The sequence below is a fragment of the Beta vulgaris genome, chromosome 4 (genome assembly GCF_026745355.1).
Source record: "Beta vulgaris subsp. vulgaris cultivar EL10 chromosome 4, EL10.2, whole genome shotgun sequence".
NCBI classification, from domain to species: domain Eukaryota; kingdom Viridiplantae; phylum Streptophyta; class Magnoliopsida; order Caryophyllales; family Amaranthaceae; genus Beta; species Beta vulgaris.
This window is the reverse complement of record NC_079205.1, coordinates 17,647,988-17,792,166: the sequence shown is the minus strand read 5'-3', so window position 1 is coordinate 17,792,166 and position 144,179 is coordinate 17,647,988. Positions and strand designations below refer to the sequence as shown.

The following is a 144,179-nucleotide window of genomic DNA, read 5'->3' as shown; positions in this document are numbered from 1 at the left end:
ACACTACAGCGGTGAAAAACTTGATGAAGGATATTCTACTCAGCGTCCTCCCATGTTCGATGGGAAGCACTATCCATACTGGAAAAATCATATGGAGATTTTTATAAAAGCAGAAAATTATCAAGTATGGAGAGTAATTGAGATTGGTGATTTCGAAGTTACTAAGAAGAATGATAAAGGGGAGCTGATCGATCTCAAAACCCCTAGAAGAATTTGATAGAGAAGATTTCGACAAAATGGAGATGAACAACTTAGCTAAAAAGCTACTCCACTATGGCCTTGGTCCTCATGAACACAACAGAATCATGGGGTGCAAGACGACAAAGCAGATGTGGGAACTCCTTCAAGTTACGCATGAAGAAACAAGCGAGGTGAAAAGATCAAAGATTGATATGCTCATGCATAAGTATGAACTATTTCAAATGAAACAAAAAAAGATTGTTCAAGAAATGTTAACTCGCTTCTCGAACATCATAAATGAACTTGAGTCTCTTGGAAAAATCATTATCCTAGAGGAACAAGTTTGAAAGGTTCTAAGGAGTCTTTCCCAAGATGAGAAGTGGATGGTTAAAGTAACTGCTTTATTAGAAACCAAAGATTTCACTACATTCAATGTAGAGCAGTTGGCAGGTTCCTTAATTACCCATGAATAACATCTAGGAACTCATGAACCAGATGTTGTGAGACCAAAGGCTCTGGCTCTTAAAATATATGATCAAGAAGAGTCAGAGACAGATAAAGAAGAAGCTGTTATGATAGTACGAAGATTCAAGAAGTTCTTGAATAAGAATATAAAGGGAAGGTCACAAGGAAGCCCACCAAATTAAGTTGTCACAAGTGTGAAAGTCCAGACCACTATATGAAGAGTGTCCTCAAAGGGATAACGAGAAGGGTAAAGGCAAATTCAAATCAAGGAACAAGGATCAACCAAAACCTTTTTCAAAAACAGAAATGAAGAGAACCATGGTTGAGGGGAGAATTTGATTCTGAGGAGGAACACGAACAAGCAGAAGAAGAAACTGCTCACCTATGTCTCATGGCCAAAACTGAAGATGAAGGAGAGTCATCTAATACCAAGGTCTGCCCTAACACTATAGAATAAGAGCTTACATAACTTTACAAAAGCCAACTTGTGAAATTACTTCTCGAAAGCTTATTAGTTGATTTTAAGGCTATGTGTGTTAAAAAGGATCAACTAGAGAATGCCTTAAAAGTCACTAAAAAACATTCAAATTGGCTTTATTCTTTAAAAACCGATACTGAAAACCGGTTTTTGACCTTTTTTTATCACTAGTAGAAAAAGGACGATTTGCGTCACCCCATTTACGTCGCATGAAAGGCAAAACGACGCAAAAACATAATTTGCATCGCATGCTATGAAGAGTGCGACGCAAAACACGAGCCATATGCGTCGTACCAAATTGATGTGCGACGCATATAACTCATGTGCGTCAGACACCGAGGTTTATCCGACGCACATCGCTGCGTGCAGGTGACAAAATTGAAGCCCTATCTGCTTCGCACTTAACTAATGTGCATTGCAAAAGGCTAATTTGTGTCGGGCCCCTTAGCCCATTCGATGCAGATCAGCCCAAAAGCCCAACTCACTTTTTTAAACCCTAGCGCCTTTTAAATTTTCTCTCATCCTCAAACCTAAAAGCCTCGCGCCGCTCCCTATCTCTCACTGCGTTTCTCTCTCTCACCCTCAAACACTCTCTCACCCTCAAACCCTCAAACCCCCTGTCACCCTCAAACCCTCTCTTATTGCGTATCTCTCTCTCACCCTCAAACCCTCTCTCACTACGTCTCTCTCTCTCACCCTCAAACCCTCTCTCACCCTCTCACCCTTAAACCCTCTCTTACTGGGTCTCTCTCTCTTACCCTCAAACCCTCTCTCACTGCGTCTCCTTCTCTCACCGCATCGCTCCCTATCTCCATTCGCCTCAGGCGAACATCGAACAACGAACAACGTTCTAGAACAACGAAATTATCGGCTTCTTCGTGCGTCTCCGGCGACTTCTTCTCAAAACACATATATTCCACCGCCATGGATGAATTCTTCGAGTTTCGGACAAAGCGACGAGAGGTTAGGGGTTAAATTATTCCTTATGTACGCCATTTTCTCTCTCCTTCACTTTTAATGTTTTTCATTATTGCGATCTCTCAATCCGGACTGTTGTCGATGGATTACCAGCAAGAGAGAGAAAAAATCTGCCGGATCTAGGAGTATTTCTCGCCGGCAGAATTTATTTTTGTTCCAAGTTTTCTTGTCGGCGTCCTCGAAGACGGTAGCCAATTGAAAATTAAGATGAAGCATTTTGTTTTTAATAATTTCTGTAACTGTGTAATTGAATTTTTTTTATTTCCTTTTTGCTGATTTGCTTACTTTTATTTACTGTAATTTTTGTATTACTCTATAATTAGGTTTGGTAAAAATACAATTTATAATTAATGTAAAAATTCAACTTTTTTCCAGTTTAGTTTATGGATTGCAGTCATTATTTCATTGTGGATGAATTATTCGTGAATTATATGCTGGTGGTGACTCTAGATTATGCTTGAATAATGGGTGAATTATGCGTTGATAAGCCTCAAGTGCGTCGCACATAGCACTACATGCGACACACATGAGTGAGCTGGGTTGCTAGCGTGAATTATGCGTGGCTTATGCGTTGATAAGCCTCGTGCGTCGCACATAGCACTACATGCGACGCACATGAGTGAGCGGGGTGTTGGCTTTGCCATCTGTGTCGCATGGTAGGCAGGATCCGACGCAGATAGCTAACTAACTGCGTCACGTCGTTGTCCGACACAGATCCTTTATTTTGATCTGCGTCGAGGCCTGTGGCGTCGGACACGAAGTGCCTCGCATCCGATGCAGATCGTCTCTTCAGTACTAGTGGATAAAAGTCGAAGTATACAAGAAGCTTTCGAAAAGGTTAAAAATGAGAATTACTTTTTAAACCTGGAACTAGCAGAATTGAAACTCTTTGGTCCTGACAGATCATTTCCTTCAACTAGTACCAGGACAGATTGTGAAAAACTAAAGTCTGATATGGAAATGCTTTAAGTGAAAATCCGTACTAAAGAAGGAATTGGGTTGCTCTAGGAACAAACTGCATGACCTTGTAAGTTGGATACAAAAGTATCAAAACAAAGGAAGAGATAGACTAGGATTTAATCACAAGAAGAAAAATAAAAATAAAAAATATGTTGATTTGCCTAGTAGCAAGATATGTTCCTACTATGAGAATAGTGAACACATAGTTTCTGACTGTTCCACCAAGGAAGAACATATAGAGAAAAATACATACCTAGTGAAACAGGTATGGAAAGCAAAGGATGATTTGAGTCCATAAAAGAAAACCAAGCAAGATTGAGTTTCTAGCATTGACTAGTTTCTTTGGGTACAGGCTGAAGTGAGGGGGAACAACATGTGGTTCCTCAATAGCGAGTGTTCTAATCATATTACTAGTGATCAATCCAAGTTTGTCTCACTTTCAGCATACCATGGAGGAACAGTGACCTTCAGAGACAACCTAACTGGTAATATTGTAGCTGTTGGTAAGATTGGTAAGTCTCTGTCACACTCCATAGATAACGTGTTTTTGGTCAAGGGCGTAAAGCATAGTCTACTCAGCATTTCTCAGTTTTGTGAGAAAGGACAATTTAGGAAAGTTTGATGCTAGAAGTGATGAGGCTATATTTCTAGGATATGCCTCAAATAGTAAAGCTTATCGTGTTTACAATAAGCATGCAATGTGTGTTAAGTAAAGTATTCATATTATATTTGATGAAACTAACTCCTCGCAGGAACAGTCATGACGATGATTTTAAAATTGGATTAACTCGTCCAGAAGAGTCTAATCATTATGACAAGGAACTAACCCCTGCACGAAAAGAGAAGAAGTTAGTTCCTGATCTAGTGAACTCAGTGCCTGATCCTCCCAAGGAACAACCAACAAGAGGAGATCAAGAAAATTTAGTAATTAATGAACCTGAAGAAGCTCATATAAATCAACCACCTCAAGACACTCAAGAAGCAATAAGGACATTTGATCCAAAACCTTAGAAACACCTAAATTCTCATCCCTTCAGAGTGATGTTTTTGATCTTGTAAGTTATTCGGATGCGGATTATATTGGAGACCTAGTTAACCGCAAAAGCACATCCGACATTATTCAGTATCTAGGAACAAGCTTGGTCTCATGGAGCTCAAAGAAACTAGAACACAATTGCCCTATCCACTGCAGAAGCAAAGTATGTGGCAGCTGCTACATGCTATTCCCAATACCTATGGATCAAGCAACATGTAAGAGACTTTAGCATTAAGTTTAAATGTGCTCCTATCTACTATGACAATACAAGTCATTTCCAAGGATCCAGTTCATCATTCAAGATTCAAACACATACATATTAGGCACCATTTTCTTAAAGACAACGTTGAAAAAGGGCTTGTCAAAGTTGAAATTTGTCCAACTGAAAATCAAATAGCTGACATCTTGACCAAACCACTTCTAGAGACAAATTTGAGAAAATTCACCTAGAACTAGGAATGATTAGAATTCATTGACTGTGCTACACAAAATAAAACCCTTAGTCTAATAAAAATTCAATAAGTGACTAGCAACATGTTGTGAAGATATTCATATATTACACTTCATGATGAAGGACTCACATCTTGTCTTTATAATACTCCCCTTATTGTCCATGCATATACTTGGCATAAAGTAGTTAGGACAACATACATATAGCTTATAAATGTAACATGCATGAGTTCACACCTTCTTCATTTATCTTTCTTATTATTCCTCTCAATTTTCTTTTTAGTTTTTATTTTCTTTTTCTTTTTTTATCCACACTCTCAAATTAATTATCTTTCTTCATTAATCCCCACAAAAATTTACAAAAATTAAATTAAGCAGCGCTTCACCAGTGTGCATGTACAAACCCAAAAAATGATAAATTCAAAGGATTATGAGAAGGGGACAAGAAAAGCCGCATTAAATTTCCCTCAAATTAACCCACATAAAAACCCATCAAATCAATCTATTCTCACATGCTAAATTTCACAGCTATTAACCCCAAAACTACTACCTCTGCAAAAGCACCCTATTCTCTCTCCTAAAATATCTCAACCTCAAACTCACCTTCTTCACCTCACTCAAAATTGGCTTCCCAAAAAACTACATCTGAATATTCCTAAAATTTACCCACCGAAAAATCTCCTCCATTGATCGACTACAATGCAAGTGAAACTAATTCTTTAACTAAAAGGCCAATTTTATGGGATCGCAGGAAATTTCAGAGAACTAGAAACAATTTCTCCGTAAAAAGAAGAATTTGTAGAGGAGGTTGAAACAGAGCAAGACAAAGAAGTGTTGGTTCCCATTAAGAGGGGTAAGAAATCGAAGTCCTCTAAATATATAATTGGATTTTGTGTCAATTTTTCTTGGTGCAAGAAAGTAAAATAGAGTCAATTTCTTGACTTAGTTAAGTTTCAACAATGGGGTAAAGTTCTTAGTTTTGATGAGGGTTCATATGAAGATGAAATGGGTGAGTTCATGTCTAGTTTCGAGAATAATGATGGTCTGTGCATTGGGGTAGTAAATGGGAAAATTGTGAAAATTTCGAAAAAAATTTGAGCGAATGGTTTGAAGTACCTCTTAAAGGGTACAAGGAGTATGTAAAGGGTAGGGTCAAGATAAATGTCAATGGTGCACCAAATGCAACCATTTTAAAATACTTTGGGGTAAAAAACCTAACTTGTTCCTTGATCAAAAGGATATCTCTCCTCACCACAAATTTCTTTTTCAATTGGTATGGCGGTTCATCTTACCAAAAACATCCAAAAGGACTCAAGCAAGTCTTATGGATCTCTCCCTCATGTTCTGCCTTGCTAAAATCATTAAGATCAATTTTCCTGCATTAATGATCTCCCATCTCTCTTACTGTATTTCTCATAATACTAAGGTTGGATATGCCAACCTTATTTCTATCATCCTCAAGAAAAATCAAATAAAACTCCCCTCGAGTAGATCATTTTACCTTGAACCTCATAACTACTTGACCAAGGATACCGTTTCTAGGTTATCCTTGAAGGTACTAGGTGGAAAATTAGTCTTTGAGGGAGCAGAAACAAAGGGGAAGGGAGAAGTTGGGCCTAAGAGGAAATTGGAGAAGGAGGTCAGTACAGAGGGTCCTAAGTCTGTCCGCAAGAGTGAAAGAATTGATGAGACCAAGGCTCCTCGAGATCAGGGATAGGGTGCAGTTCACATCAATTTGGAGGAGGATCAAGCTCCTTCAGGATTTGAGGCAGTTGACCATTCCCTACTCTCCACCACTGGTCTCGTTGGGATTATCCGCTCTCTACAGGAGTCTCTAACTCTCTTGCATGCTAGAGTCATGGGTGTGGAAGCTCGAGTTGCATGCCTTGACATCCAACAGGAGATGGTCCTTGCTGCTGTGAAGCATGGTGAAGCTGCAGTGAGAGAGAAGATTGATCATGTTGTCTCTTCTTTCTCTGTTTGTACTAAACCCTAATCCCCATTTCCATTTTCTATCTCTTAATCTGATCAAACAATTTTTTTCGGGTTGTATTAAACGTTGGTGACTTGTTTTTAATTTTTCTTTATCATATGGTTGTGTGGAGCACACCCTCTTTTGCTGCTTATTTTTCATTTGCCTCATTTTTTTTCTCTTTTCATATTTCCTTTTCTTCCTAAACTCATCTTGTGCAGTTTTTTTTGTTATTTTGCATTGCTCCTATCCTGCTATTCTCATTACACTGCTTGGATGGCTACTATTATTAGATAACATGTTTGAGCTACTATGTTGTGATATCGTATATATCATGGCCCATATGCATCTTGCTGATTTCTTTATTGTTTTTTGATGATGATAAAAGGGGAAAAAAAAGTTTGTGGCACATAAAATAACATTCTAATGATTTCTGATTTTTTGGTGAATCTTTCTTTGATAGTCTCTTGTACAAAATATTTTTGTTTAGAGACTCGTTTGCTTTAAGTTGTTAGCATAGCTTTATTTAGTATAGTTTTTACTTACAATATGTTCGTTGTTGTTTTTCATTTTATTAAACCTCATAGCTCTTACTTCTTTTGCTTTTTGCTATTGGTATATTTTTCATTTTATGTCTTATATTTTTCATCATCAGAAAGGGGGAATACTGTTGTATTTCATGTTTTGATGATGCCAAATACTTAGGTAAAAAAATTATGTTATTTTAGAAAATAATAAAACACCAAAAATATTGTCATGTTTATTTTATATATCTTGAAGAGAAAGATTTTATAATCTAAGTCAAGATATTACTTTTATTCACTTGGAATTATAAGGTATATTTAATAATCTATTAACTTAGAATCATTTTATTAAAGATTCTTAGTTAGAAGATATAGTTGTTGTTATTGTTGAAATACAGTTGAAATTTGCATTGGAGTATAATGGTACTCGATAAGTTAGTTGGATAAAGTGGCGCGCAAAAGGAGGAACCACTTCTTTGAAGATCTCTAACCGAGTAACAACCGGCTAAATACAAGCAACTAGCTGAGAGAATTTCTCTCCACTAATGGATAGTGGGAGCTGCAATTTTACCGTTATTATACTCGTCGGACATGTGCAGCAAATTTAGGCCATGACTCACACGATCTTACAAGAATGAATTTAGGAGTTCATGGAGTAATAAAATTCCGGAAGAAAACAGTCGACTTCAACAGTTATAAAATAAGAAGATTTGTCGAAGAAATAAATATAACTTTCTAGCTCTAAAAGACGTCTAACGTCTATCATTTAGAAAGTTTTTCTGTATTTTTCTTCTTCCACTATTATTCCTTGTAATATTCTAAGTGTTTGGGTGAGATAAAAATTCAGAGAATATCCTTGAGATAAAAAGAGAAAAAGAACGAGAGAAAATAGAAGACTTCTAGTGAAGTTAAAATGAGTGTCATCAGTTTAGGGGGAATTGAGTGACTGGGAACAAGTTCCTAGAGGAACAGAAGTTCCTAGAGGAACAGAGGAGGTCTTTGTTAGGCTCTAAAGAGAGATTCTTTTGGCCTATTTCATTAAAGAAAGTTGAGAATAAAATCCCTTGGGGTTAAGGTTTTTCTACCTATTGGGCGTAGAAAGTTTTCCTTGTAAAATTTTGTGCGTCTTTTCTCTTAAGTGTTAAAGTCATTTCTATTCCGCTTTATAAATTCAAAAATTTCCCCTCAACTACAATTCACCCCTCCCCCTCTTGTAGTTGGCTTAGTGTTCATACTAGAACAACAAAGACTATAATTCATGTATATGTTTTAGGGAGTTGGGGTTTACAAATCAACATTTATTTTTTGAAAATATAACTTTTTTTTCCTAAATAATTCATTTAAAGGAATTAAAAACTTATAAGGATCTATCATATGTTGATGCGTGATCACAGGCCATTTTGCCATATATATGCCATGTCAGTTAAATAATATTATTAGAGAACTCCTTGAATCTCAACAAGAGAAAAGATAGGCAACTATTAAGTTAAATAAAGTTAGGAGTTAATTAGGTGATCAGTTAAATAAGTATATATTAAGAAAGTAATATGAGAGAGTATTATACTTATTATTCGAAATAAGTCATAAGTCAAAAATCATATAACACATTCAGTGGTGGATCCAGGATTTTAAAGCTAGTTAGTCACCACCGTCTACAACAAAATGTCAATCAATAATCAATGCATGAATTTAAAACTTCATAAAAAGTTTCACTCTAGAAGTAATACTCCGATCTAATTTTTCGAGATTTAAATCGTATTCATAAAAAATGTATTTTCATTAAAATACCATAATAAAAACGAAAGAAGAATACTAGTGAAAAAAAGTGCATCTGTCACAAGGTAACTGATGCGGTTTGGCCCAAACCGTATCAATTAAAAATATCTGATGCGGTTGTGGCCCAAAATCGCATCTGATTTTCATTCCACATTTTTGAACGCGGCCTCATTTCCTCATTTGGCCTAAAAAAATGGAAAACCCTAAATTTTCCCCAAACCCTCATTTCCTCTCACTCCCAACCCCTTTCCTCACACCCCCAACTCCCATTTCTTCTCACCCCTAACCCGCCGTTTCTCTCTCTTCTCTAACTTCCTCAATCCTCTCTTCTATCTCCTGTCACACCCTCAGATCCTCAACCCTAATTTGCCTCTAACCTACCGTTTCTCTCTTCTTTAACTCCTCAATCCTCTCTTCTCCCACCCCCTCAGATCCCCAACCCCAAATTCGTCACCTTCATCCTTTATCAGTCGTTCGTCTTCATCAGTCCCAAATTCGCCATAAATATCATGATTGCGAAGAAGCGAAGCGAAAATGAAGATGCGAAGAGGAAACCGTCGCCATCTTCTAGGGTTTTTGAAATTTTAGGGTTTGAAATTTTGTTTTTTTATAATTAGTTTCTAATCTAAGGTACGTTTGTAGTTTCCTTTTTGCAAATCTACGTTTCGTCTTTTTCAATCAATTTTTGTAATTCTTTTTTGAAAGTTTAGGGTTCTTATTTGTGTTTTTTTTTATAATTAGTTTCCTATTTATTTTCGATTGTAGTTTCCTTTTTGTAAATCTAGGTTTCCTCTTAGTTTTTTGTAATTTTTTTTTGCCGCAATTTCTTTTATTTCTTCCTTTTTATTTTGTCATCTGTAATAGATTTGTTGTAATATATTATATCTTAATTTCTGTTTGTTCAATTGTTCTTTCCATTGTTGATTTCGTTCTAAATTCGTGCAATATAATGTTATTTCGATTTTGTTGTCGCTGTTTTTGTTCATATGTTGTTCTAAAAGCCCATCGTTGTCGTTATTGCTATTTTTTTAAAAAAAACTTTTCGCACACTTTCTGGTGCGGCCCTATTCAAAACCGCATCAGTATCTAACGAATCTGATGCGGTTTCGGACCAGATCAATATATTCCTCGTAGCTGCTGCGAGCCCACGTGATGCGGACCAAAATCGCATCAGTAAGCCCGATTTGGACCGCATCAGATGAAATTTTTTTCACTAGTGGAACTAATACAAGTAGGGGTGTGCACCCGTCTAGGACCGAAACCGGCTGGACTGGAATTTGAAGTTTTCTTGGACCGGGATCGGGCCAGAATTTTTCCGATCTGGTCCGCTCCTGAACCTCTTGGACCGAAAAAATATTTTTTTTATTTGATTGAACTATATTCATAAATTATATACATTAAAAATTTATAACTTAACACTAATTCTTTTTCTTTTTTGGCAATTCAAAGTTCTTATTAAAAACCAAAAAACGTATTGGTGTTGAGTTACAACCTAGTCTCATACAATTAAACTAGAGCAAATCTCCCAACAATAAGCAAGAGAGATAAAAACAAGAAGGAAGCAAAATTACTGCACTAAAATCTTCCTCTCAGCCTCATTACAGTTACAAGCAACTTGGAATAACACTTGTTTAATCTAAACAGAGGGAGACAGTAGGAATTAGCAAAAATTACATTATTTCTCTGACAGCAGATTGTATGTATGGCTTCAGAAAACATCATCACATAGATCTTTGCCCTCACACTATTACTGTGAGCTATGGAACACACCAATCTGCATTCCATATCAAAAGGACCTGCAGTCCTGTAAATTCCAATATACTGTAAAAGGCCCATCCACACTTCCGCATAGTAACTGTATTCAAAAAATAGATGTTGGGTGGACTCATTGCAATTAGTGCATAAACTACATTGCAATTGACAAGCAACATTCCATTTACTAATTCTGTCAGTAGTATATAATCTATTTTGAACAGCTAATCGAACAATGAACTTGCTTTTTGGGCTTGCTCTATTGTTACATATGAGCCTTCTCCAGTTCACTTTCTGCATTTCTCCTTGAAGGAGCTTGTAAGATTTTTTAATGCTGAACTTGCCCTGATACATCACATTCTCCCAGTTTCCCACCTGTCCAAGAATCTCTCTGGACTTTAGGATTTTTCTCATATGCCAAGACATGTTGTTGTTAATTACAACACTATAAATATCATTCTTTCTCAAATAATAAGCAGTTATCCACTTAACCCATAAATTATCAGTTTTGAAAGTAATAGCCCATAAGAGCTTTAGCATATCAGCTTTGTTCCAGTTTTCCATGTTAATCAAACTCCACCCCCCCTGAAACCTTAGGATTACAAAGATTCTGTCAAGCAACATGAGCCTTTTTGGAGTCCATAACCTGTCCAGTCTAGAGAAACTTCCTACACACCCCTTCAACAACTTTAATAATCTTCTTTGAAAGAGGGAAGATGTGAGCCCAAAAGTTCTGCATACTACTCAAAATACTTCTGGTCAGTTGTAATCTTCCAGCATAGCTGAGGTTCTTTGTCATCCAGCTCTGAGCTCTAGCATTGATTTTCTCAACTAATACTTTACATTGAGAGACGATGTTTAGTTTCTTGGAAGCAAGAGGTACTCCAAGATACTTAAAGGGAAGGTTTTCAATAGGTAAATTAACTGCCTCTGCAATCAGCTGGGACTCATCATCTGTCACTCCAGCAAGGTATATGTTGCTCTTCTGCACACTAGCAATTAACCCTGAGGCCTCAGAAAATTTTCTAAAAGCATCCATTATCTTGACAACTGAGCTAACATCAGCCCTTGCAAACATTAACAAATCATCAGCAAACATGAGATGATTAAGTTAAATCCTCTCACATTTAGGATGATAGTTGAAGTCAGGATCCTCTTTGAGCTCCTTCTGACATCTGCTAAGGTACTCCATACTAAGAGCAAATAAGAAAGGAGACGGAGGGTCTCCTTGTCTTAGGCCCTTCTTAGCATTAAAAGGCATAGAGGGAATACCATTTATGACTACAGAGTATGATACACTTCTAACACAGCCCATTATCCAACCCACAAAGGTTGTAGGAAAGCCAATCTCAAGCATCATCTTTTCAAGAAAAGGCCACTCCACTGAATCATATGCCTTCTTTATATCCACTTTAATGACACATCTTGGTCAAACATGTTTTCTGAAGTATCCCTTTATCAACTCAGTAGCTAATAGTATGTTATCGGCTTATATCTATCAGGAATAAATCCAGATTGAGCTTCATTGACCACCTCATGCATAACACTTTGCATCCTATGGATCAGAATCTTAGAAATAATCTTAGAAAGGAGAGTACAACAAGCAATTGGCCTGAAGTCTTTTGCACAAACAGCTGGAGTCACTTTGGGCACCAGGGTGATGACAGTGTTATTGACTAGTTTGTGAAAGGATTTATCAAAAAATTCTATCACACCTCTATACACATCATGTTTAATAATGTGCCAGCTTCGTTCTTTTAAAGAAAAGAGAATTAAACCCATCAATGCCAGGGGCTTTATTATCATCTATCTCATGCAGGGATCTATCAAATTTCATCAGTAGTCACTGGCTGAATAAGAGTAGCTCTAGTATCTAATCTTAAGGCTGGCCCAACTTTTATTATGGTTAAGTCAATAACAGACAATGAAGGAGCACAAGAGCCAAGCAAGGCCTTATAAAAGCTTACAATCTCTTCCTTAATTGTCTTTGAGGAAGTAAGGATCTCACCTTGTGCATTCTGAAGCATCCCAATTTTGTTCCTTGCTTATCCTACTTTGACTGCAGTAAAGAAGAATTTAGTGTTTGTATCACCTTTAGAGAGCCAGTTAATCCTGGCTTTTTGTCTAACAATACTGTCTGCAACTTTTAACCAGTGCCTAAGAGTACTAACTAATATTGTCTTCAACTTTTGACCAGTGCCTAAGAGTATCAACTAACTCTTTCTCCTCTTGTTGCAATTAATAGTCAGTATTGGGAGCAATGTTATTTTGCAAAATTTGGAGCATCACTCTGATATTCTCAACCTTGATATGAGCATTGGAGTAATAATTAGTTTGTAAATTTTTCAAAGCTCTTTTAACAGCTTGTAAACCCTTCCAAACTCTCTTCATATGGTGCCTATCATATACAGACCTCCAAGCCTCTGATACAATATCAAGGAATCTTAGCTTGCATCTTCAGCCAGGGCCGGCCCAATACCGGTACAACCGGTTCTGTGGAACAGGGCCTCACAAATTTGGGGCCCAATTTCGGCTGACAAATGGAAGGAAAGAAAAAAAAAAAAGCAGAACTGCATCACATTATTACCCGCAAGATTCAAGAGCCTCTCCATCTTCTTCTCCACTATTCTCTTTCCTCTTCAATCTTCATAATCAAAATCCCCAAAATCTCGTGAAATCATTCAACTTCCCTAAAAAAATCATCTCATTTCCATAATATTAACCAAAAAAATCCCGAATTTCATTACTCTTTCCCTCAAGAACACCACCAAAAATGGAATATCCACTAGGGGAAAAAAAAGGAAGGGCTGCGGACGAAGGGCTGCGCTTTTTCTAAAAGCGCAGCCCTACTAGTGAAGAGCTGCGCTTTTGTATAAAAGCGTACAAAAAAGCGTACAAAAGCGCAGCCCTACACAATAGAAGGGTTGTGCTTTTTTATAAAAGCGCAGCCCTTCAGTTAGTAGGGCTGCGCTTTTAGAAAAAGCGCATCCCTTCTTACTTCAGAAGGGCTGCGCCTTTTCTAAAAGCGCAGCCCTACTAAGTGAAGGGATGCGCTTTTATAAAAGGCGCAACCCTTCTGACTAAGTAGGGCTACGCTTTTGAAGAAAAGCGCAGCCCTTCTTAAAAAATTTGAAATTTCGAAATCGCGGGCTTTCAAATATTGAGCGGGGATTCAGATATATTATCCCTCATTCTCTCTCCTCTCTCACGTCCCTCATTATCCTTTCCTCCTTCTCTCTCATCTCTCTTCTCTCTCAAAAACTCCCATAAACATTTGCGACAAAAACCCTGAAATGATTTGCACTAAACATGCCGACGGAGTCCGATTGCCTATTGTGATACCTTTTCGGAAGCGGAACGGGCCAATGAGTCAAACTCACTGCTATGCTGTGATGTTTAGGCTTTTTAAGCCATTCGAGTTCGTTTAAGCCTCCAAATAGGCATTTTAAGTTTTTCCGAATTTTTTTTCCCTTAAATTATGTATTAGGGTTCTGTTTTATGTATTTAAACATAATTAGGTTAATGTTTGGAGGTAGTTCTTGTATTTTCAGATCTATAATGTTCTTGTATACTTCTCTTTGTTTATTTTGATTAATGTTCTTGTATACTTCTCTTTGTTTTGGTTAATGTTCTTGTATACTTCTCTTTGTTTTGATTAATGTTCTTGTATTTTCATCTTTGTTTTGATTAATGTTCTTGTATTTTCAGATCTATAATTTCTTCTCTTTGTTTATTTTGATTAATGTTTTTGTTTCTTTTTTTCATTTTCGTTTCATTCTTTTTTTTTTGTTTTGGGTTTAGTATTTTCGTTTTCGTTTCGCTTCTCTTCTCTTCTGTTTAATTTCAGAAAATGTGAGATTATGAGTAAAAAAATGTTAAAAAATTTTTTTTTAAATTTTTTTTTTGGTAGGAAGGGCTGCGCTTTTCTAGCGGAGCCCTACTTAAAAAGTGAAGGGCTGTTGTCAAAAAGCGCAGCCCTACAGGCCTTTTTCAGTGCAACTCTTCTTCATTTTTCCACTAGTGATCTAACGTGAAGAATTCTTTTTTGCTATTTATATGCGAATTGCGATTCATATTCAAATCTACTCAACTCATATCCAAGAATTCAATTTTTTTTGTCCTCCAATTATCCAAAAAAAAAAATTAGAACTTTGGTTTACAATACGGGAAGTCGAAGATCAAAGTTGGGAACTTGATTGTGGGAGTTCGAAGGTGAAAAATCAAGAATTTGTGGGCTAATTTATTAACAAAGTCTTCACTTTTAAGGTAAATTCACTTTTTTATGCCATTTTTTGTTTTTTTTAGTAGAGATTTAATTTATAGTAATTTCGAAACTATATAATTTATTATAATTTAAATTTTTTGCAGTTCTGCCTATTTCATGCAATTATAGTACCTATTTGCCTATTTGGTGCTATGGATGAATCAAAGTTGCTACTTGAATCGCCAAAACTGGAGTTATCATCATCTTCAGTATTACTAGGGGCAAAGTCTCCTTCAACTCCATTCAAAACTGTCCTTGGAGACTTCTCTTGTGAATTGTGATGATGATCTTCCCTTAAAGATTGATGAATCTAATGCTGCTTTTTTTTTAGTTGCCCAATTGAGATAACTGAGCACCTCTTTGGTGCATATTTCTTGCAATACTTTCTAGTGTTTCCTGTTGTTCTGTTTATTGATTAATTAGGCAAGACCAAAAACCAAATTAGTAATATTCACATCATATATTGTATGGCTTTGTTCAAATAAAAGATCCTACTAGGTTTTTTTATAATTTTGGTTTATTTATCAAACTGCAAGGAACGATTTATGATAAATAATAATAAAAAAATATAATTTCTTCTTTATAATTTTTTTGAAAGGCCCCATTTTGATGAATAACACAAGGCCTCCATATTCCATGAGACGGCCCTGTCTTCAGCCAGAATGTTGAGAAACTTAAAAGGTCTACCCCTCACCTGAATTTCAGTTTGGAAAGTAACAACCAGGGGTGTATGATCAGAAACACCACATGGCTGATACTTCACCATGAGCTCTGGGAACAAATCAAGCATTCTATCATTCATAACAGCTTTATCAATACGGCTACAAATTTTTAAATTGCCTAAGCCTTTGTTATTCCATGAGTAAAATACCCCACAAGATGGAGCTTCCATCATATGAGATGACATCATAAAATCTGCAAAGTCCTGCGTTTCTTGCTCACTTATAGCCACCCCATTTAGTCTATCCTGCACATTCAACACTGCATTGAAGTCACCAATGCATAAAATATGATCATTTGTAGAGCTAACAATCCCCTCTAGTTCTTCCCATAGAAAACAAGACAACATCGCAAGAAACAAAGACATAAACCTCGCCCAAAAACTTGCAGCTAAGATCAATAAATTTAGCTAAGATCCAACTACTTTTTTATTTGAAATACCCATAATCTATTTGAAATACCTATAATCTATTATAAAAGCCTATTTTAGAAACCTTTAAATTAAATAATAAGCCAAGTATTACACACAAGCCTAGATGAGGTTCCATCCTAAAACTAATTGCCAATAGGAGAAATAACATTCTTTTATTTTTCTTCGATGTGGAAAAACTCACATATGAATTAACACCTTAATAGATTAACCTAATCAAGGAGTTGGTACTAAAAAAAATGTATACTCACTTCGACAATGGGAAGAGGAAAAGGTTGTTTCCTTTAAATGAACACCATTTTTTCTTTATTGAAATTTCCTTTTAATTCATCATCAACTCTTCTAAATTATAAACTAAAATACAAATGCTGAAGTGATTCAAACTCTAGACGTATCTTGAAAACTATAAGAACAAAAGTGTTGTGACACTCATGAAGATTACAATCACTAGTAGAAAAAGGACGATTTGCGTCCCCTCAAGTGCGTCGCACCACAAGGGAAACGACGCAAAACACTATTTGTGTCGCATGGGTGCCAGTGTACGACACAAAACAACAACGTATAGGCACCAGGTACGAGTTATATGTGTCGTACCCTCATAATGTGCGACTCATATGGCCCATTTGCGTCGCACAACATGAGGGTGCGACGCACATCGCTTCATCCTGGTGGGAAAAAATTAGGCACTATCTGCGTCGCACTTATTGAGGGTGCATTGCAAAAGGCCAATTTGCGTCGGACCCCTAGGCCCATCCGACACAAATCACTTGGGCCCAAGTCTTATTTTTTCCACTAACGGCATTCTTTTTCGAGCCTTAACAAAACTCAAAACACTACACTCTTCCTTTCTCTCTCCTGCGACAATCACCCTCACTCACACTCGCCGCCGCTCCCTCACTCTCGTCGGCGACCTTCGCTTTTCCAGCGACCGTTACTTCTCCGGCAAATTCTCAACCCTTCTCACTCGCTCTCTCTCTCATTATCGATCCTCACTTCTCGACTGCCGCCCACTTCGCCGGCGAAACCTTCCGGTAGTCTCCCCGCCGGTGCCGACTCGCTGCACCGGTGCTCTCTCTCATTCTCGCTAAACCGGAGATCTCTCTCTCATTCTCGATCCTACATTTCCTCTCGGCTGCCGCCCACTTCGCCGCACCGGTGCTCTCTCTCTCATTCTCGCTGCACCGGTGCTCTATCGCATTCAAGCCACCGGTGTCGACTCGTTGCATTATCATTCGTCGGTATTGTATGTATGTTTTGAAATTTTTATGTATTAATTTACATTAATAATCATGCATTCTCTCACTTTGCCACTCGTTCACATTGTACTTCAGTTGCAGTTTGCCGATTCTCCAAGCTCACGTCGGAGTGCTTGTCTTCGCCGCTCCTTGAGAGCAGAGGTATGTATTATACCTTTTGTTATTTTCTGATTTATATTACGTTAATTTAACCATTACTTTGGATTTGTGGATTTGTTTTAATTGTCTCTATAATGTTGAATTATGACCAAACCTATATGGGATGGGGGTCGGGAAATCTAAGGAATTGTTTGGTTATGATTGGGAAAGTATATGTGAATTGTTTGGTTATGTGATTAGGAAAGTATATGTTGAATTATGACCAAACCTATATGGACATACCTTAATGGGGTGGGGAGGGAAATCTAAGGAATGGATTGGTTTGTGTTGTTTAATTGCAATTTGCATCATTTGCCTAGATACCCGTTTGAGGCTTACTCATTAGGAGTAAGTCTTGAATAGTCCCCGGTTTGGAACTGTCTTTGAGTTTCTTATCTCACTTAGGATGTGAATGAATGTTTGATTTTCTTTTCTAAGAAAAATCCCGCTCATTTTCCTAAGCGTTCTCTAGGTACATATGTTGATAGTTTACCAACTATCTTAATCGTGTACTTGGAGAACTGTAGGGAAGTACTGTCGGATTTTTCTTCGAATTGAAAACCAAATATTCATTCACTAGTGAGATGAGAAACTCAAGGAGGGGTTAGGTTGGAGTGATAAGGACCCAAATGGTCATAACTGTATTTGATAAGCCACTTTGAATGATGTGATCGATTGTGTTCTTGTTTGGTGTCTCTAGTGTATGAATATGGATCGAAACTGGATGTATGGTAATCGGATTTTGGCGACATTTCTACAAGGGGTTAATGAATTTATCAGAGTTGCGTTAGAACATCAATCGCAAAATAGGTCAAAGTTAGTCTTGTGTCCTTGTTGTGATTGCAATAACTCAAGGGGTATCGTGATGTGGATCAAATTAAAGATCATTTGATTCGTTCACTAGTAGAATAAAGGCTATTTGTTGCGGTTAAAAAGTGCCCTATTGCTGCGGTTTTGGGCGCGCAGCAATTAAGGGGGCAGCAATAGGTATTAATAATATTGTTGCGGTTTTAAACTGCAGCAATATCTACAATATTGCTGCGGTTTTTAGGCCAAACCGCAACAATATTTTTATTTTTTATTAAAAACGTATAAGGTATTCCTGCGGTTTTGGCTAGAAACCACAGCACTATCTTGGTCTATTGTAGCGGTTTTTGCCCAAAACCGCAGCAATAGTTCAGATACAGGTAAATTTTTTTTTTTTTTGGAATTTAACAATTAAATTTGAATGATTAAACCATGCAACCAACACATCCACCATCCACCAATTTTGCAGACAAACTAAACATGAAATAACTTGAATCTCATTAATATATAAAAATAAAAAAACTAGTTACATAAGTAATACAAAAATTAAAAAGTAAAATAAAAAGCAAAAATAACAAAACAATTATTACAACCTAATAACTAATTACAAAAATTATAATAAAAACAAAAATAAGAAACTGAACTAAAAAAACGAAAAAAATCTAAAAAAATCCTAAAACAAAAAATCTAAAAAACACTAAAACGAGAAATCACAGATCTAAAAAAAAAAAGAGAAAACGAAAAAAACAGCTTGTCGGACGAAACCCTCGACAAAGATTAAAAAAAATAAAAAACGATTGAAAACGAAACCCTCTTTTGGAAACGAAACCCTCGTTTGTCGGACGAAAAACTCTGTTGTGTTACTCACGTCTCAACCCTTCAGAACCGGACAAAAACGATTCATGCTCGCGTCTCCATTCTTGAGAACCGGATCTCGTTTCTTGAACTGGATCTTCATCTTACCACTCACAAATGAACCGCAAATGAACGAACCGTAGATGAACGAACCGCAGAGGTGCATGGAAGAGAAGAGGGTGCACTGGAAGGCGAGATGAACAAACCTCCAGCCCAGATGTACCCAATTTCACCATCAACGGCCCAGACGATGAATGTGATGAGGATGACGACGATGACGATGACGAATGGGGCCAAGAGCCCAAGCCCAATCCTCCTTCCTCCGCTGTCACTCCTGAATCTAATGTCTCTGTTACTGTTTCCGACGAGAAGGGTGAGAGAGGAGATTAGAGAGAGGAGATGAGAGAGGAGACCAGAGAGAGGAGATGAGAGAAGAGATCAGAGAGAGGAGATGAAAGAGGAGATCAGATAGAGGAGATGAGAGAGACTGGAGGAGAGAGAATATTAGGGGCTATTGAGAGGCGTGGTTGAGGGTGAGAGTATGAGAGAGGCGCGCTTGAGGCCTGAGGGTAATAAGAGGCGGGTTATATGTAAAACCCTAACTTTTTTTTTAGTACTTTTTAATAATATTGCTGCGGTTTTGTCAAAAATCGCAGCAATATATTAAAATATTATTATTTTTAAATATATTGCTGCGGTCCTACGTGGAAACCGCAACAATATTTGTTGTTCAAGACCCCACTTTATTTTAAAAAGTATCCGTTAGACAACATTGCTTAGGTTTTTGGCGGGAACCGCAGCAATATTGTCAATTTCTATTTTTTCTTTTCTTTTTGCATGTTATATTGCTGCGTATAGGTAAAACCGCAGCAATATCACCGCAGCAAATAGCATTTATTCTACTAGTGGTTGTGTGTTTAAGAGTAACTATACTAGGTGGACATGGCATGGAGAGTTTTATGATCAGGGTATGAGCTCCACTAGCTTGTGTGATGATTTGCATGTTGATCACATTAAGGTTAAGGTTGAGGTCGAAGTAGAGGATGATAATGAGAATGATAGGATAGATGATGAAAATGATAGGATGGATGAGATGTTACACAATTTGGAGGATGAAGGAACCGATCGTCCGCATATGTATGATAGTATTTTAATTGTAGTGGACAAACCTATGTATCCGGAGTGTAAGAATTTCAATAAACTTTCTAGCATCCTCACATTGTTCAATATGAAATCGAAGCACAGTTGGATAGATAAAAGTCTAGGTGAGTAGTTCACTTTTTTACAAGAATTGCATCGCACATAATGCAACATATGCGTTGCACATAGTGCAACATGCGACGCAGATTCTACCTATTTGCGTCGCACATGGCAAAGGGTGCGACGCAGATGGCCCTGCTGGCCAGGCTGCTAGTGCCTGGAGAGAGCTATTTGCGTCGCACTGTGCACAATGTGCGATGCAGATGGCGCTGCTGCTAGGACAATTTGTTGGTGCTTGGGAGACCTATTTGCGTCGCAGCTTGTGCACTGTGAGACGCAAATAGCTCTCTCCTGGCATGGCTAAATGAGGGTCGATTGCGTTGCACTGTATGCTATGTGCGATGCAAATGGCTAAAAGATATGCGTCGTTTCCCCATATGATGCAGATCAATTATTGGTCATTTGCGTCGAGACCTGTGCCGTCAAACCTATGTCCGACGCAAACAGGGGTCGCAGATCTGATGCAAATCGACCTTTCTCTATTAGTGAATGCGTCAATGTGTAGATCATGTTTGCTAAGTACATTAAATAAAAGAGCAGCTCAATATCTTGAAAATTTGGCATCATTTTTGTAATTAATACCCTGACCAAATATGACTCATAGCAATACAAACGAATGATCAGTTATGAAGATAAATAGGTAACAGACATATCCACTGTTTATGCTAAAATTTATCACTTATGATGAAATCAAAGTTTGTGGGACATGTCAACCAGATGATGTCAAAGTTGTTGCGACAAAAGAACGAAAAGGGGAGTCAAAGGGGATGAACACACAAAAGTGGTGACGTGGAAAACCCCAATGAAGGTGGGTAAAAAACCGCGGGTGGTTGGAGATCCACCAAACTAATATAGTTCACTATCTTTCTCTGTGATTCATTGTCGTTTACAAGAATGCTTAGTTCACTCTAATGTTTTTCTCACAATATTGCGTAAAAAATATGTCATTGACCTCTCTCTCCCTTTTATATATCTTCTTCTTTCTTTGGCTTTTTCCCCCCAACGAATACAATAATTAATTCACTAATTATTACATTAATCTCTTATGCTTGAATCATGGAGAATCTTCTGTGCTCACGCTCCAGCGTCTTCAATGTTGTCTTCTCTAACGGCTAAATTTATGGCTTATAATGCTCTTGCCTTATTTGGCTGGACCGTTATCATTCAATGCACTGCTCTTAATCTTGCATCCTCCGCTGTGTCTTTAGTTTGCATTTTCTGTGTCTTTACGTCATATGGTACTACGTCATCGAATCATCGCGTCGTCGCGTCAATGTCATCCTGTCAAAAAATTCAGCCATAACAGTTTGCCCCTAATTGTTGAATTGGGGTGACACAAAGCCCATGAGACAATTGTTAAAAAACCAACGAGTCAAATGAAATTCTACTCAAGTCATTAAGATATCACAAATCGCAAGAAATCTCCCCCCCCCTGTCAATTTAAAGAAAAAATATTTCCAAAGAGACGCATGGAAGGAAAGGATATATGCTTTGAGCGGTTATCTTTGGTAGTCCAAGGGTCTCAAAATACAAAAGGTAGTTTTATTTTTAAATAGCCGTTTTAATTATAACCGTTAGCACAATTGTCATGATTGCTCACTCTTGGCATAAATAACTTAAGCGGCTGAGAGAATCATAACTTTTACTCTCACTTCATCAAATCTTTCTCTCTCTTTAAGTAAGGCAACTTCCATAACTTCCTTTACTCTCTCCTTCAGAAAATCGATCGCTGTCACCAGGTAATTTCGCACTTTTTCGCTCATTTTTTCCTTTGATTCGCTCTATTTTCTCTTCCTCTACCATTCTCATCGCGCGCAGTAGACGCATCATTAGGACTTTTGTGAAAACCCAAGAGAAATCAAAAGGGAAAGAAAAAGCTGTAGAACTAAGGGTAGAAAATTAGGACGAACTGTCAACGATGTCAGAAGAGGACCTTTTAAGGTTTTTAGACTTAGAAAATTTGCTTGAGAGTACTGTCATTAGAAATGTTGAACCTGACAAACCCCAGAGTCGTGTCCCCAAAAATGGGTAGTGCTCTATGAATACCCTTTCAAAATAGGTCTTAGACTTCCTTTGACCCCCCTGGCAAGGGATTTAATGCAGATCTACCAAATCAGCCCAGGGCAGATTATGCTCCAAGTTTGGAGGATCCTGAGCGTCATCGACAGGGTGACGGCGTCGTGGGACGAAGCCTTCACCCTTCACCCTTCACGACTTGCTGTTACATCATGAAATTAGGGTCAAAGCGAAAAAAAGGATAGCCTTACATGCAAAGGCGCTGTTAGAGCCTCTGGTCGGGGGGATACAGTCAAATGACATAGGTTGGAAAAACAGGTTTGTTTTTGTGAAGAGATCGTCGTTAGGGGAAGCCGGGGCGTCTCTGGTTGGTGGCTGGAATACTGAAGGTGTGTTTATTTTCAGTTTTTCTAAATTCGTGATGTGTCGTTAACACCATTCTTACATCGTTTCTACTGCAGGTCTTAACCCAAAACTGCTGTCGCATCGCGACGAGTCTCAGAGTCTCTGTGACAAGTTTCTGAAGGTGTTAGAGGAGGACATGCAGTTCATAAGGGTTCTTTTTGCTTCTCAAGATAGTTGTTCATTTAAAATTTTCCCCTGCTTTTTATTCTTTAGTAGGATTCTACCATGGAAGGTTTTATACTAACGACTTAATCACTTCCGGACAGGTTCGTCTCAATCGCGTCCTAGGGGGAGTTTGGATGGGCAGCCACTAGTTGAGATGTTGCGCAAGCGCAAGAGGGAGTCCTCTACTGACGCTGCGTCAGCGTCGTCTAAGAAGGACACAGCGGTTGTCATTCAGTTAGACGACGAGCTGGACGTTGCGTCTAAGACGCGCAGGACTGACTTCCTAGACCCCCCAGACAAAAGCGGTCCTTCCTATTCTGTGACCGTCCCAAATGATTTCATGTCATTGGGACGGTCCATATGGCCTGAAGCAGACATGTTCCTTTTTCCTAGCGCAATGGAAAGGATCAAGGAACATACTCTTCCTCGCATGATGTCGGATGGGCTGGAACTCCTATTTCAGGTATAGACTTTCGATTTCCTTTTTCAGACATTATGCCTACTTATGACAATAACTTGTGACTCTCTAAGTGACGCATATCATATCTTTTTATACAGTCTTCTCAACATCTCCTCATGGCTAAAAGGAGATCTCCTCTCTGCTGAAGGGTCATCTGACCATGAAGCAGAGAATGGAGAAGGCTGAATTGGACGCGAAGTCCAAAAGCGATGAGGTGGAGTCTTGCAAGAAGGCCATGGAGGACATGAAAAAGACTTTGCAGAAGAATGGGGAGGAGCTAGAAGAGATAAGGTAGAGGGCGACTAAGTTGGAGGAGTCTTCTCGTCATGAGATCACGACGCTCCAAGCGAGCGTCGACGCACAGAAGAACGAGCTGGACATGCTCGAGGCTGAGGTGACGACTAGGGTCAGGGCTAAGCTGATGTACCAGTTTTTAATGAAGAAGACGGCGTCGTGGATGCCACAGAAGGACATTGACCTATACCTCCCGTCCATGGGATCCATGAAGGATCTAATGGACGAAGAGGACTTGGCCGCGACGGCGGATTCTTTATCAAAAGTTGATGAAAATGCCCAGTCTTGCGCTGGGTTCATAGCGTCTGACGTGCCCCCTGACCCTGAAACCAAGAAGGAGGCTCCAACTATTGTCCTCCCAGCTGAAGCGTGTGAGGAGAAGGAAGCTGAAGAGGTCCCCTGCCGTTTAATTTTTAAGCCCTCTATACCATCCCCCTCTTATCTAAACATTAATCAATCTTTTGTTAAGGGTCACTTGAAAGAGTGACCGTTTGTACTGTACTTTGGGGTCACTATGGAGGTGACCATAACTGTTTGGTGCTTTAAACTCTTTTTTTTTTTGGGTCACCTACGGGGGTGACCATTACGTTGATGCTTTGATCTTTGGCAACATTGTCCTTATGTCTTTGTTTTATATTGCATGCATGTGTTTTGGTCGTTATTATGACGTTCCTAAAGGATGGTCAGGCGTTTAGTAAGCCATCTTTGGTCGTTCAGACGTAGCGTTTGGACTTAGTAAAAGTCATCACTGGTCGCTCAGACGTACCCTTTGGGCTAAACGTCTGTTCGAAAACACATAGGAAATACATAAAACTTACATGTATTCATCAGGGAGATGGCTGAAATGTCATCAGTGGTTATCTCTTTAAAATGGATGTGCCCCTGTCGCAACGTCACTTGAGGCAATAGTAGATCAAAACACTTTTTATGGTGGCAAGATGCAAGTCTACCTGGTGCCTTGTGAAAATCGTCGGGACGCTAATAAGTTGAATGGGGACAATTTGCCTGCAACTCAACAAGTACCCAGTGAGAGAACACTATGGTCGCTAACACCTAGCGACCCAGATATAATAGCATTACCAACTATTCTATATTTCTATGTGTATATATGTATCTTTTTTTTTTTGGAACTAGGAAAACAAAGCTTGTCACTTAGGTTTAAAAGTAGTATCGTTTGAGGTGTGTGGCATTCCAGCTACGAGGTACGGAGCTTCCGTCACGTCGGACCAATTGGTAGGCTCCATGGCCTACTACTTTACTGATTTGATATGGTCCTTCCCACTTCTGACCTAGCTTACCAGCGTTAGCCTCTTGTGTTTGGAATACTTTCCTTAGGACCCAATCTCCTTCGACGAAAGACTTGGCTTGGACGTTTTTGTTAAAGCTCCTCGCTACGATTTGCTGCTGTGCCGCCATGCTGCAACTCCTCAATGGTATCTAGGTCGTTTATCAACTCATCGTTTTTCCGTCGCTAGGCTGCATCTCGCAGTTGGGACGCTCACCTCCGAAGGCAAGACAGCCTCGCAACCATAGACTAGTGAGAACGGAGTTTGTCCGGTAGCGGTGCGCGGTGTCGTGCGGTTAGCCCATAAGATGGAAGGCAACGCCTCCGCCCATTTACCTTTCTTGGCTGCGAGCCGCTTCTTCAAGATTCAATGATCGTTTTGTTACTGGACTCAGCCTGTCCATTGGCTTGCGGGTATCTTGGCGTTGACGTTAGCACGCCTATGCCCCATTCATCGCAGAAGCGTCTTGTCTCGTTGCTGATGAACTGTGACCCGTTGTCGCATACTATCTCGGACGGGACGCCAAACCTGCAAATGATGTTAGTGTATATAAAGGAAATCACTTCCTTATCGCGTACCTGTTGAAAGAACCTGCTTCAATCCACTTAGAAAAGTAGTCAGTTAGTGCCAACATAAAGACCTTCTGACCTGGGGCTGGAGGTAATTTACCAACTATGTCCATGCCCCACTTCATGAAAGGCCAAGGTGTTAGAGTAGGATGCAAAAGTTCACAGGGTTTGTGCGTCATACCTGCATGTCGTTGACAACTATCACATTTGGCGACATACCTTATTGCGTCCTTCCTCATTGTTGGCCAATAATAGCCCATGCGCAATACTCTGTTGGACAAGCTGCGTCCTCCTGAATGATTTCCACAAGTGCCTCATGCATGTCCTTCAGGACTTGCCCCCATTGCTCCTTCTCCAAACAGCGTAGGTAGGGGCCTGCGGCAGACTTTTTGAACAGTACTCCTTGAATGAGTACGTATCGCGACGCCTTGAATCGAATTCTGCGTGCTTCCGCCTTATCTGTTGGGAGTACATCTTAGCAAGGAAATCATAAAATGGTTTTGTCCAACTGACACTTACCTCCTCATCGTCAGGGTCGCTTTCTGGTGTGGGATTGTCAACATTATTGACGACCCCATGATTGTCTCGAGGCTGATCGGTCGTCATTGCGACAGCGTCCCCGATACTCCTAGCGATAGCAGGGTTTGTCAAATGAACAATAGGGACGGACGTAAACGAAACGTCCCTTAAAGAAGATCCGAGATTGGCCAATGCATCCGCTTGTGTATTCTGGTCCCTAGGTATCTGCAAAATGTCAAACGAATTAAACACTTTACTTTTACTCTGAGCTATTTCTAAATACATGGCCATTTTAGAGTCTTTTGCTGCGAATTCGCCTTTGACTTGGCTGACTATCAACAGTGAATCGCTGAAGACTTTCAATGCTTTCGCTCCCATGTCCTCTGCTAACGTCATTCCCGCTATGAGCGCCTCGTACTCGGCTTCTTATTCGTCGCTCTAAATTCACAGCAAATGGCTCGTACTATCTTCCCCCTTGTGGTGACTTTAGCACAATGCCTAGACCTGCACCACGAAAATTAGAAGATCCATCAACAACAATATCCAGGAGTCGTCGTTACTTGTTAATCCTTGCGACTTCGTCGTCTGCGAGCTTTTCTAGCTCTGGGCTAAAGTCTGCCACAAAATCTGCCAAAGCTTGTGACTTGACAGCGGTTCTTGGATGAAACTGGATATCGTACGCGTGAGTGCTATTGCCCACTTGCTCATGCGACCTGTCAATTCCGGATGTCGCAAGACAGACTTGATAGGATAATTAGTCATAACGACAACAGTATGTGTTTCGAAATAGTGCCTAAGTTTTTTAACTGCTACGACTATTGCTAAAATGTGCTTTTCTAATGAAGAATACCTGGTCTCCGCGTCTAGCAGAGACTTACTGACATAGTAGATTGGTAGCTGCTGGCTCTTCCGCTTCCCGCGTCAGGACAGCGCTGACGCACACGTTACTTACCGCGAGATAGAGCTGCAACGTTTCCCCGGTATTTGGTTTTGACAATAATGGCGGCGATGTTAAGTAGCTTTTAAGTTTTGCAGTGCGTCTTCGTGTTGTTGCGTCCATTCGACGCCCTTGTTCTTTCTCAGGACGTCATAAAATAGGTGACATTTCTCAGATGACCGGGATATGAAACGATTTAGCGCAGCTACGCGACCAGTCAACTTTTGCACTTCCTTGACGCTTCGTGGGGACTGAATGTTGATGATGGCTTTTATTTGATCTTGGCTGGCTTCAATTCCTCGTTGCGTCACGACGTACCCTAGAAATTTTCCTGCGGACACTCCAAAGGTGCATTAGTAGGTTATTTAATTTCATGCCATACCTTCGTAATACGTCGAAAGCCTCCGACAGATGTGTGAATGTGATCGCCTGCTTGCTTGGATTTGACGAGCATATCTCGATGTACACTTCCATATGTCACCCAGTTGATCTTTAAACATTTGATTAACCAGTCGCTGATATGTGGCACCTGCATTTTTCAAACCAAAAGGCATAACCTTGTAACAATATATACCTTTATCGGTAACAAACGCGGTCTTTTCTTGGTCGTCTGGATGCATCAATATTTGGTTGTACCCGGAATACGCGTCCATGAACGTTAAAAGCTCGTGACCGGCCGTCGCGTCGACCATTGCATCTATATGAGGGAGGGAACGGATCCTTGGGACATGCTTTATTTAAATCGGTGAAGTCGATGTAGACTCTCCACTTCCCGTTCTTTTTGCTGACCACCACGACGTTGGCTAGCCAATCTGGGTATTTACCTCGCGGATCTTTCCGTATCGATCAGTTTCTGGACCTCACATTGATGACTTGGTTCCTTTCAGGAGCGAACTTGCGTCTTTTCTGCTTTACAGGCTTGTGAGCGGGGACGTTGAGCTTATGCGTAATGACGTCGGACTGATTCCTGTCATATCTTCATGGGACCAAGCAAAACAATCTTGGTTAGTTTTCAAAAATCAACTAACTGACCTCGTATTTCTTGCGACAATGTCGCTCCATATTGAACGACACGATCGGGGATGGATGGATCGAGCATCACTTCATCCACGTCCTGCTCGCTGGGCGCGTCGGGCGCTGACCCATCCTTTAATTGCTAGATAGTCGCTTTTGGGGGTTTGAGTGACGAACTATAACATTCCCTTGCAGAATTCTGCTCGCCCTATATTTCTTGGACCCCCCATTTGGTAGGAAACTTCAGCGATTGATGATAGATTGAAGGGACGGCCTTCATTTTATGTATCCATGGGCTACCGAGGATCATATTGTACGCTGACGGGCAGTCCACAACGTTGAATCTGGTTGGCAGGATGACGCCTTTGGCTAGCGTTGGCAGTGTGATCTCTCCCCTCTCCACTGAAATCTACCAAAACAGTAGATCTTTTAGTAATATCTTTATCGCACAAACCCATACCTTCGAGGGCGCTTTTGAATATGATGTTGGCTGAGCTGCCCCCATCGACTAACACTCGCTTCAACAAGCAATTGTTGATAGTCAGGGATATGACTAATCCGTCGTGATGCTCCACGTCGCAGACGTCGTCGTCGAAGGTTATCGCCATTGCTTCGAGCTTGCGTTCCTCAGCTGACCTGCAAGATTTATAAACGGCGGACGAGGGGGTACCCTCTCTTGCTAGCCTTTTGGCTGCAGAATACGTTAGTCCATATACATCAGATCCACCAGAGATAACGTTGATTACCTTCACGTGTGTGGGCGACGCAGGAGGGTTGGTCTGCGCGCTATTTCTACCGAAAGACGCTTTACCTTTCTCGTCGCAACGCGATGCACTCCTCCGTCTTATGGCCGTGGTCATGATGGAACTGACACCACTTTGATTGATCTTTTTGCGCCTCCTGACGGTCGCTCTTTTTTGGCCAACGAACTGGCGCTCCGATTTTGGATAAAGCGTTCACGACACCTTCGACATCAACAGAAAATCCGTAGGAGTCTAGAGCAGGGAAAGTTGGCGACTCCGTCCTTACGCTGTTACCTGCACTTTCAACAACGTCAGTAACATTATTTACCTGGTTTGAACGGCTATAAGGGTGACTTCGCCAGTTGTTCTTCTTAGGGACGAAAGCCTTCCGATCGCAGGATTATCAGATGCGCGTCGGGTGGATAGGGTGTTGAGGATGGCATCGTCTTCCTCCAACCTCATCTGTGCTAACGCTCGCGACTTGACTTCCTCGAACGTCTGGCACGGGTACTTCGTCAGACGATTGTATAGCTTCGACCGCAAGATTAATCCTTTCCTGAAACATTCAATAGCAGTCTTAGTATCAAGATCTTTAATGCTAATCATTTCTTTGTTAAAGCGATTATAATAATCGCGAACGGATTCTTTGGGTCACTGCACGACGCCATATAGGTCGCTCGTCTGCTTTTCCAGGCTGCGACTGCCTTCGAACTTCTCATAGAACTTATTGACTAGGGTGGAGAAATTGCCAATGCTTCCTGGCTTGAGAGATCCCAGCCACTTGAGAGCGGGACCGGTGAGGTGGCTCCAAAAGACTTGCACATGCATGCCTCTACCAAATGCCAGGGAATTGACGCTTGCCACATCCGTTTTTGTATTGGCGACGTGCTCGCCTGGATCGGTTGAACCTCATAAGTACAGCTAAGGTAGGCAGATTGAGCTTCTTGGGGAGCACGACCCTTGAGATCCTATCAACGAAGGGTGACTCTGCGTAGCCGTCGGGATGTTCCACGATGCCTGGTGTTGGGGCTCCAGGGAGCTGGGACATGAGCTTCATCAAGCGCTTGTTTTGCTTTTCGATTTGAGCCATGCGCTTTGTCATAAGATTCGCTTCTCCTTCACCTTGGTCGTTCTCTTCATTGTTCAAGGGCTCTTCATCCTCGGGCTCTTCGTCGTCTTCAGGCTCTTCATCATCTGACTCAGAGAGATTCCCCATCAAAGGGATGTCGTTCAGATTTTCTCGACGGGGTTTTCGAAGCCCTGGACGATGCTAACTCCTCTTACAACTTCCCGATCCTCTCCTGCGATGTCGTAAAGTCGGTAGTTAGACGCTCGTTAGCTTGCTTTATTTCGAGCATTTCTGCTCTCATTTGTTCGTACTGCCTTCGCATTTCCTCGAGGTTAGGTGTTTCTCCCATTTGACGGATTTTGAATAGTAGATGGTCTGGTTATGCCCCACGGTGGGCGCCAAATTGTTTATGCTAAAATTTATCACTTATGATGAAATTAAAGTTTGTGGGACGTGTCAACCAGATGATGTCAAAGTTGTTGCGACAAAAGAACAAAAAGGGGAGTCAAAGGGGATGAACACACAAAAGTGGTGACGCGAAAACCCAATGAAGGTGGGTAAAAAACCGCGGGTGGTTGGAGATCCACCAAACTAATATAGCTCACTATCTTTCTCTGTGATTGATTGTCGTTTACAAGAATGCTTAGTTCACTCTAATGTCTTCCTCACAATATTGCGTAAAAAACATGTCATTGGCCTCTCTCTCCCTTTTATATGCCTTCTTCTTTCTTTGGCTTTTTCCCCCCAACGAATGCAATAATTAATTCACTAATTATTACATTAATCTCTTATGCTTAAATCATGGAGAATCTTCTATGCTCACGCTCCAGCGTCTTCAATGTTGTCTTCTCTAACGGCTGAATTTATGGCTTGTAATGCTCTTGCCTTATTTGGCTGGACCATTATCAATCAATGCACTGCTCTTAATCTTGCATCCTCCGCTGTGTCTTTGGTTTGCATTTTCTGTGTCTTTACGTCAGATGGTACTACGTCATCGAATTATCGCGTCGTGGCGTCAATGTCATCCTGTCAAAAAATTCAGCCATAACATCCACACTATGCAAAATCACTCACCCTGAAAAATGGAACTAAGCTAAAATGGGGCAGTCCTCTCAATTTATTTCCTCTTAACTAAGTTAATATGTATCAAGTTTAAATAATGGGAGGTAAAAGGCTATAAAAGTTGCACACTTACTGTAAAAATTTCACTGTATTACACTATTACTTGCATATTTAAGTGGATTTTTTTATTGTTATTTGAGATTCATAGTGACCAACAATGTTTCTCTACAGCTTGCTACTTGCTACTGCAGAGGCGGAGCCAATAGGGGAACATGGGGACATATGTCCCCCCACTTTTTTTAAAAAAAATTACCCTTTCAAAAGAAATAATTCACGGTTTTTTTTAAAAAAAAAAACGGACGATGGAGTCTGCCAGTCTGGATACGTGAAACTAAAGTTTGAAACAAAGAGAGAGAATTTGAGGAACCAACTACCAAAGAAGAAGAGAAAGTTTGAAATCCTAACTCCCCACCACGAGCCGCCGCCTCATGGGGCCGACGAGCCATCCAGAAAACTTAGGAGGAATGAACTACAAAGGAAGGAGAAGGAACCTAGTACCCAGCCAAATGAAGGAAGGAGATAAAGTAAGAAATGACGAACGATCCGCCGGACGTACGCCGCCAGCCCAGCGCACGCGGGAGCCGTCTAGACGTCGGACGCCACTAGTCGCCCAGTCCACAAGTGACAGTGACTCAATGAGTTGTTTTTGTCTAAACCCTAAGTTTAAGTTTCATTTTTTAAGTAATATTTATCATTGTTTGGTTGTCATACTGTAAATTTGTTATTATGGTTAAATACTTGAATTAGTTGAATTAAGGGAAATTCTCACTGGTAACCCTGTACTATGGAACATTTGCAATGGTAAACAGTTTTTTTTTTTTTTTAGTTTCAAAAATAACCCTATACTTAGTAATATTATACAACACTGACATTAATGATGGTTAAACCGTTAATTCAACCGATAGTATTATCGGTTCACCTAACCCAGGTTAACCCCAACCACCACCCGGCCTACTAACATCCCACCCAACCACCATTGTCGTACCCCTACACATGAACCCCACTCCACCTGAACACCACCCACCAACATTGTCCCACCCCCTGATAAGGAGAAGAGAAAGTCATCGGAAGGAAGAGAGTGACGGGAGTATAGTGTTTTTCAGTAGAAGAGTGGTGGTGGGTGGGGATTTAGTGGGTTAGGTAGTTGTTTGGGGTTAGATTGACTTAGGATAGTAAATAGGTTTAATGGTCCAAGTAACAATTTAACCATCATTAATGTCACGGTTGTATAATATTACTAAGTATAAGGTTATTTTTGAAACTCAAAAGAAAAACCGTTTACCATTGCAAATGTTCTATAGTACAAGGTTACCAGTGGGAATTTCCCTTTTTACTTTGTTTAAAATTCTAGATATTATTAACAAGTTAAAAATATAGGTATTGACCCCCCCTTTCTTTCCCATCCCTTCCCTTCACTTCTATGTTGCTATCCAAATAGTGTTATAGGTTAGCTATCAAACTGTCCACTAACTTGTATACTAATCAGTTGGTCATAAACAAATAAAAAGGACCAAACGAAAAAAAACTGCATCTGTGTGTAATCACAAAGCAGAAGAACATCAGCACCAATAGTAAGTAGATTAACTGCATCTGCCTTATTATTATTATTATATGTTAGGTTTTAGGGGACTATTGGAATTCCAACATTGAAAACTTAGGATTAGCTAATGTTCCCTTTCTTCTAAAAAGTGATGTTTATTGTCTAATACTTGGAGAAATCGTCAATGAAGCAATTCAGGAGGCAGATCACTATGTAGAGCATATTTTGGGACTTAGAGGTGTGTTAGATAGATGTGGGTTACAACAATGCGTCGTAGAGTTGTCGTGTGAGGGAGGCTGGTGCGACTATTGACTTATTGAGTGATTGGTGTACTCTTTGAGGTTGCAAGGGGGTTTCATGATTGGTGATTTTGACGCCTCTACGAAATGGGGTTTGTTGGATGTACACCCTAAAATAGTATAAGGTTATTTTTTATAAACCCACATTTGACATGGGGAGAATGGTTATGCATGAATTCAAGGTCAGATGAATGATACTTGTAGAGTTGTGTTATTGCCATAATATAAAGTTATGAACTAGTTTCAGTTGTTGAAGCAAATGCATTTGTTGGTTAATGATTATGAAAAAGTATAAACTTGCAAGTCACGTATTGTCATGTGGCGAATTAGCACCATTCATGTGATTTATCAGGTGGTGAATGTTTATCTTGTTAAGTAATTTAGGTCTTGAGTGCTAAATAACATATTGTCTTATCGCAGGTCTTCTATCCTATTCTTCAAGGTGGTTCTTATGTAGTGTTATGTTTCAACTTCAAGCATTTCTAGATTGATATTATTATTAACTAAATGATGCTTACTTGGAGAATGCTAAGGCAATGAAACGAGTGAGCAACTTGGAAGAATTTGTATTATGAGGAAATTTTCTATATCTTCTATAAGGAAATAAAGAGATGCATACTTTTACAAGATTTATTTAGAATTTCATGTGTATAAGCCTTTTTGAGAATTTTGGTTGTGCATGAATTGTCATAACACAGTTTGGTCTATGTAAGACATATTATGGTTTTCATGCTTATAGTGTGGAGTATACTTCTTGACTAAAAATTCTTTGTGTCCCGGTAGTTATGCTTTCAATCAGTGATGTACATTCAAGTCATCAATGATGTCCATTTATGCCATCAGTGATGTACATTCAAGCTATAAGTGATGTTCTTCCAGTCTTCGATTTTCCTTGTTTTATTCTATTGTTGCTAATGATCATTTATATAAAAAAAAAGCAATAGGTTAGTAGAGAATTAATTCACCTTTTGTTTATATGTTATATTATAAAAGCCAATAGCTCTCCTCCTATATCATTGCCCTCAAGGCCCCAAGATTAAGAAGTACCTTCTAAACATTGATCGAAACTCATGCTTAGAACATTGTTTATGAATATCATAAAAGCCTTGAAATATTTACCATATTTAATGAATATCAATTAGTTTGCAATTTGCTAAACGAAAAAAGATTAAGGTTGTTCGACAAACTAGTTTAGTTTCTATAAAGGAATGAACAATGTGGTTTTGTTTAACAAATATAATTACTTTGCAAATCAAAGAGATCCCTAAAACATGAGAACTCCACCTTTGAAGTACTTCAATAATTTTTAATTATTATTGCATCATTTGGACTATTGCACTATTCATATATACTTTTCACCGACTGCATTTTGTGATTAAACTCAAAAACAAATACAGTCATATGAGATCTTAATACACTCTTTTCGAAATATACTTTTAAATTATACACTTGTTATAATTTTTTTCCCATAATGCAATTCATTTCTTGACTCACTTTCCATTACAATTCATTTTAATTAATAAATCAATAGTGGGATTGAGATTTGAAAACAAGTAAATATATGTGATGCACATTCAAGCCATTGGTAATGTACATTCAAGCCATTGGTGATGTACATTCAAGTCATTAATGATGTACATAGGCAAATTAGTTGAACATAATAAATTTAATCATCTTCTATAGACAATTCATATGAAAAATTCATAGAACAACCTGGTCCTTGATTTCCTCTCCAGCTAAACAATGCCTCTGATTCTAGCACCAGAATATCAACCACTTCAAAACAAAACAATTTCGATACATAAAAATTCAATTTAAACCAAAAAAAAATACAAAAATTCATATCAGCAAAAAATTCAACAACAACAAATGCACCTCTCTGAATTCTGAAACAACCAGCTTCTAAGCTGCCTTTCTTCGGGTGGAAAATCTCTGGTGCCTTTGGGTGGATTGACATCGATCTTCTTTGACACTTTAGTGATTGGAGATGGCGAAATCTCTTTTGCAACCCAAGTCTTGCTCACGTTTAGGTGATGGCAGCATAAGCGCCATGTTTAGCTTGGGAAAATCGCAACCCTTAGATTTCTATGATCTAACGGTTGTGATTTATTCTCACCTAAGAGTTCTCCTTCCATCGATGTCTACATGATGCGCACTCGAAGAAATTAGGATGTCCTTCATCTGCCGACCTCGTTTGTTGTGTCCACACATTTAAGTTAATAAAGAGAAATCAAGATAAACAGATAAACAGATAAACAATTAAGTTAATAAAGAATACATATGGCAAACATGCTCTTAGAGCTTACTTGTCTTGAATCAACCAGCTCAACAGGGCTCTGTCCACACATTTCACATGGTTGGTTAACCTGCAAAGACAATTAAGAGAACACATACATCAGAATTACATTTCCCAGAAAATGACTACACTAAATTTAAAGGTTTGTTGTTAGCTCTACTAACCTATTGTCTTTCAACTTTCACATCACCACTAATCACTCCATCCACCTTCACAAATGGCTCCATTTGTAATGCTCTTCTAATATCCTATAAGATTAATACCACGGCAGTGTCAGCAAAACCCAAGTAGATGAAGAAAAACCTATCAGACAGATACTTGCTCATTGTCTTCAGTTTTTTGTTTGTATTTGGCTGGACAGATAACATATTCAAATACGTTTTTATGACCACATATCCAACGGGAACATAATTGTGAATTACTCTCATTTGTTTGGTTCTTGAACGGAAAGTTAGCAAGTAAAAAAATAATGAAAATGAAAAATTAAAGTAAGATATAATTTAACACTGTAAGAAGTATTTTCCAGCATAATTTTCCACCAGTAACAAACTAACAAAAGAAATAGGAAATCCACTATTTCTGGATAATGTTTCAGCTAAACGAAACACTCTCTTAAAGCTAGAAAGCTAGTGCAAACTTACAACCAAAATTGAAAGCTAGTAGTAATAGAAAATAGGTCCAAGATATGAAGTTATTATCAGACCGAATCAGCTAAGAAGACCCTAAAATGTATATCTTCAAAATTCAACTAGAATTAATGTCAAAACATTTAAACCAAAGAAGCGTCGCGAGCATCTAGTAACCAGCAAAAGCTCCATCCTTAGAAGGAATACTTGCCTAATAGGCTAATAAACTAATTAAGAAGTGCCCAAACACGAGGCAATGTATATATGAAGAACACCAAGTGGACAGTGATATACCAACTTATACCATAATACAAGACTAGCTTGAAAAAGAATAGTCCAAGCCTGGTAATAATGTTGCACTAGACAACAATAACTCCACTCTTAGCCCACTACTAGCCTGGTCAGAAAAGATGGAAAAAAAACAGCCTTTTCCTGAACAAGAAAATGTCTTTAGGAATCATTATTTCTAGATATCAAAGGAAAAAGTTACCAAGATGTAAAAATGATGACACTAGTCATTGCACCAATCCCCTAGACATCCTAGTCAGTGCTCTGAGTCTTACCACCACATTGTACATGTAAACAATATTCTGACAGAAGCAAGTTCATACAAGAAGTTGGATTTCTTCTACAAGGAAACAAATATAATTTGCAGACTCAGCTTCGGATGAGTATATACAAAGATGGAGATAAAAATATTTAAAAGGTTAAAACTTGCAAGGCAAAATTTGTTATCTAAATTATTTATAAAACAAATACTAGAGCTACATATACTAGCACAATGTACTTTCAGTTAAAAGTTAATTAAAAATCAACACAACCACCACCTAACTAACTCTACCATTGGGCAAGGATATGAATAAGCCCAAATGTACCTAATCTTAATCACTAACTTATCCCAGGAAGAGAGGGGTGGGTATCCAATCTCTCCACATGTGTTGCATAACCTTTTCTTCTTTTGATTTTGATTAATTGCCTTCTCCTTCTCTCCCTATATCTTTTTCCCCTTCTAGTGCCACTATGCTTATGAGATTTAATGTACATGCAGTGTACTAGTGATGTATATGTAGTAAATATCTTATGGACATGGCCTAAACTCATATCCATTATCCAGCTAAAGAAGTAGTGCAACCCACTTGAATAAAACGACATATATAGAAGAATATGATTGAACAAAATTCCAGTAACATCCTATCACCATAGAGTATAGTCTTTAAAACACCGAAATTTTGATTAAAAGATGTGAAAAATAGCATACAATTTGGAAATCTATGAATTAAGAGTAGAATATAAGTACATCAATTCTAAAAATTTGAATTCCATGAATTATTTTTATTGAAAGAATAATACCATGAATGAGGTTTATACTTCAACTGGAGCAATCAAGATTTCGATCAGAGAGAAAATTTCAGATTGAGAAAAGTTCAGATTTGAGAATTTCTTACCTGATGATGATTGAAAAAACAAGCAGTTGAACAACGCCAAAAGTTGTACGAATTGATGAATCGAACAAACACTTGATGGATGATTTTCGATCAAAGAGAAAAGTACAGATTTTTGCTTGCAATCTTCGATCCATGATGAGATAGATGGTTTTCGATTTCTTCTGATCTGAAAGTTGTTGTTTTCTACGCTTGGAATGACAGATTGCCGCAAAAAATGATGAGTTTGGTTACTAGAGCTGGGAAAATCGCAGCCCTTAGGATTCTATAATCTAACAATTGTGATTTATTCTCACATATTTATCTATTCTCATATATATATCTCATGGATTGGCTATATATATATATATATATATTCATCCTCATATGAATATAAATAAGTTCGCAAATTTCATATGCTTGCATCAATCTCTTGCATACAAATATTATACAAATATCATAATCAACATGTTGCAGACACCGGCATAAAACATGCAACCAACTTAATAGTAATCACATATGAACTCAAAATAGTTCTCTATACATGACACTACATAATTCTCATCCTTAAAATCATGATACTAATCCAATCAACACATAGGTATGTATGTACCTTTTGTAGATAAATTGAGTGACCAATACTTTCACAACCTTAAAAGTCGCCTAAAACAACCAATATAAATCCACAATCAATCTTCTATGAATTTACAGCAATAATAAAATACTTTAAACCCTTCTTAAAAAGTGTTTAAAAATCTTTCCCATTATTAAAATTTAAGTACTAAAGCCTCCTAGTATAGTACTACTATACTAGTTGTCAAAAACTCTCAAAACTCAGGTTTTAAAATCATAAATCAACAATACTCTTTTCAAATTTCCAGCAATATATTATATATTGAAACTCTTTTTAAACATGCTTAGTTTAAACATATTTAAAATTATAAGAACAATTAATTTCATAACACACTACTATGATTTTCCAACCTTTAAAACCCTAAAAATCCATGCTCTGATAATTAAAAATCCAATTCCAACATAATAAGTAAATCTGAATTATTATTTCTTTAATACATAAATTATATAATCTTAAATTAATAATTAAATCATCAAACTATAACTTTTAAACATAATCATGTTTAAACAATTCTTGAAAACATAAACTTTGCATTGAAAATAACTTGAGAAGAAAGAAATTACACAAGCCAAGAAAAGAATAGGAGAGGCGTCGACGGGGAGGCAACGACAATCATTGGCGGTCGATAAAAGGTCGATGGGACAGCAGCAGTCGACGACGAAAGAAAGTGAAGGCCAAAGGAGAGGAAGAAAGTAGATAGAGAAGGAAAAAGAGGAGAAAGAGAGATAGAGCCAAAGGTTTTGGGAGGAAGGTGAGAGAAAATAAGTTGTGTGGGGAAAAAGTGGGATTTATAGAGCTTTATATAGGTTCCCCTTGTGGGCTTAGGGAAAAGGTGATTAGGCTCAAATAGAATTTAATAATTGATGAAATTAGTGTTTGGATTTTCTATACCCCCTAGGAGTCCTTTTCCTAATCCAAAAAGTGTTTAGGTTCCTCATACCCACTTAGAAATCCTTTTCTAAATCCAAAAAGTGTTTTAAGCTTTTCAAATATTTTTCAAAGCATGCCTAAATAAAATATTTTAACTTCTTCAAATCATTAAAATAATTCATTTGACTTTCAAATAGTCAACCTTTGAAGAAATGAATCATTTAAATACTAAAACATATTTAAATATAAATAACTATACATCAAAATATATATATATATATATATATATATATAATTCATAAATTTACGGGGGATCACATTCTACCCCTCTTAAAAGAAGTTTTGTCCCGAAACCTGACACAAAAACTCACAATTTTCCAAAAGTTTTTAACTCAACTTCCATTTGAGAAGTACTTGTGTCACTCATGTGCACAATTTTACAACCTTAAAATCACTTGTGTTACTCATGAACACATTTTCCATGTGGAGAATCCATTTATTTTGCACCAACATGTGCAAATCGCCAAAATAAGCATAAAATGCATAAAAATAGTTAAAAAGCGCGAAATTCTATCGCATTCTACCCCCCCTTAAAGAAAACAAGTTAAGTCCTCGTAACTCACCTCAAGGAACAAATCTGGATACCTTTTCTTGATTTCATCTTGGGCTTCCCACGTTGCCTCTTCAGACTCATGGTTAGACCAAAGCACTTTCACGATATTTTGCATCCTTATTGTGTGTAATATGCACCTTCTTATCAAGAATTCTCATGAGCCTTTCCTCATATGTGAGGCTATTACCGATTTCGATTTGTTTAGGCTCCAAAATGTGACGCTCATGAGGGATATAACGCTTTATTAGAAAATATGTAACATGTCGTGCATTTTCTCAAATTCCATTGGCAAAGCCAACGTATAAGCTACCTTCTCAATTCTTTGCAAAATCTCATATGGGCCTACATATTGGCACTTAATTTACCCTTTTTCCCAAATCTCATCACTCCCTTAGTTGATGATACTTTCATAAACACCTTATCACCTACTACGAATTCATCTTCTCTTCGCTTTAAATCGGCATACCTCTTTTGCTTATCTTAAGTAGGTTGAATTCTAGCCTGTTATATGCAGCTTGAATCCAAAATAGTGAATGGAGGGGTTTATGTGGCTGGCAATTGGCTGCCCAGCTGCCCCTTCATCAAGAACGAACACTTTTTTTACTACTATGGGACTGAGCCCAGCTTTCCCTAAGGGTAATTTATGGAGGGGGTCCAGTTTCAGTTGCAACCATTCTTCACATCGTTATTTTTCTAACTTATTATTTCTTTTTGTTTTGTAGAACCTTCACTAGCTTACTTCACCGAGTCAGATCCAACAATGGCCGAGCGATTACCTTCTGCGTCACTTAAGGCGACTCGGATTAGAGCCGAGTTGGGGGCTAAGACCATGAAGAACCTGATGCTCCTAAGGTATGTCTTGCAGACTCGTGTCTATTGTTCTTCGTTTCATTACTTTACACCCGAACTTGACTAACTCTTTTTGGGTTTCAGCATCACACTACTGAGGCATCTATCCCAGTTCCCTTCACTGAGCTACGACGTTCAGACAAGAATAAGAGGACGTACCAAGCCTTGGGTGTCCTCTACACTGCGACGGACCGAGAGCATATTAATACTACTATCGGGAAGAATGAGAAAAACGACCTTTACCGCATGTGGCTTGACGTAAATTTCCCTTTGATCTTGCTCAACTTAGTTTATTTTGATTTCGATTCTAACAATACACTTTGTTTGGCAGTTCTACATCAGAATGACCAATGTCGCGCAAACTCGATAGGCTTTGTTCGACGAGGTTGAGGACCTGAGGCAAGAGTTCTGGAAACACTTTGACGAGCTTCACAAGGCCCAGGATGCCAAGAAGATTGCAGAGTCAAAGCATGACGATGCTATTAGGGCTATTAAGACGGATTTAGACAACATCCAGGCCGAGAGGGACGAATGAAAGAAGGCGAAAGCCGACCTCATCTTGGCTCGGGACATGACCCTCTGCTAAGGGTGATGCTAAAGCCAAGCTGGCTAAGGTCGAGTTAGATTTGGCCGATATTCGCGGCAAGTTAAAGGGGGACGAGGGGAAGATTGCTTTGGCCGAGGAGATGGCCAAACAATCTGAGTATTAGTGGTTTGCCAAGTGGCAGACTACCCAGGCTTGTGATGACTTCAACACTAAAGTAGGTCATAAGTCTCACAAGATGGGTGAGGATGAAGCCTTGGAACAGTTGAATGGGGTACTGACCGAGACTTACCCCTCTTTGGAGTGGAACGATGTCTGTTCCAAGTACTAGGAGGTGTACGAGGCCGAGGCGGCTGAGATCCGGGCACAAATGGTTGAGGATGACGAGGAGGAAGAGGATGGCGATGAGAAAGATGTTGAGGCAGTGAATGAAGCGGGACAGGTCGATGAGACGGCCCAGGTCAACGAGGCGGCTCAGGGCACTGAAAATGATCGGCGATAATTCTGCCTCGGATGCCAACAATGCGTCCGACCTTCCCCCTCTCCCTAGCTCTTAGGCTTATCCTCCTTGTGCTTAGTCGTTTTTTCTTCTTCGCCTCTTGTTATAGCTTGCTTCCTGTTTTGCAATGTCTTCTATCTCAATGAAACGAAATTTTCTTCGTACTTATTGGTGCTTGTTAGTTGAAATATTCTCTTTTCTTTTAAATATACGACTGACTTTATTATTTCTTGCTTTACTGGTTAGGTTATAAAACGTTTATTAAGCATGCTTAATTGGCGAAGTTATTTTATTTTTGACTGGTCAAGTCATAGTATTCCGACTGGTTAAGTCATTTAATCGAATTGAGAATTTTTTGACTAGTTAAGTCTTTGCGGCTGGTCAATTCTTTTTTATTGATTACAGAAAGTGTCGGACTATTTCGACTGATTAAGTCTAGGTTACTGACTCATTACATAATGTGCTGACTAGCTATATTTTATTGTTCAACTATTACATATGCCCATATTGCAATTAACAAACATTATACATAGTATCTTTGAGGTTGTCTGCGTTCCAAGGTCAAGCTAGGGTATACTTTTCGGGGATTCTAGTCGGAATGTGGTAGATTTGATCACTTTCGTCACGTGGTAAGGGTCCCCTTGAGGTACGAGAGTCATGTGGCTTCCACCATTCAGACTACCCAGTCGTCGAGCCCAACTGGTCTAACCTTGACTCGACGGTTGAATTGCCGAGTGATCCATTATTTATACTGAATGGACCTTAGCAATGCATTACCCCTGATTTCTAGTAGCACATCGAAGTTGACAGGTTTTTCCCCTTTGTTCTGTTCCAACTCATATAAAGTCTGGGTGAGGGTATGCCGACCTCCATTGGAAGGACCGCCTCACTTCCCTATACTAGGCTGAAGGGAGAATGACCTGCTACTTCTTTGGTGGTAGTTCGAGCTGATCAGAGGACCAAACGCTCCCTTAGCGTCCTCCAAGGATCTTTCGATTCCTTTGAGGATCACCTTGTTAGCCGACTCGGCTTGCCCGTTGGTTTGCGACCTTGATACTGTAGAGAACTTAGTCTGTATTCCGAACTTGGTGGATTTCCCTTAGGATATAATCGCCTTCCTCGAGGGTCACACACTTAAGCAGAGGGTGGATGAAGGACATCTTGTAAAGTTAGCCTCCATGCCATAGGAACCATCTGGACTTGTGCCTGACTCGCTCAGCTTCCTTGGCGGTCTTCGGGTAGTATCCTATCCTTCAAATACTTAACCACTTCCTCCATCCATTTAGATGTCCGTATCAGTACCAGCTGCTCCTTTGCATTGATACTCAGCTGTTGTAGTACTTCCCACGTGATGGTCCGAGGAGCCGTCTGTGCTGAACTGGCCATCCGAGCCAATGCATCAGCTTGTTGGATTTATTACCTTGGTATGTGGGTGATGCTGAATTGGGCCAATTTTTTGATGAACTCTTGGATTTTAGCCAAGTACATTCTCATGTTGTCTTCTTTGGCTTCGTATTCACCCCACATCTGACCCACTATGAGTTGTGAGTCGGATATTGCTTTCACAGATGTGGTTCCTGCCAGGATGCAAAGTTAGATCCCGAGTATGAGCACTTGATATTTCGCTTCATTGTTAGATCCCAAAAAACTTGAACATAATGTATTTCATCTTCTCTCCAACCAGAAGTTTGATCACCAAACCCGCTCCACACCCCATTTTGGTGGACGAGCAATCTATATGTAGCTCCCAACCATCTTGTTCACTAACCGGGGGCCTGGTCGCACACTTAGTGATAAATTCTGCCAATGCTTCAGCTTTGATTGCTCTCCTGGGTTCGTACTGCAGCTCGAAATCTGCGAGCTGAACTGCCAAGTCAATCATCCGACTGGAGTGATTTCGACTTTCAATCACCTTCTCGAGGGGTTGTTCGGTTAGGTTCTTGATTTGATGGCCTTGAAAATAGGGTTTGAGCTTCCGACTAGCCATCACCAAGACGAATACCATCTTCTCTATTTTGATGTACTTAGCCTCCGCCACTCAGAAGGCATGACTTATTGAGTAGATTGGGTGCTGCTTTTCTTCTCTCTCAGATATCATAATAACACTGAGTTCATACTTTGATACATCCAAGTAGATAAATAATATTTCCTCGGCAAGGGGAAACTCAATTTGGGGAGGGTTGATAGGGAAGAGAAATCCTGCTCGGCTGCTTCGTCCTCGTTGAACTCTTTCCTTTTTCTGCCTTGAAGAAGTAAAAGATCTTATCTGCTGACCGGGAGAGTGAGCGTCCCGAGGCTGCCAAGCAACCGGTTAGGCGTTGCACCTCTCGTATGTTTCGAGGGGATTTCATCTCCATAATTGCTTCGATCTTGTCGGGGTTCGCTTCGTCTCTTTCATCCACCAAAAATCTGAGGTACTTCCCCCCCTTTCACTCCAAAGACGCATTTTTTTGGATTCAACATCATGGGTGTTTATGCTAAAATTTATCACTTACGACGAAATTAAAGTTTGGGATGATTTAACCAGATTATGTTTAAGACAATGCAATGAACGAATGCAATAGGGATCAAAGGGGATGAACACACAAAAATGGTCACGCGGAAAACCCCAATGAAGATGGGTAAAAACCGCGGGTGAATGGAGATCCACCAATCTACTATGGTTCACTGTCTCTCTTAGTAAGTGACAATCGTTACAGAAATATCTTTCTCTTTGGCTTACTTCTAACAATGTTGCGTGTAAAATCACTAATGCTCTCTCTCTTTTGTATGTCTCTTTTTCCCTTTGGCTTTTTCCGACGAATACATAATAAACTCTCTCATTATTACAATAATTCCGGTCCTTTAATCATGGGAGATCTTTCTCATTTATGCTCCAACGTCACAATCCCCGCTTCTCAACGGCTGATTTTACACCTCATTATGCTCCTTCCTTATTTAGCAAAACTGTTACTGCTTAGTGCTTAGCTCCAGTCTTGTGTTCTCTGTTGCGTCTTCATGTCATAGTCAGTACGTCATCATGTTAGATGTCATCATGTCATCATAACGTCGCCTCAATGTCATCCTGTGAAAAAATTCAGCCATAACAGTTTGCCCCCAATTGTTAAATTGGGGTGTCACCAAATCCATGAGACAATTGTTAAAAGAAATCAATAAATCAAATGAAAAACCTTCTAAGTTACTAACATATTATAACAAAAATCACATAAAGAAACTCGCTTTGTCAATTATAGAAAAAATCCTTCGGAGAAACACAAGGAAGGAAGGAAGATCCATTTAGGCGGTTATATTGGGCAGCCCAATGGTCTCAAGACATAAAAAGGTAGTTTTCTTTTTTAAATAGCCGTTTTAATTATAACCGTGAGCATAATGTCATGATTACTCTCCAAGACATAAATATCGTGGGCGGTTTAAAGATCTTCACTTTCATCAAATCTTTCTCTCTCCTTAAGTAAGATAGTTTCCTTAACTTCCATTACTCTCTCCGCCGGAAAATCGATCACTAATACCAGGTAATTTCATACTTTCCGTTCGTTATTTCCTTTAATCGTGCTATTTTCTTTTCTTCTCCAACTGCTCTTATGGCACCTAGCAAACGTAGCATTAGGACTTTTGTAAAGAATCAAGAAAAATCGAGAGGGAAAGAGAAAGTTGTGGAACAGAGGAGTGAGAATGAAGACGAATTGTCTATAATGTTAGAGGACATGTTTAGGTTTTTAGACTTAGGGAATTTGCCCGAAAGTACTGTTATTAGGAATGCCGAGTCCGATGAACCACCACAAACTTGTCCCCCAAATGGGTGGTACTCTATGAGTACCCTTTCAAAATAGGTCTGAGACTTCCCTTCACCCCCCCTAGCAAGGGACCTAATGCAGATTTACCAGATCAGTCCTGGGCAGATTATGCCCCAAGTCTGGCGGATTCTAAGCGTCATCGACAGGGTGACGACGTCATGGGAAGAGGCCTTCACCCTTCACGACCTACTGCTATATTACAAAATTAGGGTCAAGGCAAAAAAATAGAATAGCCCTGCATGCAAGAGCGAGGTTAGAACCTCTGGTTGGGGGAGTTTAGTCGAATGATAGAGGTTGGAAAAACAGGTTTGTGTTTGTGAAGAAGTCATCGCTTGGGGAAGCTGGGACGTCTCTGGTTACCGGCTAGAATACTGAAGGTATGTTTATTTTTAGTCTGTTTACATTTGTGTCGCGTCGTTAACACTACTCTTACATCGTTCCTCCTGCAGGTCTTAACCCCAAAACTACTATCGCATCGCGACGAATCTCAGAGTCTCTACGACAAATTTTTGAAAGTACCAGAAGAAGACAGGCAGTTCAGAAGAATTCTATTTGCTCCTCAAGACAGTTGCTCGTCCATGGCATCAGGTTAGTTTATCTATTCCTTTTTTTTTTTAGATAGAACTTTTTACCAGAAAAATTCCACTTTAACGACTAAATGCTACTGGACAGGTTCATCACAATCGCGCCCTGGGAGGAGTCTAGACAGCCAAGCATTGGCTGAAGTGTTGCGCAAACGCAAGAGGGAGACCTCAGCTGACTCCGTGTCCCCATCGTCAGCGTCGACGAAGGACACAACGGTCGTCGTCCACTTGGACGATGAGCAAGACGTTGCGTCCAAGGTGCGCAAAACTGAGTTTCTGCCCCCCTCCCCCTCCGACAAGAGCGGACCTTCTTACACTGTGACCGTCCCTAACGACTTCATGTCGCTGGAAAGGTCCATATGGCCTGAGGTTGACAGGTTCCTTTTTCCTAGTGTTATGGAAAGGATCAAGGAACACACTCTTCCTCGCATGATCTCAGATGGACTAGAGCTCCTGTTCCAGGTATGGACGCTTACTCTACCTTGAGATGCTATGCTATTACGATAATAATTTAAGACTGCCAAATAATATACATTCTCTCTTCTCTATGCAGTCTTCTCAACATCTCCTTATGGCAAAAAAGGGAGATTTCATCCCTGCTGAAGGGTCACCTGACCATGAAGCAGAGGATGGAGAAGGCTGAATCGGACACGAAGTCCAAAGACACTAAGATGGAGTCTTGCAAGAAGAACATGGAGGATATGGGGGTGGCTCTAAAGAAAAATGGAGAAGAGCTGGAGGAGATTAGAAAAAAGGCCACTAAGTTGGAAGAGTCCTCGCGTTGGGATATCGAAACTCTCCAAGCGAGTATTAACGTTTGAACTTTTGGGTCGCCCATGGGGGTGACCATTACTTTGACGATTGCTTGTAGTCTTTAGCCAAGTTAATCCTATGTTTTCACTTTGTGTCATATGCATGTATCTCAGTCGTTATTCTGACGTTTCTAGGAGATAATCGGGTTCTTAGTAAGCCGTTTTTACTCATTCAGACGTAACGTTTACACTAGGTGAAAGCCGATCTTGGTCGTTCAGACGTGATCGTTTGGACTTAGTAACTTAGAGTACACATAGGAAATATATAAATACTTACGTGTGTTTGTCAGAAAGGTAAATGAAATGTTGCAAGCAGTTGTGGCTTTAAAATGAATGTGCCCCTGCTGTAGCGTCAGCTAGGGTAAGAAAAGACCAAGACTTTATATGGTAGTAAGGTGCAAGTCTGCCTGCTGCCTTGTAAAAATCGTCGCAACGTTATTAAGATGGATGGGTGCGACTTCCCTGAAATTCAACAACACCCAGTGAGAGAACACTATGGTCGCTAGCGACTAGCGACACAGATACAATAGTATTATCATCTACTTCTTACATAATGAAGGGAAAACAAAACGCATTACTTAGCTTAAAAGAAGTATCGTTTGAGGTGCGTAGCGTTCCAGCTACGTGGCACGGAGCTTCCGTCACGTCGGACCAATTGGTAGGCTTCATTGCCTACTACCTTACTAATTTGGTATGTTCCTTCCCATTTTGGTCCTAGCTTACCAACGTTAGCCTCTTGTGTGTTCTGAAATACTTTTCTTAGGACCCAATCACCTTCGACGAAGGACTTGGCTTGGACGCTTTTATTGAAACTCCTTGAAACTATTTGCTACTGAGCCGCCATGCGTACCAATACTGCATCGCGCAACTCTTCAATGGTATCTAGGTCGTTCACAAGCTCATCACAGTTCTGTCGCTCCGTCGCTAGACCAAATCTCGTAGTCGGGACGTTCACTTCTGAAGGCAGGACAACCTCGCAACCATATACTAGTGAGAACGGTGTTTGTCCTGTCGCAGTGTGCCGGTGTCGTGCGATTAGCCCATAAGATGGAAGGCAACGCCTCCACCCTGTTGAACCCTAGTTTTGATAATGACAAAGAAACAAAGGAACAAACTAAGTAGTGAACTAATGAATTATTTAAGTGTATGGTGTTTAAGGTATCAATGCAAGGAACTGGGAGAATACGAAGTCAATGAAGAAGTCAAGAGAGGATTTCAAAGGCTAAGTAAAGAAGTTTCTATGTTGATACTAGAGCAAGCATTGGATCAAGAATAATAGAAGCTAGGCATTTTATTTTCTAGTTCCAATGTAAAGGAACAAAGAAAGAATCGTAAGGAACTGTGGCAGTTTATTTGAGAATGATAGTTTGTTCCTTTGTAAGGAACAAACTAAGTGGCACTTAGCGAATATGTTAAAGGAACTGAGTTAATAAAAGGAACTAGACTTAGGCGTGTAATTATTGTAACGGTTAAAAAGATAATTGAGTAAGTCATGCCTAAAATTTAGGAAATTAGTTATATCTAATTTCAAATGATAAAATCAGTTTTATAAAGAAAATCTGTTTTAGAAAAAGATTTTATTTTTCGGAAAATAAGAAAATAAATATCCGGTTGTTAGAAAGATTTTATTTCAAAGATATTATTTTCTTAAAGATTAAAAATTCAGTTTTAAAGATAAAAAGAATTCTTATAAAACTAATTTTCGGATAAAGCTCAAGGAACTCCTATTACTTAGGAGTAATGGCTGCAATTTATCCACGTTCATTTATAGTTCATGGGATCATGGGACATGATGTAAAACGTGTTCCTTAGGGGAAGGAACATCATGGGTTAATGGACTAAACATGTACTGTAACATTAATCCCACGTTCTTCATGATTAACACTATAAATATAGAAGTCTAGATAAGTTCCAAATTGTGTTTGACTAAGTAATTAAATGAGTTTAACTTATTAAGTGTCAGTGCCTTCATTCTCTCATAATAGCCATTTGTTCTTTGCCTTCTTACTCTAATTCCACTAAGCTTATTTCGGTCAATTGTATTTTGGTTTTTGGGGTAAGGGAACTTTGAGTGAAGTTCTGTAAGAGAGAGGCTTTGAGTGAAGCTTGTATGTGTGAGAAAACTTCGAGTGAAGTTGAGAGAACTGCTGTTAAGGGAACAGTGGCTCAGGAACTTGAGTTTAGGAACTTAAGGTGTGGCTCGAGTTAAAATTAGGTTGTAACAGAGTTGTTTGGCTTAATTAGTGAAAGTGTTGAGTTTAAAATCCCTAGTGGTCGAGGTTGTTTCTTCTTGTTGGGCCCAAGAATTTTTTCCTCGTAAAAATCCCTTGTGTTCCTTTAGCTTGTTTATTCGTTTAAGTTTTAATTTCCGCAAAAAGTTACGTTTATTTCTACACCTACAATTCACCCCCCCCCCCCTCTTGTAGTGTTCCTAGGGAAATAACAATTGGTATCAGAGCTAGAACTCACGTAAGATAGGAAACCCTATTGAGAAAAAGATTCAAGGAACAATGAATACCACCGAGAAACTTGAAGAAGGTTATTCCACTCAAAGGCCTCCTGTGTTCAATGGGAAGTACTACAACTATTGGAAGAACCGCATGGAGATATTCATCAAGGCTAAAAACTATCAGGTATGGAGAGTCATTGAAGTTGGTGATTTCGAAGTCACAACTACAAATGACAAAAATGAGGTAACTCTTAAACCCCTTTCTGATTATGACAAATCTGATTTTGAAAAAATGGAAGTAAATGCCATGGCTATTAAATTATTGCATTGTGGACTTGGACCCCATGAACATAATAGGATCATGGGATGCAAATCCGCAAAGCAAATATGGGATTTACTAGAAGTAACCCACGAAGAAACTAATGAAGTTAAAAAATCGAAAATCGATTTACTTATGAATCAATATGAATAGTTCTGCATGAAATCCAAAGAAAGCATCCGAGACATGTTTACTCGTTTTACTAACATTATAAATGAGTTGGCTTCTCTTGGAAAGTTTATTTCATCTGAGGAACAGGTTCGAAAGGTTCTTAGGAGCTGGCAGGGTCACTTATGACTCATGAGCTTCACCTTGATACTGAATATGGTGAAAGCTCCAAATCAAAATCAATTGCTCTCAAAGCAGATGATGAAGATGATTCGGACTCTGAAGAAGAAGAAGCAGCCCTCATGGTTCGAAAATTTCGAAAGATGTACAGGAACATGAAGAATGGAAACTTCAAAGGTAAAACTAATAAGAAATTTTCTAACAAAGCTGCTTGTCATAAATGTGGAAGTACAGATCACTTCATCAAAGAATGTCCTCTTTGGGAAAATGACAAAACCAAAGAAAGGAACAAGGAACGCTTTGCTGAAAGGAACAAAGAATCAAAAGCACCTTTCTCTAAGGCAAATGTGCGCAAAGCTATGATAGCTGCTTGGGGAGATTCAGAGACGGAAGAAGAAGAGGAACAACCAACTGAAGAAACAGCAAACCTTTGCCTCATGGCAAACACTGACGAAAAAGAAGATGAAAAAAATTGAGGTAAGTCAACATGGACTTGAGTCAGAACTAGATGGTAAAACTAGGACTGAAATATATGATCTTCTTTATGATGCAATTCTTGAATGTAGAGATGAACGTGAAGTGAACAAACGGAACAAGCCTTAAAGTTTGCAAGGAACACATAGAATGGCTTAAGAAAATGAGAACAGAGTTGAAACAGATTCTTTGATTTATTTGATAAAAACTTAAAAATCAAAGAATATTATGAAAGTTTGAAAAATGAAAATTATCTAATTAATTTAGAGATTTCACACTTGAAGGAATTTGTCCCTGTTCTGAGTTCCTTTGATATAAGATCAACCCCTTTGAAAGGATACAGATCTGAGATTGAAAAAATGAATAAAGAGAAAATATTTTAAAGGAACAGATCTGTAATCTTAAAAAGGAACTTTGTCGCAAGGAACAGAGGCAAAATCATGAAAGTTCCTAAGTGGATTGAGAAACCACAGACCAAAAGGAAGGAAGGTCTTGGTTTTGAAAACTACAAGAAAAGGAACAAGACAAAGAAATATGTTGATCTACCTAGTGATAATTTTGTATGTATTGTGGCAAGGTAGGTCATTACATAAATCAATGTCAATAAAATCTGAATGATTGGGAAAAATGTGACAATAAGTAAGAAAAAATGGTTGTAAAACAAATCCTAGTCAAGAACAGGAACCCACGAAAGATGGGGTTCCTACAACTAAACCTAGTTGATTTTTGCAGGTTGGAGTGAGGGGGAACAACACTGGTATCTCGATAGTGGTTGTTCCAAGCACATGACAGGAGACAAAACGAAGTTTCTCTCACTCACAACCTATGAAGGTGGCAGTGTAACATTTGGTGATAATAAGAAAGGTAACATAGTTGCTATGGGTAAGGTCGGTAAGTCACCATTACACTCCATTGAAAATGTATTTTTAGTTGAAGGTCTAAAACATAATCTATTAAGCATTTCTCAATTCTGTGACAAAGGAAATACTGTAAAATTTGATAAGAAAAATGCTTAATCATCAACATTAAAACTAAGAAGGTTTCTTGGAAGGAACAAGGAAAGGAACACATACATTGTGGATCTAGACCTTGTTCCTCAAATCAATTTAACTTGTCTTAGTGTTATTGAAGATGATTCACTTCTATGGCACAAGCGTCTAGGACATGCTAGCTTTTCATTACTTGAGAAACTTAGATCAAAAGACTTGTTTTAGGATTACCATCCATAAAATTTCATATTGATCAAGTTTGTGATGCATGTGCACGAGGTAAACAAGTAAGATCCTCTTTCAAATCTAAAACGATTGTAAGTACCACTAAACCATTAGAGTTAATTCATATGGACTTATGTGGACCCATGAGAATTCAAAGCAGAAGTGGAAAGAGGTATGTACTTGTGATTGTAGATGACTACTCTAGGTACACTTGGGTATTTTTCTCTCTAGTAAAGATGAAACTTATGATGAGTTCCTTGTCTTTGCTAAAAGAGTTCAAAACCTAAGTGGACATAAAATAATGCACATTAGATCAGATCATGGCAAAGAATTCGAAAATTATAAATTTGATGACCTAAGCAGAGATAATGGCCTAGATCATAATTTTTCTGCCCCTAGAACACCACAACAAAATGGTGTTGTAGAAAGGAAAAATAGAACTTTGGAGGAAATGTCTAGAACCATGTTAATTGCTAGTGAACTTCCAAGGAACTTTTGGGCTGAAGCTGTTAATACTGCTTGTCACATAATTAATCGTGCCATGATGAGACCTATCATTAATAAAACTCCTTATGAACTTTATTTGGAAAGAAACCAAAATCACCTATTTTAGAACATTTGGTGCAAATGTTATGTGCATAATAATGGAAAAGATAATCTTGGAAAATTTGATGCAAGGAGTGATGAAGCAACATTTTTAGGATACTCCTCACATAGTAAAGCTTATAGAGTATATAACAAGAGAACTATGTGTGTTGAAGAAAGCATTCATGTAATCTTTGATGAATCTGACAAACATAATCCAAGCATACAGGTTGATGACTATGAGATGGGTTAGCAAACCTAGTACAAGGAACACGATTCACAAGAAGAAGAAGAAGTGAAAGAGGAAAGGAACGAGGAATTGAAAATAATAGATCAATGATGTTCCTGTTCCTCAAGGAGGAGAAGATGCTCCTGTTCCTCTAAATGAAGGAACTGAGTCCACCGAGGCTAACAGAGGAACACTGAGCAGAGTTCCTATCTCTCAAGGAACTCATGAGGAACACATTTCCTATAAGAGTGTTTCAACCAAAACCTTGGCGATTACAAAAGTCACATCCTGTGGAACTCATAATCAGCGACATATCCAAAGGTACGCAAACTAGATCTCAGTTAAGGAACTTTTGTGCATTTCATGCGTTCCTATCAATGATGGAACCAAGAAATCATGAAGAAGCCTTAACTGACCCTGATTGGATTACTGCAATGCAAGCTGAATAAAATGAGTTTGAAAGAAACAAGGTATGGCATCTAGTTCCCTCATCTAAACAACAAAAGGTAATTGGCTTAAAATGGGTGTTTAGAAAACAAACTAGATGAATATGGAACCATTGTAAGAAACAAAGCTAGACTTGTAGTAAAAGGTTATAACCAACAAGAAGGAATTGATTATGAAGAAACCTTTGCTCCTGTAGCTAGATTAGAAGCCATTAGAATTTTAATTGCATTTGCTGCTTACATGGGATTCAAATTATATCAAATGGATGTTAAGTGTGCATTTTTAAATGGCTATCTAAACGAAGATGTATATGTTGAACAACCCCCGGTTTTGAAAATAATAATCTCCTAAATCATGTCTACAAGCTTGATAAAACTCTTTATGGGTTAAAACAAGCACCTAGATCATGGTATGAGAGATTATCAAAGTTCCTTTTAGAAAACAACTTTAAAAGAGGAAAGGTTGATAAAACCTTGTTCCTAAAATCTAAAGGAACTGATATTCTGCTTGTTCAAATATATGTTGATGACATCATATTCGGAGCTACTAATGAAACATTGTGCAAAGAATTCTCAAGTCTCATGAGCAATGAATTTGAAATGAGTATGATGGGTGAGTTAAATTTCTTTCTTGGACTACAAATCAAACAAACTGAAAAAGGTATAATTGTTCACCAACAAAAATACATAAAGGAACTATTAAAGAAATATGGCCTCGAAAATTAAAAGATAAATCACACTCCTATGGGAACTTCAACTAGATTAGATGAAGACTCCATAGGAACAAGTGTTGATCAAACAAAATATAGAGGAATGATTGGTTCACTTTTGTATCTAACTGCTAGTCGTCCAGACATAGCTTTCAGTATTGGTTTGTGTGCTAGATTTCAAGCAAATCCAAAGGAGTCTCACCTCACTGCTGTGAAGAGAATTCTTAGATATCTTAAAGGAACAGATGATCTTGGACTCTACTATCCAAGAAGTGATACATTTGAACTAAAAGGATATGCAGATGCAGATTATGCTGGAGATCTTGTAAATAGGAAAAGCACCTCAGGTATGGCACAATTCCTTGGTCATAGTTTAGTTTCTTGGAGTACCAAGAAACAAAACACAGTTGATTTATCCACTGCTGAAGCAGAATATGTAGCAGCTGCTGCATGTTGCTCTCAAATGCTTTGGATAAAACAACAACTTAGTGACTATGGAATAAACTTTGAATGTGTTCCTATTTATTGTGACAATACAAGTGCTATTAGTATATGTAAAGATCCAGTGCATCACTCTAGAGTAAAGCATATACATATAAGACATCACTTTTTAAGAGAAAATGTTGAAAAAGGTTTGATTAAACTTGAGTTTTGTCAAACTGATTATCAGATTGCTGATATTCTAACTAAGCCTTTACAAAGAGATAGATATGAAAAATTAAGGCTTGAGTTAGGGTTAATAAAAATTAAGTGATTGTTCCTATGTCATTCCCCCATGTTTGATTCAATTTGAGTGACTTTGTGTGCTAAAAATAATTGTGTTTAATTGCCTAAGACCATTGCAAATTGGAATGTTGCAAGACATAAACATGAATTCAAAGAAATTAAACAACTCACAAATGTCACATAATACTCCCCTTACTGTTCCTAAGGTCAAGAAACATGCATAATATGAAGGACATTGATATGTAGCATTAGTTGTTCCTATAGCACAAGTTCCTTAGCATTTATTTTCTTTCAAAAAATTAAAATTCATAAAAATCCGAAAAAAAAATCCCAAAAATAAGGGGAACCAGTTTTAATTAAATCTTGGTTCTTATTATCTTTTCGTTTTCTTCCTTTTTATTTTTATTTTTATTTTTTTTGCTTCATTTCTTTCCCGCGTGTCATAAGTACTATTACATGCAAAACTTCCTTCTTTAATTCATCCTAAGAAACCGTGTTCCTCTAAATCTCTTCATCTTCACCATAACCGAAAACTTCATCACACCCTTTGATACTCCATAAAAACCTCCAAACCTTCACAAATCATGGCAAAAACTTCAAGAAACTCTCCTTTTCCAACATCAAAAACAACCAACACTTCAAAAATGGAAATTTGTTCGTCTTCCAAGAACTGTTTCTTCGTCTTCCAAGAAAAGGGTCGAACGAAGTGAATCTAGGTATGTTTTAGGTTTTTGCGTCGATTTAGAATGGGCTAATAAAATGGAATTTCTTGAATTAACCTCCATTCTAAAGGAACAAGGCATGGAATTCTTGTTTGAATTCGCCTTTAATAATGCTCTTGTTCCTCTAGCTATGGATGAGTTCTGTGCAAACTTTGTTAATACTAATGGAACTTGCACAACTGAGGTTAGAGGAAAAAAATAAGGTTTAATCAAGCCACTTTAAGCAAAGTATGGGAAGTTCCTTGCAAAGGAACTGATTTGTATTTTAAACGGAAAGGAACTGTCTCCTTTCCGAATTTTCCTCAAGACAAAATCTTAGAATATTTTGGAGGAAGCTGGCCAAAACAAACTTAACCATAACCTACTCTCTCCCCTTCACAAAGTACTGTTTAACTTGGTTTGGAGAGTACTCATTCCTCGAACTGAAAAGAGGAATGAAGTGGGTCTCTTGGATATGTGTTACATGTTTTGCTTGGACCACCACATACAAATCAATTTCCCTTCCCTTTTCATTCAACACTTAACCCACTGTATTGAGAATAATTGTGTTATTGGGTACGGTGCCTTGATAACTTCCTTACTTCATCATTTTGAAGTAAGACTTACGGGTTGGACCACAATAGGGGTCAAACAAGGGAACATCTTGAATGAGAAGACCCTAAATGGACTTGGCTTGTCTGTCCAAGAAGGTGTTCTCATTCAAGGAAGAATGGCTTCCAAGTTCCTCAGGAAAAAGAAAACTGCCCAACTGGACTTAGAAGAAGATAATGATGTAATCTTGGATAACCCTGTTCCTAACCAGGAACCGAAACCTAAGAGGCGCAAACACATTGCCACTAAGCCTAAACCCTCTGTTCTCTGAGAGTGAGAAGAGCACTCGTGAAAAATTGCTCCAGTTCCTGTTCCTTCCAACGAGGACTCTCCATTAGTCCTTTCGGATAATGAGGAACAGGTACCCTCACTCTCAAGGAACCTACTCCACCACCATCTCCCAAACTCTCTGTTCCTTTCACAAAATTACCCTCCATTTCACCTCATCCTTCTGTTCCTTCCAGTTTTGAGCTTGAAGGATGAAATAAAAGGCCCAATCCTTTTGCTTCCACCTCCACAACTCTTCCACCCACACCACCATTCCTTCCTCCCATTTATCACCCTTCACCTTCTGTTTCCATTCCTGGAACAGATGAGCCTTCCACTCAAACCCTCCAGTTCCTTCACAACATCCCCCATCTGCCTCAAGTTCCAAGGGTAAGGAACAGGAGACTCCGGATGATACTAACTGGGTTAATGAAGTCTGCCTTCCTGCACAACATATGATAAATTTTACAATCATCTTCATTGGACTTTGGATGCCAAAACTGATACTATGATAAGTCTTATGAAGAGCTTGAGTGATACCGTGGTTGCGCAGCAAAAAGATGGACTTATGGCTCGTGCCTTGGAGGAGCTGAAGGAACAGGTTGGACTCAATCATGGGGTGGATGAAAAATTGGAGGATGTGGTTGAAGAAGAAGTTGTAGAGGAACACCATTCCCCTTCCCTTTCTTAGTTTTTTTTTGTTTTTTTTGTTGTTCCTGTTTCTTTCATCAAGGAACACAACTTTTGTTTCTTCCTTTTTCTTTTCTTTCTTTGTTTTGTTATGGAACAAGTGCTATATAATCAATGACTTTTGCTATATTGTCTATGTTTCTAAATGATTTGCATAATTTCTTCCTTGGAATGGCTAGTATTATGTGATTGATGTTTGAGCAAGTTTACTCTTTGATTTTCTAACTTAACCACAATGGTGCTTGTATATTGGTCTTAAGGTGTTAAATCAATTCATCAATTCATGCAGAGTCTATTCTTTTTGAGGATGACAAAGGGGGAAAAGGATTTAAGGAACAAACTGTACATAAACTTAAAAAGAAAATGAAAAAATTAAAAAATGGATAAGGTAAATGAAAAATCAAAAATAGGTTAAGGTAAATGAAAAATCAAACTTCAGTTACTTACATAATTGTGTTTTATTTTTCATTTTCTTCTTTATGTTTTATTATCATTCACTTATATTATTTGTTATTTTCCTTAGTTTGTACCTTTGTTGTCATCATCAAAAAGGGGGAAATTGTTGAACCCTAGTTTTGATAATGACAAAGAAACAAAGGAACAAACTAAGTAGTGAACTAATGAATTATTTAAGTGTATGGTGTTTAAGGTATCAATGCAAGGAACTGGGAGAATACGAAGTCAATGAAGAAGTCAAGAGAGGATTTCAAAGGCTAAGTAAAGAAGTTTCTATGTTGATACTGGAGCAAGCATTGGATCAAGAATAATAGAAGCTAGGCGTTTTATTTTCTAGTTCCAATGTAAAGGAACAAAGAAAGAATGGTAAGGAACTGTGGCAGTTTATTTGAGAATGAAGTTTGTTCCTTTGTAAGGAACAAACTAAGTGGCACTTAGCAATATGTTAAAGGAACTGAGTTAATAAAAGGAACTAGACTTAGGCGTGTAATATTGTAACGGTTAAAAATATATGAGTAAGTCATGCCTAAATTATAGGAAATTAGTTATATCTAATTTCAAATGATAAAATCAGTTTTAAAAAGAAAATCTGTTTTAGAAAAGATTTTATTTTTGGAAAAAAAGAAAATAAATATCCGGTTGTTAGAAAGATTTTATTTAAAGATATTATTTTCTTAAAGATTAAAATTCAGTTTTAAAGATAAAAAAGTTTTATAAAACTGATTTTCGGATAAAGCTCAAGGAACTCCTATTACTTAGGAGTAATGGCTGCAATTTATCCACGTTCATTTATAGTTCATGGGATCATGGGACATGATGTAAAACGTGTTCCTTAGGGGAAGGAACATCATGGGTTAATGGACTAAAACTGTACTCTAACATTAATCCCACGTTCTTCATGATTAACACTATAAATATAGAAGTCTAGATAAGTTCCAAATTGTGTCTGACTAAGTAATTAAGTGAGTTTAACTTATTAAGTGTCAGTGCCTTCATTCTCTCATAATAGCCATTTGTTCTTTGCCTTCTTACTCTAATTCCACTAAGCTTATTTCGATCAATTGTATTTTGGTTTTTGGGGTAAGGGAACTTTGAGTGAAGTTCTGTAAGAGAGAGGCTTTGAGTGAAGCTTGTATGTGTGAGAAAACTTCGAGTGAAGTTGAGAGGAACTGCTGTTAAGGGAACAGTGGCTCAGGAACTTGAGTTTAGGAACTCAAGGTGTGGCTCGAGTTAGAATTAGGTTGTAACAAGTTGTTTGGCCTAATTAGTGAAAGTGTTGAGTTTAAAATCCCTAGTGGTCGAGGTTGTTTCTTCTTGTTGGGCCCAAGAAGTTTTTCCTCGTAAAAATCCCTTGTGTTCCTTTAGCTTGTTTATTCGTTTAAGTTTTAATTTCCGCAAAAAGTTACGTTTATTTCTACACCTACAATTCACCCCCCCTCTTGTAGTGTTCCTAGGGAAATAACACACCCATTAACCCTTCTTGGCTGTGAGTCGTTTCTTCAAGGTGTCAATGATCGTCTTATTACTAGACTCTGCCTGTCCGTTAGCTTGCGGGTATCTTGGCGTTGACGTTAGCAATGTTATGTTCCACTCGTTACAGAAACGTCTTGTCTTGTTGCTAATAAACTGCGACCCATTGTCGCATATTATTTCGAACGGGACACCAAACCTGCATATAATGTTAGTATATATAAAAGAGATTACTTCCTTGTCACGAACCTGTTGGAAAGAACCTGCTTCTATCCACTTAGAAAAGTAATCGGTTAGTGCCAACATAAAGACCTTCTGGCCTGGGGCTGGAGGTAACTTGCCAACTATGTCCATGCCCCATTTCATGAAAGGCCAAGGTGTTAAAGTAGGGTGTAAAATTTCGCAAGGTCTATGCGTCATACCTGCGTGTCATTGACAGCTGTCGTATTTAACCACATACCTTATCGTGTCTTTCTTCATTAAGAGCCAATAATATCCCATGCGCGACACTCTATTGGACAAGCTACATCCACCTGAGTGATTTCCGCATGTCCCTTCATGCATGTCCTCTAAGACTTGCTCCCACTGATCATTTTCCAAGCAACGCAGGTAGAGCCCTGCAGCAGATTTCTTAAATAGTACTCCTTGGATGAGCACGTACCGGGACGCTTTGAACCGAATCTTGTGCGCCTCTGCCTTGTCTGCTGGAAGCACGTCGTTAGCAAGATAATCGTAAAGCGGTTTTGTCCAACTGACACTTACCTCCTCATCGTCAGGGTCGCTTGTAACCGCGGGGTCACCGATACTACCAACGACTTTTTGGGTGCCTTGGGGCTGTTCGGTCGTTGCTGCGATGGTGCCTTCAACGTTCTTAGCGACTGCGGGATTTGCCAGATGAACTATAGGGACGGAAGTAAATGAAATGTCCCTTAGAGAGGACCCAAGGTTGGCCAATGCATCCGCCTGTGTATTCTGGTCCCTTGGTATCTGCAAAATGTCAAACGAATTAAACACTTTACTTTTACGCTGAGTTATTTCTAAGTACATGGCCATTTTAGAGTCTTTTGCCGCAAATTCTCCCTTGACTTGGCTAACTATCAGCAATGAATCGCTGAAGACTTTTAACGCATTCGCTCCCATGTCTTCAGCTAACGACATTCCTTCTATGAGCGCCTCGTATTCAGCTTCGTTATTCGTCGCTCTAAATTCACAGCAAATGGCTCGTACTATCTTGCCCCCTTGTGGCGACTTTAGCACAATGCCAAGACCTGCACCACGAAAATTGGAAGACCCTCAACAAATAACATCCAAGACTCATCGTTTACTTGGTTAATCTTTGCGCCTTCATCATCTGCAAGCTTTTCTAATTCTGGGCTAAAGTCTGCCACAAAATCTGCCAAAGCTTGTGAATTGATAGTTGTTCTTGGACGGAACTGGATGTCGTACGCACTGAGTGCTATGGCCCATTTGCTCATGCGTCCTGTTAATCGGGTGTCGCAAGACAGACTTGACAGGGTACTTAGTCATAACGATAACAATATGCGTTTCAAAATAGTGTCTAAGCTTTTTAACAGTTACGACTATGGCTAAAATGAGTTTCTCCAATGAAGAATACCTGGTCTCGCGTCTAGCAGAGACTTACTAACATAATAGATTAGGAGCTGCTGGCTTTCCACTTCCCGTGTCAGGTTGGCGCTGACGGACACGTTGCTTACTACGAGATAAAGCTGCAACGTCTCTCCGGCGCTTGGTTTCGACAGCAACGGCGACGCTAAGTAGTTTTTGAGTTCTTGCAGCGCATCTTCATGTTGTTGCGACCAATCAAAGCCTTTATTCTTTCTCAGGACGTCATAAAATAGATGGCATTTTTCAGACGACCGTGATATGAAGCGATTCAACGCGGCTACACAACCGGTCAACTTCTGCACCTCTTTGACGCTCCTCGGAGATTGAATATTGATGATAGCTTTTATTTGATCTAGGCTGGCTTCGATTCCTCGTTGCGTAACGATATATCCTAAGAACTTTCCTGCAGACACTCCAAATGTGCATTTAGTGGGATTCAATTTCATGCCATACCTTCGTAGGACGTCGAAAGCCTCCGACAGATGCTGGATGTGGTCGCCTGCTTGGATTTGACGAGCATATCGTCTATATATACTTCCATGGTGTCGCCCAGTTGGTCTTTGAACATTTGGTTGACCAATCGTTGATAGGTGGCACCTGCATTTTTCAAACCAAAAGGCATAACCTTATAGCAATATATACCTTTGTCAGTGACAAACGCGGTCTTTTCCTGGTCGTCCGGATGCATCAATATTTGGTTGTACCCAGAGTATGCGTCCATGAACGTCAAAAGCTCGTGGCCTACCGTCGCGTCGACCATTACGTCTATATGAGGGAGAGGGAACGGATCCTTGGGACATGCTTTATTCAAGTCTGTGAAGTCGATGCAGACTCTCCACTTTCCGTTTTTCTTGCTCACGACCACAACGTTGGCTAGCCAATCCGGATATTTTACCTCGCGGATCTTTCCGGTGTCGATGCTTTTTGGACCTCGTCATTGATGACTTGATTCCTTTCAGGTGCCAATTTGCGTCTTTTTTGCTTTACGGGCATGTGCTCGGGGTCCACGTTGAGTTTATGCGTGATGACGTCAGGACTGATTCCTGTCATATCCTCATGGGACCAAGCAAAAAAATCTTGGTTAGCTTTCAAAAATCAATTAACTGACCTCGTATTTCTTGCGACAGCGTCGCTCCAATTCGGACGACACGATCGGGGATGGATGGATCGAGCATCACTTCATCCACGTCCTGCTCATTGGGCGCGTCGGGCGCTGACCCATCCTTTAATTGCTAAATGGATGCCTTCGGGGGCTTGAGCGACGAGCTATAGCATTCTCTTGCAGAATTCTGCTCGCCCTTTATTTCTTGGACGCTCCACTTAGTCGAAAACTTCAGCGACTGGTGATAGGTTGAGGGGACGGCCTTCATCTTGTGTATCCGCAGAGTGCCGAGAATGATGTTGTATGCCGACGGGCAGTCCACGACGTTGAACTTGGTTGGCAAGTTGACGCCTTTGGCTAACGTTGGCAACGTGATCTCTCCGACGGTGTGTTGGGCTTCTCCGCTGAATCCTACTAAAACAGTAGATTTTTTATTAATATCTTTATCACACAATCCAATACCTTCGAGGGCACTTTTGAATATGATATTGGCTGAGCTGCCCCCGTCGACTAGCGCTCGCTTCAACAGGCAATTACTGACTGTTAAGGATATGACCGGTCCATCATGGTGTTCTACGTCGCAAACGTCGTCGTCATCAAAGGTTATTGCCATTGCTTCCAGTTTGCGTTCTTCTGCTGACCTGCAAGATCTAAAAACAGCGGACGAGGGGGTGCCCTCTCTTGCTAGCCTTTTGGCTGCAGAATATGTTAGTCCACTCACATCAGACCCACCAGAGATAACATTAATTACCTTCACGTGCGTGGGCGACGCAGGAGGGATGGACAGTACAGGATTCCTTTCGAAGGATGCTTTTCCTTTGTCGCTTAAGAGGTCTTTGAGATGCCCCTTATTAAGCATGAACGCGACAAAACGTCGCAGTGCAATGCACTCCTCCGTCTTGTGACCATGATCATGATGGAACTGGCACCACCTTGTCTAGTCTTTTTGCGCCTCAGGTCCGTCACTCTTCTTCGGCCAACGAACGGGTGCTCCGATTTTGGTCAAGGCATTTACGACACCCCCGACATCGATGGAGAATCCATAGGAGTCTAGATCCGGGAAGGTTGGCGACCCCGTCTTTGCGTCTGAACCTGCACTTTCGATTACTTCAGTAACATTGTTTACCTGATTCGAGCAAATATACGGGTGGTTTCGCCAATTATTCTTTTTGGGGACGAAAGCCTTCCGGTCGCTGGTGGTCTCCGGTGCACGACGCGTTGATATGGTGTTGAGGATGTCATCGTCTTCTTCTAGCCTCATCTGGGCCAACGATTGTGACTTGACTTCCTCGAACGTTTGGCACGGATATTTCGTCAGACGGTTGTATAGTTTTGACCGCAAAATTCGTCCTTTCCTAAAACATTCAATAGCAGTCTTAGTGTCAAGATCTTTAATGCTAATCATTTCTTTGTTAAAGCGATTATAATAATTGCGGACAGATTCTTTAGGTCCTTGGACGACGCCATATAGGTCGTTCGTCTGCTTCTCCAAGCTAGGACTGCCTTCAAACTTCTCATAGAACATGTTGACTAGGGTGGAAAAATTGCCAATGCTCCCTGGCCTAAGGGATCCGAGCCATTTGAGAGTGGGACCGGTGAGCGTGGCTCCAAAAGACTTGCACATGCAGGCCTCTACCAAATGCCAAGGAATTGACGCTTGCCACATCCGCTGCTTGTATTGGGCGACATGCTCGCCTGCATCGGTTGAACCATCATACTTAGCAGCGAGGGTAGGAAGATTAAGCTTCTTGGGAAGCACAGCCCTCGCGATCCTTTCGACGAATGGTGACTCTGCATAACCGTTTGGATGCTCCACGATGCCTGGTGTTGGAGCCCCGAGGAGTTGGGACATGAGCTTCATTAAGCGTTTATTCTCCCTTTCGATCTGGACCATGCGCTTTGCCATAAGATTCGCCTCTTCTTCGCCTTGGTCGTTCTCTTCATTGTTTAAAGACTCTTCATCCTTGGGCTCTTCGTCATTTTCGGGCTCCTCATCGTCTGACTCAGAAAGCTTTCCCATGAAAGAGATGTCGTTCAGATTAGCACGACGTCGGACCTTTGAAGCTTTGGATGATGCTAACTCTTCTTGTAATTTCTGGATTCTTTCCTGCGATATCGTGAAGTCAGTAACTAGCCGCTCATTGGCTTGCTTCATTTCGAGCATTTCTGCTCTTATTTGTTCACATTGTCTCTGCATTTCCTCGAGGTTAGGTGTTTCTCCCATTTGATGGATTTTGAACAGTAGATGGTCTGGTTATGCCCTACGGTGGGCGCCAAATTGTTTATGCTAAAATTTATCACTTACGACGAAATTAAAGTTTGGGACGATTTAACCAGATTATGTTTAAGACAATGCAATAAATGAATGCATGCAATAGGGATCAAAGAGGATGAACACACAAAAATGGTGACGCGGAAAACCTCAATGAAGATGGGTAAAAACTGCGGGTGGATGAAGATCCACCAATCTACTATGGTTCACTGTCTCTCTTAGCAAGTGACAATTGTTACAGAAATATCTTTCTCTTTGGCTTACTTCTAACAATGTTGCGTGTAAAATCACTAATGCTCTCTCTCTCTCTCTCTCTCTCTCTCTCTCTCTCTCTCTCTCTCTCTCTCTCTCTCTCTCTCTCTCTCTTTTGTATGCCTCTTTTTCCCTTTGGCTTTTTCCAACGAATACATAATAAATTCTCTCATTATTACAATAATTCCGGTCCTTTAATCATGAGAGATCTTTCTCATTTATGCTCCAACGTCACAATCCCCGCTTCTCAACGGCTGATTTTACGCCTCATTATGCTCCTTCCTTATTTAGCAAAACTGTTACTGCTTAGTGCTTAGCTCCAGTCTTGTGTTCTCTGTTGCGTCTTCATGTCATAGTCACTACGTCATCATGTCAGATGTCATCATGTCATCATAACGTCGCGTCAATGTTATCCTGTGAAAAAATTCAGCCATAACAATGGGAAATCTTCTCAACATCCCAAGGGTTTTCCTTAAATCTGATGGGTGATCCCCTTGAGCCTTACTTTTGACGATCATGTCGTCAACATAGACTTCAATGTTCCGGCCCAGTTAGTCATTGAAGATTTTATTAATTGTTCTTTGGTACGTAGCCCCTACATTCTTAAGTACGTCCAAATGAAATCATTTTATAGTAGTATACCCCTTGACTTGTGATGAACTCGATGTGGACTCGGTCGTGCTCAGCCATTGGAATTTGATGGTACCCCATGTTTGTGTCCATGAAGCTCAAGAGAGCATGCCCTATTGTGGAGTCTACTAGCTTGTCAATCTTGGACAGACGGTGGCCATGGTTGTATTTTGGATAGGCCTTGTTTAGGTCGTGAAATCCACATACATCCTCCATGCGCCACTCGAGTTTTTGACCAGCACAACAATTGCCAACCATTCTAAGCACGCACTGGCATACTTCTATAAACCCTGCTCCAAGCAACTTTTTAACTTACGCTGCTGGCTGCTGCGTCGTTCCTCTCGGGACCCTGTTATCTTATTTTTTGCTTGATTGACTTGAACCCCCTCCTTGATGTTGAGTTCGTGGCACATGATTTAAGGGTTGAGCCCTGGCATTTCTGAGGCCTCATATATATGCAAAGACATCTTTGTACTCGGTGAATACTTGAATGTTTTCTTCTTTTGTTTGAGGGTTTATGGCTTTGCCTACTCTCAAAGTCCAAACGAGCTCCTTGTCAATGATAATTTCTTCATCATCCTCAACTACCTGAGGGCGCTCGTACTTTTTGTGGTTTTCAGTGATGTAGACCCCAAGGCCTAATGAGGGTCGACTCTCTTCTCGTTTTCTCTTCTTCGAGTTTTCTTGGACTTCGAACTTGTTCTTCAAGATATTGACATAACACTCCCTTGTTGTTTACTGATCCCCCTGGATCTTCCGACCCTATTATCATCTGTTCCAAATTGCATGAGGAGCTGATAGATGGAAATTGCGGCTTTGATCTTCTTCAGATTTAGTCTCCCTAATATAATATTGTATGGTAGAGGGGGTGTCCACCATCAAGAAGTCGATCGGTAGGCTTCTTCCCTTACCCTTCTCTCTAATCCGAGTGGGTAGCTTGATAGATCCGACTGGATGCACTGAGTTTCCCCCGAAGCCTATGAGTGGATGATTCAGAGAGTGACATCCTTCTCATTATATCTCAACTTCTTGAGGCATTCTAAGTTGATTATATGTGTCGGCTAATGAGCCACTATCTATCAGCACTCTCTTGACCCTTGTGTTGGCCACTTTCAGTTCGATCACCAAGGGGTCGTCGTGTGGTGTATGAAGGGCCGACGGGATTCTCTAAAGGTCATTACGAGGCACTCTGGGCGGGGGTGATGGACGTTAAGCACTTGGTGCTTGAGACTCTGTAGGTTAGATTTGCGGGATCAGCGGTTAGGCCCCCTGACATGAAGCCACCTTCTATGACCCGATGAATCCTTCTATATATCTCCATTGTTTGACTGACCCACCTTCTGTTTGCCTTTCTCCTCGCTTGTATGCTTGACTTAGCGGTTCAAATTTTGATGATCCGCCAAGTTATTACGGGACTTTTTGAGTTCTCTGCAATCTTTGGTGGTGTGTCCACACTCCTTGTGGTACTCACACCACTAGCTCTTATCTCTTTGAGCGAATGAGGTTCTGATGGGAGGTGGGAGGGGAGCATGGACTTATCCTTTATGCTCAAGAATATTTCTCTTGTGTTTTTGCAGAAATGGGGGTTGTTGCCGTGGTCCCTGAACCTGTCTGACCGACATCCCGTTTTCTATTGTTTCAGATGGTCCTTGTGATTTTCTTCTTCTTTCCTCTTCTTACTTCCATCGTCCGAGTGGCGACATATTTCTGTTACCTGGATGAATCTTTGAGCCCTGCTCATGGCCTCGGAGAAGGTTCTCACTTCATTTTCCGCCAATGACCATCTTAGCCGACTGAGTTGAAGTCCGGATATCGGAGCGGCAAATGGTACTGCGTCCTACAGGTCTAAAACTTTCAACGACTCTTCACCTTTTGATGTAGTCGGCTAGACTCTCATTCTTCTCTTGTCTAACTGCCATCAAATTGAGGCTCATTTTCTTCTGCCTCTTCCCTGTAAAAAACTGGTGAATGAATAGGTCCTCAAGTAATGAGAAGTTGGTTATGATTCCAGCAGACAGTTCTTCGAACCAGTTTAGGGAGAGCCCCTTCAGTGTTGTAGGGAAGAAGCGGTACCCGGTAATTTCATAGCTAGTTTGAACGGTCATCTAAGCTTTGTATGTTGTCATGTGGTCATTTGGGTCGGTTAGGCCCGCAAATGGTTAAAGGGTTGGCATTTTGATTTTTCCTGGACTAGGTGCTTCCAGGATCTCTTGGTTGAATGAGACCATGAATTTAAGGGCTCCACTGTTAATCTGAGGGGTCTAGATTGAGCTGATTCACACCGACCCTCGCGCTGAGCGACTTTCTTGTTTAGGATATGACTGGCATCGTACCCCTTGCTGAGGTGCTTCTGGTTGAGTAAGTGTCGAGTGTCCTCAGGCTTACATATGACGTCACCTGTAGGAGACTTGGAGACATGGGTTTCTTTCCCACATCGAGCGAATATCCCCTTGGGAGAGTGTCACTCGTCCTCTCTCTGCCTTGATCTTTGCTGATCGTGTTGACTGGGTTCCCTCGCTCCAAATCGTTGCCGACTAGGCTGACCATGGACAGAGCGGGGGTTGTGTTCCTCTCTTCGCGAAGGTACCAAAGCTTGCTCTCAAGGGTTAGTCAGAGTGTGTCCTTGTTGTAGGGTTGCTAGCATGTCCGTTATGCTTCGTTGCAAGGTTTGTTGAAGTTGAGTAGCTATCAGGGTGATATCTACTGCAAATAAGGGTTGGGGGTTGAATTGTTGCAAGTGTTGTGAGAGGGCAGGCGATTCTCATTGGACTGCACTTCGTTGGGATCAATAGTCTGGACTGTGGGAGTTGGAGTTCGATGGGGGGGAGGTGATGGTGCCCGTTCGGACCTCCGATGGTGAGAGGGCGAGGGTGCCCATTCGAGTCTAAAATGAAGAGCAGGAAGTTAAATGATTTTCAATGAGCTTGAAACCTTTTTTTTCTTTTTTTTAATAAGAATTTATAACTCTATCTAACCATATTTTAACTCCTTTTAGAAAGCCATCTAAGTTATACTACCTCAGTATTTTTTTAGTTGCAACATTTGCTTTTTCATATTTGCCGACACGATTCTTTAAACGTTAATATCTTATATTGGGTATAAGTAAAAATTATAAAAGATATTTCATTGGAATCCTCGCATTGAGACGAATCTAACAAGACCCCATTTGACTATATTTTTTCTTATATAATAATGCGAGATAGTTTAACAAAGTTGGTTGATGAATAGTGCCACAAAACCAAATGATACAACTAACTAGAAAAATACATAGGTAGTATATTATTGTTAATGTCACCTAAAGTAACTGTACTCTAATTGAGGGCCATCATATGTAATCAAACTTAAATTTGGCTAACATATGTAATCTAAATAAATTGAGGGGTATCATATAGATTTTTTCAGAAAAGGGTTATTGTATTAAAAGTACATATAAAAGAAAGGAGTATTTGTAAATTGCAAAAGGCTAGGTTGCTTAGACTTTTTATTTCATCTCAAATACTCATGTCAGATTCTCAACACTCGGACATCGGTGTGACACTTGGACACTTTGTTATGGGCCAAAAAAATTGAAAAAGTTCCAAAAAACTAGACGAATTCTACGCTTGGAGATGTACCCCTGTCGGACATGATTACCCGAGTTTGAGCAACATAGATTTTTTTTTTGAAAGAGAAATTTCATTAATTGAAGGCCAAACGACATCTAGAATAAGTACTCCCTCCGTTTCCTAAAGATCTTCCCTCTTTCCGTTTAAGGGTGTTTCCAAAAGATCTTCCCTCTTTCGCTTTATTCCTTATTTGGCAAAACAAATTTCCATATTTACCCTCTCATGTCACTATCATATGGTCCACCATTACATTATTAATTCAATTTTACTCCCTTTCTCTCTCCTACTTTAACCCTTTTTATTTGTTTATTTATCTTAACCCCTTTCTCTCTCCTACTTTACTCATACCATGCCCCACACAACTTGATTTTCCTTGGTATCTGTAGGAACAGTAAGTGGGAAGATCTTTAGGAAACGGAGGGAGTATTAAAGAAAAATAAGATATAATCAGACAAGATCAAATCAAATTCGTCTTTGAAGAAACTACAATGAACCAAATCGAACAATATAGCGCATCCCCCTTGTATTTGCTAGTTACGCAGCTATTGATGGGGAAGTCTATCATTCTGACATAGTTTGGGGAAGAAAATTCTTGATTTAACCATGTTGACCGCATCCGAATTTTCAATACTTTGATGTTGATGGTCTTGAACTTCAACCAATAGGAACAATTCCTCATATCAATTTTTAAACTTCCACGTGGGAGGAGAATAAAACCACACTCTAAACTCCCATGAAAGGAGAGAAAGAACCCAAAAATTGGACAGAGAACTTTCAAAAAGAGAGAGAATGAAAGATTATTAATAACAAAAATAATGAAAACTAGAAGAAAAAAGAAGAATTGGGGGCTTACCACTATCTAAAGGATGATGGCAGCTCCAAACATGGAAGAAAAGGATAAGGGTTTTTGGAGGAGGAAGAGGAGAGAGGGGGGAAAGGAGGAGGCTAGAAAATATATTTTTCCTACTTTTGAGCAACATAGATAAAAAGTGACTATATGAGAAAAAAGGTTACGATGTTATAAAGTGAAAATTTAATTATCATAAATTAATGTAAAAAGTGGTAACTATGTAAAAAAAAGTACTGCCATTATGATAAGAATTGATTAGTATAGCTTAAGATTTGAATAGGTTACTACACGAAAAAAAGGAATCACTATGTCATCTGGATTGCTTTGTTTCACGATAAAAAAAAAATGCTTGTTTGGTTGCAATGGGAATTTACAATTTGTGGGAAATTAATTCCTTTATGAAATTCCTAGGAATTAGTCTAAATTGTTTGGTAGTCAGAAGGAAAGATGTAATTCATAGGAATTTATGTAGGAATTGTGAGTGACCAAGAGTAAGGTAGGTAAATAAATTCCTATATTTTGTGAGAAATTTAAATTCCCATGAATTTGCATTGCCCCCAGTCTCTTCACTTTCTGTCAACCAAATAACTACCCAAATCTGAAAATCATGGGAATTTCTATTGCCTAAATAATTCCCAGCATATCAAACGATCCGCTTAGTATTGATTTGGTCCACATTATACTAATTCATGGTTAGAATATTACCAATCATGACATAGGTTCCAAAGCTTTTATATTAATAACTTATATGAAAACTTTAAAATTAATATTTTAGATGATCTTTTAGGTGAAGATTGATATGGTTATAGAATCTATAGATGTCGTATGTTTTTTTTATTAATCATAATTTTGCCTTTATCTATACAAAACAATAAACAAATATCAGCCCTCCCTCAAGAAAAAAGCTGATCTAAACGTTTAGTTACAACTCGAGTCGACTTTTGACCGATCTACTCGACATGGTGAGTTGTGAGCTTGTCACTTATGACTCCTAGTCTCCACGTGAATCATCTCTTTTTTCTATTTTTATTTTAAGGATGACCCTGACCCACTGACCCTAGTCATGAGTCATGGATGACAAATTGACAATCCACTCCACCCACCTAATCTACCACCACCATCATCATTCATCATGCTCCCAGAAAACACCCCTTCTTCTTCTTCTTCCTGTCTCCTTCACTCAAACCTCTGGTTTTACCTATGGATTCCATTACTAACTTCATCACTTTCCAAAAGAATAACTCTTGCAGAAGCACACAATATCAATACCAATTCAATCATGCTTCCTATTGAACTAGATTTGTCATCTCCTTCATCATCTTATCACCATCATTTTCTCTCTCCTCCATCTCCATCTCCACGTTGCTCTGCTCCTGATTCCACCCTCAATTTCCGTCCTGTTATCGGAATTCTCAGCCATCCTGGAGATGGCGCCTCTGGTAGGCTTAAAAATGGGACCAATGTCTCTTACATTGCTTCTTCTTATGTCAAGTTTGTTGAATCTGCTGGGGCTAGAGTTATTCCTCTCATCTATACTGACCCACTTCATATTCTTTTAGATGTAAGTCACTTTGTCTTTCTTTTTCTTTTTTTGGGTGTTTTGCAACTTTATATTATGAGCAATTCATGAGTATTATGGGTTTTGTTTAGCGTTGACTTTCGATTTCATAGAGTAGTAGCCTAGTAGGTACTATAAAAAGTAGTTGCTTTACCAAAGGAAAAGTAGCGTAAAAAAAGTGATCACTTTTTTGCTACTTTTCAACAAGTGAGATTGGTAGATGGTATGGATTTTGTTTAGTGTTGAAATTCACTTTGTTTGTAAGTGCTATAAACTCTCTCTCATCTATTCTCTCTTCCATTAGGTTGACTTTGTCTTTAACGGTAGGAGGTTGGTCTAATTTTTCTTTTCTTTGGTAAAAAGAAAATCTCCTCTTTTCAAGTTACTTTTCAAAACTATATTTTATAACACCCACCCAATTATAATAAAAAAAACCAAAATTTCGATTGTTGAATAAGAGATAACTCTCATTTTCTTTCTATCGAGAATTAGTTAGAGAACCCCATTGTACATACCGTAAGTTAGTGCAAGAGCGAGTTTGGTAATTGGTATGGGTTTTATGTAGTGTTAGATTTGACTTGGATAGTAAGTGCTAAAAAGGTTTCAACACCAATATTATTTTTTTACCAGTATTTTTCAATAACTAGGCATTTAAGGAAGTGGAAAGGTGACAATGAAATGATTTGTTATGGGAAAGAGCTGCTCCACATTGATCACTTAAGCAGCTCTTTTCTTGTGCCATAAGAGGATTTTGACTTTTAATTTTCTCATTCTTTTAACAAGCTTTTTTTTTTTAGCTTTGTGATGTTATCTGTTGCTGGTTGTTTTATGACTTGTGTTGTTGCAGAAATTGGAGTTGGTGAATGGGGTGCTTTTTACTGGTGGGTGGGCAAAGAGGGGTTTGTACTTTGAGGTTGTGCGGGAGATATTCAAGGTATTGAATATGAACTGCTTCTTTAATTATATGTGGGTTGTGTTATGTCTTCCTCTCACACACTTGATGATGATAATGGAGCATAAATTAGTGTTTTTTTTTCCTCTCTTTTACCTGCTTGTTTGTGTCTTAGAAACATAAGAAAATTAGGCTGCTTGGTACACTGTTCATTGTGTTTTATCGGACATTATATGTAGAAACACTTCTGACTAGAAAAATCTTTTTGAAGTACTACATAGTGAATAGGTTTTCCTTCTGTCTAAAGGTTGTTAAAGCCATCTTTTGTGCCTCAGTGCTTTGTCGAGTTATTCATGTTTGAGCGTAGCATATCTTTTTGATGGATCTTTATTAGATTAGTCCTCTGTGAATAATGTTGCAATATAACCTGCACATACTGCTAGAGCAATCTCCATTCTTCCTTGAATATGCCCCCACCATTCTTTTAGGGCTCACAAGTTGTTACATCTGAAGGTACTCCAACAACTTTGATTTCTATAGTATATCCATGGTCCGTATCATTCTGATTTCTTATATTAGTTCATGAACATCTGAATTAGCAGACATTTGCATGATAGTTAACGAAGACAACGTTTTACCTTAAAAAGGAAATTGAACGTTGCTTTTATGCAAATTTCTAGAGCTGCAATCATTAATTGTGATGTTATAAGCATATGCAACAAAGGTCAGAAGCTTATGCTAATGAAAGAGGTTCATCTGCTTGACCAACAATAAGTTCCTACACGTGAGATAAAATGATTTGCTATGAAACAGTGGTGGTTGCAATAGTATAGCATCAAGTGATGTAGATTTAGTATTCGAAAATTAAATCTTGATCCTGTCACTGTGTCCGATTAAGTATTGGGAAAGGAAGCTTCAAATGCCACTGCAGTTTCTACTTTCTAGAATATCACTGCTTTGTGAATATTATTGATGGTAGAAGGGAAAGCTAGGATGAAATACATAGTTGCCAAGAAAAATGGCTGAACTAGTTGCACTTAATGCACTCTTCATCCATGTCCCATTAAAGCTGTAAGATGTGCTACCTAAACAACATGCTTTAGGTCACTTTGTGATATCTAGTTTTTGCAGAAGTTTTTGAAATATGAAGTGGCTGGCAAGGACCGCAAACTCACTTTTTGGAAACATAGTTATCTTGTTTGGAAGCCCAACATCTAGATTGAGATACTTTGTGATAATGATGAAGAAAAATTGTTCCTAGTCCAGGTACATATTTTCCCGATATGCATTATACAAAGAGGTGCCAAGACCAATTAGATGGAGTGGCTTAAGTTGAACATCTTTTTTTCTGTGCTACTTGCATTTTGTACACATTGTTATAAGTAGCTTTCTGTAAGATATCCAAGTGTAATTGACAAACATGAATTACCAAGAACCAGTAGTTTCAAAGATAATGAAAATAAATATTGCCTTGTTCAAGTGACTTAGGATAAGTCAAATTTCTGTATTTAATCAAGTAACTAAGTGCTTGTTTTATTGACATGATAATGAGGAAGTGGATATCCCTAGAAATGAAAAGCTGTGGGTTTTTTTTTTGTAATTTTGTTGACTTAAAGAAAGGAAACTAGACTCCCTACAAAATGGAGGAATTACCCTATCTACCCCCTCTAGGTAAGTAGAACTTCTCATGGAAATCTCCACTTCCCATAAACAAACAACATTTTTTTATACTTCCCAAGAAATCAAACTTCATTGGCGTTGGAACTTCCTAATTTCAACCAAATAATCACTATTATTCCTACACTGCTGATTTGCTATAATCTGCGTAAATTTTATCTTGGTTTGTTCAGTAGGTTTTGTTATTTGTATTGTACAGAGAGTGTTGGAGAAGAATGACGCAGGGCAGTTCTTTCCTTGCTATGCCATCTGCCTGGGGTTTGAGCTTCTTACAATGATCATCAGTAAGGTGATTCATCTGTAGCTCAACAGCGTCTGTTTATGTATATTACTGTGAGTTATCTCATGTTTTCCTATTCTTGAACTTTTGTTGACTGTGTACTGCTTCCTTCGTCTTTCTAGACGGACAATCTTAGTTTCTAAAGCTGTTTTGACTTTTGACCATGATATTTGTGTCTGACCATTGGCTCAAAATATCTCAAATTATTCAATGTCTTTTGGATATCTTCTTTTTTTCCCTTGCATCTTTTTCTTCCAGTTTGGGTTATAAATCTCTGAAATATATATTTCATCATTCTAACCTTTCAGATAATAACTTGAATGAACATAGTGTATCTTATTGACTAAAAATTCCCATGATAATGGTTTCTATTGGCCAATCATACTGCCACTGTTGTAGAATGCTATTAAAATCTGATGCCAAATCAAACTTTTCCTAGTTCATATTAATTGGATGTTTTTGACAAATTTGGTCGAATAACCTCTTTAACTTTTGATATTTGTTGATTATAGGACAACAATATCCTTGAAAGTTTCAGTGCAAGTTATCAGCCATCTACTCTTCAATTTGTCAAGAACATCAACATTAATGGAACTGTTTTCCAGAGGTATTTAAGAAGTACTCCCTTTGTTTTCCTAAGTTTTTCTCACTTGGAAGTTGGAACCTGCATGATCTCCAATGCGCAACTTTGGCCATTAATATCTTTAGTTGCGTATTACTCCCTTCGTCCTCCAATAGACTTCCCATTTCTTCCTTTCACGTTTGCCAATGCACCTTTTCTATCATTAATATAATAATATCTCTAATAACATATTAGTAAAAATTATAAAAGTTTGATTTCTGTAATGTACTTAATGAGAAGAATCAAACGAGACCCCATATGACTATGTTTTTTTCTTATATATCGGGAAATAGATTAGAAGATTTTGTTTACTTATTAATAGTGCCGAAATTAGAAATGGAAAGTTTATTGAGGGACGGAGGGAATAGTTAATATCATAATAAATTGGTATCTTAAATATATATATATATATAATTCTAGCAGGATCCCACATAACTATATACTTTTTAAGCTACCTTTGTTTCTCAATACATGCAACATTGGAAATATTGCACTTTTCATATACTAACATTCACCACATTTCGTTACTAATGTACAAAAAACAAATGTTATCATATAATATGTTGTTGGGTTAGTCTCAAGGATATTATTAAAATATCAATTTATTTATTTATAACTTTCAATAATCAATTATTAAAGATATTAATAGGAAAAGTGGATTTCACTTGGCATGTGTGAAAGTGAAATGTTGCATGTATTGAGAAACAAAGGTAGTATATAAGTTTCCATATATGGTCAAAGTTGTCTAAAGTTCACCTTCAAAGAGGCGAGTAGAACTTTTTTTATTTTTTGAGGGGGAGTAGAACTTAGGAAATGGAGTGGGTACATATTAGTAAACTACACCGTGTAACTGTTATATTCATAGGGAATTTTTTTTTAACCGTTCAATCCCATGCTTTTGAAATTTTATGGACATCATAACATTAACGGTTTTTTCACCAAGTACCCCCGAGTTTTCAAAAAATTCACCTGGTACCCTCCAAGTTTTCAAAATTCATAGGGTACTCCTAAGTTTCAAACTAATACACGGGGTACCCTTAAATGCCCTTAATGACTAACGGCGTTAACCGCCGTTAGTCATTAACCGTAATTAATATCTAATTTCCCCTAATTAACTTAAATAAACTCTAATTAACCTAAACAAACCCTAAATCCTAAAACCTAACTAACCCTAACTACCACCCAGCCCCCCTCCACCACCACCCCCCACCACCACACAACCCCCCTCCCGCTCCCCTACCCCCACAGCAGCCCGACCCCCCCCCCTCCCTCGCCAGCAGCCCGACCCCCCCCCACCCCCGCAGCAGCCAGACCCCCTCCCCCACCACACAAGAGCCCTCTTCCCCCACTCAGTTTAGTTCGGCAGTCCCCCCACCCTCTCTCCCCATCGCGCCCCCGACCGTCCCCCACAGCACCACCCCCTTCCATTTTCGCACCCCACCGCTTGCGCCGCCGGGAACCCCTTCTTCTTCTTTCTATTTTTTCGCTGTGGGTTACTTTGCGTTACGCGGAAATTGGAGGAGGGTGGTGCAACGAGGGTGGGGGAGGGTTGCGAAAATGGAAGCGAGGTGGTGTTGTGGTGGCGCGGGGGTGGGGGTGTGTTGTGGGGGTGCGGGGGTGTGTTGTGGGGGTGCGGGGGTGAGGGAGGGGTGAGATTTCGGGGCGCAGTGGTTGCGCGGAGTGGGGGAGGGAGGGTGGGGGTTTGCGGTGGTTGCGGGGAGTGGGGGAGGGAAGGTGGGGGTTGCGGTGGGGGTGGGGGCTGCGGTGGGGGTGGGGGTTGCGGTGGGGGTTGTGGCTGTAGGGGGTGGGGTGGGTGGAGGGGAGGGGTTGGTGGTTGGGTGGTAGTGGGGTAGGGTTAGGGTTAGGTTTGAAATTAGGGGTTAGGGTTAGGTTAATTAGGCCTAATTAGGGTTTAGTTAGGTTAATTAGGTCTAATTAGGGTTTAATGAGGTTTAAGGCTAACGGCGGTTAACGCCGTTAGTCATTAAGGGCATTTAAGGTACCCCATGTAGTAGTTTGAAACTTAAGGGTACCCTGTGAATTTTGAAAACTTGGAGGGTACCAGGTGAATTTTTTGAAAACTCGGGGGTACTTGGTGAAAAAACCGTAACATTAAACATGGGAACGGCGTCTTTGTTTACTCTTGCTTTTTTCATATCCTGTTTCTGATTTTAAAGGTAGAGTTAAGATGGATGATCTTTACTTTTCCTTCTGTGTTGTCTAGACATAGGCCTTCTAATATCAACTCAAGCATGACTTGGAGAATGATCACTTTGGGAGTGATAACAAAAGGATACATTAGCTATTTCATTATTCTCTTTCACATATGCCTGTGTGTTATTTTGATGCAATTTGAACTACATTTTGAAGAAATTTTTACTTTATTTGGAGAGAAAGATTTGCTAATTTCAACAGCCTTTTGAGACTGGAAAAATGGAGACTTTACTTTCAAGTCTAGCTCATATTCTGTACACTTTTATTGCTGCTTATGTATACTTACAGCATTTGTACTAGCAGTATAATGCTTAACCATGTACAGTTCTCATTATGTATCACACAACTTGTTTAGGTATCTAAAGATCTCTATTGACGACTTGATTTAGAAGCTTTAACAAAAGTTTATTTTAAAACTACCTTGCAATACCAGCGCTGATAATCCCAAATTTTTGTTGTTGCAGGTTTCCTCCTGAGTTGTTGAGGAAGTTGAATACAGATTGCCTTGTAATGCAAAACCATAAAGTGAGTTTATCTTCAAACCCCAGATCTTGAAGTCAAAAACTAGAGATGGCATTTGGTCTTTGTCAGCTACTCAATTGAGGGCAACTTTGGTTCATGTACTTTCTTGAGTCCATGCATACTTGTGATTGCAGCCCATGTGCCCTTTTTTCTTATATGAATCATAGTCTTTGGTTGCATGACTTACATCTTTATATCCGCTTTCACCTTGTGATGTTGATCTTGTCCATACATTTCTTTTAAATAGCTTTTCGACGTATTCATTCAATGATTTGCTTTTGCAATGCGACAGTATGGTTTATCACCTGAAACACTTCAAGGGAATCAACGCCTGTCAAGTTTCTTTAACATTTTAACAACTAGCACAGACAGAGATGATAAGGTGGTGTGACCAGCCTCACTCTTTAACATGATTTGCGGGTCATCTTCTACACTTCCATTTTGTAGCTTCTCGTGTGTAGAGTTTTCTGAGCTTCTTTTAATATTTAGGTATATGTCTCAACTGTACAAGCTCAGCACTACCCTATCACGGCTTTCCAGTGGCATCCAGAGGTAATTCTTTTATTATTTGTCGACCTCCCTTGGCTCAATTTAATACCCATGAAAGAACATGACCAGCAGTCCTCTGGGAACTAAGACGCTGAATATGCATATACATCAACTAAAAATTATTATTAACTTTTAGAAAATCTGTGAACAACAAAAGGGGTTGGTCGTATGTGGTCTCAATTAGCGCTAGCAGAAGTTTACCTGACTCGACAACAGGTTCCACACCTAACTCTACATGAGCAGGTTTGGTTTGTGATTATCAAACACAAATGCGTGTTTAATTTAATAAATAGGTTAGGTTAAAGTTGAGTCTTACCATATAGTATATGGTTTAGGTTTAGGTTTAGGTTGAGGATTTTCAACCCATTTCTTATTGGCATGAACCCAAACCTGACCCAACCCAACCTATTTGCCAGCTCAGTGCAGTTTATATGAGAAATTAGAAAAGCATGTGCTGGCGGATGTTGTGCCTCAGAATAAATCGATGCTGATTGAGAGGGTTAGAAGGTAAAAGTAATTTCATGTCTTAACTCTAAACGTTCCCACCTTTGTGAATTCAGACATAAAAGAATTCATATTGACTTGAGGCATCATATTAAAGTAGGGGAAGGAAAAATTTGTGGGCATTCTTCATTACTGCTATATCATATTTCCCTTCCTAGCTATTTGTTTATTAAGATGCAACTGTTCCTTTAGATGATTGTATATGTCATTTTAGTGAGACCATACATAACGGGATGATTCTTGATGGACTGATTGCAGAAAAATGCTTTTGAATGGGGCTATGCAATGATTCCACATTCAGAAGATGCGATTCAAGTCACCCAGCATGTTGCGAACTCTTTTATCAGGTAAATTTTGATTCACTGCCATCACTGTCTTAGTCTCAATTCGTCTCAACATCTAGCCATATCAGTAGCCCAAGTATTAAGTTTGTCTAGTTGGATAGGGGGCATAATCTGTTTCCTTGATAAGTAGTATGCAAATTGTGATCTTTTCTCTCTCAATCTTCTTGCACTAAGAATTTTGATTTTCAGAGCAATGTAACTTTCATGGTTTGTATGTATTTCTGACTATTTACTAACATTGTCATCCTTTATGGGTTTATCATGCCCTCCAATTTGGTTTTCATTCGCTTCATTCATAGGAATAAAGAGTCTGCTAAGTGAGGAAGTATCAGAGTCATGGTGACTTGAAAGTTTATACGTCTTAGGAGAAAATTTACCTGGTTAAGTTGAAGATTGTCGCAAATTTGGATTATCTCATGTTAGATTGAAGCTGTTTGAGATCTTTGATGAGTCTGATATGGCAGTCTCATGGGTGTGTGTGTGCGTGTGTGTTTCCTTTTTAAAAAATTAAAAATTAAAAATTTGGTGTTATTTTGTTAGTTTGACTTTTTTAACCGATTTTCCACTATTCAGACAATACTTGCAGAATGTGATAAAGGAATGCTTGCCTGAACCTAACTAGTAGTCTATTCATGCTCTAGATCTAATAGCATCCTGGTACGTGAATATGGACCGTGTTCTCAGTTTCAAGCGATATGTTTTACATAATTCAATGAACTTAAATTTTCATATTCATATATATTTATTTTCATTTGTCATACGTCATGCATAGGAGTGTTATTGAGCTGAGCCGAGATTGAAACATATGTAAGCTTTGCTCGAGCTTGAATAGTGTGTTGATCAGTTCGATGTGAGCTCAAAGCTCATCGAGGTTGAAAAGATGAGCTTAGCTTAAATTGGCTAGAGTAACCCAAAGCTCAACTCAATTTGTATATCTTGAGTTAGGTAAAATTTTCAGTAGCCTGTATTTTCTTTTGCAGAGAGCACTGCTTTATGTTTTGTTTGCTAACCAATGTGAAACAGTTCTGAAAAAACAGCTTTTATTCTCTTTCATGAAGAACATAGGCTTTGTATTTTGTTTACTAACCAATGTGAAAATTCTTGTTTAAAGCATCATTCCTCTTTTGTAGAAAATATGATGAAATTTTTGTTTCTTAACCAATGTGGAACAACTTAAATTAATAGCCATCAAATATCAATCTCTTCTATAGATTTGCATGGGCTCTATTTTCATCCTCTAAATCAGTGTGGAATTATTTGAAGAGTGCCTAATACTCTCCTTCCTTTCTCTTTTATTGATAAAAGAAGCTACTCGCTTGCTTTCTTAAACAATGTGAGACAGTTTCTTTTTATTTTGTCTACTATGTTCAATTAGATTCGTTAACGGACCATCCGCTGGAAAGGATGTTCTGTTTTAGATTCGATTACTTTGTTGACTTGGCATTGCGTGCTGGATGGGATGCCCTGTGTTATATTCAATCATCCTTCCCAATGAGGGCAATGACCCAATCATATGAATATATCTGGTCATGTATTGTTTGCCGGCCAACTGCTGCACTGTCAGACTTCACCAAATTTCTTTTGCAGTGAGGCAAGGAAATCTCCCAACCGACCACCTGCTCGAGATGTGCTTGAAAATGTCATTTATAACTACAGTCCTACATATTGTGGCAAGCAAGGGTAAGCTCCTGTCTCCTGATGTCAATCTATATGTAACTTGGCTTCCTATTAACACGAAGCATTTCTAATTCTTCTGTTTGGTAACAGGAGGGGATATGATGAGGTCTATATCTTTGCATAATCAACTACATTCTTCATGGAAGTGAAGCTGTTTCTGTGGCACATTATTCTTAATATAATTTGGCATTTTATAAACTTCAATTGGCTTGTATTAATTTGTTCAAAATCCCCCTCCACAAGTAAACAATATGTGGAATTGATATCTGCATTCTTACAAGTACATGAAACTGTCAAGAGTGCAAATATTATTTCCCATGTAGGACCAAATGCATTGGATTTTCTTCCTCGTAAGATTGAAGGCACTTAATTGGTAATTTGTTAGGAAGCATGTGATGGTGCAAATTTGCAATTAGAAAGGAAAAAGAAATCTGGTGGTTGTACATTATGTAATATATTGCACATTCTATCATTGTGATTTTTAACTTGGAGTATCTTCCCATGCTTGTTAAGTTAAAGAGCAATTAGAAGAAAAAAAATAGTCTTAGGTATACGTTAGGTTCTCTCCAATACTATAAGGTTTTGGGCGGCTCAAATATCCAAGGATGACTATTAGATGAGATAGCTTGCTTGCTATTGGAGACTAGTCAAAATTTAACTTAGAATGAGCTAAAACTTGAGCTCAACTCGAGATATTGTCAAGTTGAGTTGAGTTATTTGGTACTTGACTCAAAAATCCAAAATTATAGTTGTTAATTATTATCAATAGTAAAATGCTTAAATTCAACATAATTTTTACCTTAGGGGCATTAATCAAGTGAGACAACTTGCGAGTTATTCGAGTTTGTATCGATCAAAAGTCGATTTAAGGGTACTCAACTCTGTTAAAGCTCGGTCAATACTCAATTCAACTCGGCAAGTTAGCGAGTCAAGTAGAACTAATTTAAACTTGAACTTGATGCATCTTTTGCCACCCTTCAAAAAAAATTGATTTTGAGTTGAGAATTAGTTCTTGTCGTGGGCAATATGCCCCGGATTATTTACCAATGTGCATTTGAAGTCTTCAAAAATAGAAATAGTATCTTGTCTTTAAACGATTTTTTCCCTCTTAAAGACTAACATGAGTATTGGAGGCTAGTTGGTTAATGCATTAGTATATCAATTGAGAAGTCATGGGTTCGAGTCTTGAAATCCACATTTTTTATTGCTTATTCTCCTGCCTTGATGCCCTCTTTAAATAGTTCATGACTAGTATTAAGACCCGTGCATATAATGCATGGGATATGCACGGGAGTATAGAAGTCACATAATAACATCGACTTAGCTTTCCATATTACACAAAATCATAAAGCATAAAGTATGAGTGGTGATGAACAAAAATTACAAATGAAATTTTCAAATCAATTTATATATTTGCGACAGAGTTTGTCCTTGACTTTTTTTATAGTCAGAGCAAAACAAATCATTAATTAAAGGGAACTATCGTATCTGAAATCTGATAGGAAATTTAGTGAAGTCAGAAGGGATTAGTGTCATTCTTGGGATAAATATTTTTCTCCGACATTGCTTCCGGAAATACAGTAACTTCCCATGCATTCGAGCATACTACACGGAAAATGTTTTGTCTTATAATTTGAAGATTTTAAGAAGTTTGTCTTAAAATCATGGTGGTGAATATTAGAATTTTTTCCTTGAATAATGCAAAAGTGGGTTTTAACCAGAAATATGCCAAAAAAAAAAAACCTGCGTACCGTCCACGTAGGACGGCACGCGAGAAACTTTTTTTTTTTTTTTTGTTTTTGCCCACGTAAACCGCTACTCACAGTAGCGGTTTATACACATAAATCGCTATCTCAAGTAGCGATTTACCTGGGCAAAATGTTGCAAGCACATATCAAACTCTGGCATATGTAAACCGCAATTACGAATGGCGGTTTATGTACGAAAAAATCCCGATCAGTGCTGCTTCCCCATAACTGGCAAACCTAAGGGGGAGTTAGGGATTTCAGTAAACCACTACTTGGAGTAGCGGTTTATATCACTCAGCACCAAGCTATGGACTGGAGGGTTCAGGGACCAGGTAAACCGCGACTTGAAGTCGCGGTCAATTAATATTAACCGCTACTTCAAATGGTGGTTTATTTTTACAAGAACCGCTACTTTGAGTAGCTGCTTATAAGGGTAAACCTCTATTTATAGTAGCGGTTTTACTTAAGTAGAAAAAAAATCTCGCGTGCCGTCCTACGTGGACGGTACACAGGGAATTTTTTTTTTTGGGCATATTTCTGGAATTAAAACCCATTTTTGCATTATTCAAGGAAAAAATTCGTGAATATTAACTTGTGATTTGAGAATTCATAATCATGTATTGAGATTATTTTAGAAACTGACTTATAACCCGTGTGTTCAATAGCTGATGTAGTTAATGTCATGGTGGATCACATGATCCACCTATATTTTTTAAAAAAGTTGATAGAAATAGTATTTGATCTGTCTATTGCTTCCAATAAAATCAAAATTCACACCACCAATAACACTCAGCCATACGCCGACTTCAGCAACCACTTATGGAAGTCTTATTCTACCTTCTTGCACCACCGATGCATCATATTTGGCCATCCACTAGTAGCTGCCCACTTAGTCATGATTTTAATTTTATACTCATGCAGCTGCATGAGGAGTTTTTTCTTTTATAAATTTAAGATTTTATGTTATTTTCCCTAAAATCAGGGTGAAAATATCTAACCCGTTCATCTATCAAAAGATGATGTAACAGTTAGGAATAAAAAAATAAGTATATATATAAATGTAAATTTTAATTTGCTATTAGACCCGTGCAAATTGCACGGGAAATTTTTGTTCCATAAATTTAAGTTTTATGTTGTTTTTCCTAAATCATTATATAAATAGTACCTTGTGATTTAAAATTTTATAATCATCTATTTATTTACTTTGAAAATGGCTTATGACCCATGTGTTTAGCAGTTGATGTAATTTATATTATTGTGGATCACGTGATCCATTATTAATCTTTTGAAAAAAAATTGATTGAATTTTTTCGCTTTGCCTACTACTTCATTTAAAGGATTAGATTAGATCACACAATTTGACCACATCTCGTACTCAACCATTGAGCCACTTTTGTTCCCGCTACCTACAGTCTCTCTCACCTCCCTATCTTGTTGCCTTGCACCACCATTGCATTAGGCCACCTAGTGAACACCATTATTTATAATAATCTACATGTATCTTTTTTTCGGTTGATTTTGTAATTTTTTGATGGGTTTTTGTTAATTTCCAAGGAGGTATGTATCCTACTGAGTTTTAATTGATAAAATTAGAAAAGTTTAGATGGGTGTGGTGAAGAACTTCAAGTTGTGGTACCAATGTATCCATTGGCTTGAAATTAGCTAATCTTTAGTTTTATATTTCAAAACTCGTGTTTTGAGTATCTTGTATTAGTTCGTCTTTAATTTTATTATGGTTTTTTTAATGAAAACATATTTTTTTATTAATATGGTTTAAATCTCGGAAAATTGGATCGGAGTATTACTTCTAGAGTGAAACTTTTTATGAAGTTTTAAATTCATGATGCATTGGTTATTGATTGACATTTTGTTGTGGACGATGGTGACTCACTCGCTATAAAATCCTGGATCGCCACTAAATATATTATACGATTTTGACTTATGACTTATTTCAAATAATAAGTATAATACTCTCTCATATTATTTTCTTAATATATACTTATTTAACTGATCAACTAATTAACTCCTAACTTTATTTAACTTAGTAGTTGCATATTTTTTCTTTTGTTGAGATTCAAAGAGTTCCCTAATAATATTGTTTAACTGACATGACATATATCTGGCAAAGAAATCAAGCTCCATGAAAAATGTCTTTTTTTTTTTTTGCAAAATGGCCCGTGATCACGCATCAACATATGATAGATCCTTATAATTTTTTAATTTCGTAAATGAATTATTCAGAAAAAAAAGTTATATTTTCAAAAATAAATGTTGATATGTAAACCCCAACTCCCGAAAATATTTTGGTCTTATTTGGCAAATAGAGTTTAGAGTTTAGTTGTTAGAGTTTAGAGTTTGATGTTAGAGTTTTAACTTTTTGTTTAGTAGATTTGACTTCTGATTTAACAACTTTTTTTATATATAAATGTGTTTGGTAAACATTACTCCCTCCATTTCATATTAATTTGCACACTTACGCTTTTCACGCATGCCAATGCAAAACTTTGAGGACATATATTTTTAGTTTTGTATTTGTAAAAATTATAAAAAGTACATGTTAATAAAATACATGTTATGATGAATCTAACAAGATCCCACATTACTATATTTTCATCCGCATATAAATCACAAATGATAGTCAAAGTGAAATTTGTGAATAGTGTAAAAAATCAAATTGTAACAATTAAAATGAAATGGAGGGAGTAACTGATTACTAAAAACTTATTGACATTTAGTTGTGTAAGATGGCATTTATAGATATTTTAATACATGTGTAGTATTATTATTAGAGGCAAAAAAGTCATTAAACATATTTCTATCTAATCCTCTAAAGAAAAAGCTCCTAATAGGAGCTTTTTAATTTTGAGAGTTCTTATTCCAAAATTTTCTCTAAAACTCTCTTTTACCAAACACCCCTTTTAGAGTTTTTGACTAGTTAAAACTCTAAAAGTGATCCAGACCTCTCTTTTTGCTCCAAACCCTCTAATTGCAAAACACCCCATATACATAAATTATATTCTTTTATTGATTTTTTTTTCTTTTTAGTCAATAAGCAATACGTCAATTATATCATATATGCAAATTATTTCCTTGATTGACGGAAGCTACATAAGCAAGTTGTGATTTTTTTTTTTTTTTTTTTTGCATAATTTCGAACTTGACTTTGCTCAATAAACAAAGTTCAATCTATATGATGATACATCCTTTCCTGGCTTTGCTCATTATATCATGAGTTTATCTTGTAAGAGACTGCCTACATTTAAATTAAAATTATCCAATGGTAAGGCCCAATATTAAAAAGAGAATTAGCCCAATAGTAACTAGGTTAATTTCTTTCGGTGACTAGTTTAATCCATTTAGGGACTATGACTACTTTTATATTAAAATTAGACCATCTCTTTTAATAATTTTTGTTGAAAATAATACTAAAACTAATTTTCTAAATATATATTCACATTGAAAAATAATAAACAAAGTTATATTGCTTGGTCATATTATATTTTGATTGTCAACAACTACTTTAATAATAAGTAATTAAATTTATTTTTTAATTCTTTTTTTTTATTTAGTTATGAATTAAAATAATAGTAAAGCACATAATAATGATGAAAAACATTATAAAGAGTTGGGTTTAAAAGTAAAGGTATAAGAGGAATGAGGTATGACAGGAACTTTATCTTTAAAATCGGGCAATTACGAGGGAACTATTAGAGCTGATCAACTCTGATTGGATTTGATCAAACCGTATTTTTGAAGATGAAAAAAACGCATCAGTGAGAAGTTAGCAACACCTTACCCTGCTAAAATTAGAAAATTAAAGGAACGAAGCGAACAGGTGTTTAATACTAAATCTCATAAGGATCTGTATTCAATAATTTTGTTCTAGTTTTTGCGTTATCAATTTCTTTTCACTTTTTAAAAGACATAATTTTAATACGTAAATCATCCGTTTAAAATGGTGGACTTTAACACATGAGATAATAAAAATATGCATCTAGTAATTGCTGAGAAAATGGTCATATAATGATTCGTTTAAAATGGTGGACTTTAACACATGTAAAAGATAATTCATAAGGGTAATGTGATCATATAAAGGATCGGAGGTTAAAAAAAATGATGTGTGATTCCTCTCTCCCCCAAGTTTCCCCCACCATACCCACTGAGAAACAAGATCAAATTTTTCGATCTATAAAGAAACCACAACGAAAAATCACCCACTTAATTTTCAATCGAGATGACCAAGACCCTGATCAATCAATGGAACTCGACAACCATAGCGCCTTGGCTTATCACCACCAAGATGCCGAATATGGAAAACTCCGTAGGACCGTTTCCGACTCTAAATCAGGCACCAAAGATCTCTTTCCGTGATCTGGTAAGAAATTCTCAATCATCTAACAACTCTAGTTTCTGTAATTCGTTTGAATTTGGGAATGATGATGAAGTATCTGATGATGATACTGCTCCGGATGATTTGGAAGACTAAGAAATGCCCAATCATCCTCCTCACTAAAGAGGAAAAAAAGAAAGATTCGCCAACCTTGGCAAACCACTCTCATCATTCGTATGTTTGATGGCAGTCTAGGATATATGGGTTTAATGAAAAGGTTAAAAAGGAAGTGGCAACTAAAGGGTGAGTTAGCCTTGACTGACATAGGGAGCAAGTATTTCATTGCTCGTTTTAGTAACAGGGAAGACTATCAATTTGTGCTTACTCAAGGTCCTTGGTTGATTGATGACACTTTCTCACCATTAGGAAATGGTCTCCCAATTTTATTCCAAAGGAAACCTCCATTAATGTCCTCACCACTTGGGTACGTATCCCAAATTTGTCTATTGAATATTTTAATAAAGACTTCCTACACAAAATTGGCTCCGAAATTGGTAAAGTGTTAAGAGTTGATAAATCAACGGCCAATGCGGATAGAGGACAGTTTACTAGATTGAGTGTTGAAATTGATTTAGCAAAACCCCTTCTCTCCAAATTCTGGCTCAAAGGTAAAATTTTGGTGTATTCAATACGAAGGCATTAAAATGATTTGCTACAAGTGTGGTAAACTAGGTCATGTGGAGGATAATTGCATCCAAAAACATTCAAACGACGAAATCATGATTGATAGAGTGAATGTTCACCTCAATGAGCTGCCTAGAACTCAGAAACACCAACCATGTCCATCTGAATTAGAACAAGATTTTGGATCATGGATGTTGGTGAAAAAGCCAACTAGGAAACGTCTACCGAGAACGAAAAAAACCGCTCCACTCCGAAATTCAGAAGATGTTGGCATCCCAAAGTCTCACCACAAGACTCCCGCCAAATCTTCTGCTAATAATAATATTCAAATCCAAGAGATGGATTCAGGATCACACTTTGCGGTGATTTCGGATCAGGAAGAGCCAAGTCCTTCTTTAGAGGAAATCATCGATTTTGCTGAACATAACGCGCCAAATCCCAGCATAAATTTAGGGGAAGATAGCCATATCTCTGAAACTTCCTTAGTTACTTCAACTAATTTAGGAAACCCTACCCCTAAATCAAATCTTCCTTTACCCGATCATGTTACCTTTAACTTAGGTAAACACAATCATCCTAATGATATTCCAAAAAAAGGACTTTCCCCTCCTATTACCAAAATTAAATCTACAGGAGATGCTAACCAAAAAAAGGTTAAGAAAGTCACTCCTCTGTCAACTATCTCTAACTCTTTGAAAAAGAAAAAAACCTATCGTCCCTTCTCAGTCCATCTCGAAGCCTGGAAAAGAAAATACAACCCCGACCCCCCAAGTCTCAAAACAAATCCTACACCAAGTACCAAAACAATATTTAACCTCTCTGTCCCTAGAAACTACGCCTCTTCCAAATCCTCAGAATGAATCACCATTATCATCAACCCATGTTCCCCCCCCCCCAACCCTCGAATGTGATCCCCCTGAAAATCCCCCCGGAGAAAATTTTATGTGTTGGTCACCCAATGGAAGTCCCATATATGGGCATAGCAGGCCCCCTGACTCACATCCTGGAGATGAGAATAGAGACATGGGTGGAACCACTTCCGGAACCACCGGAATTAATAGTGACCCTATTAATCCCAAATAATGTCACTCGACTCTATCGGTTCCTAATTGATGCCTATATGAGTTTTCTTCCTTCTGTACCTTTTTTAATGGAAGATAGAATCCCAAATTTAGCTCCAAACTCCCTGCCTATCTCTTGCATGGTCTGGAATGTGCAAGGTGCAGGTAATAGGGCCTTCATGGCTGCTCTAAGAGAAGTGGTTCGAGTAAATAAACCAAATGTAATCGCGTTGGTGGAAACCCACATGGGGGGTGCGCAAGCAACTAAAATTGCTACGTTACTAAACTATTCGGGGCATACTCGTGTTGATGCTCAAGGTTTTAGTGGTGGTATCTGGATTTATTGGAAAACTGATCTAGTCACTGTTGAGCCCATTATTAAACATGACCAATTCATCACTTTGGATATTAAACGCATTGAAGGTCAACCTTGGTATTTCACTGCTATCTACACGAGCTCTGACCCAAACAAAAGATCTAACCTTTGGAGGGAATTGAAGGATTTTGCGGCAACCTACAACAAGCCCTGGTTATTAGCGGGTGATTTTAATGACATAAGGTTTGCTTGGGAGCGCAATTCAAGTTGTGCTGAAACTTCTCATCGATCAAATCGTTTCAACGAATGGGTTGAAGATATGGGGCTACTAGAAGTCGAATTTTCTGGAGCCTCCCACACTTGGTCGAGAGGAAATTCCATTGAAACTTGGAAGAGTGCGAGACTTGATCGCACACTTTGTAATGGAGAGTGGAGTCTAAGGTTTGCAAATGCAGCAGCAAAGGTTCTCCCTGCTATACAATCTGACCACTCTCCTTTATTAATTTCTCCAAATGGTTTTGCCCCTATTGAGAGTATTATTAAACCTTTTCGCTTTGAAGCGGCTTGGTTAACCCACGAAAAATTCAGTGACTTTGTCGGAGAGAAATGGGACAAGAATGCACCTTTAGTACCCTATCTGAAATCCTTTGCTGAGGAGTGAGCTGGAGCGCAGCCATCTTATCCACTGGCCACTTGCAGGAATGGAACCAAACTGTTTTTCACAATATTTTTCGTCAAAAAAAATCCTACTTGGCGAGAATAGCTGGTGTTCAACGTTGTTTGGCTGTTTCGAGGTCTCGTGACTTAATCAAATTGGAGGCTAAATTACGAAAAGAACTGGATGAAGTTCTTGTGCAAGAAGAACTGTACTGGTATCAAAAATCTCGAGTCGATTGGTTACGAGATGGGGACCGCAACACTTCCTACTTCCAGTTGAGTACCATTACTCGAAGATGGCGTAATAAAATCGGGGCTATTAAAGATGGGCCGAATGGGGTTTGGCTCCATAATAAGGACGATGTGAAACACACCATTGTCAACTACTTCAGCTCTCTTTTTATGGATGATACTATGGATGTAGAAGTTGATCTCCCTGCTGATATCTTCCCGGATTTCACTAACTCGGATTGGCTCAGCCTTTCTCGTTCATACACTCGTGGAGAAATTGAGGCAGTGGTAATGAATATGGGGGCTCTTAAGGCTCAGGGGTCGGATGGTTTTCAAGCCTTATTCTTCCAAAAACATTGGGGGAACGTTGCAGATAATGTGTACAAACTAGTCCTGGATGTTCTACAAGGTAAAGGTTTGCCTCCCCATTTAAATGATACTTTCCTTGTCTTGATGCCTAAAGTTGATACTCCAGAGCTAGCCTCCCATTTCAGACCTATTGTACTATGTAATGTTTGTTATAAAATCATTACTACTTGCATAGTGAATCTTATTAAACCAATGATGCCTCACCTAACTTCCTGCACTCAAACCAGTTTCGTTCCTGGGAGACAAATTACAGACAACATTGTCATAGTTCAGGTCGTGATTCACACTATGAAAACAAAACAAGGCAAAACTGGTTACATGGCTATCAAAATAGACTTTGAAAAGACCTACGATAGACTCAAGTGGAATTTTATTCAAGATACTTTGTCGGAAATCAGACTTCCCCAACTCATGATTTCTGTAATTATGGAATGCATAACCACCTCCTCTATGCGTGTCTTATGGAATGGTGAACCTACTGAGCAAATCAATCCAAATATGGGAATTCGTCAAGGTGACCCACTTTCACCCTACATTTTTGTTTTATGCATGGAACGACTCAATCATATCATAGAAGAAGCTATAATTGCAAACAAATGGCTGCCTATAAGAGCAAGTAGAAATGGTCCAAAGCTCTCTAACCTATGCTTTGCTGATGATATTATCTTGTTTGCGGAGGCTACAGTGGAACAAGCTGAGGTTTTGAAGGCTTGTTTACAACGGTTCTGTTATGCCTCAGGCTCGAAAATAAGTTACATAAAATCTAGAGTGTTTTTTTTTCAAATAACATGGCTCGTGATGAAACTGCCACCATTAGCCAAGCTCTTGGCATTGAAGCTACTGCAGATTTGGGAATGTACTTAGGTATGCCCACTTAAACTAGTCGTGTTACTAGAGACACTTTTCTACCTTTGTGAAAAAATTGATCGAAGACGCGGGGTGGAAGTCCAAGTATCTCTCTTTGGCTGGGCGAATTACCTTAGCAAAATCAACTATCTCCACTATTGCTAACTATGCTATGCAGACAGCGAAGATCCCCCGATCTATCTATGATGATATCGATAAAAAAACACGAAGATTTGTGTGGGGGGGAGATGATGAGAAGCGCAAAATACACTTGATCTCTTGGGAGCGTTTACAGCAACCTTTTGATAACGGTGGTCTGGGGCTTCGATCCGCTCGTCAAATTAATGCTGCTTTTCTTACCAAGCTGGGTTGGAGAGTATTAACTGAACCAAATGCTCTTTGGTCTCGGTTTCTACACAACAAATATTGTAAAGGTCGCTGTGATTTAAACATGTTTTCTCCCAAAAATAATATGTCAAATGTTTGGCGAGGCAATACTGAGAATGCAAACTTGATTGGGGAAGGAGCTCGAGTTGCCACAAGTAATGGCTCCACTACTCTCTTCTAGGATCACAAATGGGTTATTGATTCCCCTCTTCGCACTGTTGCTACTTCAGATATCCCAACCCATTTATCTAGTGTCACAGTCGCGGAACTTTGGGACCATGAGACAGGTTGGAAATGGAATGAGTTTGCAAACTTACTTCCCCCCCCCCCCCGAGATCATCAAACAAATAGACTCTCATGAACTAAAAGAGGATGCTTCTGTTGCAGACTTGCTTTATTGGGGAGGAACCCCAAATGGTAAGTTCACAATCAAATCTGCCCTTAATATCATTCGCACTAATCAAGATGATATTAAAGATGACAGTTGGGATCTCATCTGGAAACTAAGAATTCAGCAACGAATTCCCGTCTTCCTTTGGTTAGTATTACATGACAGATTAATGTGTAATACTAATCGAGCTAAAAGAAATCTAACGAATAACCCAAGGTGTGCAATATGTGAAGATGAAGATGAATCAGTCCTACATGTTCTTAGAGATTGTAAAGCTGCGCGTGAGGTGTGGAGACAAGTTGGAGGCCCAACAAATACCCCTACCTTCCGAACCGGTACCTTGAAACAATGGCTGGTTTGTAATATCAAATACCAGGTGAAGAATGCTATGGCGCCTGAAACATGGCCTATTTTCTTTGCAATTACCTTATGGTGGCTCTGGCGTTGGCGAAATGTTGTTGCCTTCAATAACACTGCTGAGATTCCCATTGATGTCCTTAAATTAGTTTCCTAATGATGAGATTTGAGGAGGCCTAGAAATCCCTTGATGATGCTGTCGTTGTGCAAGGCCAGGTTACAACAGCAAGACATGAAGCTTTCATTAGATGGAACGCACCCCCAACTGATTGGATGGTTTTGAACACGGATAGAGCAGCTAAAGGTACGCCCGGACCTGCTGGGGGCGGCGGTCTAATCAGAGACCACACTGGTAAGCTTCATATAGCCTACTCAGTTAATTTTGGCTTTTGTCGCGCTTTCGTAGCTGAGATCAAGGCTGTTGATTTTGGTTTGGAATTAGCGAAAAGGATGAGTATTACAAAGCTACAGATTCAAATGGATAATCTAGCTGCTGTTTGGATTCTTAAGGGCTAAGAGGCTTATGGGGGGAGAATGTGTCCATATAAATCACCATTGCAGAGAACTGATTACTTCAAATGATTGGGAGGTTGAAATCTTACACGTTTATCGTGAAGTTAATCGAGGTGCAGATTGGTTAGCTAACCAAGGTGTCACCCAGAACAACAAAGTTGAGTTGATTCAAGTCCCCCTTTAAACCTAGGTAGAATTTTATTTGAGGACGTTATAGGCGTGGCTTTACCACGTTTTGTGCCTCCCTAGTTTTATTACTTTGTTTTGTTTTAATTTTTGCATTTTAATTCCTGAGGCTGTACCTCTCTTTCTATACGATAAATTATTGTACACTTTGATACATTTTAACAGTTTTGGGTTTTTTTTTTTTTTTTTTTTTTTTATGTGCGCATCAGCGCATGCATCTCTTAGCTTGTTCTAATAAAGGTGGTCTCCCACGCAGATAATGGCGGGAAAATCACTTTGCCCTACTCAACCCCTCTATTCTCTCTGATTTCTCACAATCACCGATTCATCGCTCACTGTTTTGTTCGTTGCTCTCTTCTTCATCTATTTTCTCTCTCCTCCTCCATCAATTCGTCTCTTGAGAACAAATAATGTCGGAAGTCGAAACCCTAGGAATTCTCGAAGAGATATCTTCTCTCGTTTCCGACCGCCTTCAAGTGGTAAATTTCTTTTTTTTTTTTTTTTTTGCTTTTACTGCCTTCTGATTGATCTGATTTTTTGCTGAATTCATGATGTATGATTAAATATCTTTCATTTCCGCTAACTAATTTGGTGAATTTTTCAATGTATGTTGGACAACTTGTTTAAATTTTCTGCAATTATATATCAACTAGTTTTTGGCCCTGCATACAATTATACTCGTTCTTACTAATAAGAGACAACCTAAAGAAGAAGGATAGTGGGTAAACTAATAAGAGACGGAGGGGTAGCTAGTACAGTTTGAATCAATTAGTCGGCAAGTACATACACACGTCCGTAGGAAAAGAACTATACTCACGATGAACATGAAAGACTAGATTATGTACACAGAGACCAATACCAATGAACATGTACCAACTGGAGATGTGCATTTGTTTATTTGGCTTGCTTTTCATGTACATATGTTCATTTGACTTGTTATCCATGTACATTTAGGTTGTTATCCATGTACATGTGCACACCATGCTCTATGTACTAGCGTGTGCACCATCTAAGCTTTGTCATCATCACTTTCAAAGATGTTGAAAGAAATTGACATATAGTAACCAGCAGAAAATGTAGTTTTTCCAAGGATATGTTGAAAATGGGGATTCAAAGGTGATTTAGTGATTCAAGATCATTTCATATGTTCATCTACTAGTGCGGACAGGGTGTCATGAGACTCTGAGTGAAGTTAGAGGAAAAATTGGTGACCTAAAAAACTTGCTTGAAACATATGGGTAATTGGTCATGCAAAGAGCTGCTTTATGTTTCTTGTTGGAATATTTTGAGCCCCCTAGTTGGCTAGAGCCACATAATTAGGTTATTTGGATCTTATTGCAGACATTCAGTAATTCAAATAGCTCTAATGAGCCTCTACAGCTTTCAAATCTGCTTTCAGCTAAAGGAAAGAACTAAGAAATGAAAAGTCGAGGATTGGAAATAATCCATTTAGCAGATCCTTATCTTGAAAGATTTTTTCGCTTCCCTTTGAGGGGAGATTAATAGGCCTAGTTAGTCTTATATGATGATATAATTTCTTAAACAAACTAAGCTATCTGTTCCAAATACCATATGTGTGCTTATTTTAATATATTTCCTCCGTCCCATAATGCATGCAATACTTACTATTTTAAGGTCAAATTTTATAAATTTGACCACCAATTCTCACCATTATATAAAAGAATATGTTACGTGGGATCTTGTCAGATTCATCTCAATGTGAAGTTTTTTGAATATCAAAATTTCATAATATAATACTAATACACAATTGAAGATATTCATGGTCAAAATAGTGTATTTGACACCATGACATTGCAAGTGTTGCATGAATTATGAAGCGGAGGAAGTATGCATCAACATCAGCAACTGTCATTGCCTTAATGCCTTTAAGAGGCTCATTCTATTATAGACTACCATTATGGGTGTTTCCTGTCCAGTTGTGTGTGAGATAATCCTTCCCTTTGAATTCAGGACCCAACAAATAATGATTGGTATTTTTATATGTTGCTGATAATAATATACAATTGTCCTCTGTCAAACGTTGAGTCAAAGCAATAAAATCACAGAGGGTAGTGTTGTCTACATCTTACAGGACTAGATGGTTGGTCATTGCGCTGCTTCTTGCACTAGATATTCTGTGATTGATCGTCTTTTCCTTTCTCAGGTTTCTTACAAGTGGCTTAGTCGTAACTTTCTGGTGTCATCGAATGCTGCTAAAAAGTGAGGCTTCATTGAAGAAATAAGTTTTCTTTTTCTTCCTATTTTTATGCTGAGGCTTACTTTTTGAGTTTGTCTAGGTTGCTTCAGGAATTTGTGGAGAAACACAAAGATGACTTAGAAGTAGTCTACACTGCATCCGGATGGTTGAAGAAATCTCCACCAACTTACCACATAAGACTCGTTCCAGGACCGAAACTTGCAGGTTTATGCTTATAAATGAGATTTTATTTGTCTCTTCAATTTTGTTTTTTCCTTTCTTAAGTGTTGATGCTGAATGTTTGGAGTTGAATAATCAGAAGCCGAGCATGATTTTGATGGTAGTTGCTCAGTCCAAGTCTATAGTGTACAAGCCTGTATCCCAAAAGATCCAGCTGCTATATGGAATGCAGAGTTTATTCAAGCTGAAGAGCTTTTCAAGCAACCTGTTATAATAGATAATTGTCTCAGAGATAATAGGTAGTAAATCTTTTACCTAGCAGATTGTCTTATGTTATAGTATTACAGATCTTCTGACTATTGTATGGATGTGCAACTCTGTTTTTATTGCAACCTTATTGAAAATGGGGTCTTCTAGCCTTCTAGGTGAATTCCTTGAGATAGTATAATCTTGATCTGATTGTTTCAAATATATTTTGATGCACTTGGTGGGTTGTTAACTGACTCTCTTTACAGTGTTAATCATACCGCTGGCTAATTAATATTTTATTTGGTTAGGAGAACTGAACTTGCTGTTGCCTCATGATTCAGATTTCAGTCTATTTATATTTTGAAAGGTTAACAGCCAAAAGATTGTGAGAAAAATGCAATGTGAGAACCAATATATTTTGCGTCAGGCACTCGGGCATTAAAAAAAGAGACTCCCACCCAGGACAACTCAATCAAGCAGAAAAACCCTAGCCTTTGGTTATTGTTTATTTTCTTCAACCACTTCCTGTGAGAAATACTGCTTGCAAATCTCTCTATAAAGAGCACAATAAACTGAAGAACCTTGCCAAAGTTCGCCAACTTTTCCATCTTTTGGTCTTCCAAACATCTTTTAGTTGTACAGCATGGTCTGTCCTTGGAATTCCTTTTCACAAGCTTAATGAGAAGCCAACGTCGGGAATGGTCCTCAGGGAGAGAAGTTTAGATGTCTTACTTCTCTTTTCTCAAGATAAACTACATTTATAGCAGCTACCAGTATCAACACTTGGTTAGATCTGTAATAAGTTTAATTTATGCTTAACATCCCTCCCCTTGCCGCCGCTCTCTTGTTAAATTTGCGTACTTGTTCTCATTACTTTTTCTTGTCCTTTTTGGTTCAGGTTCTGTGGGGTCTCAAATTCCTTTGTTAAGCGTAATGTTGAAGGAGCTTCTATAGCCGTGCCAGTGCCACAAACTAAAGGTGTAGGGATGCCAGGTCAGGCTGTAGGTAGTTTAGCTAACCAAAGTCGTTCAACTATGCAACCCGAGCCAATAAAATTAGACCAAGCAAGCCCAAAATTACCTCTGCAATCTTCCACTGTAACCACATCCGGAACTGAAGCTGGCAGGTCTGGTACTTGTGAGCTAGAAATCAAGGAGTCAGATAAGAATAAAACTTATCTTCCTATCAAGAAGAAAGGTCAGAGTGATAGTAGCTCAGCAAAAACTGGGAGCTCCTTAGCAAACTTATGGGGTCGTGCATCTTCAAAATCCAAATCTATCAACTCCCCTGCTGAAGATAAATCTGCTGCTTTGAAGACAAATGGTGAGTGTCAATTTCAGAAATATTTTTTGTGCTATAATGCCTTATGTCTACCAAATGCACTACCAGACGTTCTAAACGAATTCAGATTGTGGAACCTGTTGATATAGATAATGTGTTTAGATCAATCTCCCAGAAATGTATAGTAATATTCTGAGATTTCAGACATGAACATTTTTTTTACAGACTTTTACTTTATGTTTGAATCTCATACCCAATGTGATTTTTGTTGTGGAATTCATCTTACCCTGAAGTAAGACTGACTATACCTGAGGTCCAGAAACACAATCCTGAAATTTCACCTCTTGGAAACTCAATGACAATTGGTGCGACATGCAACAGAAATTAAATAAGCATGACATGCAAACAGGAACCATATGGTGTAATTTTCACTGTTTTGCTATGTATTTATTTATGCTGGTAAATGCTGACCCCAAATCGTTTTGGGACTAAGACTTTGCTGTTGTTGTGTGCCGGTAAAGCCGGCATTTGTTGAACTGTTGCCACCAAAAATGTGTCCTCTTCCATTGGGGACCCTGTCCTCGTGTACAAAGCTAAAGGTTGTTGATTCAATACAAAAAATATATATTCTATTCTTCTAAAAGAAAGTTGCTCTAAAAGGGACTTGGGGGGTGTGTGTTATTAGGTTGATAGACAGTTAGATAGGGAGTTAAATATGCATGTGTGTTTTTGTGTGTATATGGGTTCTCACTTTCTTAGTGTTTACTTGAACTCCTGCTTCATATTTTCTCGCTTAGTGTGCTCTAACTTGTTTGGACCATCACACAGTGACAGGTGTTTCAGATAGTGCGGATGCTCAAATTAGTGCTCGTGAAAACTTGGATGCTCCAAATAGTGATGATGATGATGATGTCAATTTCAAGAGACCTTCCAATGATGGTGGCAAGAAGAGAAGGGTAGTCTTTGATGACTCAGATGAGGAGGACTATGAAATGGCTGTTAATCTAGGATCGCCTGATGTTCCGAAAGGGAAATCATGTCAAGATGCAAAACAAAAGAGTACAACATTGGACATCATGAACAGTATACCGAAGTTTGATGAACAAGAGGAATGTAAACCAATAGTGAAGAAAGAAAAAATAATAGGTGATGTCAACCATTCTTTTCAAGATGATCTTTTAGCTCTTGACAAGGGTAAGAATGTAAAGATTGCCCCAGAAGGGAACCATGGAAGAACACCTGATGTTGATATGAGTAATAAGAATAAAGGAGCAGATGTTGCTCCAAGCTCACCTAAAAGAAGAAAAGTATTGAAGACACGAATTGATGAACGTGGGAGAGAAGGTACTGCCATCTGTTATTCCCTTTCTTATATCCTTATTGTGTCTTGCTAATGTTTCTTGTGCATTTTGCTTAATGTTTATGGCTGACATGTATTAAATTGTTACATTAAGTTTACAGTAGTTTGTATAGTAATGGTGGATGGAAAGGGACGGGAAGAAAAGAGAGGAAGGGGAGGGAGTTGTGGGCTTATTTTTCCACTCCAAATCTTTCCAACTTTGGAAGAGTTGAGTTTATTTATAGGGAGAGTAAATCGGACCTTGAATTTCCCTTTAGTCAATTTCTATCCAAATATTTGAAAATGAATACATCACTATCCTTCCACTTCCTTGTTTATGGGGATTGTTCTTGCTGTTATATTTTATTGCACAAAACCTTGATATATATGTGAAAAAAATTGCTTGCATAACTGTTAACTTTCAGAATTTATCTTTTCAGCATTTTTTCCTGCTGTATAGTTGATATTTTGATCTCTTGTTTCTGTTGGTACTCTTGGTAGTCACTGAGGTGGTATGGGAAGGTGAAGAGGTAGACACGAAGGATACAGATGCAAAGAAGAGTAGTAGCGACATTGCGAAAAATTCTAATGGCCACACCGGGAAGGTTGAAGAGAATGGTCCAGCAAATCCTGTTAAAAGGTTATCGTCATCATATACGTTCATTTGAATCCTCGTCATGTTTCAATTTTCTTTTCCTTTTTTCTAGTATTTCTTATATCGATAAGAACTCTGGAATCTGCATCTTTTTAGTTGAGGTCCAAAGTGTTTTATCTTTTAACTTTGATAGTGCTTCCATTCTGCAGTTTTTACACCATTTCAAATATATTGTGCTAAATGTTTTTCATTTAACACCTCAGGGCTGCTACTAATAAGAAGTCTCCAGCAGTGGGAAGCACAGTGCCTTCTCATGCAGCAGGAAAAGCTGGCAGTAAGAAAGGAGCAAATTCAAAGGATCCTAAGCAAGGAAATATATTATCGTTCTTCAAGAAAGTATGATTAGTTTTGTGAAATAACATATAGTGTCTTCTTTTTTCTTTTTCTTTTTTTTCTGTACTCCAAAATATCTCAGCCTGAGTTAAATACATTGTCTTGCTACGAATTGGGTAGTGTAATTATGTTGTGCTGCAATCTCATGAGCACTGAACACAAATATACAAAATTCTCTGCTGTTGTAAGAGGGCCACCTTCATTTGTTCTTGCGAAGTCGTGCGTCAAGTTGTCAAACATTACGTAATCTTGATAAGGAAGTAGTCTTTACAAGAGTTCAGTTATCTGGAGAACAATCCTCCCGCGAACAGGTGAAGAGGGAGCAATTTGGTAAATTCTCTACCTGGTATTCAATTGGTTTGTTGGACCACACGTTCTCTATTTAGCCTTGTTTTTTGTTTTTTTTACAATAGCAAATACTACCTCAATTTTATTTTACACGCAACAATTGGAGTGGCACGGACCCTTAGTTGAAATTTCTTGAGGAGTGTTTTAAAAAAAAAGGGGCATGTGATTAACAAAAAGGTTGATTAACACAGATTCCTACTACCACCACCTGATCCACCGAGGCACTGCCACCACCACCACCTAGGCACTGCCACCACCACCACCTAGGCACTGCCACCGCCACCTTCAAAACAATACCAACACCACCAAAATCTACCACCAAACGCCAATGTCACCACTAACACCACCAAAACCCACCAAACCCCAATTTACCAACACCACCAAAATCTCAGTTTACCACCGAACCGTATAATGCCAACACGACCGAAATCCACCACCAAAACGCATTGAAATCCACCACCAAACCCACCGAAATCCACCACCGAAACCCACCACCAAAACCCACCAAACCCCAATTTATCAACACCATCAAAATCCCAGTTTACCAACACCACGAAACCGCACAATTTTCGAAGAGAGAGAGAGAGGGAGATGGTGGGGACGAATTCCAGCGGGTGTTTTGGATGAATTCCGACAGAGGGATATGGTGGGACGAATTTCGACAGGTGGGCGTGAGGAGAGAGAGAGAGTGGTGGTGGGTGGGAGTGAGGAGAGAGAAAGTGGTGGGTGGAAGTGAGGAGAGAGAATCTTAAGGGGGATAATGATGGAGGTTTAGATGATCATTAGGTATGATTAAGTGTGGTTTAATTTTTTTAGTAAGGGTATTCTTGTAAATTCACAAAATTTTCCAAAATGAAAACTGTTGCGTTTAAAACGAAATGGAGGTAAGTAGTATGTTTCAAACTTAGGGTATAGGATTTCAATCATTTTAACTGATGGGGGCATAAAGGATTAACCACTTTCATATGATCAAAAACCACGTAGCTTGTTGTTTGTTATAATTTGTTGACATCGTCTCTAAAATTAACATATTTTCAAGATTCTATATCAAGGCTCACCTAATTCCTAGGATGTTTTGGTCCCTTAGATGATCTGACTAATGATTTAATAAATAAGGAATAAAATATGTTGTTTTGTCATGAACCGCTAGCCCATATACATATCTTTCAAGAGTTCCATTGAGCAAAACAATGCAATAAGAGAGGAGATGGTTCATGTATGAAAGCTCATGCAATGAAGATAGATAATAATTTCCATATTATTTTGGAAAATTTGCCAAACAAACCTTTAAAAGGTTCAATTTTGCGAAACAAACCTTATAAAGCATTCTTTGCGAAAACAAACCAAAAAGTAAATTATTTTTGCAAGATGAAACCTAAACTCATTTACAGGTATTGACCATAAAGTTTCCGACGTTGACCACCTCTATTTCCCTTCTTCCTCCATAATAACCACCTAGCCACTACTACCGTCATCTGCCGCCAACCCTCCACCCACCCGGTCACCCCTGTAGTCCCCACTTCACCCCCATCCCCAACCCCCACCACCTGCAGCCCACCCCACCCCCACCAGCAGTCCTCAACCCTCCTTCCACCCCCTAAAAACCCATGGCTATGCAACATTTGTCGGAAGGTGGGTCATAGTGTGAAAAACTTCACGGTGCGTGTTGATGATAAGGAACTTAGGGCTGACCCCCCAAAACGCATAGTGGCAGTTGACCTCAAGCGAAAATAAGGGAGGGAAATATGTGGGCCCATGTTGGACGGAAAAGTCGAAAAGTGTTGACTTCCAAAAGAGGCAAAGCAAAAGGTCTGGATCCCAACCTAAATGGGTACCCAAGCAAAAAGATGGAAAACTACAGGAAAAGGCGGCTTTACAGGATCGAGCAACGGATAACCCAAAAGTTGGGTTTAAAAATCTCCTAGAAAATCCTATTGGGTAAGATGTCACTTCACCTGGTCTCGGTAATCATCAAAACCAGTTTGATGTATTGTCTCAGTTAGAGGAGAGCATACCTACCCTCTCTCCTCCCTTCATCCCCCACCCGATTCACTTCCAAGCCTAAGGGTGATCCCAATGAAGGCCATCAGCCCAGTTCTCTTCAACAGGCCGGTTAGGCCTCTCAAGCCGGAGTTGAATTGGGAAGTAGTGGAGTTTTATCTCCCAGACAATCTCGAGGATCCCAACGAGTTCCACATGAAGCTTTCATAAAACGAGGTGAAGGCACTCATTGCAAACCCGTACCTTCACTCGGAGAAATTCGACCAACTTATGATGTATTCCAACTCTCAATTCCTCCCATCCCATGTATCGCAAGTGCTAGACGTCGGCCACCTTTCCCCCCACCATGAGAATTTTCCTAGGGTCGCTTCTAGTGAAAGAGAACGAAGCAGAGAGCGAAGAAAGACAAATGTTAGCCATCTTGGGTCCTTGGGTGGACCCACACCCTTTTCTCCCGCTCGTCCACTTGATTGTTGTGGTGAAAAAAGGTATATGATGATTATAGCAATAAGCAACACAAATGCACTGTTCTAGCCCATCTGTACGACCCTTGAACCAGTTAGGCCTCATGATGACTTGGGGCGAGGGAAAAGGCAGAAAAAACCCGCGAGAAGCTAATGTGATTCTTTGGCCGTACACGAAGATGTAGACATGTGCTCAAACCAGAGTAGAGGATGATCCATGGGAAGTAGGAAATGAGGGGATTCTCAAGAAGCTCCTCGAAAATGCCACCATATAAAGGAATGAATTTACTCTTTTGGAATGTAAGAGGGTTATCTAAACTCTTCTTTAAGCCAAACTTTATACTTCTCATGCAACAACACCATTACCCTTCATTGGTTGTTTTAGCGGAAGCTTGGGTGGATCGTGAAAAAACGGAGACGATCATTCGAGACATGAGGTACGACTCGTGGTATTTGCTTGAGCTACTGGGTTTTGTAGGCGGTATCCTTATGCTTTGGAAATCACACATCTTGGATTTCCAGGTCATCGGAGAAGGTGCCCAAAGAGTCTACGGCGTGGTTGAGGTAATATCTAATAAGTTTTCCTTGGTTCTTACTTCCGTTTATGCTAGCACAATTTTGAAATTAATGATGTTATGGAAAAACCTTGTTGGTTTTGCGCAGAACTTAAATAAACCTTGGCTTGTTTTGTGTGATCGATTTCAATGAAGTCACAAATCAAACTAAAAAATTTGGGGGTAGACCTGTGTCTAGATTTAGGTCATAACTTTTTGCTAATTCTATGGATATGTGTAACTTAGTAGACCTCGAGTTTAATGGACCTAAATGTACTTAGACCAATAAAAGGAAGCATCATCCAATCTTAGAATGACATGATAGGAGTTGCACTAATCTGGAATATGGTTTTAGTTGTACCCTAATGAAAATCTCTGGCATCTCCCGAGGATATCCTCGAATCATTGTCCTATTCTCCTTAAGCTTGATAATGTTCCGTTTTAAGGTGAAAAGCCTTTTAGGTTTGAACCTATATGGATGCTTGATGAGAGGTTTAGTGGGAAAGTCCTACACTCTTGGCCTAAGAATAGTCAGTCCATCTAAGATAGTCTGCCGGTTTTCAAAGAGAGTCTTGTTGAATGGAACAAGCCGAAGTCTACTTTTGGAAATGTGTACCAAAGAAGGCGCCATCTCCTTTATAGTTTAGTTGGTACGTATAATTATCTCCAAAACCATCCTATGTTTAAGTTTCATTAGGGTCTAGAAGCCCAACTTTAGGAAGACCTAATTAAAACCCTAGAGCAGGAGGATATGCTTTGGCACACTAAGAGTAGAATGGAAAGAAGTGGAGAGGGAGAAAGAAACACAAGCTTCTTCCACAGAAGTGTGATCATTAAGAGAAGCGCGACGCGCATCAATAACCTTAAGGATGTTGTGGGAAATGAGATCCAGGACCAAGAGGGTATTAACAACCTGATACTATCCTTTTATAGAAAACTCTGCACGTCAAAATATGTTATTTGCCTGAGAGACTCTTTGACTATGCCGGTTGGGTTAACGATTGCAGATGTCCCATCCATAGAAGAGATAAGGTTAACCCTATTTAGTATGAAACCGCTAAAAGCTCCCGGGCCCAGATGGCCTTCATCCTATATTGATGTGCCATGTTCATATGGCATTTTTCAGTACTTATTTGGTTATTTGTGTGTGGTCTTGAACATATTTTGGTATGATTTTGTACTCTTTATCATCATATGGTTTTTAAGTTCTTTATTTTCTTTTATGTTGATGAGAGGGTCAAATTGTAACAATGTGCTTTTGAAGAAAATGTCAAGTCACAAAGTCAAGTGTACAAGTGGAATGAGTCAACAAAGTGCATTTAAGTGGCAAGGGAGAAAAAAATGGAAAGAATGTGTAATCAATTGAGGAAGCATTCAAGGAAAGAAGATTGAAATTTGTACCGGCAGCCTCCGCGGTCGCGGGACTAGGGACCGCGGTCGCGGCGAATTTTGGAGAGAATACACGATTTCGCCGTGAGCAACTCCGCGACCTCACCGCGGTCGCGGACCACCTCCGCGGGGCGGACCTACTCTCCGCGGTCGCGGACCTCTGTAATAAGGAAACGACTCTTCGTTTCCTCTGTTTTGGCGGATTAAAATATTACTTAGTCTTTGGTGTTAGTTTTTCGGATCTATCATCTGTTTTTGGAGAAAGAACAATCAAAAAGAAAAAAAATAGTAGTGATTACTTTTGGATTATGAGGAACTAATTTCCTAACTTGGTAAATCAATTGGAGCAACCTTTTCATCCATTTTGTGAGTTCAATCTTTTCCTTTTAATTGCTTGAATGTTTGATGATTCTTCATATTCTTTATGCTAGATTGTTTTGTACTTTGAGTTGATCTGATCATTTAACTTGTGGTTACTTTACAATCTTTGCTATCTAGATAATTGTCTGCTTTGAGATTATCTAGCATTGGTAGTTTTTGTGCTCAGTTATCGCATGCTTTTGGGTAATTGTGCACAAGAAGAATCATCTCATAAACTTGTGTTTGACCGCTTGTGTGAATGCAAGTTTGTCCTATTGACATTTCCTTAGTTGTTATTTAATTGTTTAATTGAATCTAGAACGCTTGGACTAGATTGTTAAACCATTAAGGATTGGATTAGAGCGCTCGCTTAATCTTACCACTAAGTTAGAGGAGATTGAATCTGTTGATTCGCAATTGGTCATTCAAGTAGTTATAGGAATTGAGTTGTTCTATGATCAAAGTTTGAATTGGTTGTTAAGATTGATTGCCAAGTATTTGTCTAATATTGATTACCCTTTGCTTAGTCTTTCTTAGTTAAACTTTTAAGCAAAACCCCCCCATTGTTACCACAATACACGTTTAACCTTGCCAAACCCTTCTTCCCGTGGATTCGAACCTTACTTCCTTATTCTACGTTTGTGTAGGGTAGTATTGATTTATTTGCGCGTTAGCCGATACGACTTAGGCCTCGCCAAATTTGGCGCCGTTGCCGGGGAAGGCAGCAAGTTTGGGTTGTTATTTGTGTGTTATTTGCTTTTATTGTTGGTGTGTGAACCCGTCTTATGGTTCACACCCGTGCTTCTCACATTGGATCTTTGTTGTTTGATTCAGAGATCGAAAGGACACTCTATCACTTGAGAAAGGAAATTCGGGATCACTTCCGGGAGTTGCCTTATTATTCTGAAGTTGAGGAAGAAGAGATGCCGCCTAGAGCTGATCCGACATTGAGGGAGCTATCTGCTCCTAATCTGGACCAAGCACCATTGGCCATTCAATATCCAGAGTTTGGGGAGAATGTTACTTTTGAGCTGAAGTAGGGTCTTGTTCATTTACTGCCAAGCTTCCATGGTTTAAATGGGGAGGATCCAATCAAGCACCTCGCGGAATTCCATGCTGTTTGTACTAGTATGCAGCCAAGGGGTGTTACGGAGGATCAAATCAAACTTAGAGCCTTTCCTTTTTCATTGAAGGATAAGGCTAATGATTGGTTCTATCATCTGAGCCCCAACAGTATCGACACATGGAGGGGGATGAAGCAAGCGTTCTTGGAGAAGTTCTTTCCTTCAAGCAAGTTGAATGAGCTTAAGAGGGCCATTAGCAACAAGCCATGGAGCTCATAGGTGAGTTTGCTGAGAGTTCTCGCACCTATTCTAAGAGGAATGCTACCCGGGGTGTTAAAGCTGCAAGTTCTGATTCATCTTTGGAATCGGAGGTTTCCGACCTTAAAAATATGTTCCGGCAATTTATGATAAGTAACAAACCTCAACAAGTGAAAGCTTGTGGAATTTGTTCCAATACCGGTCATCCTACCGATACTTGCCCAACTTGCAAGAAGACACTCAAGAGGTGAATGCTTTGGGATATCAAGGAAATAGAAAGTATGATCCCTACTCAAATTCATACAATCCGGGTGGAGAGATCATCCGGCTTTCAGTTACAAGCAAGGGAATCAAAATTTTCAAGGGAATCAAAATTTTCAAGGGAACCAAAATTTTCAACAAGGAAATCGACCTCCTCCATTCAAGCAACCATATCAACCTCAAGGGCAATCATCTAGCTCTAACTCAATGTCCACAGAGGATATGATCAAAGCTTTGACTAAGAATGTGACTACCATGCAGTCTAATATGGAGCAATTTCAACAAGAGACTAAGTCAAGCATTTACAACTTGGAAACACAAGTGGGCCAAATGTCTAGTGTCATGAATAGGCTTGAGGCCCAAAATTCTGGAAAATTGCCATCTCAAACCGAGGTGAACCCCAAGAAGAATGTGAGTGCTGTGACATTAAGGAGTGGTAAGGAGCTTTTTGATCACGCATCCGAAAAGAGCAAGGTTGTGGAAGAGAAGACAAGATTCGAAGATGAGGAGGTGGAGGTTCTTACTCCTTCCAAAGAGGTGGAAAAAGTGGTGAGTCCTAGCTCTCACCAAGAGGTAAAATCTTTCCCGGAATACAAACCGCACCCCCTTTTCCCGATGCACTTAAGGACAATCGTAAGCTTGATTTATCTAAGGATATTTATGAAACATTTAGCCAATGTAATGTGAATATTCCTTTGTTGCAATTGATTAAGACTGTGCCTTTGTATGCTAAGTGGTTAAAGGAGATGTGTTCAATTAAGAGGAAAAGTAATGTTAAAGGAAAACAAACGGTTAAGGTTAGTGAACATGTGTCTGCTGTTTTTCAAAAGAGAATGCCAAAGAAATGCGATGATCCGGGCATGTTCACTATTCCTATAACTCTTGGTGATACTAAGATTGATAGGGCCATGTTAGATTTAGGAGCCTCCATCAATGTGCTTCCTTATTCTTTGTATGAGTCTTGACACTTGGTGATTTGCTTCCTACCAATGTTGTTATCCAACTTGCGGATAGATCACTTCCATTCCTAGAGGTTAGTTGAAGATGTTCTTGTGGTAGTTGATAAGTTGACTTTTCCTGCTGATTTTTATGTGATTGATATGGAGCATGATAAGCATTCGGCCCCTATTCTTTTAGGAAGGCCGTTCTTGAAAACGGCTAAGACCAAGATTGATTGTGACACGGTTCTTTGGCCATGCAGTTTGATGGTCAAATCATTGAGTTTAATATGTATGATGCCATGAGGTACCCTAACATTGAGGATCACTCTCTCTGTGCCATTGATGTGTTTGAGCCATGTGTTCAAGGTGTGTTCGATGTCTTACGTGATGATGATTTGCAAAGTGTTTTGGACTTTAGTTTGAATGCTGATTCTTTGGAGTTTTGTTTGCCAGATAATGTGCTTAAAATTGTTGTTGAATTGAATGAGCTTTCCAAACTTCCTTTGAATCCTTCAAACTATAAGCCCATGCCACTTACTGTGCCTAGCACAAGACCACTTCCTTCTGTTGTGCAGGCCCCCGATGTTGAGCTCAAAACTCTACCGGAGCATTTGAAATATGTCTTTTTAGGTGAGAAAGAGACCTTGCCAGTTATCATTTCCAACAAGTTGACCTTGGAACAAGAGAGCAAGTTGGTGGAGGTGCTCAAGGAGCATTCGACAGCGATTGGGTGGTCAATTGCCGACATCCATGGCATTAGCCCTCCACATGTATGCATGGATCTTGTTGGAAGATGAAGCTAAGCCGGTGAGGCAACCTCAAAGGCGTTTGAACCCACCCATGATGGAGGTGGTAAAGAAGGAGGTAATAAAGTTGTGTCAAATGGGTATTATTTACCCCATCTCCGATAGTAAATGGGTAAGTCCTACGCAAGTGGTGCCAAAGAAAGGTGGTGTCACAGTACCTAATGCAAATGGCGAAATGGTACCCACCCGAACTCAAACCGGGTGGAGGGTATGTATTGATTATCGCCGTTTGAATTGGTAACTAGAAAGATCATTTTCCCCTTCCTTTTATTGACCAAATGCTTGAGCGACTTGCAGGGAGGGCTTTCTATTGTTTCCTTGATGGGTACTCAGGCTATTTTCAAGTGCCCATTGCTCCAGAGGACAGGAAAAGACAACATTTACATGTCCCTTTGGCACTTTTGCGTATCGGCGCATGCCGTTTGGACTTTGTAATGCCCCTGCCACCTTTCAAAGGTGTATGGTAAGTATTTTCTCTGACTTTGGGGGGATTTTTAGAGGTTTTCATGGATGATTTCACCGTTCATGGTGATCTTTTGACAATGCTTGTATATTGTCCCTTGTCTTGAAACGTTGTATTGAGTCCCATCTTGTGTTGAATTCTGAGAAATGTCATTTCATGGTTGAGCAAGGCATAGTTTGGGGCATGTTGTTTCATCTAGGGGGATAGAGGTAGATAAAGCAAAGATCGATGTGATTCAATCCCTTCCCTACCCCACTAGTGTCGTGAAATTAGGTCTTTCCTTGGTCATGCCGGTTTTTACCGGCGGTTTATAAAAGATTTTTCTAAGGTGTCCCTCCTTTGTGCAAGTTTTGCAAAAGGATGTTGATTTTGTGTTTGATGATGCTTGTAAGAAGGCCTTTGACTCTTTAAAAGAGAAGCTTACTTCTGCCCCTGTCATTCAAGCCCCCATTTGGTCCTCCCTTTTGAGATAATGTGTGATGCAAGTGATTATGCCGTGGGGGCTTTTTGGGTCAAAAGAGTGGTAGAGCGTCTCATGTAATACATTATGCATCTATGACATTGAATGGGCCAAAGGAACTATACCACCACGGAAAAAGAAATGTTAGCTGTTGTTTTTGCAATTGAAAAATTTCGGTCTTACTTGCTTGGGACCAAGGTCATTGTGTACACTGACCACGCAGCAATTAGATACTTGATGACCAAGAAAGAAGCCAAACCCCGCCTCATATCGGTGGGTTTTGCTTCTTAGTGAATTTGAGGTGGAATTAAAGACAAAAAGGTGTTGAAAATCTTGTGGCTGATCATTTGAGCCGTCTTGTCCATGATGAGGACAAGCCCCACTCTCAAGAGGCTATTCTTGGAGAGTTTCCGGATGAAACCTTGTTTTCTATCCGTGATGTTCGTCCTTGGTTTGCTAACATTGTGAATTTTCTTGTTTCTCATGAGTTTCCCCCCAGGTTTACTAAGATGCAAAAGGATAAGCTACGAAGTGATGCAAGATACTATGTTTGGGACGATCCATACCTTTGGAGACATTGTGCCGATCAAATTGTCCGGAGATGCATTCCGGAAAGTGAGGTAGCCTCTATTCTTGATTTTTGTCATTCTCATGCATGTGGTGGGCATTTTGGGCCAAGAGAACGGCGCGAAAGGTACTTGATTGTGGATTCTTTTGGCCAAGCCTTTTTCGTGATGCCTATGCTTTTTGAAAGTTTGTGACAAGTGTCAAAGAGTTGGGAATATCTCCCAACGGAATGAAATGCCCCAACATTCTCTTCTCTATTGTGAAATCTTCGATGTGTGGGGCATTGATTTCATGGGCCCATTTCCCAACTCTAGTGGAAATCTATATATTCTCCTTGCGGTGGACTACGTTTCCAAGTGGGTGGAAGCGAAGGCCACAAGACTAACGATGCTAAAGTTGTGGCAGGTTTTGTGAAGTCCAAATTTTTCTATTTGGTGTACCCCGTGCTATGATTAGTGATCAAGGCACTCATTTTTGAATCGGACCATTGAAGCTTTGATGAGGAAGTATGGAGTTACTCACAAGGTTTCAACACCCTACCATCCTCAAACAAATGGTCAAGCCGAGGTGTCTAATAGGGAAGTTAAGTCTATTTTGGAAAAGACCGTGAATCCCACCCGCAAGGATTGGAGTTCCCGTCTTGAAGATGCATTGTGGGCTTATCGGACTGCCTACAAGACCCTATTGGCATGTCTCCATATCGGTTGGTTTTGGTAAAGCGTGTCATTTGCCTGTGGATTAGAGCATAGAGCTTATTGGGCAATCAAGCAATTGAATATGCGCTTTGATGGAGCCGGAGACCATAGGAAGCTTCAGTTGCAAGAGTTGGAGGAAATCCGCCGAGATCCTATGAATGCAGCCATCTACAAGGAGAAGACAAAAGCTTGGCATGACAAAATGATTATGCGGAAAGAATTCAAGGTGGGTGACAAGGTACTTCTCTACCAATCCCGCTTGAGATTATTTCCGGGTAAGCTTCGATCCCGTTGGGATGGTCCTTTTGTAGTTGTTAAAGTCTACCCTCATGGTGCAGTTGATATCCGAAGTTTGAGTACGGATAGTGTTTTCAAAGTGAATGGCCAAAGGCTTAAGCCTTACTTGAAATTGCACAAAGGAGGATGTAGAGTTTTTGGAACTCTATGCTCCTCACTAGAGTAACCTTTTTGTGCTTGCATGACGTCGAGCTTTCGACTTTAAACTAAGCGCTTCTCGGGAGGCAACCCGTGTTTTTTATATATTTTATTTGGAGATGAGTTGTTATGTTTTGTTTTGTGTGTTTTGTTGTTTTTCTTGTAGGACAACCTTTGAAGCAAATCAAGAGAGCTGAAAGGGTGGGTTTCATCACCACTTCCTTTAAAAAAAAAAAAAAAAAAAAAAAAGAAATCAAAAGAAGAAGAAAGAAATTGCCGAGAGCAGTTCCGCGGGCTAACGCGGCGCTGCAGCAGTCCGCGGGCGCGACGTCAAACCCCGCGGGCGCGGCCCTGGTTACAAGTAAAAATGAAACAAAATGAGCCGCAAGCAACTCCGCGACTTCACCGCGGGCGCTGAAGACCTCCGCGGGCGCGGACCCTACCTCCGCGGTCGCGGACCAGCGAATTTCCGCCAGGTTCGTTTTTTTTTTTTCGCCCTTTTCTCTTTCTTCCTCCTTCACTCATTTCGACCCCTCTTTCTCTCTTCTCACTTTCCCTCTCACAAAACCTCACCCCCCTTTCATTTCTCTTCAATTCTTTCACTCAAATTTCTCTCTTTCACTCATTCAATCCCTTTTCTCACTCTCTCATCTCATTTCCCACTCAATCCCCTTCAAAAATCTCCACTTTTCTCATCTTTTTACAAAATCTTTTGAAAACCCTAAAATTTGGGGGTTTTTGATTCTTGGAGTTTTGGGCAATTAAAGAAGCAAGGAGCATTCTTGGGTGTTGTTCTCACTTGGATATGTGATCAACCACTTTATTGATTCTTCCATAAGGTAAAACTTCAATTCTTCACTCTCTTTTTGGAAGTTCCTTCATTTTTCATTGTGGTTGATTGATTATTGAGATTGTGGAGATTGTTGTGTTTTTAGAACTCTTTGTGGTTGTGTTGTCATTGTTGAGAGTTGAAATTGTGAATTTTGGAGTAAATTGTTGGAGGTTTGATTTGAGAAATTGAGGGTGGAATTGTTGTTTGACTTACTTGGGTTGTCTTGGTGAGATTTGTGGTTTTAGCAATGGTAAGAAAGCGTGGTCGTACCCAAGGTTCCACTTCCAATGAGCCTGAGGTTCATGAGGAACCTCCTGCTAGTGAGGTGATGATTGACACTATGGGGTTGACTGGACTCAATAGGTGACTTGGAGAAATCTTTGTCGATCCAAACGAGTGGTCCAGTGTACCAAGTTCATTGACACTACTTTCTTGGCTCAGTGGGGCTTTTAGATGGATTTAGAGAGATGATGGGAGAGCTGGATTATTGGGCATGCTTGATTATACACCTCGCACTTATAAGAGGTGTGTTTATGAATTTTTATCCACTCTCACCTTGGTGAAGCATAGGGGAGAAACCCGTATTCGGTTTAGGATGCATGACCGAGTGCGTGATATTTCTATGAGCCAAATTAGAGAGGCTTTTGGTTGGGTCGCTCCCTCCAGCGACAATCCTTTTGTCCCCATGGGTGTTCCTGAGGAGGTTGGTGTCTTTTGGTATCGCATTTCTGGATTACCCCTTAGCAGTGGTGGTGAGAAGATTAGTAGTATCCGTCACCCTGGTCTACGCATGGCTGCTTACTTCCTAGGCATGACTATCTTCTGCAAGGGTGAGACGGGAAAATTGAACCAATTAGAGATGTGCTACTTCCTTGCTTCCGGGTAGTGTTGGTATTCCGGATTGGGCCGACCTTTGGCTCAAGTCTTGCATTGATGTGCGAACCAAATTGGGTGGTCACCTAAGCATGGGGGGTATGATTACACATTTGATTACGCGGTTGGGATATCCTCCTAATAATGTTTGTGAACCGGTGGCTGATAAGTTTCTCTTGTTTAATGCCCGCACATTGTTGAAAATGAACATGTTGAAGAGCTCTGATGGTCCCCCATTTCAGATACACTTTGGTGATGGTTTTATCTTTCTTCCTTGGGCCAATTTTCCTTTTGGCCCCACGGTGGCCGATTTCTTTATTCGGCCCGAGGTAGGCGGTGGGATTTTGGATGATATGGATGAAGATGAGGAAGGTGATGGGGATTATGATATGGAGATGGAGCAAGGTGAAGGAAGTAGGTTTTCCTCTATCGAGGAACAGTTGCAGGCTCTTACTCTCCAGGGTAATGCTACCATGGGCTACATGAGGCATTTAGATGCTTTCTTTCAGCAGCAGTATGGTGGTAGTTATGTTCCATATGGTGATTTCCCTGGAGGAGCTCTGGCTCTGGTGCTTCCGGTAGCGGTGGGCATATCATGGTGATCCCTAGAGGTTTCCCTTTTGCTTGCTCTTTTGACCTTCTTACACATTGGGGACAATGTGTCCTTTAAGCATGGGGGAGAGGAGTTGTTGATGATTGATAATTTGTTTATAATGTAAATATTTGTTTTCTTTTCGTAAGTTCGAAAAAAAAAAAAAACAAAAAAAAAGAAAAAAAAAAGAAGAAAAAAAAAAATGATGAAAAAAAAAAATGAAAAAAAAAAATGAGAGATGAAAAAATAAAATAAATGATGAGTGGCTAGGTGAAAACCCGGGAGGGCGCCTAGGCAAAAGGAGAGGACTCGGATGTCACTTATTTTTCGGAGTGGTGGCATATGAAGGGTGTTTGAAGCGGCGTTTGGGTAGGTCACTCATTGTTGAAATAAGGAGGTTGTGGTTTAGATGGTGGTAGGTTAGAAAACCTCTTGTCTTTCATCTTGGAGCCATAAGGGGAGTTGGAGATTGTTTAAGAGGTAAGCTCTTGGTTTGATGGTGTTATTCCGAACCAAGGCTTTGTTTTGAGGAGTAGTGTGTGAGTTGAGCTTGGGGGATCTAGGACATGTTAGCTCCCTTGCTCTTTGGTTGTGTGCAGTTAGCTTGGGTGTGTTGAGGTCATTTCCACACCAAGTTAACTATCCTTGTGGATTATGGAGCGATAAGATGGCTAGAGTTTTGATGCGTTGAGGTTACTTCCGCTCAAACTTTAGCTAGTTGCGATTCATCACTTATTCGCTTTTGATTGGAGTAGTGGTGTTAGGATTGGATTTTGTGTGAATTTCTCCATGCTTCCTTGATAGACCTTGGAGATAGAAAGGAGTTAGGATTTTACTCGAGGACGAGTAAAGGTCTAAGCATGGGGAATTTGATGTGCCATGTTCATATGGCATTTTCAGTACTTATTTGGTTATTGTGTTGTGGTCTTGAACATATTTTGGTATGATTTTGTACTCTTATCATCATATGGTTTTAAGTTCTTTATTTTCTTTTATGTTGATGAGAGGGTCAAATTGTAATAATGTGCTTTTGAAGAAAATGTCAAGTCACAAAGTCAGTGTACAAGTGGAATAGTCAACAAAGTGCATTTAAGTGGCAAGGAAAAAAAATGGAAAGAATGTGTAATCAATTGAGGAAGCATTCAAGGAAAAAGATGAAATTGTACCGGCAGCCTCCGCGGTCGCGGGACTAGGGACCGCGTCGCGGCGAATTTTGGAGAAATACACGATTTCGCCGTGAGCAACTCCGCGACCTCACCGCGGTCGCGGACCACCTCCGCGGGCGCGGACCTACTCTCCGCGGTCGCGGACCTCTGTAATAAGGAAACGACTCTTCGTTTCCTCTGTTTTTGGCGGATTAAAAATATTACTTAGTCTTTGGTGTTATTTTGGCTGATGTATCATCTGTTTTTGGAGAAAGAAAAATCAAAAAGAAAAAAATATAGTAGTGATTACTTTTGGATTATGAGGAACTAATTTCCTAACTTGGTAAATCAATTGGAGCAACCTTTTCATCCATTTTGTGAGTTCAATCTTTTCCTTTTAATTGCTTGAATGTTTGATGATTCTTCATATTCTTTATGCTAGATTGTTTTGTTACTTTGAGTTATCTGATCATTTAACTTGTGGTTACTTTACAATCTTTGCTATCTAGATAATTGTCTGCTTTGAGATTATCTAGCATTGGTAGTTTTTGTGCTCATTATCGCATGCTTTTGGTAATTGTGCACAAGAAGAATCATCTCATAAACTTGTGTTTGACCGCTTGTGTGAATGCAAGTTTGTCCTATTGACATTTCCTTAGTTGTTATTTAATTGTTTAATTGAATCTAGAACGCTTGGACTAGATTGTTAAACCATTAAGGATTGGATTAGAACGCTCGCTTAATCTTACCACTAAGTTAGAGGAGATTGAATCTGTTGATTCGCAATTGGTCATTCAAGTAGTTATAGGAATTGAGTTGTTCTATGATCAAAGTTTGAATTGGTTGTTAAGATTGATTGCCAAGTATTTGTCTAATATTGATTACCCTTTGCTTAGTCTTTCTTAGTTAAACTTTTAAGCGAAAACCCCCCCCATTGTTACCACAATACACATTTAACCGTGCCAAACCCTTCTTCCCCGTGGATTCGAACCTTACTTCCTTATTCTACGTTTGTGTAGGGTAGTATTGATTTATTTGCGCGTTAGCCGATACGACTTAGGCCTCGCCATATATTTTTCCAGAAATCGTGGGATATTGTCAGCCAGGATGTGTGTAGAGATTTCTAAAAGTGGTTTAGACTGGGGAAGATCCCTGAATACTTATGTCAAGCTCTAATCTTCCTTATACCAAAACAGGCTTGCCATGAGACTGTAAAGCAATTTCGTCCCATTAGCCTTTGTAACGCGTTATACAAGCTTGTCACTAAAATTATGTTACTAGGTTAGAACCGATTATCCCGAGTTGGATCTCTCCTAATCAGAGCAGTTTTATTAAGGGTAGAGGGCTGGATATTAACTTAGTTGTTGCCTTAGAGGTTTTACACTCAGTGCAAAAGAAGAAGGGGAATTATGGGTGGTTTGCCTTAAAAATTGACCTTGACAAAGCGTACGACTGGGTGGAATGGTCGTTTGTTAGAAAATACTTCATGGCCTATAACCTTGACCTAGCGGCCATTAACTTAATTATGGACTCCGTGTCCAAAGCAGCCTCATCTGTCCTCGTTAATGGTAGGAAAACTGAAGAGTTTAAGCATTCTAGGGGGCTTAGACAAGGGGATCCTATGTCTCCGTATTTGTTCAGCATATGCCTTGAAGCCCTTACTGGCATGATTAATGAGGCATGTCATCATAATTTTCCATAAAAACCTAAATTGAAAATAAAGGCGTGTACCAGATATGTACATTAGACGTGCCTTTTTCTAGGAAAGATAACTACAACATAATATCTCAACTTGTAGAAGTTAAGATACTCGCTTAATTTTCAGAAAGAATCAACTTCCCAAAAACATATTTGTACAATATTGTTGCTCTCCTTAGTTGTTTTGTGCAAGAAACACTTGCACCTGGTTCAAGCAACTTAGCATGATTTCACTTTCATTGAAAGCAACGATTCTTTTTAGTCTTGGGAGATGTAGAATGCACCCATCTACATGACATCTGAAAGATTAAGCAAAGATATATATGTGCAATTTCATATTAAAGAGTACTTATCTAACTATTGGGGGAAACAATTGCAGTCAAAATACCTAAACCTAATAAGCTCAAACAAGATGCTTATTTAAACTTAATTAAACCTAATAAGACTCTTAACATACAATAATACTTTGTACGCAAAGGTTTTGTGAAGATATCAACAATTTGATCTTCACTCTTGCAAAACAATAATTCAACCAAGCCTTTCTCAACATTATCCATAAGATATTGATGTATAATCTCAATATGCTTAGTTTTAGAGTGCTGAACAAGATTTTTTGAAATATCGATAGCATTAGTGTTGTCAGACATGATAGGAACACTTTAATGTACAACACCAAAATCTTTCAGCTGGTTCCATATCCATAACAGTTGGGAACAGTAAGCTGCTACTGCAATGTATACTAATTCTACTGTGGATAAAGCCACACAAATTTGCTTTTTAGAGCCCCATGAGATATTAAATATGAGCCTAATAAGTGAGTTATACCTGATGTGCTTTTCCTATCAACAAGAAAACCAACATAATTTGTATCCGTGTGCCCTACTAGCTCAATAGAGGTGCCTTTGGGGTACCACACGCACATGTGTTCAAGTTTGAATACCTAAGTATTCTTCTAGCAACCTTTACGAGACTCTTTGTAATTGTTTTGAAATCTTGCACATAATCCTATAGAGAACACGATATCAAGTATACTTGATGTTAGGTACAAGAGGCAACCAATCATCCATCTACATAATGAAGCTTCCACATCCCTCCCTTTTGAATCAACGTCAAGTTTTGTGGAAGTGGGAACAGGAGTGTCATAAGCTTTTCTGTTCTCGATACCATATTTCTATAGAAGTTCTCTAAGGTATTTCTGCTAATGGATCATGGTTCTATCAACTATTTGTCTAATTTGTAAGCCAAGGAAGAATAACCCAAGTGCTCTCATCATGTTCATTTCAAACTCGCTCTACATAAGATTAGTAAACTCATCACATAGCAACAAATTAGTAGCTCCAAAAATTATATCATCACTATAAATTTAAACTACTAGCAAGTGCTTCCCCTTGGTTCCGATAAACAAAGTTTTGTCAACTGTTCGCCTCTTGTTTCATTTTTCATCAAAAACATTGGCAATCTCTCATACCAAGCTCTCAGAGCTTGTTTGAGAACGTTCAGAGCTTTATCAAGTTTGAATACATAGTGGAGAGATAATTAATCTGCAAAACCAGGTGGTTGTTCCACATATACCTCCTCCTTCAAAGAACCATTCAAAAATGTTGTTTTCACGTCCATTTGAAACAATTTTATATTCTTGTGAGTAGCAAATGAAACAAGAACTCTAATAGATAGCCTCTAACCTAGCAACAAGTGCAAAGGTCGTCTCTCATAGTCAATGTCTTTTTATTTTGGTGCTAGAGAGCTACTAGGGCAGGTGACGAGAATCAATCCCAAGATCTTCTGGAATCAGAGGAAAGCTCTAACCAACTGAGCTGTCCCTCACACATCAATGTCTTCTTGTTAATTATAGCCTTGCACCACAAGCCTTTCTTTATTTTAGACTATTGTACCAAGATCATCAAATTTGTGTCTAGATACCCAACTAGTACCAATGGCTAACCTATCCAGTGGTCTTGGCTCAAGATGCCATACTTGGTTTCTTTCAAATTCATTCAATTCATCTTGCATAGCCAACACTCAATCTTGATCATTTAAAGTCAATTTATAACTAACTAGTTCGATGCTAGACAAGAAAGAAAAGAAAGCAGAAAAGGTTTCATAAACAACTCTTCTTGTTTGAAATTCCTTATTGATATCACTAATGATCTGCTCAGGTGGATGAGAAGATTGATATCTAAAACTTTTTTGAACTGTGTCATTTTGTTCTCTTGATTCAACATGACTGGAACTAACTTGCACTCAAGAACCATATAAGTTAGATTTCTCAGATCTGCAAGGATGTAAAGTAGATTCTTGCTCATTACTTACTTTTCCTTTTTTACGGTTACAACTAGCTTGCATAGTGGTTCTCCCTGAGGAGTTTATCTGTTACTCTCCGTGGGAACCATGAGCATCTAGTTTTGCCTCAGAGAAATCCTCATTATTCTGTTGTAGTCCTAAATTAGGTCCTCTACCATCAACATGCATTTGGTAGATCCGTAGGTAGACTTGTCTCCTCTTCTAAATCCTGAGTCGACACGGCTGTTTGATTCCTAGTAAACTGACAAATTCCAATAATATATCCTTGCTTAACTTGTGCAATCTCAAAAGACATGTTAAACTCATTAAAAATCACATGAGCATGTTCCTCAACACACAGGGTCCTCGTATTAAACACCTTGTATGCTTTACTATGAGGAGAGTATCCAAGAATGATTGTCTCATCACTCCTAGGGCGAACTTACCAAGCTGGTTCTTCCATTATGCAAAACACACTTGCATTTAAAGATACAAAAGTGTGCAATATTACGCTTTCTACCCTATAGGAGTTCATATGTCAGTTTTGGTCTAATGAAAGCACGATTCAAGATGTAGCATATAATGTTTACAACTTCTTCCCAAAAGCTCTTAAGGAGACCACTTTCAGTAAGTATCGTCATCGCCATCTCTAAGAGTTTTATTCTTTTTCAACAACACCATTTTGTTTTGGTGTTTTAGGAGTAGAGAAGTTTGTGACTCACTCCATGCTCTGTACAAAAATCTATAAAGCTCGAGTTATCAAACTCAGTGCCATGATCACATCTTACCACAATCAACCAATAATTTAGCTGGTCTTGTACCTGTTACACTAATGCAACGAATTTGTTAAATGTCTCATCATTTGAATGCAAAAAGATTACCTATGTCAATCTAGAAAAATCATCAACCATAACAAAAACAAACATGTGAGCATCTTGACTTTGCACAAGCATGAGACCACATAAATCAATATGTATAATATTCAAAAGGTCCACTGGTACTCATGACACTCTTTGGCTTAAAAGAGGATTTTACACGCTTTCATTTGGTACAATCGAATAAACTTTGTCAATCTCGTACTTAATATTTTGGAAGACCAATTACTAAGTCACGACTTTTAAGTTTATTCAAAATTATCAAGTTAGCATGTCCACATCTCTTCTGCCAAATCCATTAATTTGACTCATAAACAACACTCAAACAGATGGACTTGATAATGCATTTTGTGCGAATCTCATTCATGACAGTAGGAGAAGGAGTGTATCAGTTACAATCACTACAATTGACCAATTTCGTCAACCAAATATCAGCAAAAAGGGACATTTTCAACATAAGTGTGTAATTGCAATTTGCAAATCTTTTAGATACTAATATTCAATTACAAATGGTTTTGTTTTTGTTTTTGGGGGAAATTAGGGAATAACAAAAGAAGATACAGTAAGAACGTCTTTCACCATTTATCATTTTCAGCTATATAATACTTTCCAAAATAAACAAAAAAAATAGTTAATGTTTGTTTTGGTTGAGTTAACATATAACAACCACTTACTCATTCTCTCCAATGGCATGTTACAGTATGGATGTGGCTTTGGAATTCTTCTCCAACTTCTTGTAATCAGTAGAAGTATACTCGTTCTCCTTGTTTGTAATTGAGGAACCATCAACCTCTTTGGCAATCTCTATTAGCCCATTCTTGATAACTAACCAACACTCATATCAACACCAATGATGATATTCCTTAATATGTTCTTCCACCATGCATAATTCTTCCCATTGAATTTTGGAATCTTGTTGTCGTATACCATAGCGTTCATTTCTTGAATACTCATGATCAACTTCTCTAGGTGTTACCTTATTAACAGGAACCTGCTCTAAATTGAAGGTTTACAATGTACTCAAGAGAGGGGATAAATTGAGTACTTAGGAGAATTGGTGCTAAAGTTAAATTATTTCGATTTAAGGAGTAACCAGTTGAGCTGGTTCCTAACAGTGGAATAGAACTCCAAAGGAGTAAAGAGCACACCAAAGTTAATGAGGTTCAGCCAAACAATGGCCTATGTCTTGCTTGCTAGTTTTCTTATTAATCAACTTTGAAAAACAAGAATACTCTCGCACTCTCCTATTTCCCTTACCCCAAGGAAACATCACTCCAAACTAAGTCTAGTGTGCTACTTCGTACTTCAACTCACAAGCACTTGCGAATGAACACACAATCACTACCTAACCTCTAACTCCCTGTTAGAGATTCAATACAACCAGTTTGTCTTGCAATACGCATATTGCAAGTATAACAAAAAGTAATGTAAAGCTCTACGAAACGTATTTTATTTTAGGAAACTATTAAGTTATTCTTACTGTGAAGGCTCTCAAAAATACTCGATAAAATTCGGGAGGGCATCAAGGATGATGTAGAATAATCATTGCTCAGAATTTATAGACCAAAGTCTAACCGTTAGCGTGTCCTAACATAAGGTACCAAAGATATGATAATCTTAAGTTAGGTATATCTTGAACAATATCTTTCCTTCTCTCGAAGGAAAGATATATCCTGATATACACACGCTTTAAGGCAAGAAAACATCGAATAAAGATTCTAAATGCAAGAAACCTTTTTATTGGAAAGTATTTGTAAAATTATTTTTCCAAAAATCTTTTCTAAAACAGCCAACACAATCACCGTGCAAGGTAACTGGTACAAGACCTATTAGCCTCATTAGTAGTGTTTTGAATATGTAGCGAACTTGTTCCCATATTTAAAACCCTATTGTTTAACACAAAGAATAACACACATAATTCATCTAAGAATATCTTATGCAAATATTACATGAAGACCTAAGATGAATCAAATGAATGATCTTGTACTATCTTCAAGTATTTCAATTCTTGAAGCTTCCCTTGAATCAACAATTTAGTACTTGCCTTTTCCTTCAACATGATTGCTACACAAGAAACATCATAGCAAAACAAATAGTCTTTGACTATTTCAATATATAGTCACGAACAATTAGTTTCTCAGTTATTTTCTAATAGCTAATTAATAAACACATGTAAGAACAAATGTTCCTTGAAGTTGTTTGTCATCATTTGAAACCTCGGGAACTCAACAAGATCTTTCGCGTCCTTTATTTCTTCTCCGCCGGAAATCGTTGTTGGAATCCACCATTAAAGAGTGTTTTGTTGTGGATACATGAGTTAGGATTCTTGATTTCATCACCATTTTTGTGGATTCATGAGTTAGGGCTCCTCAATTATCATCTGAGTTCAAAGCCTCATACTAAAATTCTAATTATTTTGATTTAACCAATTTTAATTTGTAGCTTAAGAATAGTGAATCGCGGTTTACATTCTTTGTGGATATACCTACATGACATTAACAAAGTATTGAAATGAGTATTTTCTTTTGGTAACAATATTTAAATGAGATTATACTATCATTGTGGATTGGTGAATGAATTAGTTTGATATTATTGTGGAAAATGATACAGATTAGTTTACAAATGAGATAGGTTTATTGATTAATGATACACATCTTGAGTTGGAAATGATAGAGTAAAATATAAAATGTTGCCAAAATTATAAGAGAATGATTTTAGATTATACGAAAATTCAAAATAATGATGTAGAAGTCGACAAAGAATGATATAGATTGATATCCATTTAGAAATGGTTGCACCGTTTCTTGTTTTACGCTTGCCGATGCATGGTTTCAAATGTTAATATCTTCATTTATCAATAAGTAAAAAAATATAAAAAGTTAATATTAAAAATTATACATTGAGACAAATCTAACAAGATCCCATATGACTATATTTTTCCTAAAATATAAATCACCAAAGATAATCAATGTGTAAGATGTGAATAGTAAACACTATGAAAATGGTGCAACTATTTCTAAACGAAGGAAGTATATGAATATGTATAAATGACATGAAACAGATTTCAAATGACATGAAGTAGTTTCAAAATGACATGAAATAAACTACTAATGACATAAAAGAGCGTTACAAATGACAAAAACTAAATTTAAAAAATGACATGAGACAGCTAAAAAATGACATTTAATAAGCTAATAATGACATGAAATTGGTTTATAATGACATGAAACACTAATATATTTTTACTTATGAGGGAATGTTGTCATACAAATAGTTATGGTGTAATAATAGTGAACCATATCATTATTACTGATTTCTATGTCATTTTTCTCTTTTTTATGTCATTTTCTTATAGCAAACCTATATCATTTTCCGCAATATTATTGTTATTTTTTAACTCATTATACTCCATCCGTTTCAAAATATAAGGCATTCACGCTTTACGAAAATTTGATTTGAATACAAATATCTCTCATAATATGATAATTAAAAATTATACCGCTGGAATCGTCATGAAAAATACTATAATAGCATTAACTTTATTAAAAAAATTATCCATGTAAAGTGAGAGTAATTAACGATCAAAGTTCGTCCTCAAAAATCGTGCGTGCCTTATATTTTGAAATAGAAGGAGTATATCATAGCATTATTACTCATTTCTTTGTCATTTCTATTCATTTTTATGTCATTTTTCAACTACCTTGTAACATTTTTCCTATTTTATTATTATTTTTCAACTATGTATATATCATATCAACATTACTCATTTTTAGGTCATTTTTAGAGAACTTGTATCCTTTTTCCCTAGTTTATTACTTTATTCGTTTCTTTTTAGTTTACTCACTTCGATCACTTTCAGAGATAACCAAGGAGGAAGTACAAAAGTATGAGAGAGAAACTAAAAAGGTGGAGAGAAACTGAAAAGTGTGAGAAAGAACCTAAAAGTGGGTTAAAATATTAAAAAATTGGATGACATGGGTGGAAAAGAGGAGATAGTACATGGGACATGCTACCAAGAATAGAAATAAATAATACTCCCTCCGTCCTAGAATACTCTTTACACTTTCTTTTTTTTATATGTCCTAGAATACTCTTTACACTTCTATTTTGGGATATGACCCACTATTGCTTTAATCATTCTATCATTTAACTATTGGACCACACACTCTCTCATCCAAAATAAAATAAGGGGGTTACTAAATGCAGCCTCAGTTTACTAACGCAGCCCAAAAATCCCTTATAATCCTATTCTTTCATTGTGATTTATGGGGTTCCATTGTGATTTGAGCGATAATAGAGTTAGTAGGATTTTTGAGATAATACATTGTGATTTATGGGGTTTCTATAGACATGTTTCCTCTTGTGGTGCCTGGAATTTTCTTACAATAGTTGATGATTTTTCTCGTGTTGTGTGGATTTATTTATTGGAGGATAAAATTAAAGTATTTCAAATGTTTATGGCTTATGGTTGATCATCAATTCTCTCAAACCATCAAAATAGTTCAAAGTGACAATGACACTGAATTTAATTGTCTCCTTGATTATATTCGTGCCACTAGTATTCTTTTTCAGACCTCGTGTGTAGCCACCCCTAAATAAAATGGGCGGGTTGAGTAAAAACATAAACACATTCTCAATGTAGGGATCGGACTTTGTGTTTTCAGGCTTTTGCCTATCTAATTTTAGGGCGAGAGTGCTCTTGTTGCTGTTCATCTCATCAATCTATATCCTTCTGTTCTTTTAGATAATAAATTCTCTGTTGAAGTTCTTCATGGCTATTATCCTGCTTATGAGGCTATTCGTACCTTTAGTTGTCTATGTTTTGCTCATAATGACAAAACTAAGGGTGACAAGTTTGCTAGTCGGAGTAGAAAGTGCATTTTTATGGGATATCCTTTTCGTAAGAAAGGTCTGAAGTTGTTTGATTTGGATACTAAAGAATTTTTGTTTCACATGTTGTGAAATATTTTTAAGAAGTGTTTCTGTTTGAATCGCCTGAAGATACTATATCACTCCATACTCTCTCTTTCCCATAGACACACACCCAATTCACCCGAATTTTGATGGATTCCCTTCCTCTCCCATAACTCACGCCCCCCACAAAATAATCCTCTATCTCCCGCAAATTTAACCCCAACCCAGCCCCATAAATCCCCCCTCCCGCTGGCCCAGATCCAGCGCCCCATGACCCCCTCACATCTCCTAAAATCACTCTTGTATCACACGCTGAAGGCTCAGCGACCCATGACTCTCCCCCTTCCTCCTTTCCTGTCTCGTCCGCTGGAGGCCCAACGCTGAAGGCTCAGCGACCCATGACTCTCCCCCTTCCTCCTTTCCTGTCTCGTCCGCTGGAGGCCCAACGCCCTCTCGTCTCTCCACTTGTCCTTTAAAAGCTGGCCCAAGCCTAGCATGTATCCCCTCTAGCTCTTCTCCCCTTTCTCCAGCTTTATCAGATGCGATCCAATCCCGGCCAACTAATCCCGTCTCTCATTCTTTTTGGTCATTTGGGCTTCTCTGCTAGCCCACTCTTGTTGGTAATGATGAAAAAGTGATTCCAAATTATGCCACTGTTGATCTAGACCGAGGAAAAAGGGATGAATTTTCTTCGATTTTATTAAAAGATTTTGTTACTCACTTTGTGGTTGCTGAAAGTCCATCTCCCTCTATTATCTCCTTATCGAGTACCTCAGGCACTCCTTATTCTATAGCTCATTATAACAATTGCAAATTTTTTTCTATGAATTATCAGAAGTTTAATACTGCTTTTATTGCTAACACTTACCTCAAAGCTATTAAAGAAGCTATGAAGGATGATGGCTGGAAAGCTTCTATGTAGGATGAGATCAGTGCCTTGTAGGATAATGACACATGGAATTTATAGGAACTTCCTCTTCAAAAGCGTGCCTTAGGAAGTCAATAGGTGTATTGTATCAAATATTTATCTGATGATTATGTGGAACATCCGAAATCTCGTTTAGTTGTCTTAGGAAACCATTAGGAAGTCGGGGCAGATTATAATGAAACCTTTGCTCCCGCAGCAAAGATGACTATTGTTCGGGCTTTTCTTGCTATCGCTGCTTGTAAACATTGGGAGCTACATCAGATAGATATTCATAATCCATTTTTACATGGTGATCTTGATGTGGAAGTTTATACAAAACTTCCTCGTGGTTTTGATTGTCCAAATCCTAAGATGGTTTGTTGTTTACGCATATCATTGTATGCATGGCTTGAAGTAGGCTCCTCATTGTTGGTTTGCCAAACTAGTCTGTGCCTTGAAAAGTTACGGTTTCCTGCAATCTTATTCTGATTACTCTTTGTTTACTTATACTCGTGGCTTTGTTGAACTTAATGTGTTTGTCTATGTCGATGATCTCATTAATTTTGGGAATGATTCTGCTGCACTTACTATGTTTAAGTCTTATATGAGTGATTGCATCAAAATGAAGGAGCTTGGCCTGTTAAAATACTTTCTTGGCATTGAAGTTTCCCGTAGTTGATCTGGCCTTTTCATGTGTCAACGTAAATATACGTTGGATAATATTATTTTTGAAGCAGTAGGGATGTTAGGTGCTGAACCTAGTGCTTTTCCTATTAAGCAAAATCATCGTCTTGCTCACACAGATGGCCTAGTCATTGTTGATGTTGCATCCTACCGAGGCCTTGTTGGCCGCCTCATCTACTTAGTTGTCACTCGTTCAGATTTAGGTTATGTTGTTCATGCATATCCTGTCTCAGTTCATGCGAGAGCCTCGACAGGCTCATTGGGATGTCGCCCTTCGTGTCGTTCGATATCTGAAAGGTACTCTAGGTCAAGGCATTTTGTTGCGTTCAAGTAGTGAGTTATCTCTACAAGGATTGCGTGATTCTGATTGGGTTGTCTGTCCCCTCACTAGGCGTTCTTTATCTGGCTGGATTGTTTTCTTAGGACATTATCCTATCTCTTGGAAGACTAAGAAACAACATATTGTTTCTCGCTCAGCTGCCGAAGCGAAAAATCTTTTGATGGGTGCTATTACTTGAGCTCAAGTGGTTGAAGGGTCTTTTGTTGAGTTTGAGATTTCATCATCCCAAGTCTATTCCTCTTTTTTGTGACATTCAGTATGTTCTTCATCTTGCGAAAATTCCGATTTTCATGAATGTACAAAACATATTCAGGTTGATTGCCACTTTGTTCTGTCTTATTGATCCTTTGCATGTGTGTACTTCTGCTCAGTTGATAGACATTTTTACTAAGGCTCATGGGAAGTCTCATTTTGATTTATTGTTGTCCAAGTTGGGCATTCTTGAACACCATATGCTCCAACTTTGAGCAAGGGTGTTGAGATATGTATAGCAAAGAAGTATTATGTATGATAGGAATTCATTTCATTGTAGGATTCCTAAAATAGCTAATGAGAATACACAACTTTTAGCCCTAATATAATCGGAGCCAATAAACTAATTTGTTTTCTCTCCCGTCTCCTTACTTGCCGTGTGCACCAAAATTGATTTTTTTTCCAACCATCGTTTATTATGGTTACGTTGTTGTGGCTGCCGTTTTCTTTCCTCCATGGCCGGCGAGGATTACACCCCACCACCGCCCCCCACCACCACATAATACCCCACTGTCGCCCTCTATTAACCCTAATTCTCCTTTTGTCTTGATCCTCGTGATCCCCTGGTGATTTTATCACTCCTACGCGTCTAAAGCTTGGCAATTATGATGATTGTGCCGCTGATATTAAGATGGCGCTCGAGGCTCATAGGGAAGTCAGATTTCTTGATGGCACAATAACTGAGGCTATGCCTCCCTATTATATGCTAGATTGGGTAACTGTTTATGCTATGATTATTTCGTGAATCACCAACACCATCAAACCTGAGGTAAAATCCACTCTTTCTAAGTTTCATGATGCTCATCGTCTTTGGGCTCACTTAAGAACTCGTTTTACGTTAGTGAATGGCGCCCCCATGATCCCCCTACCTCTTCTAAAATATTTTGGCACATGCCTCTTGCGATTTGTGGGAGGATGTCAAGGCCTATTGGTGGCTTGTTAGATGCTTGATTTACTTAGTTGTCACTTGTCCTGACTTGGCTTATGTTGTGCATGTGTTATCTCAGTTCATGCAGGGACCTCAACGGGAACATTGGGATATGCGCTTCGCGTGGTCCGATATTTGAAAGGCACCCCTGGCTAAGGTAGTTTACTTCATGTCGGGAGTGAGTTATGCCTGCAGGGATGATGTGATTTAGATTGAGATTCTTGTCCAGTCACTCATTAATCTATCACAGGTTGGATTGTTAATTTCTTGGATCATTCTCCTATTTTCAGTAAGACTAAGAAACAATATACAGTTTCTCACTCCTGTGCCGAAGCAGAATATCGCTCATGGCTGCTATTGCATGTGAGTCGAAGTGGTTAAAAAGTCTTCTCTTGAGTTAGTCTGCACTTCATTCATCACAAAATTTTGTATTTGATGAACACACAAAACGTATAGAGATTGATTGTCATTTTTTGCGTGATGTCATCATTGAAGAACTTATTTCTCCATCTTATATGGCTACTATAGCTCAATTAGAGGAGATTTTCCTTAAGGCTCTAGGCAAGCCTCAATTGGAGTTTCTTTTGTCCAAGTTGGACATAGTGGAACCTTCCCATACTCCAACTTGTGGGAGGATGTTAAGATAATTAGGAATGTCTTTCTAGATAGAATTAGGCTTCCTTTTTCTTGTAGGATTCCTAAAACATTGTACTATATATTTGTGATGGCAGAATAATAAGAAGAAGAGTTTTTAATCTTAATCATAATTTTACATAATTATGTTGTTCAAATCTGTTTGATAGTATAAAATTGTTGCTTATATGTTGTATATCACAAATCACAAGAGAGTGTATCAATCTAACGTGTTTTTACGTAGCACGATGATAATTTAATAGTTCTCGATGAAGACTGCACACCTTGTTTGCAAAGACTCGGATTATTCAATGAGATTCATAAATTTTCAAGGCACAACACCAAGTGTCCAAGGCATTTGAGACATCTGCTAAACCTTGTATCTTATGTTTAAGACAAAATTCCAACTTTGACCACAAAAGTCAAAATGCTCCTATGACAAAACGAAGAAGTAACGTTTAACCAAAACACTACTATAATTTCTAAAACCGTTATATGAACATGATTTACAACTCAATATATGAAGATTAAATAATAATCTTTAGCAATATTAAGATGTTTTACACCTACTTCGAAATCACAAGTTTGTTTTTCAAATTGCTTAGCTTTGAAATACTGAATAGGTATTGTAACTGCCAGAGTTTTTTAACAATCAAAGATAGATTATTTGCAAATGAATATATTAAAGGAAAAATTGACAATAGAGGTCTGAACTTTGGGCGATAATTTTTAAAAGGTTTGAACTATTGATTAACCTGTATAGGTCCCAACTTTAGGGGGTCTTAACTTTTAGTGGGCCTCGATGACTTAAAACTCGCGATTTTTTTTAAAATCTCACCTAGTTCCTACTTCCCTCCCTCAATTAACCCTTCTGGTGTGACCCAAGTTTTACAAGTTGTGACCTATTAAGCCAGTTTCAAGTCACTAAGGCCCGCTAAAAGTTAATACCCCCTAAAGTTGGGACCTACACAGGTTAATCAATAGTTCAGACCTTTTAAAAATTATCACCCAAAGTTGAGACCTCTATTGTCAATTTTTCCTATATTAAATGTTATGACAATTTCATAAAGTGACACAAATAGAAAGGGGTAACCAACTCAGGCGTCAATTGTCTCCAACCTACTGAAGAGTCATCACCCTAGGGTTTTACTTCTTCTTTCAAGACTTAACTAAGACATGTCCTACACTCTATGAACTGCTAGAAGATCACCGATCTTGCAAACTTGATGAGGTCTTCCATCCTCATAGCCCATAGGACAATACTTGAATCTTTTGGAGTGGCAACATGTTCACATTCATGCAAAGCTCATATTAGTACTATTTTACAACTTTCATATGTACACTTATAAGAGATATGAATACCAATTCATCACAAATTAGGATCTATCAGTAACTATAAAAATCTCCATTCTGATCGGTTAATGTTTGTAGGAATCTGAATCACCTTAGGAAAGTAGTGTGAGACAGTTGAATTATCCAAAACATTCCATATCTAATAAAAGACAACACACTGAAGCAAATATTATATGCTTCGAATGCTTACAAAAAGTGAATAAATGGGTCACCATTACCCATATGGTTCTTGTTACAAGTAGTTTATTTACTGGTGGTTCATATATAGTAGGTAATTTATATACAAAAACCCCCCAAAAAAGAACGGTTAAAATTCCCATATGCCAAAACCATTTAGGCAAAATATTAGTAATAAACCTATCCCACCCATTGTTAATGTGTAGAACTTCATCCATGAAGCTTGTTAGTGCTGTTTAGCTGATGAATTCCGCAATCATCGATCAAGTGGGAAGTATGGAACTTGTTTGAGCTTCTCCTCCAGGCAATTGCTCTTGACATCTTGTGGAAGGATAAAGCAGTCCATAGAAAGCCCTTGCACATTGAAGGCAAAGTCGTCGATCATCCAAGCCTCCTCCATCCTTAGGATAGTAGGAGTACCCGACTTGAGATTATCACCAAATCGGGTGATGATCGCGTGTGTCTGACCAGAGTGTGCGATCATGACACCTTCCACAGTCCGATAATCTTCGATTTTCGAACCCATTGTGGTTTCCCAGTAGCGAGGGCATGCACCAGGGGACTGTATTCTTGTTAAGTAAGAGTCTTCTAGGTAAACTAAGAAGCCACTCTTTTGGCTGAAGTAGCCAAAAGTCACATGCTTGATGGTCTCTGCTATGTTGTCACTACGATCAGCAAGATCATCTTGCTCAGCAGATAATTTCAGGACAAAACAATCAATGCCCATAATCTCCTTCTCTCCCATGTACTGAGCTACAGAAAATGCTTCTGAAATCGCCATAGGATCAAGTCCCTATAAATAAAGAGTTAACGCAAAAGATATAAGGAAAATGATATACATAGCCCTTTGGGCTACATATAAGAAGTTTAAAATAGAAATAAAAATTGGAATCAAGCATTTATTACCTCAAATGAGGTGAAATTTTGTCATGAATTCATAAATTATTTCCTCTAAAACATATATTTAATGCTTATATGTAGCCCTAAATAACATTACCCTATAAATAAAACATAAATATCTGATCAAAGACTTACAAGCATGGAAGATGATTGATTTTAGATTTGGTCTGATCAATGAAATGTGATCGACTATTCAATTAATCTCAAGTACTTACTTCTGCCTTTTGATACAGTTTAAAATCGGTATGAACCTTTGCTTCATTTTTTACCAAAAACATGTAAATTTTTTCATAAAATAGCTAATTTTAAAACTAGAAGTTGTACCGATGTCAAACACCAATATCCCAGTTTGAGTGATATACTCCCTCTCTCCCAATTTAATAATTGCAAAAGTTTGAAATTTTATTTTCGAAGCGAAACTTTGACCATTTATATATTTGATCATCCATTAGTAAAATTTGTAACAAACTGATATTTCAAAAACATACAATCAGACAAATGCAACTTCTGTCTTCATATAATTAAAAAAAGTCACAATAGCTTATGTGAATAGTGCAAGCATTAAACTATTGCGATACAATTGGGACGAAAGATGTAGCTAATGACATAGTCGGCCTATGTTACTACGAGTTTTAAATTGACACTAATTTACACATATTCGACATGTGCATACAAACTCATAAATTTTACAAAAGAAGAACAAATAAGATATGATCATCCTTTAAAAATAACCAAATCCAAATCTTTATGCGTTTTGGTATACGTCCAAGTAGAGTACCTCCAAGAGAACAAGGTCCAAGATTCATTAAAGAAGGACAAAGACATGAATGCTACTAATTAACTTTTAATTGAGAGATTATTTGGTAAATCAAGTGTGGGGACCACTCCTAATTACCCTTCTCAAATCTCAAGGGTTCCACAGGAAGGTCAATCTTTAGTGGCTCAAAATTGTCAAACATAAGTACTCGACTCCAATTGATTATTTTAAGGGGTAGATCAGTAAGCAATGTCTCAAAAGAAGTCGTAGGTTATTATTTAACATGAGATCACTAATATACTTTATGACAAATAATGATCTTTAACCCCATGTTACAACTTGACTTCTGACAGCAATCTCAGTAATGGATGTCGTTTTAGTGATGAACAACAGCTAAGATATTGGAAATGTTACGATGGGTGGGTACTTTAGACTCACAAACGAAACTAACATATATTTTATATGTATGATATCACGACTTCTTTGTACTTTTTAGACGAGCTATATTTGTTCATTTGGTATCCGGGTTAATTAACAATCGGAATCACTATAACATTTAGTATAATTTTGCAAAAGAAAACTCATGCTACTATCTGATAGACAATATATCTTCTATGTTGAGATGGAATATTTCCTAACAGATATTCATTTTGTTCGCGAAAATATTACGTTGGGTTAAATACGGGTTCCAACTTATTCAGTTGCATGATAAATGTCCAATATAAAACACCCAACAACCTTGAGCTCTGATACCATCATAAATTTGATATAACTGAAAATGGGCGTGGGCAACCCAATACGGAGGAGAGTTCGGTCCACATACATGCCCAAAGGAGGTTCCATATTAAAACCAATTGGCAATAGTAGGAGTAGCTCCTCTAATTTATATTGTGTTACTTTCTCTCATCTTTCTCCAATGCGGGACATCTCACATGTGCACAACATACATGAGGTTCAACATACATCTTCCCCGAAGGCCTACCTTGATAGCTCTTTATTAATTCTAGATCCAACCTTTGTGTACGACCCTTTGCTATGATTGCGGGGTGTGACAATAGAGAATATATTAATTCTATTTTTATTAGGATAGATTGTTGTACAGTTTATATATTATCTGGTTTATATTATCATCCTCATATCAGGTTTTCCGACATAGTTAGACATATATTATAACACTATATATTTTATTAATGGCAACACTTCAAGATTACAGAGTATATATTATCTAACACTATCCGCGTTTATAAAAACTTCATCCATCTATTCCTTTTTTATGAATTTTCATTGATACCACTCAATACTATATGTCTAAGTGGTTCTACATTGTAATCAAATTTCATTAGAAAAATAATTGTTTTGAGGTGAAATAGAAAAGCATAAAACCTCCCTTACAAATTTACATTATGCATTATCATAATCAAAATAAAACATAAGGGTTATTATGATAGGAATCTCACAAACTCATGCCAAAATCAGACATCCATAGATGTAAATAATGTTTTCCACTTTTCGCATTGCTTAACATATACTTCTAGTTCTACTTAATCTAAAAGGTGCTATTCCTGAAATTACAACGAATTAAAGGGACTGAAAAGATACCTTTGCAGAAAGAAATGTCTAGCTTTTTATGAGATCATCTCTTATTACAGTCCATCTTAATCATGATACCATATGTGTTTTTGTCAAGAGTACTTAGTGGGACCCACTAGAATAAGTGATTTTCCTTCTCCAACCCCTTTTTTCCGTTTTTAATTATGATTGGAGCTCAAACATGTTAAGATAGAACATGTTAACTAGGAAAAATCTCACACAACTAAGCATGAATAGATAGCTAGTACTTCCTTTAAACTTCTAAAGTAATCAAGCTAAAAAGAATATTTTTTTAAGAAAAAGGACAAGTTGGGCATAAATCACACCATATTTGACAATTGACATGTACAATTTATTCCTCTTCTCTATTTTAGTGACAATTTTGATTCAGTAGGAGGAATGGAATACAACTAGTTCTAGATCAACCTCTCAAAAAAATTGATAAAACTTGTGATGCATTCTCCTCATCTTAATTGAGCTTAAATGATTTTATTTGAACTAATTGAAACTTTAATCTATTGTAATATATATGTATATTGAAAATAATTTTTCTTGGAACTTTTTTTTTTTTTTTGAAGTGAGGTGAACGTGTGTTTAGTAGCTTGTTTCGACTTAAAATTTACAACGAATTCACCCTTATTTAAGCTAATTTTACCTTAAACTTCATTTAGGGGTGAAAAGAACAAAGCCCGACTTAGAATTGAGTAATGTTATTTTACATGTATATAATAATGGTAGAAGATAGAAGATACTTATCGAAAGTATAATTGAGTGGCAAAATAGGATGATGATCCAATTTTGAAATAGCTACCCACCTCTTGTAAGTGGTCAAGGACAGTTTTCTAAACCCGATAGTAGATCGAACAGAAAATAGGCAGCATTACAGCAAATAAATAAAGATTGAACTACCCCATTGACTTTCCTATCAAACTAGCTTTTCAAGATGTTAATTCATCAATCAAAATAATTTATTGAACTACAGTACATTGTCTACTTGGTACAAGAAAATGAGTGTGGATGAGAGGAAACACATAAGACTATCAAAGACCAATTAATTGTGGTAGCTACTGCGTACCAAGATCCGTATAGCAACTTCAGTTGTTAGGTAACAAAACTATATCACACACCAACACCCAGCAGGATTTAATTCCACACTACCCCAACAGGAGTAATGCCTGCAAAAGGATCTAAATCCTATTTATAGTAACTGGACACTCTCTGTAAATTACTTGTTATATTGTACGGACCATTCAAAAACTAAGGATTATAATTGAACAATTTTTATTAGAAAGAAGAAATATGTGGCCTTTCTTTCAAAACTTGACCATTTACCCCCAGTAACCTATTAAAATTCTATTTCGAAATCATTAATAATTTAATATATTGTTCTAGATCCGAAACTAAAATTTCCACTTATACTTCATAAAAGTTTTTTCCTTTCCTTCCCATCTCTGTCATTCTACTTAAATTAAGGTATGTTTAAAGATCTAAGCACTATGTCCTATTGGATTTTTTCAGTCTATTATAAAATTTCAATTTTTAGCCTTATTATAACCTAGGTTGCACATATACGGATACGGGTACGGGTGCGGATTCGGGTGCGGGAACAGAAAATGATAAGATTTTGAAGTTTTAGGAAAGGGTACGCGTATCCATAGAGAATACGTATCGTATCGGGTACGGGTACGAGTACGAGTACGTGACCTAGAAGAAGTACCCATGCTATACAGATTATAACGTACATCTTCCTTAATATATTCAAATAATAGGTAGGAGCATAAACTGAAACATTTTGAAGCTATATAATTGGAAATGTGACAATTAATTTTTGATATCTCAAACAATATCCACGGGTATTATTCTCGATCATAAGGAGGACTTATTTAGTTATGTATTTTCTTTAACAAACTACACAAAGTCATCACAATCCATAAATTTTCCCTTTTCAATTTAGAATGTCAAAAAAGGCATAGAAAAAATTTGATCGGATAGATCTCAACCTATTATCTACAACTAGAGAGACTCTTCATGGTCAAGGCCAACAACAAGGACTAAAATTCACTCATTCACACTAGGTACAACATTTTCTCATCAACAAGAATTGCCCACTTGAGAAAAACACAAACAAAGCTTTCAAAGATTAGGTTACTTAGAAAAAACTTAGGCAAATTCTAGCTTGATCTAACAGCAATTTCTTGGAAATTCTTCAAATTTGGATTAATACCATCTTTTGATATATGACAATTGTGGGACCATTTTGGAGTATAAGCAATGCGAATGTTCGGTATAGTAACAGTCTAACAGAATTGGTGTAATGTTCAAATCCTATTTAGATTCCTTCCTACCCCCAAAAGAAAAAAGAAAAAAAAAAAAGGGAAGCCTCAAAGTGGGAAGCACATGCTACGATATAGGCGTGACACAAGTTGATATTGAGAACCCATATTGGTGAAAGTGTAAGGCTGTAAGCCCATAATGAAGCCACACTCTCCCCCTATTGCAATCATATGCACTAATTTTCTTTTGGTTTAATTAGTTTCATAATCTATAGCAGCAAAGATTACAACTCATTAAGTCTTAAGCATAATCAATAACTCCCCTAAAAAAAAAATTAACAAAAACTAGAAGGCTAAAGTTTTTTAATACCTTAAGGGGTTGTTTGGTTCACTATTTTTGGATTTTAAGAAACGGAATCAATTACTGATTCCTTTTCTTCTTGTTTGATTGGTTCAACCCCTCATTAATCCCTTACCATTACTTGATGGTAATGGATTCTCCCAATTTGTTACCTTACCTCCCACTCAAGTAATAAAATCTATTACTTGAAGTTAATGGTTACCCTTCATTTCCATTCATTGGCTTGAACCAAACACTCAATAAAGGTAACCATTCTTGTTACCATTTCCCTCTATTTGTATCCATTCCCTTTCCATTCCATATATTGAACCAAACGACTCCTAAGGGTGCTCTCTTTTAACCTTAACAGAATAAGTTTTGAGGTTGATTAGGTTTAAAAAGTTGTAAATATGTTATGATATTAAGGTGTGATAAGATTAGTTTACCGACAGACTGTAATTAAAAGAGACGTCAAAATATATAAGGTAGTGATTTCATTGAGTCAAATGGTCGTGTAAGATTGCAATTGTATTTGATCCAGGCTCATCTTTAGCTAAATATCCACCAAACTAATTAATGTAGTCTTGCTTTGAATTTTCTTCCGGTCTCAACAAATATCTAAAAGTATCTTTCGAATTATACCTCGAGTAAAAATTTAAAACATAACGTATATTTTGGGACGAATAGATAGAAGAAATACTCCTATTATTTTTTCGACCAAAGTAAGTTTTGTGTAAGATCGCTTTGCCATAAAGTTATTATATGAATATCACATTTTTTGTTCTAAAAAGGTCAATTTTATTTTGAATTAAAGGAATTATTATTTATGTTAAAAAAGTCACTTTTATTATAAGGATTCATTTCGGGTAAAAAGTTACCACAATTTATCACAAGACTGTCTTAGACGAGATTTTGTCATAACTGAGCAACTACATTATGATCATGGTACAAGTAGGAGTATCTAGAGGTTGATCTTTTCAAACGTTCTCACTTCAATTGAGATAGGAAAATGAGGGAAGAACTAAAGGTGTATTGTAAAGAGAGAAAATTCTCAATCAATAAAGAATAAGATACTAGGACCACTAGTTTCAACTGCCAGAAAAAAGAGGCTACTAATCTCTGATAATTGAATAACTTGATCAAAATAAACACAACAATTTATGTACTGAGAAATGAAGCTAACCTGAAGGGCGCGGCGGAGGGGGCGGACGCCGCCTTTAGCCGGGTGGGAGCCAAGCCAGGGCGTGTAACGCCAAGCCACATTGCCATCACTACCAGCTAGGACTTTATGACCATCAACTACAAGCTCAATTGACCACTTGTTAGGCAGCATTTCCCACATCACAAAGCACCCCTTATGAGTGGCTCCAGCTGCTACCACAGCGGCTGGTGAGCCGCTTAAACTCGGCTCTTCTAGCATTGTCATGCTTACTTTCCCTGTTGCAAATATGTTTTTCACCACCATTTTTTCTAGCTTTTTGCAACCTGTTGCTGCTTTAAACTGCTCTATTATGTACTGCGAAAATGATGATACCTGCCATATATAAACCCATTTCAGAAATTGTACTCCCCTATTAATATTTTGCATAGTTGCTGATGCACATTTGACCATCAATATCTCTAATTACGCTAAAGTAGAGTTCATGAAAAATGATCATATCTGTGTCATGTAAGAATAATTTAAACCCAATTTCAAGACTTTATGTTGTTCAATTGGGAAAATGTACCCGAAAATGTTCACTTTAAAGTCGTTTAACACCAGAATTGGGGACATGAAAAAGTAATTTCTGCAATTTGAGATTTAGTTGATACCCATATGTTAGGATTACATAAATATGTCGACTGTGGGTGCATACTGCATACTCTCAAGTCTTAGCCTTAGATAAAAATTAGTTCCAAGACTAATCAGGGCTGATCATGTGTAAACCTATGATTAAAATCAATGTTGATCAGTCTAATCACGTATAGTAAGTTTAAGTAATTTAGTTCAGATAAGTTAAGAAAATCCACCCTTGCAAATGAACAAAAGAGCAAACCCCATGAAAAAATTTCATTGCAAAGAAAAATGGGGAAAATTGCAAGTTTATTTGGGAGCACATGATTAAAGAAAAAGGAGACAGAAAAAGAGAAAAAATTACCTGAAGGATGGATTGAATTGGTTGGAGAGAGACAGGGAAAAGAGGGCAAGCAAGAACACTTAAAAGAATTTTAAGATCAGATTTCTTATTAAAAAAGAGGTTTTTGACCCAATTCTTCCATGCATGACTTCTTTTTGACAATTTTCTGGTTTCTTCTTCATTAAAAGGTTCTTCTGATAATGGAGCAAGACGATTGATTTGCATTTTAAACTATTATCCTTTAGTTTTTGAGTATTGTTTTGTTGTTGAATTTGATGATATTGCAACTACCAATAAACTGAGTTCTGTGTGCTTTTGGTATAGTCTGTTGCCCAGCTAAACGGAAGTGGACAGCACAAACAAACACACAGAGAAAGAGAATGGGGAGAGGTCAGAGGTGGAAAGAGAGCTTTAAAAGCAAAAATTCCTGTGTCCTCACACTCGCTGAGTCGCTGTCTTTCCACGCGTGTGCTTCGGCTTTACATCTATTTAAATCACAAAAGTTGTTATTTATCCTCCGAAATCATAACTTAGGGCCTGTTCTCCCCAACTTATTTTCAGTTCAGTTCAGTTCAGTTCAGTTCAGTTCAGTTCAGACCAGTTCAGTTCAGTTCAGTTCAGCTCTTGACAATACTTTTACTCTCACATATCACTGTTCATTTCATTTCAGTTCAGTTCAGTTCAATTCAGTTCAATTCAGTTCAGTTCAGTTCAGATCAGTTCAGTTCAATTCAATTCAGTTCAATTCAGTTCAGTTCAATTCAGTTCAGTTCAGTTCAGCTGTTTTATGCCGAAGAGAACAGACCCTTAATGAAATTCTATTGTGCTCCCAACCTTCCAGATTAAAGGTGGAGCACAGTGTATCTAACAAATTTGTTCCAATTTCAATGAGTAAATGTTCTATTATATGAAAGAAATATATTCTATTTTTTGTAAAAATTATTCTGTTTTTAATAATTAAATGTTTTATTTTAATAAATGTTCATTTTAAGCATATTTTTCAGCAAATAAATATGTCTGTTTCTTGTGAAAATTATTCTATTTTCGATAAGCAAATATTCTATTTTAAAAAATGTTTTCTACAACTTATTTTTCAACAAAAAATATGTTTATTTTTCGTGAAAATATGCTCAATATTGATGAGCAAATGTTCTATTTGAGTATTTGAATTCTAATAATGTTCAACTTTAATAGTAAAATATTTATTTTCGTAATTAAATTATGTTTCATTTCAACAATAAATTGTTCGTTTTCGTAAGTGAACTCTTGTAATGTTCCACTTCAACAGTAAAATGTTCGTGTTCATAAGTGAATTCCTGTAATGTTTCACTTCAACTGTAAAATGTTCGTTTTCGTTTTCGTAAATAATCTATTTCGCTTTGTGGGAACACAATTCTTATTGTACTCGTGGGAGAACAATCCATAGATTATAGTAGTACTTATAAATTAAGTTGAATATTTATTTAAATATATTGTAAGACTTTAACTAGGATCTTAACAACCTGTTTGATAGTCGTTAATAAATGGTGGTATGAGAATAAATATTCAATGTAATATTACAAGAGAATTGCCCTTAAAATTTCCTTATTGCTATTTGTCGCACGTATTTACTAAAACTCGCCCGTATTTTTTCCTTTAAATTCCCCCATACCCTCCCCTTTCACCCCACTCTTACTCTCTCACCTCTCATCTAACCTCACCCCACTCTAACTTTCTCACCCATGTCTCACTTGCAATACCACCACCCGACCACCACCATCGGTAGCACCACCACCACCACCGACGGCACACTCGAGCAACACCACCACCTGCGGATCACCTGCACCAACAAACCACCATCATCGGAGCCACAATTGCGCACAACCACGGCCAAACACCACTACCAGAGCACCACCTCGCTGTCGCGGTCCACCATTGTCACAACACCACCGGAGCAGTACAATGTCCGGCGAAGAACCGTCAACGCCGCTAGCATCACTGGAATGAAATATGGTATGTTTTTTAAAAAACAATTCCACCACCAACGCATGGTAATGTTTTTTTTTCATTCCCTCCACCAAGGAAACGGAACAAATCTTCGTTTCCCCGAAAGAGGAAACGAAACAAAATTTCGCTTCTCATGGAGGAAACAAAAATTCCCTTCGAAATGAATTTCCATTTCCTCCACCTAGGAAACGAAAAAACAGATTATTACCGTGTTTGTTAGTTCGTACGTTATTTATTTAGAATATTTTGATAAATAATAGTAGTTTTCTGCTTAGCATAATTTTTGTGAAAAACTATTAATGTTGTTAATGAACATTTGATATTAGGTTATGTAATTATAAGTTCAAAATGAATATGTTGGCGTGCTAATGTAACTAATTTTTTGTAATTAGTTGTTAGCAATGATGGTCGTGCAAAAATCTGCTATTTTGTTAATGAATATTTCGTTAATATTAATAGTTGTGATTAATTAAGTTATTACTAGTGATTATTACATGTCAATAGTTATTATATGTTGTCTAAATAGTAAATGTTAAAATATTTTAGGTTTATTTGCTGGATTTTGAGGGTGATTATGTAGATTACAATCACATATTTTATAATGAAATGCTTTGGGTTGAGAAAAAGGATGTACAAGCTTGGGTTAAAACAAGGGCGCATGAAATTGGATTTTGTGATGGTAATTTCATCAAATCATAGACTCGAGTCTAGTGGTCGAGAGTGTACATATGAGATGTAACCGGGGTGAAAGAGATCGGGGTGAAGGCAAGAATCTTAGCGTATCAGAATGTGTAGAAAACAAAAGCATGTGGATATAGAGCGAGAGTTAAGATAATGTTTTTGGATTACCCTAATTGAACGGGATGGTTGATCAAAGCAGATCCAGAGATAAGTGGCATGCACAATCATGAGTTCATCCATTACAGTGAGGAGCACAGACCCATGAGCGACCTTAGTCTGGTGGTTAAGGTTTTCGCTCAAGATATGATTAAGTCGCACGTTAGGCCTAAAATTATAGGGGTGAATGGTAGAGACGTGATGCAACAATTGCCCCACCTTGCTCGAGAGCACGAGTACCTTCATTGGATAAGACAAGGTTGAGGAGACAAATGTAATGACATATGCGTTCATGGTGCACCCTCGCTCGGCAAGTATCCTTCGTACTTATCCGCATGTTATTGGTATGGATGCAACGTACAAAACCAATAAGTATAACATGCCTTTTCTAGAGCTCATTGGTATGACACCTTGTAACAAGAACCTTATGGTTAGTTATTCTCTGATGGCCAACAAAACAGCTGATAGTTACAATTGAGTGTTGGAGAAGTTTAGGTTGCTTATATGGGTGAATGGTGTCCCTGTTACACTCATAACTGACCGTAATTTGGGTCTTATGAAAGTGGTTCGGAAAATATTTCCTAACTCTGCACATTTGTTATGTAGATGGCATATCCACAAAGATGTGCAAAGTAGAGTGAACCTCATCATGGGCAACCTCGATGCTGGTCCTAGATTTTTGAAGCGAAGTTGGTATAGAATAATTAACTTCACCTCTAAGATGGATTATTTAGTCACGGTTGAATGCATGAGAGATGGTAACAGAAGGTGGACTAAAATTATCGAATACCTGGAAAATACTTGGCTTGTGTACAAAGAGAAGTTTGTTTGGGACGGACAACATTCTTCATCTTGGAAATACATGCTCTAGCTGAGTTGAAAGCGCACACTAAACTCTGAAATATTGGATTTTTAGCAGTACAAGTGCATTGGACACCACAATTTCTACTTCTCATAGTGACATAGAAAATCAGGTGAAAATGGTGGAGATTGACCTGGAGGAGTGTCGGCGTCGACATGGGATCTTGTACAAGACTGCAGTTATGTATAAGCTAAATGGTCGAGCCTCGCATTACTGTATGGAGCTCTTACTGAAGGAGAAAAAATGTATGCGGGAGTTGGCCAATGTGGTCTATGAGCGTTGCGGTTGCGGTTGCACGTTGAGAACCACACATGTGATTCCTTGTGCATGCGCCATACAAAGACGATTGGAGGCGAAGGAGAGTCTGTACCTGACAGACTTACATCCTTATTGGACTACTTTGATCGTTGGTGATGGGGTTAACAACCTTGATTTTGTATCTAAAGCTAAACAGGATTCTCAGTACTTCTTAGAGTTAGTTGACCAGATTCAAAATAGTGATCTTGCTGCCATCTTGCGAAATGCTACTTAGGGTTTAGAGGATCATTTCTGTAATTCTGGTGATTCAGCTTTTGAGCCTGACATCGTTGAGAACCCCAAAGGGGAACCACGAAAAAATTATCCAAGTACAAAACGTAGCAAGAGTGGTTTTGAGTACACATCTTGTGGGTCTTCAAAGAGAGGTAGCAGATTTGTAGGTTCAGTTATGAGCATGTCAACTTCTACAGGTAATATGTTTGTTAAGTATATATATTGATTATTATAATATTGATATTTATGTAATTATAATATTAATAGTGAATAATTTGATTGTTATAGGTTTGCAAATCGTGGATGATGACATTTCTAGTGAATTTCCATCTCACAACTATGTTTCGGGGATTATTAGTCCATACATCGTTAGATGGACGAATGTCCAGTCAAACGGTAACTGTGGATTTTAATCTATTGCATATGCTTTTTTCAGTGGTGAAAACCATTGGAGTTTTTTTCGGACTAGTATGGCAAATAAGATTGCTGCTCATTGGGAATTATATAAATGTATTTACTTTGATCAGAGTGACACATCAATACGGCACATTACCTAGAGAGGAGGATCGTGTACTGACGTGCATTCGATGATATGTTCGCAAGACTTGTTTCCTATTGCTCAGATCTTCAGCACCGTAGTCATTTTGGTTGGACTGGGCACACGGGATAGCCTTTATCCGTGTGTCACTGTTCTTCCTTGGCAATCCTGATTAATAGCAACCGGTCCGACTCAGGAACTGGTGATTGCACATCTTGGCAGTTATGAGCATTATATTAGATTGGAGCTGTCATCCAGATTACCTGTGCACCCATTCATAACGTATGGCATACCATGTATGATGATAGTGTTACGTTGTTGGATGGGATCAGTTCTATGTTATGAGACGTGCTTTGTGGGACCATTTACTCACTACATAGTATATTATCATGATGTTGGTTATTGGTTTAATTTTTGTTGTATATTATAGTTCGTAACTGTGAGTCAATGTTTATAATGATTATTATTATGATATTCATATATTATGATATAATGAGTTAATGACATATCTAATGATTAGTATAATATGTTGCATTAAATCAAAGTTCTAGTTAGTAATATCCGCATTGTAATCGGGAAGTCCTACTACATAACAAAACAATGTCAGTGTAAATAGTACATCAACCGTACAAACTTATCTAAACTAGTACATCAAAACAAATCACTAAAACTACTCATCACCACCAACATCACCATCATCATGAGGAGGGTCAGCAACACGGTCTAACCACAATGCCTGTCCCAATCTCGAGCCATCGCATCCATCATCTCATATGACTTAATATGTTACTTATGTTAGATAACAATGATAATGAGCAACAAAACCCTTAACACATAATATGAAATGCATACATAGTGTGTGTTTGTAGTGTTTGGTCGGGCCAGATCCATGATGTCCTCAGCGAGAAGGATATCATGAGAATATGTAGAAGACCAGTCCATGTAGCCCGATGAACAATCTACTGGATGACCAGCACGTCTCATTTGCAAAACATTGAGACAAAATGAATATGGCGTAAAACGTTGCCATGATGACTTGGCTGATGCTATGATGAACTCAACCTCACACTTCTTCGTGTTTCTCGGTCTGTATGCAAAGTTGGGTTCAGGTTTAAGAGAAGGAATAACTTAAACATAACCCAAATGTGGTAGTACACGATCTGGGTTGTATGGCTCAACAATATCTCGGTAGTGTATACAACCGGCATACAACGTCCTCAGAACGGTCCTAGCTGGATCATCCCCGTATGGCATCCAAATCACTTGAAGATAGAAAACATGAAACACTAGTGGAAAAATAAGGAAGGGTCGCGGTTAAAACAACCCTAAGGCTGCGTTTTTGGCCAGAAGCCCATCAACATAAAGGTTTAACTGTAGCCCTTCAAAACGAAGGGCGGAAGTTTTATTCCTAAACGCAGCCCTTCATAGCTAGAAGGGCTGCGTTTTATAAACCGCAACCCTTCGTATTCCTCTTTTTTTTAAAAAAAATAAATCTGATGCAGCAGCCCCCACACCCTGCACTCCCCCTGCCAGCAGCCCCCCACACAGCCAGCACTCCCCCCTGCCCACCCCAGCCAGCAGCCCACCCTCAACACCAGCATCCACCCCCACACCCTGCCCACCCCCACTGCCAGCAGCCCCTGCCTACCCCCACACCCAGCCCACCCTGCCCAACCCAGCCCACCTCAACCACCCCTGCACTCCCCTACCAGCCTGTCCACCCCTGCCCTGCCCCCTACACTCCCCAGCCCACCTGCCCCCCACCCTCCTACACTCCCCACACCCCCAGCCCACCCCTGCCCACCCCCTGCACTTCCCCTGCCCTGCCCCCCACCCCAGCCCACCCCCTTCACTCCCCTGCACCCCCATCCCCAGCCCACCCTCTGCCAACCCCAGCAGCTCCCCCACCCCACCCCCTACCCAAAACCTCCCTTCGACACAAAAAAAAAATACTCAAATTGCAATAATATATGACAAGTTTTTGAACATAATAATTAACTTTAAATATATATTTAATAATGTAAAAAGTGTACATAGAATTGATACAAACTAGTAGATGTAGCTAAAATGTATCATAAGCAATCATCGGTAATATGGGAGACGCCAACTTCTCCCGAAATTCATGTAATTCTTCTGTGGTGAAGGCCCTCAAACTTGGTGTGTTATTCATATAAACCTTGCAAAACAACCAAGGAATAAACACATAATATAAGAATTCAATCATTTACCGTAATTAGTAGTTCTAAAAATGACATATACCTTCTCGAAATTCAATCAAAAACAAATGCAAGCCTAAAACTCTACACACTAGTTATATTATATCTCATATTATCATATTCAAAAAGAAAATGGAGTTAAATGACTCAAGAAATAGGAGCTAGACGCGAAAAGGCATAAATAGGCCTAAAATCACATTTATGTTCCCGATATACAACCAACAACAAATGCAAGCCTAAGAATCTACACAATAGTTACATTATACCTCATATAATCATGTTCAAAATGAAATTGGGGTTAAATGACGCGATAAGTACGATTTGGGAATGAAAAGGCAAAACTAGGTCTAAAATGACCTTTTCGTTTCCAATATTCAACCTACAACAATTGCAAACCTAAAAATCTGCACAATAGTTACATTATACCTCATATAAGCATGTTCAAAGAGAATTTGGGGTTAAATGACTCAATAAGTACGATTTGGACACGAAAAGGCAAAAATAGGCCTAAACTAACATATACTAATAAGTTACATACCTTTTGAAGATCATCGACGTTAGTGCAAGGGTTGACAATATCAAACATGTACCTCAGCACGTAATAGCCACATGCAAGTCCATCTTCTTGTTGCGGACACTAAATGTTCACCAAAGGATGCATCCAATGACATTCATGTTAGATGTGTAGTATGTGGCTAAAAGTGTTTCTATATAAGGACAAACAAATTAGTCATGTTACCTCGACTGATTTCCATGCAGGAGCTTTTGATGCTCGAAGTCCTGTTGCATTAACATGCTTCATCACAATACATCAATACATTATTATAAGATTAGATGTACTAACTGTTTATATATATAAAGATGATGAATAATGTGTAATATTAATAAGCGCGCATATATTGAGTTTCAATTAGACTATCTATTTAACAATGATTTGATTAGTAAGGACCGTGGTGGTTGTCGACGCAAAGAATCAAAGTGGTAGACTTCGTTACGTGACAAACATACACAACAAGAATGTCACCTTTTTCCGTCTGCCAAAATCGAACGCTAAAAACGCGGTATCGGACGCTAAAGATATTAGCGTCCGTCAACGGACGCTACAAAGCGGATGCAAAACCCCTGGTCGCTAATTGTCCATCAATTACCGTCAGCTAAGCGGACGCTAAAAATTAAGCGTCCGAATTTTCAGAATTAGCATCCGATTAACGTTGGACTCTAATTAGCGTCCGATTATAGTCGGAAGCTAATTAGCGTCCGATTAATGTCGGACGCTAAGTCTGTAAATCAGACGCTAAAACACTAACTCATATGCTTTTATTATGTGCTTTCTTTTTTTCTTTTTTTTTTATAGGTATTATGAGCTTTCACTTTGCCCAAGGTTTTACTTTTATTATTTTTATTTAATTCATTTTATTAACTTTCAATTATTATTTCAAAATGAACAATATTAGAATAACAAAAATCGAGAATTAAACAAATGAGAATTTTATTTAAAATAAATATATATACTTACAATCTAATACTAAAATTTAGTACTGTACTAGTATAATTACATTGTTACTAAAATCTAATACAACAACTTCAATCTAATACTAGTCGGACCCACTGCCAATGTACTGCACCACCGCGCCAGCCACCGCACCACCAGAAAGCTCACCAGCGCACCACCGCGTCAGCCACCGCTCCGTCGCGCCAGCCACCTATAAATACCAAAAAATAAAAAAAATCAATCAAAAAAAGAAATAAAACTAATTAATTTTAAAATTGATTAATGTTATACGGTAGATTCAAGCATTCATACTGCCATAAAGACTAGATCTGATATTTTTCAAAAAATTACCCAACCCTGAAAAATGAAAAACGGTAAAATAAACACGAAAAACTGATTTCTAAAAAAACGAAAATTGATTTCCAAAACAACGAAAAACGCAAAATCGAAAATAGAAATCAAAATTCGAATATGTAAGAAAATTGAAAACTCAAACCATTTCATCATTAACCATTTCATCATCAATCGTCTTCATTAGTTCATGGCTGACCTTAATTTTTTTCGTGTTTTTTTTTTCGTTTTTCGTTTTTTTACTTTTATTTAAATTCATAAGGTAAATTTAAACGAAAAAACTCAACCATAATTTCCCAAATTTTAAACAAATAAATCAGATATTCAACAAAAGAACATCAGAAATTCAACCAAATAAAATCAGAAATTCAACCATAAAACTCAAGGTACTTATACTCATGTAAAATTTCAGAAATCCAACCAAAATCTAGAAAAAT

General features: G+C 38.3%; 5 protein-coding genes across 8 annotated transcripts; 3 read left to right on the top strand and 2 right to left on the bottom strand.

Annotated features, from left to right (window-relative positions):
• Window positions 1-10,394: 10,394 nt before the first annotated feature.
• LOC104891372 (uncharacterized) lies at window positions 10,395-11,135 on the bottom strand. Its single transcript, XM_010677055.1, has one exon. It carries the CDS (start codon window positions 11,133-11,135, stop codon window positions 10,395-10,397), a length of 741 nt encoding a protein of 246 aa, XP_010675357.1.
• A 58,167-nt stretch (window positions 11,136-69,302) lies between these two features.
• LOC104891329 (gamma-glutamyl hydrolase 2) lies at window positions 69,303-79,587 on the top strand. Of its 4 annotated transcripts, XM_010677009.4 has the most exons (10): window positions 69,305-69,815; window positions 70,660-70,746; window positions 72,581-72,670; window positions 73,174-73,268; window positions 75,962-76,022; window positions 76,312-76,401; window positions 76,509-76,571; window positions 77,331-77,419; window positions 79,004-79,096; window positions 79,184-79,587. In XM_010677009.4, exons 1-10 carry the CDS (start codon window positions 69,387-69,389, stop codon window positions 79,215-79,217), a joined length of 1,131 nt encoding a protein of 376 aa, XP_010675311.1. In that variant the 5' UTR covers window positions 69,305-69,386; the 3' UTR covers window positions 79,218-79,587. The 4 variants fall into 4 exon arrangements, with proteins under 4 accessions (XP_048498815.1, XP_057250197.1, XP_010675311.1 ...); XM_048642858.2 differs by lacking the exons at window positions 79,004-79,096; window positions 79,184-79,587 and adding an exon at window positions 77,990-78,995 and having other exon boundaries at window positions 69,303-69,815; XM_057394214.1 differs by lacking the exon at window positions 72,581-72,670 and having other exon boundaries at window positions 69,304-69,815.
• An 11,659-nt stretch (window positions 79,588-91,246) lies between these two features.
• On the top strand, window positions 91,247-97,619 carry LOC104891331 (hypothetical protein). Its single transcript, XM_010677010.4, has 8 exons — window positions 91,247-91,648; window positions 93,334-93,389; window positions 93,467-93,591; window positions 93,686-93,845; window positions 94,694-95,118; window positions 95,905-96,420; window positions 96,917-97,055; window positions 97,274-97,619. The coding sequence occupies exons 1-8, from the start codon at window positions 91,580-91,582 to the stop codon at window positions 97,410-97,412; spliced, it is 1,629 nt and encodes a 542-aa protein (XP_010675312.1). The 5' UTR covers window positions 91,247-91,579; the 3' UTR covers window positions 97,413-97,619.
• Window positions 97,620-103,849: 6,230 nt separating this feature from the next.
• On the top strand, window positions 103,850-105,840 carry LOC130591069 (uncharacterized). Its single transcript, XM_057393972.1, has 5 exons — window positions 103,850-103,954; window positions 104,364-104,651; window positions 104,816-105,037; window positions 105,134-105,193; window positions 105,304-105,840. Exons 1-5 carry the CDS (start codon window positions 103,850-103,852, stop codon window positions 105,838-105,840), a joined length of 1,212 nt encoding a protein of 403 aa, XP_057249955.1.
• Window positions 105,841-126,806: 20,966 nt separating this feature from the next.
• On the bottom strand, window positions 126,807-135,375 carry LOC104891332 (uncharacterized). The gene is made up of 3 exons (XM_010677011.4): window positions 134,951-135,375; window positions 133,996-134,346; window positions 126,807-127,745 (listed from the first exon to the last, which is right to left on the bottom strand). The coding sequence occupies exons 1-3, from the start codon at window positions 135,152-135,154 to the stop codon at window positions 127,209-127,211; spliced, it is 1,092 nt and encodes a 363-aa protein (XP_010675313.1). The 5' UTR covers window positions 135,155-135,375; the 3' UTR covers window positions 126,807-127,208.
• Between the last annotated feature and the right edge of the window lie 8,804 nt (window positions 135,376-144,179).

What these genes read in the sequence shown, in the direction of transcription:
- LOC104891372 (XM_010677055.1), bottom strand. Translation starts at nt 11,135, where the DNA reads ATGGAAAACTGGAACAAAGCTGATATGCTAAAGCTCTTATGGGCTATT.
- LOC104891329 (XM_010677009.4), top strand. Translation starts at nt 69,387, where the DNA reads ATGCTCCCAGAAAACACCCCTTCTTCTTCTTCTTCCTGTCTCCTTCAC. An exon ending in TTGTAATGCAAAACCATAAA is followed by an intron (nt 76,023 to 76,311) that starts GTGAGTTTATCT and finishes GCAATGCGACAG; the next exon opens with TATGGTTTATCACCTGAAAC. An exon ending in CTTTCCAGTGGCATCCAGAG is followed by an intron (nt 76,572 to 77,330) that starts GTAATTCTTTTA and finishes GACTGATTGCAG; the next exon opens with AAAAATGCTTTTGAATGGGG.
- LOC104891331 (XM_010677010.4), top strand. Translation starts at nt 91,580, where the DNA reads ATGTCGGAAGTCGAAACCCTAGGAATTCTCGAAGAGATATCTTCTCTC. An exon ending in TCATCGAATGCTGCTAAAAA is followed by an intron (nt 93,390 to 93,466) that starts GTGAGGCTTCAT and finishes GAGTTTGTCTAG; the next exon opens with GTTGCTTCAGGAATTTGTGG. An exon ending in TGCTGCTTTGAAGACAAATG is followed by an intron (nt 95,119 to 95,904) that starts GTGAGTGTCAAT and finishes ACCATCACACAG; the next exon opens with TGACAGGTGTTTCAGATAGT.
- LOC130591069 (XM_057393972.1), top strand. Translation starts at nt 103,850, where the DNA reads ATGGAGCTCATAGGTGAGTTTGCTGAGAGTTCTCGCACCTATTCTAAG. An exon ending in ATTCATCTTTGGAATCGGAG is followed by an intron (nt 103,955 to 104,363) that starts GTTTCCGACCTT and finishes ACTACCATGCAG; the next exon opens with TCTAATATGGAGCAATTTCA. An exon ending in CCAAAGAGGTGGAAAAAGTG is followed by an intron (nt 104,652 to 104,815) that starts GTGAGTCCTAGC and finishes CAATTGATTAAG; the next exon opens with ACTGTGCCTTTGTATGCTAA.
- LOC104891332 (XM_010677011.4), bottom strand. Translation starts at nt 135,154, where the DNA reads ATGCAAATCAATCGTCTTGCTCCATTATCAGAAGAACCTTTTAATGAA. An exon ending in CAATTCAATCCATCCTTCAG is followed by an intron (nt 134,347 to 134,950) that starts GTAATTTTTTCT and finishes TATATATGGCAG; the next exon opens with GTATCATCATTTTCGCAGTA. An exon ending in CCCTCCGCCGCGCCCTTCAG is followed by an intron (nt 127,746 to 133,995) that starts GTTAGCTTCATT and finishes CTTTATTTATAG; the next exon opens with GGACTTGATCCTATGGCGAT.